Raw genomic sequence first — 144,179 nt, 5'->3', positions numbered from 1 at the left:
GCAAACTATAAGACCAAGGTTGAATCAAATAAACTAATTCAAAACTCATTGTCAAGTGTTTAATTTGTATCGTAATCTAAATGTATGTGTATTATTCTATATTTTTTGACATTTCAAATGTTATGTAAAAGTAAATCTTATGTTGTCACTTGACACTCATTATATGCATATGTGTACTAACATGTCAATTAGGGTTAGCAATGTAACCCATTAACGTAAGATTGAGTTAGTTAGTAACCTTAATTAGTTTCCCTTAACTAGGGTTTGGTGGAAAGGTTACATCCTTAGGGTTTTTGAAGATAAAATATTTCAAGCCACTTGTATAGGTCATAAATTGACCCTAGAAGAAAAAATTAATGTAATTCAAGTGCCTGAAGTGGTATGTGTATGGATTAGGAACCTTTTCCACCCTTCTAGAACTTCCCAACAACATTTATGACCCTTAAAATATCTTAATTTCCCTTTGTTGCAAAAATGGATCATATCCATAAGGTTACCCAAGGTTACATTCCCTATAAGAGGTTAACCTTATGATAGGGGCAAGTGGAAAGACTATAGGAATCTTAAAGTCAAGATTAGAGTTATTGCTTTTTTGCGTAGATAAGTTTAGAGGCTATTTAGAGTCCCTTAGAAGAGTTGTAAGTTCTTCACCCATTCTCTACATTTAGAGAAGCCAAGTTTGGAATTTAAAGAAGGAGAGGATTTAGCTCATCTCAAAATTCATTTCCATAACCTTTGTAAAGGTAGGTTCTCCATTTCCATGGATATGCCCTTTTTTTCATTGCTTGTGTGTATAAAATTCTTGCATATTGTAGTATGTGTGTGTTTGTATCATGTGAGGGATGGGTATTGTGGCATTCTTACTTTCTTTCTTTTCATTTTTTGTTTTCTTTGTTTTTTTGGGGAAGGGTGTGTTGGTATTACTCACCCTCAGATAGGGAAAAACTAGTTATCTATGGGAGAAGGGCTTAGTTGGACTCCAGGTCGATGCAGAGTCTCTTGTCATGATGAGAAGAGGGAGGAAGCAAGGTGTTATGGGCCCTTGATTGTCATTGCAAAATTGAGTTTGTTTTGGGGAAATAAGAAGAGAAAGAAATGGAAGTTTATGTGATTTGGTAGCCTTGGAAGAGGCATATGATTTGTGTTCTTTATTCACATCCCATACCTGGAAAAGATTTACCTTCTCCCTAGTCATAGGTTCATATGAAACCTTTTGTCCATACCTTGGATGGGAATTGTATGTTGAGTTATGTCATTGTGTTGGATTTTGAGTGTCACCTAATTGGCTACTGGTTCTCTTAGCTCAGTGGGTGGCCTTTCGGGGCCTAGGATGGGAGGTAATCTCTCCATGGTTTCTCTTTGTGTTTTGCAGATTGCTTGGATAGTTCCTTATGATGGAGCATCCCCAGAAATTGGAGCCTTGGTAGTGTTCCTTGAGTCAATTATTGGAGACTTCTCTATTGTGACATCCTCTACTGTATTTGGAAATTCACGTTGAAGATGGAACTGTATCTTGATGAAAATCTAAGGAATAGATCATATGATGTAAATTTCATAATTTGATATTAGAAATGAATTTGTATCATGAAAAGATGTATATTTTATGACAATGTTTCATTTGATTTTAATTCAATTCCTACCTTCAAATGTATTCAGATAGCATAGTTAGTAAAGGTTAATTATTCCACAAATTATCTCTTGAATCTTGAAATTCAATAATGAAAGTGATGAGGAATGAAATTAATAGGATCATGACATCTCATGAGGAAATTTAAATCCAGTTGAATAAGCTTTCCTATGAGTTATTGTTAGAAGATTTAATATTCAAATGGCACTTAAATCTTACATAGAAAAATCAATGGTTAAACAATAGACTCTAATCATAATTTAGACATATATCAAACTACATTAAACCATCCCTCCCCAACCTATAAGAAAATATGAAATACCATGTAAATGAACCCATGAGAAAATACCAAATGTGAGTGAGAAAAAAACATATCAGACATGAACAAAAAGACCCAAATAAGCATCTACATGATGCTAGTAAATGTATGGGAAAAATAAAATAAAAATTTCCCTCCAAATTACAAAGAATATTCTCCCTAATGCTCTCCCATTTATAAGCTAATATTAAAGTTCTTTTGGGTGAGAACATTATATAAGACTTAGATTTAAAAATAAATGGGGGTCTTCAACATACACCTAACTCCCTCTTACTTCCCCTTTTAATGGAAAGACTTTAACAAATTAAAATAAACATGTTGAAGGGAGATGGGACTCCCCGTGGAGCCTCCTGCACTTCACATCCTCATCTCCCAAGATAGGTGCGGGACTATACCAAGGGAAAAGCAAAGTTAGCAAGGCTTTAATGCAAACAAGGATTAAAATAATAATAATAAACTTTGTAAACCTACTTCTCATCTTCCTTGGTTCTCTCACCACACTCCACATCTTCCATGTGTATCTCCTTACCCTTTTGGATGTTGACTTGATGGACAAGTGGGAGTTTTAGAAAAAAATGTTTAAACCTTTAAAAAATCACCCAGTTTTCCTTGTATTAATACTTACCTCATTTCCTCCATGTAGCGTACTTCTCTCCCCTTCGGCACCGGCTACGGTGCAGCTTATTTGCACGGGCTAGGTGCCCCAACTTCCATGCAAGTATCGTGCCTGCATTGTCAGATATATGTCAGGCACGGCATGTCATGTCTACCTCCCTTTCAAACAAACAATTTATTTTCCAACTTTGATAAATTTTTTGTGCAAACACATAAAATAAAAACATTTTCGAGTGAGTTTTTTTTCTTCAACTTTTCTATTTATACTTCAACTATAAGTTCATAAATTTTAATAATAAATTTATATTATATTTTATATTTTAAATTATTAGCTTTATTATTAATAAATTGTAAGTGTTATTATTAAAGTAAAAGTATTAATTTTGTTTAGTTTTAATTATTTATTTCATTTTGTAATACTTATGAATATTTTATATTGTTATTATAAAATATTATAATAGTCTATTTTTTTTTTAAATATTGTTAAGCTTTGTTTTAAAAAATTATAATAGTCTATTTTTAAAAAATTATTATTAAATTTTTATTTTGTACTATTATTTAATTATTATGTAACCAATAAAATAATAAAAATTATTAAACATGCAAGTACAAAATGTTTCTTCATATTGCATAATTTTAGTCAAAAAAATTTACTATGTTAAATTTTGAAAATATTTTTCCATTAAATATGTGATTTAATTTTATATAACCTAAAATATTGATATAATCTAACGAAATATATCATATTTTTATTTTTTATATAGTATAATTTAATAATTTAAGTGCTTTTTTGAATATCATCTAAAATTATTTAAATTTCTTGTATAGTGAATTAATTTTAAAATTATAAGCTTTAATTTTTATCATGAAAATTAATTCATTATACATAATGAATTATAACAATTGGTTCTAGAGCTTAGTTACTTAGAAAATGTTTCACAACTGGAGGAAGAACCGGATGCATTTAGATGACTTGCAAGGTAATTTTGAAGGAGAAATTGAAGATATAGAAAAAGATAATAAAGAAAAGGAAAGATTAAAGATGACTCTCAAATTAAAGCTTATAATTCATTATACATAAAATTGCGTGCTTTTTTTAATATCATCTAAAATTATTTAAATTTATTGTATAATGAATTAATTTTAAAATTATAAGCTTTAATTTTATCATGAAAATTAATTCATTATACATAATGAATTATAACAATTGGTACTAGAGCTTAGTTACTTAGAAAATGTTTCACAACTAGAGGAAGAACCCGATGGATTTAGATGACTTGCAAGGTAACTTTGAAGGAGAAATTGAAGATATAGAAAAAGATAATGAAGAAAAGGAAAGATTAAAGATGACTCTCAAATTAAAGCTTATAATTCATTATAAATAAAATTACGTGCTTTTTTGAATATCATCTAAAATTATTTAAATTTCTTGTATAATGAATTAATTTAAAAATTATAAGCTTTAATGTTTATCATGAAAACTAATTCATTACACATAATGAATTATAACAATTGGTACTAGAGCTTAGTTACTTAGAAAATGTTTCACAACTGGAGGAAGAACCCGATGGATTTAGATGACTTGCAAGGTAACTTTGAAGGAGAAATTGAAGATATAGAAAAAGATAATGAAGAAAAGGAAAGATTAAAGATGACTCTCAAATTAAAGCTTATAATTCATTATACATAAAATTGTGTGCTTTTTGAATATCATCTAAAATTATTTAAATTTCTTGTATAATGAATTAATTTTAAAATTATAAGCTTTAATTTTTATCATGAAAATTAATTCATTATACATAATGAATTATAACAATTGGTACTATAGCTTAGTTACTTAGAAAATGTTTCACAACTGAAAGAACCCAATGGATTTAGATGACTTGCAAGAATTCATTATGTATAATGAATTAATTTTCATGATAAAAATTAAAGCGTATAATTTTTAAATTAATTTATTATACAAGAAATTTAAATAATTTTAGATGATATTCAAAAAAGCACATAAATTATTAAATTATACTATAAAAATATAAAAATATAATATATTTCATTAGATTATATCAATATTTCAGTTTATATAAAATTAAATCACATATTTAATGGAAAAATATTTTCAAAATTTAACATAGTAAATTTTTTTGACTAAAATTATGTAATATGGAGAAAAAAATTTTACTTGCATGCTTTAATAATTTTTATTATTTTATTGGTTGCATAATAATTAAATAATAGTACAAAATCAAAATTTAATAAAAAAAAATTTTTAAATAGACTATTATAATTTTTTAAAACAAAGCTTAATAATTTTTTTTAAAAATAGACTGTTATAATTTTTTAAAGCAAAGCTTAATAATATATTTTTTTAAATAAACTGTTATAATTTTTTCATAATAACAATATAAAATAGTCATAAGTATTACAAAATGAAATAAATAATTAAAACTAAACAAAATACTTTTACATTAATAATAACACTTACAATTTATTAATAATAACACTAATGATTCAAAATATAAAATATAATATAAGTTTATTATTAAAATTTATGAACTTATAGTTGAAGTATAAATAGAAAAATTGAATAAAAAAAATTCACTTGAAAATGTTTCTATGCGTTTGCACAGCAAATTTATCAAAGTTGGAAAATAAATCATTTGTTTGAAAGGGGGGCAGACATGACATGACATGTTGTGCCTGACATATATCTAACAATGTAGGCATGATACCTACATGGAAGTTGGGGCAGAGCCGATGCCCTCCCCTTCACCTTGGGAAGCATTCATTTCCCTTGGGCAGTGTGTGGGAGGCATGGGAGAACGTGTTGGGAGGCTTTGGGAAGGGTGTGGGTAGGGTGGCTAGGCCATTTTCCCACTTGGCAAGTGGGTAGAGTTGGTGGGAACTAGGATTAGATTAGCATAGGTGTAAGGGAAATTTGATAGGTTTTAGTATTTAATTAGTATGTTTAGTGTTGGTTATTAGATTCGTATAAAGGCCTTCTTTTAAAATTTGAATATTTAAATTAGTGAGGAGAATGGACATTTTGTAATAAGTAGTAAATCTTTAGAAAATATAGATGAATAGGATTTAGGTAAGTGTTAGTGGTAAGTAAGCATTGTTTAACAAATATAAGTTATATCGTTATGATTAATAAAAGATTAAGTGCACCCTGGATTTGAAATTGTAATGGTATTTAAATTGATTTATTATAATGTCATAAATAGGTTGTGATATTGGCTAAGGGGGCCAAGTATAGGAACTAGGAGTTTATATTTCTAAAGTAAGTGTGGGTTAGTTTTTTAATATAATGTCAGAATATTATGTAAGATTAAATTATTTTATTTAGGAAAGAATTTTAATAGGGTCTTATAATATATTTATGTATTTGTATCATCTTAAAATGAAAGCACTTTCATGTTAAGAACATTTAGCCCTCCTTAGGGGGGTGTTTTGGACCTTCATCAAGTTGTCCCCTATTTTTTGCCCCCTTCCCATCTTCTATGTCTATTTAAGGCTCAATTTGGGCCTCCTCGGGCACTATTTTTCCCTTTTGGATCATTTTCCAAGGGTCCTAAACCCTTGGGTCAAGGTCGACCTCAACCTTGACCTAGGTCAAGGATGACCTTGACCCTAACCTAGGTCAAAATCGACCTCAACCTTGACCCAGGCCCCCCTTTTCATCAAAAAGTTCATCGGATGTGGGGAGAGGTTTGAAAAAAAAATTCTACTTTCAAGTCAGTTGTTTCAAGAATCAAAATGGTAAACCCTTAAATTGCATTTAATCTAGGTCCATTTCTAGGGGTTAAGGCTTAATTGGAATTTAATTATCCTATGTCAGCCTCTCTAGAAGTTTGTGCCCTAGACTAGTATAAAAGGTAGCCTTCCTCTCTCATTTTCTCAATCAAGAAAGGAGAGATCCACTTTTCATGAGGAGATATCTACTTTTCATGATCAAACATCCGCCTTCCATTAAATTCAAGAAAGAAAATCAAGTGAGAAATTAATCACCTATTCAAGCATTCAACTTCTCCACTGAAGATCAAGGATTCAAGAATTCAAGCCTTTGAAGGGATTTGGTTCAAGCATTCAAAATTCATCATTCAAACCCTAGATCTATTCATCATGGTGGTGTTATCTTCCTTCAAGATCCTTTCTTCTTCTTCATGGTCTATTCATTCTTGCCTCAAGGTCGATTTAAAGCATATAATCATGGAGCTTTTGATTTACATTTATGGTTTTGATTTACATTATTGAGTTCAATCTTTCATATCAATATACTTGTTTACATTTCAAATACAATTGCATATCTATTGAATATCACAGCTTTGTTGTTAGATTTATTTTTACTACTTTCTAGCATTCTCTATTTCAATTCCATTATTAAGGTTGATTCCAAATTGGGGTTTAGCCAAGGCAAACCCCTCATCCAAACAAAAAAACCCTTTTTCTTGTAGATATAGATGAGGAAAAATGAATATCAGAAAATATTTGAGTACCCTTTTCAACAAACTTTTGAGATTCATGAACAAAATTTCCATCAAAGTAGTTTAGGTCAAATTTAGAAATAAAGGGGTAAGATCTTACCCTCTATTTGGGTCAAGGTTGACCTAGCTCAGAAAAGAAAAATATTTCTGGGTTTTGCAGATCTCACAATTTTGATTCAATTAGCATAGAAATCAACAGTTTTTTAGACTGTTTGATAGGATTTTTAGCAAATTCTTTTTTGGAGGTAAGTACTTTCATTTCTTGATTTCAATATTAGCATTTCTAGATTTACATTCCATCTCCTTAGAATTCATATGTATGTATAAAAATATGGGTTTAGGGTCTCTTTTATGTGCATTATTCTAAATCCTATTCAACCATATTTTTGTATTTTTACATTTTGGTGAATCTGTGATAGACAACTCTTTCTTTTTAGTGTTAGATCTATTGTTTCCTTTTATGCTCTTGCATTTTAACATTCAAAACACACACAAATCTATATATTCTACAAAATTTCTTGCATTTTCTTTTATTATGAAGATTTTTAAGATGCTTTGGTGTGTGGTTATTTTCTTCATTATCCTCCTTTTAGCATCTCTTTATCATACTTATAATGTTTATGAGAGTATCATCCACTTCATTATGTTGGTCACTCATCATTTTTCACTTGCTTGTGCTATTATGAGATTGACCAATACTAGTTTTCCTACTTTCAAATCTTTCATTAAAGATTTATGTGGAGGACTTATTACTCTTTTGGATTATGTGAAGAATTTGGTAGATGATACAACATTTTCTAATCTTCCTAATCCTAGTCCTATACTTTCTAATATAGTTCCTAACATTCTTAATCCTCATCTGATTACTAATATGCCTAATAGTTCTCATACTTTTAAGGAGGCTCAAACTATGGTTCATGATGCAGATGTGAAAGAATTCTTAGATTTACCTTCCCCTTCTTATCCAATCTAAAAAGATATTAAAGGGAAGAGAAAAGAAACTTCTTCTAAACCTATTATTCCACTTTATACAAATTTTACTCATGAACACAATAAACAATCACCTCTTGTGGAAGCTTCACATGACATGTACACTACATGATATAATATGATGACTAAACAATGTTATAAAGGTTTAGGGCTTGGTATTAATGAGCATGGTATTAAGTATCTAGTTCATATATCCCCTAAATAAGATATGCATGGTGTTGGTTGTTCACAATCTCAATCTAAGGTGTTTGATGTTAATCGTCGTCCTCCTTTTCATGATCTTCTTCCTACACCTAACTTAGATAACCTTGATATTCATCAAGAGGTGGCTAAAAAGGTGTATGTTGAGTTAATGAATTACAAGAAATAAATCCTTAGACCTATGTCAATTGATGCTCTATACAAATACAAATGTCCTTTTCATTATCGTAATACACATTTACTTGTTGATTGTGTGCATTTTAGGCTATATGTTAGAGAACAAGTTGCTTTAGGAATTATATATTATTATCGTACAATTTTACAATTCCTTCATAATTTTGATATAGGGGATGCCCCTCATTTTGATCTAATATGGATCTCTTCTCCTCTTGTCTCTAGAATGAGGGGCAAGAGGTGTATTTCCATTCAGCCTCTCAAGATCCATTAAGCTTTTAACATATATTGTGCCTTGAGCTTAATTGGTATAATTGGTATTCTTTTTTTCCTATCTCTCTATGGTTGTGTATTATGTTTGTAATCATCCATAGATTCTATTCAAGATATCTTTTCTAAAAATATTTATATTGCAAAGGTATCCCTTCTCTTCATCCCTAGGGGACAAGTTTCTTCCTTCTTTCTCTTTGTCTAGGGATCTACTTTCCTTATCTTAGTGGAATTTGTTTACATTTCAACATTATTTTATTATAATGACTAATGCTTTGACTATGGATATTATTTTCTATGAGAGGTGTTGTCATAGGTCATCACCTCTTCTTTATTTTGAAAAGTATGTTCTTTATAAACTCTTACCCTTGCTTTGATGTTAGAGTTGTTTCCCTCAATCAAAGATTCCTCTTCCTCTTGTTTGTAAGGAGCTTGATGATTGAATATGTGTTTCCACTTAGCTTATCTTTGAAATATGATATTTTATCTAAAGCACTACTCTATGGTGGGGATCTTGTTGATTAGGTATCTTTCTCTTTGAGGATCCTTTTTCCATAAGTGACATATCCTTTTCACAATTATCTATGCTCTTGGATATAGGGGTCAATACCCTTTGCTAAGAACATAGTGTACATTGTTTTTAACATGATATCTTCTTTTGTTGTGAAGTAGGTATCCTCTTTCTCTTCCTTATCATGTCTAGTTAGACAGCCACGATAAGCAAGGGGGCATATAAAGGGTCTCCCTTGTACTATATTTTTTATTTATATGCTAAATCCTCTAAAGGTAACACACATAAGTTGCTAAATCCTAAAGAGGCACACATTTTTTAATTTTTCAATATGGTAAATCCTCTGAAGGTAACGCACATAATTTTCGTAATCTTAAAGTTACACGCATTTTTTAATTTTTTAATATGCTAAATCCTCTTAAGATAATGCACATAAGTTGCTAAATCCTAAAGAGACGCATTTTTCAATTTTTCAATATGTTGAATCTGTGGAAGGTAACGCACATAAGTTGCTAGATCCTTAAGGGACACACATTTTATATTCATTTTTATACAAGAAGGTGGATCTATGAGTATTCTAATAGTCGTCATAAGATGCATTATAGTTTCAAAGCATAGTTTTTGGGTGAACTATCAAGTTTTTTTGCTTGTTGGGCTCTCCCTCCTTGGTGATTCATAGTAAGGTGGGCATCTTATTGGGCAAGGTAATCACTTTCTCTTTTTCTCTCTTTTCACTTTCATGCTAGTAGGATTGGATCATGAAGCTATGTTATTTATAGTGTTTCTCTTTCCCTTCTTATGTATTCATTTATGATTTTATGATAGCTTTCCAAACATGAAATTAGTATAGGAAGCATTTCTTAGCAAGGTTTTCTTTACTACTTGATTTGGTTTTTTTTTAGTACTAAACCCTCTTTTTGTGTCTTTTATCATTTTATTTTTGTTTTTATTTATTTTCACACCCTCGTATGTGTATGTTGAGTTAGGATCCTTGGCTTGAGGGCTTGTATCCTTAACTAAATATTATTCCATCTCATTGTGAATCCACTTCGATCTTTCTTCTCCTTTACCATGAGCATGTTCAATTTCCATACTCCTGCTAAAGTGGGGATTCAATGTATCATTTTAAAATCAAAGAACTTATATTTTAAGAATGTTTAGCCCTCCTTGCGGGGGTGTTTTGGGCCTTCATCAAGTTGTCTCCTATTTTTTGCCCCTTCCCATATTTTGTGCATTTTAAGGCTCTATTTGGGCCTCCTTGGGCACTATTTTTCCCTTCTGGCTCATTTTCCAAGGGTTCTAAACCTCTAGGTCAAGGTTGACCTCAACCTTGACCTAGGTCAAAGTTGACCTCAACCTTGACCCAAGTCCCCCTTTTCATCAAAAAGTTTTCTGAATGCAGGGAGAGGTTCAAAAGTTTGTTTTCCCACTTTTGGATTGGCTATTTCAGGATTCAGAATGGTAAACCCTTAAATTGCATTTAATCTAGGTCCATTTCTATGTGTTAAGGCTTAATTGGAATTTAATTCTCCTATGTCGGCCTCTCTAGAAGTTTGTGCCCTAGACTAGTATAAAAGGAAGCCTTCCTCTCTCATTTTCTCAATCAAGTAAGGAGAGATCCACTTTTCATGAGGAGATATTTACTTGTCATGATCAAGCATCCACCTTCCATTGAATTCAAGCAAGAAAATCAAGTGAGCAAAGATCAAGGATTCAAGCATTCAAGCCTTTGAAGGAATTTGGTTCAGGCATTCAAGATTCAACATTCAAACCCTAGATTTATCTATCATGGTGGTGTGATCTTCCTTCAAGATCCTTTGTTCATCTTTAAGATCTATTCATTCTTCCCTCAAGGTGGATTTCAAGCATACAATCATGGAGGTTTTGATTTGCATTATTGAGTCCAAGCTTTCATATTAATATACTTGTTTACATTTCAAATACAATTGCATATCTATTGAATATCATAGCTTTGTTAATAGATTTATTTCTACTACTTGCTAGCATTCTCTATTTCAATTCCATTTTTAAGGTTGATTCGAAACTGAGGTTTGACCAAGGCAAACCCCTCACCCAAACATAAAAACATTTTGTCTTGCAGATACAAGTGAGGAACACTGAATATCAATGCATATTTGAGTAAAAACTTCTGAGATCCGTGAACAAAATTTTTGTTGGAGCAGTGCAGTTCAAGGTCAGAAATGAAGGGGTAAGATCTTGCCCCATATTTGGGTCAAGGTCGAACTGGCTCAGAAAAGGAAAATATTTATGGGTTTTTGTAGATCTCACAGTTTCAGTTGAGAAATGTGGAAATCAATAGTTTATAAGACTATTTGACAAGGTTTTTAGCAAATTCTTTTTCAGAGGTAAGTACTTTCATTTCTTCATTTCAATATTAGCATTTCCAAATTTACATTTCATCTCCTTACAATTCACATGTATGTATAAAATTATGGGGTCAGGGTCTCTCTCATGTGAATTATTCTCAATCCTATTCAACCATATTTTAATGTCTTGCACTATTTAATTATGGGTTTAATTAATTTGAATTGTTAAGGTTATAGGTTTGAAGGGTTATCGAAGGGATCTTGTATAGACAATTTGATAGTGGTATAGGATTATATTTGCAAGATAAATGTATGTCATTACTAATTTAATGATGAATATTTAATGTCTTGATTTGGCTCTAATAGGATATGTTAATAATCAAGATCAAGTATTAAGGTGATAGGTCAACTTCCTAAAGATGCAGAACTAGTTCACCAAGGGTTTTGAACTAAATTTAAGGTATCGTATCAACCTAATGAAACTTATGTTACTGATCGAATATTGTGAAATGAAATATAATTAAGCAAGGTTACCGTAACTGTTAAACAGGGTTAAAACCCAAATATGTCAATTAAGGGTTATGTTTCCACCCTTGTGACTGAAAATAAAACTTGTGTATCAACCCTCACCTAAACTAAACCTATCTAACTTGATTCAACTTAAGAACTTGGAAACCCTAAAATGCACTTTGAACTTGATGTGGTACCTTTGTCATTTGAACATAATTTTTAATTGATCGACTTATTCATCCCAAACCAGGTGTTCTTATAGCACTAGAAACTAGGGTTTTGAACCTATGCAGTAGGATGGAATGCCTACTCTACATCCTCATGTAATATAATCTAAACTCAACTATGTACCTAGACCCTGTAACTCAAAACTAACTATAACATGCTATCACCCTTTTACAATGTACTCGATGATGGTTTACATTTTATGTCAGTGTGTGTGTTAACATAGTTGTCATTGCCTTTAAAATAAAATAAACATTGTTGTTGTGTTTTTGCTCAAATTTTTTGGCATGACATCTTGGTATCAAAGCCCAATTTCATAACACTTGGACAACAATGGGTCCATGATTAAGCATGGAAGTTTAGATTTTACTATATGAATTAAGGATTTATCATTGCAGAATTTCAATAAGCTAATTTATTCTTTCTAAAAAATGCTACTAATGAGTAAACCTAAGAAAAACGTGAAATTTGTATTAACGATTGTAAATGGTGAACCATAATAGATAAACCAGTCTTAACGACTTCAAACAAATGATTAGATGCGAAAATGTTGTATTTGTATTAAGGAATATTATGATCTCATGAAGTATTCAAATAATTATATTGAACACTATCACTTTTGGGGGGAACTAAGTTAAGAACCCTAAAACAGTTTTTCAATCATGTGACTGGAAATGAGCAAATAACCTAGAAATCAGAGAGAAAGTGTTTAATATCATCTTTAATAGAAGTAAGGTTATGCCTTACCATGTCAATCATGAAAGTATTGTAGTCCATATCTGCAGACACCTAAATCCTTTAGAAAATAAAGTATTTTTATTTTCTGAAAAAGTCCCTGATGACATCATCATTTATTAATTAATTATTTATTTTATTTATTCATTTATTTTTATGCCATTAAATCCCTTTATCTTAATTAAAAATATTTAATTAAGGAATCGCTCCCAAAAATGTTTAAATCTTATTTAAACATTATTTCCTTATTTATTAATTATTTAATTAATAAATTGACCAAAAAAATCCAAAATAAATTAAAAATTTATTTTTTGCCCAAAACTTGGCCAATTTCCTTAAGACCACTAACCTCTTCCAAAATCTTCTAATCCTTCTTTAATTTTGATTAAAGGCTAATCCCATCATTTCTTACCCCTAATCCCAACTCAAAATATTTAATTAAGATTAAATATTAATCCTCATGTTTATTAAAAAAAATTTAATAAATATCTCCTCAACCCAAACCCTTGAAATAAATAAAACTTTATTTATTTCCTAAAATCTAATTTATCCTCATCCTAAGAAGTTGTAGACTCTTCTAGAAAGTCTTCATCCTCATCCTAAGAAGTTCTAGACTATTCTAGAAAGTCTTTATCATCATCCAAAGTCTAGACTCTTCTAGAAGATGTCTTTAAACCTAATCTTAATCCCCTCCTAACCTTGTAACATTCCCTAAACATGGGTTAAGACTTACTAACCCAAGCCAAAGTTAACAAATATCTCCTCCTTCACCCACCCTCATTAAATGCCATCCACTTGCCTATCCCTAAGCTAATCCTAAACCATCCTAATCCATCTTCTAATCATTTGCACAATCATAAGCAAGCTTAAAACCTTCCTAATCAAGCCCAAGTCGAAATTCCTCTCATCTCCCTCAAAATATCCCAACCATAAAACTTTATGAAGCCCACTAGGCCATAAATGACTCTTCCAAGCCCCTTCATTGCTCTTACAAGCCATTATGAGGGTCTTTATGAAGATTTTATCCCTTCAGCCTCCTTTGTTGAATCATCCTTCCCCTTTCCTCTATCCTCTCACCTATGACATGTGTCACTCTTTGATTGGCTATAAGGAAGCACAATCTATGTGCTCTCCTCTCATTCAATCTAAACCTTCCATAAGCTTTTTCCCATCCTTGCATCCTAGCCCTTGATCCCTCAAGCCCTTTGCCTATTTAAGGAATCCTCTCCCAAGCCATTTTAACACAATCCATGAAGTAAATTCATAATACCATTTTAGGAAGCCATTTTACATCAAAAACATACACTCACACCCAAATTCCAACTCCATTTGAAGCCCTTTTTGAAGCATAAGCTTGAGCATACATCCTATCTGTTTAGACAAAGCCACTCAACAAGAGAGCTTCTTATTGAGAGAGCCCATTAATAGCTCATATTCTCAATTGAGAGCTCATCTTAGTCTATTTTGAAGTTTATGAATTTTGTTTAGTTTGTAGAAGCTTTCTTTAAATTTGGTTTCTATTAGCATACTAGCATTGCTCATATACATTTTGGCACGCCCAGTGGGACCCCGCATGGGTCATTTTCATTAGCTTTTTTAGTCAAGTTTTGTATATCATTTGCTAATTTTGGCTAATTTTGCTTGTTTTTGTGATTGGTAGGATTGTATAAATTGGTTTTGTAGGTCCACATGAGCATGAAGAAGACAAAGGAACTCATAGTCTATCTCATAGTGTTTCAAGATTTTTCAAGCTTATAGGTGGACAAAGCACTTGGAATTCTTCTTCCTCTTCTTGTCTATATTCTTCTTATTCCATCTACTTCTTCTTCTTCTTGTGGGAGATCTTGGCCATTTTTTTTTTAAGGAAGCAAAATCATACACACTTCTTTTTAGTGCTTAAAAAGAACCCCCAAATCATACTTAAATCCATTAAAAACTAAAAATTTGCAACAAAAAAAAAAGTCTTTTGACAAGTGAAACTAAACCAATCCAATCATTTGCATCCTTGCAACATCAAGGTTTTAGATGCATTCATGCAAAGTTAGGAACACTTCTTTTTTGGAAATTTAAAAAGAACTTCAAGTTTCCATTTCAAAAGGTTCAAAATCAACACTAAGTGCACACTAAAATCTAAATCAAACTCAAAGCATCAATCAAGGATAAAATGAACCTCATTTGCAAATATTTTAAAGTTCTTTTAAAAATCTCATGAAAACTAAGAGTCCTAAATGGTTGCCAAAATTGTCTTAAAATCTTTGTTATTTGTTCCAAACAAATGTCTTGTTGCAAAATATTGAATGTTTCTTAGGTTTTTCATGCATCAAAACAATCTAGGAATATCATTTTTGGGCTTAAAACATGCAAACTAGAACACAAAATTTTGAATGAAAAGTAAAGTTCAAAGAGTCATTTTCACTTTTGAGTCCAAAACAATCTTGAATGATCTAAGGTTAAAAAAAAGCAATTCAAAGTTCTTAAAACAACACACAAAATCTCAATCTTGAATGCTCAAAGGAAAAAAACTTGAATGTTTAATCACTTGTCTTTGAATGCATGTCGCTAAAATCACTCTTGAGTGCCATGGATTAAAATCAAGTTTGTTTTTTTATGAATGAATGATTAAAACAAAAAACCCAATCTTGAATGCAAAAGGTCAATTAATCATTACAATATCTCACACTTCATCTTTTGGGGCATAAAAAGAATCTACATTTTAGAAACTTTCTAAGTTATAAAAACAAATAAAGACACTTTGAGTAAATTTGTTGTTGGACTCGCCCTCTTTAATCACCCATCATTTTAACCATTGGTTGCAGTATCAGTGTCATATATGGGGATGGGTCTACCTAAGAAGGTGTTAAGTTCTCCACCAAAATCAAATTCCACTCAATTAAGTTTTTATTGATTTTTCTAAGTTAGAAAATTCCTTGAATGCACATTAGTCTCGCTAACACTTCATTTGGGCATAAAAAAAAATTGAACAAATCTTGATGTGGAGGGCCTCCGGGCGCGTGCTTGAAATCGAATTTCACACATCTTTGTTTTGGGCTTAAAACAAACTCACACTCAATCTTGAATGCCTTAAAGAAAAATCAATCAATACTTGACGTGGATGGCCTCTGGATGTGTGAGTTTACTTTTGTTGACCCTAAATCTTCTTGGTGTATTCATTCTTCGATCGATTTTACTTTTGTTAACGCTTCAAGTTGGAATTGAACATTTGCATCCTAAACATGTGTGTTTGCAAGGTCTAGATTAGAAAACTTAAACGTCAGTTGGAAAATAATTTTGTCTTTTAGCCCAGGATCATCCAAGTCTTCTCTCCCCTTGTCGTCTTTCGAGGCCATCTTGGGTGCATAAGATTAGGATCCAAAATCTTGTTTAAGTTTTAGAAGGCCTACTTGGGGATTTCATCACCCCTTGGGACGACCTCAACTCCAACGTTTCGATAGAGTATAAAGATCGAGAGGTGAATCCAAAGACACCTCTCTTGGAATCAAGATTTTGTCACTCGGGCTAAGCCTCAAGGAACTTTATACCCTTGAGAAGTGAAAGAGGAGAAGTGGGTTACCGCTCCTCTTGGTTGTGTCACATTGTTTTGGTTTCATCTATGGATTCGAGCCTCATGTACCTTGGGTATATCGAGGACTCCCTAGCTAAACCAATTGTCAGCCTTGTAGACAACCATCTAAGATGTTAATGTGTTTGAAGTGACTGATCAAAACATTTGTAGAACATACACACTCCGTGGCACAAGTATCACATTCTAAGAATCACAAACTTCTATCCGGTTGTTCCTATCTATTGCTTGATTTTTTACTTGTTGAATGAATTTTTGCCAAACTTGGTCAATCCTAGCTTAGGGCACGCTTAGCGTAGTCACTACCTGTTCTAGAAGTTGAACGAGTTGAAGCAAAACAACCAAAACCTCTCTAAGCCAAGCACATTTAGGAATTTATGTCAGAACAACCCAAACCCAAACAGAAGTTTCACAAAGTCAAACTCAAGCCATCTCAGGCATACCAAGAACTTTTAGCCAAGAGAAAGGAAATAACACCAAGCCCTCGAATTGCCAAACTCCACAAAGCAGAGGATAAAGCTGTCGACGAAGCCCTTCAAGATGCCTGGTTAGATCAATGATCCAACTTAACCAACATCCAGGAGTTAACCCTGCTTATGTATTATGAACTAGGCATGATTTCTATGATTAGACCCCCTTGTTTCTCCACATCTTCTTGCATAAGCTTCACTTTAGAGTCATCCTTGTAGGTAAGCCAGCCATCTTTAGTCCTCCCCTTAAGCATTTTAGCTCATCCATCTCATTTAGAACCAAACCATCTAGCTAGCAATCCAAAATCTTCACATCCAAGCCTTCAAAATTGTTGTCACTTTGCCAAAAGTTTGTCATTCCTAACATCTTCCAAATCCACCAATCTCACCAAGGTTATCCCTTTGACAGAGCTTTGTCTAGGGTCATCTAGCTTTGTCACTTGTTATCCCTCATCACCTTGAGCTAAAGGTTGGGATCTACAAGTGGTCAATCTCATGTTCTTCCTAAAGGATCATCAGTCTATCCTTAAGTTGACACAATCACCACCAAGCTTGCACATAGGAAAGAAGACCTTTCATGCGTTGGCAACATATCTTTGAAGTTAGAATCCCCAACCCAATCCTCCTTAGGTTTTTTCATACAGCTTTGCCTCAACCTAGAAAATCATTTGCATAGAAAAGCCTTCCCCCTTTGCATCCATCAGCATTGTTGCATCTCATCCCTAGGAACATTCTACATTTTCATGCCACCCGTCACTTGTTTAGCCAAGAAGAAGAAGGAAATAATGGAGCCCTATCATTTGGATCAAACAACTTCAATCCCCTTGAGCACCCAACCATCCTTCAGCCTAGAGAACACTATACCATCACCTACTGACATTGAAGCTTTCATGAACCAACCAAGAAATGCAGTATTGGTGAATGCCATTATAGACAAGAACAAAGAAATAATCATGGCTAACTTTTGAAGGGACAAGATAGGAGCCTTCGACTTTGGAAGACCTCCTCCCTTATCAGATCCATCTCGCCCATTGTTTGGACAACTCCCACCACCCATAGGGTCTTATGATTCAAATTATCCTCAATATGTGCCAAAAGAAGAGCCTCAACTCACCCCATATGATCCAACAGACCCAAACATACTAGCCTCCACTCAAGTTGAAATCTCCCTTCCGCAAACCAATCCAGCCACCACCACTCCACCATTGGTCCATACCACTCCATCCCAAACCCCCTTCGCCCAAAACACCTCATCATTCACTTCCTTCACTATTGTTGATGTTGCTCTCTAACCCAGCCTTCCAAATCCACCCATCTCCCAAATTAGTGCTAGCATCTTTGGCCAACCTCGGCAATATACAACCGGGATGCCACCCATGGGGCCAAGTAATCAACCCTTCATCAACCCCAGCTTGTTTACCTCAGCTCAGAATACAATTCCATCATTTCCACTAGGTCCTTGGAGCCTAGTGTCATCAGCCAGAAATCCACAAGCTACTACCCTCACTCCACCAAGCTATCAAACCCCACAAGCCACTACCAATGTTCTGCCAAGCTCTCAAGTGACCCAAGCTCCTGCCACCCCTCTACCAAGCTTTCAAATCTAGCTACCAAGCTATCAAACCCCATTAGTTCCATTTCCAAGCTTTTAATTCCCACCACCTCCACCACCAACTAATCCATTACCTCCTATTACCAACTATTTTTCTATGCCACTTCTAGGAGGAAATCCACCACCACCAACTACCAATTACTTGGCCTCTTTTGCCATGCAGACACCTTCCCAAATGGGGGCACAACCCACATATATTGGTCAAACTCCTCAAATCCAAAGTCAGGTTCCAAAAGCTCCTCGATCCTTTCCCCAAGCTTCACAACCATCTTATACCTTACCTCCACAAAGCAATCCATTTATCCCACAACCAGCTTATGTTCCTCAATCCCAACCTCAAATCCAATATCAACAGCAAGCCTCACAACACATGCAGCAATATGTGCCACCTCCACCACAGCAACCCATCATCCACCATTCAGTTGCCCAAGCCATGCACAATCCCTACCATCCCATACCTCAAATCCATCCATATTCCATTGCCCCATCTAGCACATACCTACCTCAAGGCACTCCTACATTGGGGGCACCCCAGCCATCACCCATTAATTCAGAATGGGAAGCCATGAAGATAGCTTTGAAGAACATCCAAGAGGGAAATGATCCAAAAACCTTCAAATTTGAGAATGTGTTTCCTTACCCATTTGACAGAGCCATTACTATGACTCCATTCCCCAAGCATTTTGAGACACCCAAGTTTGACAAATTCAGAGGAAAAGGAGACCCTGTCACACATATCAAATAATTTTACATGGATTGCAAGGAAGTGGCATACGATGACATCTTCCTCTTGCATCTCTTTCCCAAAAGCTTGGCCAGACCAGCTCTTGAATGGTTGTATAGAATACCATATGGCACAATTAAAAACTTTGTTGAATTGTCTGAGGCATTTGTAGCCCAATATGCCCATCTTGTTGAAACAAAGCTATCAGTAGTGGATCTTGTCCACACTAAACAAAAAGGTGGAGAAAGCCTTCCTAAATATTTGCAAAGATGGAAAACCCTTACCACCCGCATATCTTGCACCTTGCCAGAGCGCCATTTGGTGAAAATGTTCACTGATAATGCCCATCCTAGCTTGGCTCACCACATGACCATGAACTGTTTGCAGACCTACAAAGATATCAAAGAGAAAGGAATGATCCTTGAGCAAGGACTCATTAAAGATGGTGTGGTCAAGATTTACAAAGAAGCCAACCAAAATCAAACACATTCAAATGACAAGTCTAGGTATTAGAACAAAAACAAGCACGTTGCAACAGATGGGGTTACTGATACGAGACATTTGAATAGTGTTGGTCCTTCCCAAAATCAATCCAACCCACCTTATCAACCAAACAATCAACAAGCTATCAACTACCAACAGCAGAATCACCAAAGCTATCAAAGCCACAATCTAGGACCCAACTTTCAAAGGTCTAACAATCAAGATAATGCCATCAATGTAGTTGCAGGGTAAAAGCCCAAATTCCAACCTGCACCTAGAAACTATACACCCCTTGTTCAGCCATTGGATGTCATTTTTGAGAAATTGACTAAGGAAAACCTCATCAAATTTCCTCCTATCCAGCAAATTGACCCAAGACAATCCAAAGTTGCATGGTACAAAGATAATGAGTACTGCAAATTTCATAGGGTAAAAGGTCACACTACCCTCAGATGCATGAAACTAAAAGATTATGTGCAGGACCTGATTGATCGAAAAGAAATCACCGTTGGTGCCCAAACCTCTCCCAATGCAGGCTTACAAATCTATCAAAATGCTTTTCCTCCTCACAACAACCAAAATCCTGGAAAAACACCTATCCAAACCAACAACAACAACACCAACAACCACCAACCAAACCAACAGCATGGGAAGAACAATGACCACACTTCATCCCATATAGACTATGGTAGCCTAATAGGTTGTATATCTGAGAAAGAGCCTTCTATCAATGTTATCAATATCCAAGGACCAAACAATGAGTGTGCAGTCACCACTCAAAGAGCACGATTTAACATCACAAGCCCACCCATTTCACCAACACCATCAGCTCCATCAAAAAGCCATTACAATATCTTGGAACACCTTGGGAACATGCCAGCCCAAATCTCCATTTTAGACCTTCTCTGCACTAGTCCTATGTACAAAAACATCCTTGATAGTGCTCTCATAGAATCTTGTGTCCCTTTAGATATCAACGCTACTAATTTTTTTAATCTCGTTGGACACCTATCCTCCTCATGTGACCTATCATTCAAACCCATTGACATACCTGTGGTCGAGCTAGATCACACCCTTCCGCTTCGCATAGCTATTATGGTATCCAATTTTGCCATAAAAAGAGTAATGATAGATAATGGATCAACCTTGAATATTTGCACCCTAAAATTCATTAAACAAGCTGGGTATACTGAGGCAGATATCATCAGTGAGGTTATCACCATCAAAGCTTATGACAACTTGGAAAGAACCACAGAAGGAACTATTTTTCTACCAATCAAGGTTGGGCCAGTCATCGAAGAAACACTCTGCCATGTTATTGATCTAAACCTACCATTTAACATCCTCCTTGGTTGCCCATGGATTCATGCCATGAAATTCGTTCCATCCACTTACCATCAGTACGTCAATTTTTTGCATAAGGGCACTGAGGTAACCATCCATGCCGATCCAGAACCCTTTGCTTACTGCAATGCGGTTGAAGCTTCATATGCAAACCATTGCCCTGGAATTGATATCGGCATAGCCATCGCCAACTCATCCCACACTTTTAATGACCCAAAAACCATCCTCGCCTCCACCATATCTACCATAAAGATCAATAACAAAGGCTGTGGAGAGTATAGTCTGTCAGATGCATTTGCTTTCGGGGCACTCCCACTTGATCCACATGCCCATGGACGACCAACATATCACAAAGCTAAGGAGATTCCACCTCCTCAATACAAACAGTTTGGCCCAACAACCTTTGTATCCTCAAAAATCCCTCTTCATGAGGAGCTCACTCCAGATATCAACAATTGGTTACATAAGGATGCACCTCCAAGAAATCAAGCACGCCTTGATCACTTCAGCCAGAAGTATCCCCAAGAACATAAGATCATCACTGAAAAATGGAACTATCAAGGTGGTGGTCTAGGACCAGAAGAAAGAGGCATGCAGTGCCCCATCGATGCACACAAGTGGGAATCGAAGTCAGGTCTTGGCTTTGGCATAGCCACAACTAGGGGCACCAATGAGAACGGTCACGCTTTTTCAAACATTCATCGTGACCTTATCGAAATCAAAGACATTCCTGAGGAAGTTGAAAAGAGAGCCTACGATGATATCCTAGACCAAATCTCCCTAGGAGACTCTGTTCTCCAAGAACTATCTATCCATTTCATTGACCTACCACTCGCCCATCCACAACTCATAGATTGGGACTAACCAAACGTCATACACATTGATGAGTTCACATCAGAGGAAGCACTTCTAAGATTCATGGGAGCCAAAACTCCTCACAAGCAAACAAAGCCAGATTTTGCCTATATCTATAAGCTAGATCCCAAGGGGTATTTTGGAGAAAATACCCAACCTAGTTCTGATACACCCAAAATTGGAACTAAGGTGAACCAAGACTAGTTAAGGCAACGAAGAGAACCCCTCAATAAGAAAATCTAGAGTCACAAGCAGAACATGAGGATTTAGCATTGCCTCCTCAAGATAATCGACCAGAGATATCTTCTATTCTAATTGAGGATACTAGAGAAGTCAACATCGGTTCTTCAGAGATCCTCAAACTTGTTCACATTGTTGCATCCCTATCACAAGACCAAGCTGATCTCCTCTTTGATGTCTTAAGAGAGAACAATGGCCAATTTGCATGGTCATATTAGGACATGCCAAGACTTGATCCAAAGCTTGTAGTTCATCATCTTGCAGTCGATCCAAAGATCAAGCCCGTCAGACAAAAACATAGAAAAATGGACCCCAAGGTGACATTACTAGTCAAAGCTGAATTAGAAAGAATGTTAGCTGCTAAGGTTATCTAACCTATCAACTACTCAAAGTGGATCTCCAACATGGTCCCCGTCACTAAGCCTTCTGGTGACATCAGAATCTGCACTGATTTCAAAGATCTTAACAAAGCTTGTCCAAAAGATGATTTTCCCTTACCCAACATAGATATGATTGTAGACCTTACAGTTGGACATGAAATATTGTCCCTCATGGATGGATTTTCTAGGTATAATCAAATCAAGATTGCAGAAGAGGATCAGCATAAGATAGCATTCACTACCCCTTGGGGAACCTTTTGCTACAACATGATGCCTTTTGGCCTAAAGAATGTTGGGGTTACCTATCAAAGAGCTATGACAGCCATTTTTCATGATCTCATCCATAGAATTTTGGAGGATTATGTGGATGATATCTTCATCAAATCTCATACCTTCATGGATCATCTTGCTGACCTGGAGAAAATCTTTGATAGGTTAGCCAAATATCATCTCATGTTGAATCCCAAGAAGTGTGTCTTTGGGGCCACATCTGGCAAGCTTCTAGGCTTTATAGTTTCTAAAGGAGGTATAGAGATCGACCCCAAGAAGGTCAAGGCTATCTTAGACATGCCTCCTCCCCAGACACTGCGACAGCTTCGGTCTCTTTAGGGAAAGCTTCAATCCGTCTGGCACTTCATCTCCCAGCAAGCAGATAAGTGTGCACCATTTGCACATTTACTGAAGAAGGATAAGAACTTCGAGTGGGATCCTTTATGTTAGCACAGCTTCAATCAGATCAAGCAGTATCTCACCAATCCCCCTATCTTGGTTCCACCAGTTCTTGGTCGTCCCCTGATTTTGTACATATCAACAATGCCTACTGCTCTAGGGGCACTTCTAGCACAGCTCAATGACTACGGCAGACAAAGAGCCATCTACTACATTAGTAGAACCCTAGTTGGTTATGAACTCAATTATACTCCTATGGAAAAAGCTTGTTTGGCAATTTTTTTCTCAACTCAAAAGCTTTGCCACTACATGCTAAGTCATACCATCCAACTAGTCTCCAAGATCAACCCTCTCAAGTATATGCTCTCCAGAATAGCACTTACAGGCCATTTGGCCAAATGGGTTATGCTCCTTAGCGAATTTGACATCTAGTATGTGGACAAAAAAGCAATCATAGGGCAACCTATAGTAGATCACCTAGATGATGCGCCTCTAGTAGATACATATCCTTTGATCACAGAATTTCTAGATGAACATGTCTATCTAATTGAAGAACAGCCCCCATGGAAACTTTATTTTGATGGCTCACACACATCTCGTGGATCAGGGGCAGGAATATTGTTGGTCACACCTCAAGGAGATTACATTCCAAAATCCTTCAAGCTACAATTCCCTACCACCAACAATATAGCTGAATATGAGGCTCTCATAGTAGGATTAAAGATAGCTGTAGAATCAAACATTACTGAGTTGCAAATCTTTGGTGATTCTTAGCTCATCATCAAGCAAGCCCTAAATGAATATCAAACCAAAGATGAAAGGTTATTACCCTACAAAGAGCTAGTTGATCAGCTAACCCAGCATTTTACAAGGCTTCAATTTACACAAGTGCCTCGAATACAAAACAAAGTAGCAGATGCTATGGCTACTATAGGCTCGCTCTTGGAAATTCCCCAAGTAGCTACACAGTATGAGTTTTTAGTCGAGTAGCTCCTCACACCTGCCTATGCGAATGAGGCTTCAAACCGTGTTTTTATCTTGGTTGGTCCCTAATCTCCTTGGTACCATGAGATTCACGCTTACCTTAATGATGGTATCATATTTTCTCACCTCACACGTACCCAATGCCAAAACCTCATCTGAAAATCATCCTGCTATGTTATCATAGCCAATACCCTATATCATCGAGGTTATCACGATACTCTCTCTCGATGTTTAGATGAAAATGAGGCCGCAATGGCATTAAAAAAAGTACATTCTAGACTTTGCGGTGCCCACACGAGTGGTATTATCCTAGCATGAAAAATCCTTAGAGCAGGCTACTATTGGCCTACCATTGAAGAAGACTCTTGTGACTTTGTCAAAAAGTGTCTCCCATGTCAGCAGCACGCAAATCTCGTGCACGCTCCAACACTGGATCTACAGCCTATTGCACCACCTTGGCCTTTCACTTGTTGGGGCCTTGATCTAGTTGCAACTATCACACCTCTCTCATCTGATGGACATAAATGGATAATAACAGCTACAGACTATTTCACTAAGTGGGTGGAAGCAGTCCCCCTAGTCTCAACTACAGGAGTTCAGGTCTCCAAGTTCATCTTGTACCACATTGTTTGCCGCTTATGCATCCCATCCACCATCTTCACCGACCACGGAGGTAACTTTGAAAATTTCAACATGGAAGAATTATGCACTTCCCTCTGCATCCATCATCGCTTTTCTAGCCCATATTTCCCATAGGGTAATGGCCAGGCAGAGGCAACTAGAAAAACCCTCCTCAAAATCCTAAAGAAAGTTGTCAATGATTCTGGCCGTGATTGGCACCTACAAATAAATCTAACCCTATGGGCCTATCGAACCTCCTTCTATACATCCACAGGAACAACTTCATACTCCCTAGTCTATGGTGTCAAAGCGATACTACCCATAGAGATTGAACTTCCCTCCTTGCACATATCTTTGCAAGGGCAAATATCAGATGAAGAATACAGAGTAGCTCGACTCACCCAGCTAGATCTCTTAGACGAGAAGTGACAACAACCCTATGATCATCTCACAGTCTATCAAACTCATCTCAAAAGGAATTTCAACAAGAAGGTGCTCCCACGACACTTTCAGCCAGGTGACATGGTCCTCAAAGAAAATATGAAAGTCCAAGCTGATCGAGAAAAGAAAGGAAAGTTTGAACCTACATGGCTTGGTCCTTATGTTGTCACTGTATCCTTTGGCTCTGGAGCCTATCAGCTATCTACACTAGAAGGATAACTCTTGAATGATCCTACTAACATCATTCATCTCAAGAATTTCTATGCTTGAAGATCCTTGGTATACCCAGCCTTTGAAAAATACAAAAAAATAGCAATTCAAGTGCCTTGGATAGGTACTTTGGTGAAAAACTGATAATTTAGGTGCCTTGTGTACTAAGACTAATCCATTATCTATCACTATCCTATCCCTCATCCATTCACCCACCATCCCATAACACACCTGCTTGTTCCCTTGGTGTTCCAACCAAATATCCAAAATCTAATGAAGCTTGTAAATACCTCCTATACAGCTTGTAAATCTTGTACCTCAGCTTGTAAATCTTGTACCCTAGCTTGTAAATCTTATATCATCCCTTGTATCATAGCTTGTATATCCAAATCTTGTCCAAAGCTTGTACCATATTCCAGCTTGTATTATATGCCAAATCTTGTATCCTAGCTTGTATCCTATCACATGCACACAAAGAATCCCATTTTCCTTAAGCTTTTCGCAAACCATCTACCTATCCGCCTATCAACTGTTGCAGACATCCCACCCTTCACAAACATTTCCATCTCCCAAAAACTAAAACATGAACAAACCTTGTATATTTGTAACATACCTTGGTTCGTCAGCTTGTACATCCTCTTTTGCTTAGTACCATTGTATCTATCCAACTTTTGTGTTAGTTCCTCCTTGATCAGCATCTTGCACACATCACACAACCCTTGGTTAGCTATTCCAATGCATCCTTTAGCTAGATCTCCTATCACCAAAGTGTTATCCTTCTTAGTTCAGCTTGCCAGATGCATCACTCATCCAGATCCATCAGCTTAGGTGCTCTCCAATAGATCCTTGTAGGATATAGCTTTCCTCATGTCTGATCTTGATCCATTAGTACCTCGTCCCACCCATCTCATTGGCAAATAGTTCTCTTTTGGATTTTTGCTTTCTTTTGATTTGGAATCTTCCCTTTTGGGTCTTGAAGTATCTTTTCCAAACAATCTTTTTGTTCCCTCCTCAAGGTTGCCACGATCTTCCATATCATGGTATACTGTGAATGGGGCAATCTGAACATAAGGTCTTGATCAGGTCTTTTGTTTTTTTTTCTTTTCTGCTTGTGGGTTACCCAATTTCAGTTCCACGTTGCTTCCTCTAGGATTCATGTGTGATGCTGGAGCAATCCTTGCGTGTTTATTTTGAGTTAGTTTGTTAGTCCTCTAGATAGTTGGTGAAAAGGCCTTGATGTTCTTGGTAACCTTGGCAATTAACCAACAGTCCTATAGCAAATATAGTGCTCAACTACATGGTGATACTTCTCTTTGAAGTATCCCCCTGCTCAAAAAAGCTTCAATTGTTTCCCTTCATCTCCATTATCCCCCATCCATATCCAACATCTGTCTCTCCTACCCCAACTTATGCATCAATATCTCTTTGAATCAATCTGCACTTTTAGCTTTAGGGATCCACAATCCTAGTCTTAGGGATCCACCAATCCAATCAATCCACCAAGCCTCATCTTTCGAACTCCACAATCCTAGTCGTAGGGATCTCCGAAACCCATCTTCCACCAATCTGACTCTTTGAAATCGTGTTGCATCAGCTTTTATCATCCCATCATCCATCTCCCTATCCTAGATTCCTTTTTATAGCACTCTGCTCCTTCATCCTCTGCAATCCCTAAGATCTTAAGCTTGCTTCCTCTTGTGCCTCTGATTCTCCCTTTATCATTCTCCCGTAGTGAGAGTTTGAGCTAACTAAACCTCTTCTCTTAAGCCAATCTAAGTCTTCTTGCTCATCTCATATTCTTGTACTTTTCAAGAAGCCATCAAGCCTCGCTTTCTCTCCCCGCTGCCTTCTTGAGGGCGCATCTCGCAGTCCATTCTCTCCTCTTCTGCTCTAGCCTTGGGCATCTTATTTTCTTATCTTTGATTCCATGCCACTTGCGGCATCACATCAAAGAGGGGCAAAATGTAGACACCTAAATCCTTTAGAAAATAAAGTATTTTTATTTTTTGAAAAAGTTCCTGATGACATCATCATTTATTAATTAATTAATTATTTTATTTATTTATTTATTTTTATGCCATTAAATCCCTTTATCTTAATTAAAAATATTTAATTAAGGAATCCCTCCCAAAAATGTTTAAACCTTATTTAAACATTATTTCCTTATTTATTAATTATTTAATTAATAAATTGACCAAAAAAACCCAAAATAAATTAAAATTTTATTTTTTGCCCAAAACTTGGCCAATTTCTTTAAGACCACTAACCTCTTCCAAAATCTTCTAATCCTTCTTTAATTTTGATTAAAGGCTAATCCCATCATTTCTTACCCCTAATCTCAACTCAAAATATTTAATTAAGATTAAATATTAACCCTCATGTTTATTAAAAAAGTTTTAATAAATATCTCCTCAACCCAAACCCTTGAAATAAATAAAACTCTATTTATTTCCTAAAATCTAATTTATCCTCATCCTAAGAAGTTGTAGACTCTTCTAGAAAGTCTTCATCCTCATCTTAGGAAGTTCTAAACTATTCTAGAAAGTCTTAATCCTCATCCAAAGTCTAGACTCTTCTAGAAGATGTCTTTAAACCTAATCCTAATCCCTTCCTAACCTTGTCACATTCTCCAAACATGGGTTTAGACTTACTAACCCAAGCCAAAGTTAACAAATATCTCCTCCTTCACCCACCCTCATTAAATGCCATCCACTTGCCTATCCCTAAGCTAATCCTAAACCATCCTAATCCATCCTCTAATCATTTTTACAATCCTAAGCAAGCTTAAAGCCTTCCTAATCAAGCCCAAGTCGAAATTCCTCTCATCTCCCTCAAAATATCCCAACCATAAAACTTTATGAAGCCCACTAGGCCATAAATGACTCTTCCAAGCCCTTTCATTTCTCTTACAAGCCATTATGAGGGTCTTTATGAAGATTTTATCCCTTCAGCCTCCTGTGTTGACTCAGCCTTCCCCTTTCCTCCATCCTCTTACCTTGTGACATGTGTCACTTCCTGATTGGCTATAAGGAAGCACAATCCATGTGCTCTCCTCTCATTCAATCTAAACCTTCCATAAGCTTTTTTCCATCCTTGCATCCTAGCCCTTGATCCCTCAAGCCCTTTGCCTATTTAAGGAATCCTCTCCCAAGCCATTTTAACACAATCCATGAAGTAAAGTCATAATGCCATTTTAAGAAGCCATTTTACATCAAAACCATACACTCACACCCAAATTCCAACTCCATTTGAAGCCCTTTTTGAAGCATAATCTTGAGCATACATCATATCTATTTAGACAAAGCCACTCAACAAGAGAGTTTCTTATTGAGAGAGCCCATCAATGGCTCATATTCTCAGTTGAGAGCTCATCTTAGTCTATCTTGAAGTTTATGAATTTTGTTTAGTTTGTAGAAGCTTTATTTAAATTTGGTTTATATTAGCATACTAACATTGCTCATATACACTATCAAGTATGGAAGTGACCAGGTAGACTAGCATTGATTTAGAAATTACAACATAAGTAAAAGAAATTTATGATCTTTGTAATTTAATTTTGATCCTTTAGATTAAAATATTTTATGAATAAAATTAAATGGTGAGTGAATAGGACTGTAACACTTTAAAAGTACACAATGTTATCAAGGTATTGGGATACCTCTGACCTATTACAGGTTAAAATGTATTGTTTTGGCAATCTTTGCAAAGTAAACAAGAGCTCAATTGAAATCTACAAGTAACCTTTGGAAACCTCAAGCAATAGGATTATAAATGCAAAAAGCTAATTCAACAAGTGAGTTAGTTAGAAACACACAAAGAATAGGAGTATCTTAGTCTACTATGAGGGATAGAATCCTAATCAGGGAATAAATCTATCTAAATATAGTAGTCAAAATGTAATTAAATGGTGAGAAGTACGTAACATATAGTATTGAACCGGTAAGATAGAAAATGCAAACTCCTAAGTTAGGGTTATGTGATTCTATTTATGGTAGCAAACTTATTGTATAAGCATGAGTGATATTAAATTATAACTATCAAGTGTATACTCTTAGACCTTCATATTGGAAATTATTGGATCAATTATAACCCTATAATATATAGAGAAAGTAAATTCGCAATGAGGTTATCAACCTAATATGAATTAAAGGTTCAAGTTTTAGAGTTAAGTGATAGGAGGATTTTGAGCCACAAGGAATGATAGAAATAGTGATGATGACCTATACCTTGGTGAGAAGATAGTTGTAAGAATAGATAATTAATCTTTGACAACATCTTTCTAATGATTTTATACCTACCTAGTTGTAAACCTACAACCTAAGGATGAATTCATAAGCCATTTATGACTAGGATGCATGAAATATGGACTATTGATAAGAGCAATAGCATTCAATGCATTCTCCAATGATAATTAGAATTTGTCAAAATAATGAAGTAAAATAGGACAATGATATATATGTATACAAGATCATTCCAAATTTTGTGAGATTGATAGCACAACTTCAACTAGTGTATTGTGGTGCATTTCACCTAAGAAAGATTGTGGGTAGATGCCCTAGTATGCAATTATAGTGAATTGAGGATAAGAGATTTGGTATTGTAATTGCAACTCAGACTACAACACTAATGACACCGATGTCCCACATGTTTAGGTTCTTTGAAAGGAGACCCATGTAACAACAAGATGATAGAAGGATATTCATTTTGGTTATCCTCACATTTGCACACTACCATGGGGTTTCTAGTCTAGACACACCCCTTGGTACAGTAAATCCTAACCATAGGGTGATGTCGATAAGGATAGCAATGTAGTTTGAATGTGGGATCGATTACAAATTTAGCAATATGGTCTTTAGCTAACCATCTTATTTCAATGCAAGATCCCTAAAATGTATTTGGAAGACCTAAGATTCCTCCTTTCCCTCAATGACCTTGATATGGCCACATTATGTCAGTAATGTAAATTTTGTAAGCAATTGGATTTATTTCCTTATTTGTCTAATTTCAAATTTTAGTATTTTAATATTCTTTTCTCCTTGCCAACAATGTGTTGTAGGGTTGCTTAGCCAAATTTATTATCTATTTCTTGATCAAAAATTTACTATTGCGGCCACTCTTGATTTATTATGTTTCATACTTTTGCATTGAATACTTCATCTTTAACTTTTGAATTTATAAAATTTGAGGCACCTTGTTGTAAATTTTGTTGGCAGAGTGACATATGATAGGCCTACCAAAGGGATTCCTAACAATCAAGTGGAGGTATAGCATTAGGGTATAGGGTTCTTAGTGAAGGTATTTGTGCCCCACCCTCTCTCGGAACTACTATAGTAGGACTAGTGAATATTTGTTAACTAATATGAGTGATGGATTGCACCCTAATATAAACTAGTTAAGGTTACAAGTTAACCTAATGGACATTTAGATGCAAAAGGTGCATGTGTAGAAATGGACTTGTTTAGTGTCCTATCAAGAAGAGATACACAATGGAAACTCTAGAAAAAAAGTGTTTAACCTCTAATAAATATCCAAGTTGCATAATAAGAAACCTCATTTGAGGGAGTCACGTAAAACTATACCCTGATGAGTGAGTATATGGAAAATTTGGAACACTTTACGGTATTATTATTATGAGAGACTCTATAAGTATATTCATACTAGTTTATAATGTTACTAATTTGTGATTGCATGTTTTAAGAAGTGTTTGACGTTGAAGAAATGTACCCATGTTGGAGTATAGGTAGAACTTTCTTTTAGTAAGGATAATTAGGTAATTATGTTATCATCCCTCAATATGTATATGAATTATTAATCATTCTTTTGTATCAAACTAAATTTTGTGAATAAAGTACAGGCAAGGTTTGTCTTGGGATAAACATCTTAGTTGTGTGACTTCCAGGAGGAAGTCAAAGGCTAGTGGGGGAGGATGTTAGGCCCCTCCTCATATGCACTCATTTAAATATGAATTTCTCTTTTAAATCCTTTATAGGATATTTGAATGGATATATGATCACGAAAATGTGACATTATTGTCATGGTTATGTCTTGAAACCATGTAGACAACATTATGACAATTTTGACCATCTTACGTATAATGATTTGATGATTGTTTCAATAATATAACTTAATACTTACCCTCTTATGAATCATTGGAAATCTAAAGAAAAATTTCATCAACTCACTACAAGTGCTCTTAAGTAGCTTGATTTTAAATATTATAATTGTGTTACAATGTATTAAGGTTGTTAGGGTAACGTGAACAAGAGGTTAAGCGTTCATGTTTTCACACCCTATGATTTGAGATGTACTACAGAATTTGATTGTTTAAAACATTGATTTGTACTAACCATGATATGAGGTGTTCCACCTTATGATGATGATGTTAATTATGATACTTTGATGATTGGGATGTATGCATTCAAATAGTTCAGTATGCTTTATTGATGATGTTTATGATGTTTTCGGGTATAGTATGTATTACGATGATTATTTTAGTATTTTCATTTAAACTGGTGAATATGTTATGATGATTCAATTATGAGATTAGTGATGATTAAAAATGTGTGCAGAAATGAGAAAGGTTATTTAAATGTAAGTTTAAATATTTTGATCAATGTGATTATGCAAATTTAGATTAAATATATGAACATGATGTTATCGAACTACTAATATTCGAATTGAGTGTGTAGGATAATTAACCATGGAATTGATCAGAGAATTGGTAATTGACCCTATGTGTAAACTGTAAGACCAAGGTTGAATCCAATAAAGTGATTTGAACCTTGTTGTCAAGTGTTTAATTTGTATCGTAATCTTAATCTACATGTATCATTATGTATTTTGTGATATGTTGAATCTTATATGGTGTCACTTGACACTCATTATATGCATATGTGTACTGACATGTCAATTAAGGGTAGTAATGTAACCTATTAACCTAAGACTTAGTTAGTAACCTTAATTAGTTTCCCTTAATTAAGGTTTACTGGAAAGGTTAAATCCTCAGGGTTTTTGAAGATCAAATATTTCAAGTCACTTGTATAGGTCATAAATTTACCCTAGAAGAAAAAAATAATGTAATTCAAGTGCCCAAGTGGTATGTGTATGGGTTAGGAACCTTTTCCACTGTTTTAGAACTTCCTAGCAACATTTATGACCCCTAAAATATCTCAATTCCCCTTTGTTGCCAAAATGGATCATATCCATAAGTTTACCTAAGGTTACACTCCTTCTAAGAGGTTTCCTTTATGATAAAGGCAAGTGGGAAGACCATAGGAGGCTTAAAGTCACGATTAGAGTTATTGTTATTTTGGGTACATAAGTTTGGAGGTTATTAGAGTCCCTTGGAAGAGTTAGAATTTGTTCACCCATTCTCTAAATTTAAAGAAGCCAAGTTTGGAATTGCAAGAAAGAGAGGATTTAGCTCATTTCAAAATTCACTGCCATAACCTTTGTGAAGGTAGGTTCTCCACTGCCATGGTTATGCCCTTTTGTTCATTGCTTGTATGTATAAAATTATTGCATATTGCAGTATGTGTGTGTTTGTATCATGTGAGGGATGGGTATTGTGAGATTTTTACTTGCTTTCTTTTCATGTTTCTTTTCCTTGTTTTGTTGGGGCAACTGTGAAGGGTGTGTTGGCATTACTCACCCTTGGATAGGGAAGAAGTGGTCATGTAAGGGAGAAGGGATTAGTTGGACTCCAAGTCAGTGAAAAGTCTCTTATCATGATGAGAAGAGGGAGGAAGCAAGGTGTTATGGGCCCTTGCTTGTCATTACAAAACTGAGTTTGTTTTGGAGAAATAAGGAAAGAAAGAAATGGAAGTTTATGTGATTTGGTAGCCTTGGACGAGGCATATGATTTGTGTTCTTGATTGACATCTCCTACCTAGAAAAAAATTACCTTCTCCCTAGTCATAGATTCATTATGAAACCTGCTATACATACCTTGGATGGGAATTGTATGTTGAGTTATGTCATTGTGTTGGATTCTGAGTGTCACCCGATTGGTTACTTATTCTCTTAGCTAGGTGGGTGGGCTTTCAGGGCCTAGGATGGGAGGTAAGCTCTCCATGGTTTCTCTTTGTGTTTTACAGGTTTCTTGGATAATTCCTTATGATGGAGCATCCCCAAAAATTGGAGCCTTGGTAGTGTTCCTTGAGTCAATTGTTGGAGACTTCTCCATCATGACATCCTCTATTGTATTTGAAAATTCATGTTGAAGATGGAACTATATCTTAATGAAAAATCTAAGGAATAGATCATATGAAATGAACTTGTATCATGAAAAGATGTATATTATATGACAATGTTTAATTTGATTTTAATTCAATTCCTACCTTCAAATGTATTCAAATAGCATAGTTAGTAAAGGTTAATTGTTCCATAAATTATCTCTTGAATCTTGAAATTCAATAATGAAAGTGATGAGGAATGACATTAATAGGATCATGGCATCTCATGAGAAAATTTAAATCTAGTTGAATAAGCTTTCCTATAAGTTATTGTTAGAAGATTTAATGTTCAAATGGCACTTAAATCTTACCTAGCAAAATCAATGGTTGAACAATACACTCTAATCATAATTTAGACATATATCAAACTACATTAAACCATCCCTCCCCAACCTATAAGAAAATGTGAAATACCATGTTTATGAACCCATGAAAAAATACCAAATTTGAGGGAGAAAAAAACATATAAGACATGAAAAAAAAAAAAAGACCCAAATAAGCATCTATAGGATGCTAGCAAATGTATGGGTAAAATAAAATAAAAATTTCCCCCCAAATTATAGAGAATATTCTCCCTAATGCTCTCCCATTTATAAGCTAATATTAAAGTGCTTTTTTGTGAGAATATTATATAAGACTTAGATTTAAAAAGAAAAGGGGGTCTTCAACATACACCTGACTCCCTCTTAATTCCCCTTTTAGTGGAAAAAATTTAACAAATTAAAATAAACATGTTGAAGGGAGATGGGACTCCCTGTGGGGCCACCTCCACTTCGCATCCTCATCTCCCAAGATGGGCGCAGGACTATACCAAGGGAAAAGAAAAGTCAACAAGGACTTATGCAAGCAAGGATTTATTTTTTTTAAAATATAAACCTACTTCTCATCTTCCTTGGCTCTCTCGCCACCCTCCACATCTGCCATTTATATCTCCTTACCCTTTTGGATGTTGACTTGATGGACGAGTGGGAGTTTTTAAATAAAATGTTTAAACCTTTAAAAAATCACCCACCTTTCCTTGTATTAATACTTACCTCCTCTTCTCCATGTAGCCTACTTCTCTCCTTTGCACCTTGGGCAGTGCATGGGAGACATGCGAAGATGTGTGGGGAGGCTTTGCGATGGGTTTGGGTAGCATGGTTGGGCTACTTGCCCACTTGGCAAGTGAGTGTAGGATCATAGTTGTTGGAAACTACAATTAGAACAATTGTTATGTTGTCACTAATGTCAAACCTTATTGGTGGGGCCATTTGTTCTATCTGATTGAGTTTAATAGCTATATGATCGGTGAAGAGGATTTGAGAATTTGGTCATAACAAAAGTATCTAGAGGAAAGGTTGAGTTATGGAGAGGAAACTACAAATGGACACTTGATTTGTTGGACTTTGACAAGATAAAGTGATTGTTTAAATCATATTGCAAGTAGAGAAGACAAATGTACTAAAGCCCTGAAGAAGTGATCAAAGATAGATCAAATGCACATGTTTGATTGAGCAATCAAGCAGAAGATTAGGAAACTTGAAATATATGTCTAATATTGCTAGTGTTGACCGAGCACCAGTAAGTGTCAAGTAGAAATAGTGTTGAGAGAGCATCAATATTGATTGAGTGATAGTATATGTGTCGAACAAGAAATTTAGTAGCGACCAAGTAACCCAGTGATTATCAAATGTCAGAACATAGTGTTGGTTGAGGAAAGGCATTTTAACAGTTTATGAGAAATCATAATTTCTAGTTGACTAAGTTGATTTCTTGGAATATGGAAAGCATGTTGAAGATAAAGATGGATGACCTGGATTGTTTAATGTCAAGAAAGGGTTTGGTAAGCGACCTAAGGAACAGATTCTAAGAGAAGTTTCTAGAAAATAAGAAGAAGAACAAGAAGACAGACAAATTCATTATATGTGTTGAATCTAATCATTAACCCTATGATTTACAATGATGTTTAAGAAGCAAAAGATCATAATTACCTATTTAAGGAGGTACAAGGGCTAACTTTGAAAGGGGTTGAAGGTTGGATCAGTAGTTGATGCTATTGACTAGTGAACTTAAGTAGAAGGCTGAGATGAGTTGAGTAGAGGTTAAAGAGTGATTTCTTGAAGGGTTACCAAGAGAATCAAAGACTGAGAAGACCAAGAAGATAAAGGAAGCCAAACAGTGAATTTGCATTTGAGTCAAATTGAGATTTGTATTTGCAAAGTGAGTTGTACTTGACAGATCAAAATGTGTTGTTACTTTCTAACCATTGTATCAATATTTAAAATTCATTAATCAAGGTTGACCCAATAGTCATATTTAAATCATTTAATCAAGGTGACATTCTAATGGAATGTTCTAAAGACCTCTAACAAGGCCACTCCTAATAGGGTGATTAAATCATTTAACAAGGTCGCATTTAACAGTGTATTTTATAAACCTTTAATAGGGTTGACTCCTAAAAGAGATCACTTTAGAAGAGTGAAAAGATTGGTGACATGTTACTGGTGGGTTTTGCCAAATTGGGTTTCGATGTTAAATCCTAGTGTCAAACTTGTGTGAATGTTATTTGTGGCAATTTATTATTAATGTTTACATTCTGTAAGTCTGTTATATTTAGGATAGTGAACTGCTAGTTCATGTTATTAAAATTTGACTATAGAGACTGAGCTATGGAATGAATGAAAAGATCTAAAGTATTTTAAGTATCTGTTTGTTGAATTGGTACATCTGGACCTTGGATAATTAATTCACAACCCCCCCCCCCTTAGTTATTCTAAATATTATAATAATTGGTATTCAAACAGAAAGAACTAAACATCAAGAAGACAATGTCGAGCATGTAGAACATGAACCTAAACCTGAACAAGAAAGAGAAAATGAACTTGAAATCATTTTTCAAGATGAATCTATAGATGAAGAAAGAAGAAAAGAACATGTACTAGCAAAATATGTGAGAAAATCATTGAAGATAAAGAAATTGGTGTTATGACAAGGAAAAGACTCAGAAGTGATGAATGCTTTGAGTTTTAGCCCAAATCAGTGAAAGATGTTTTAGAGAATGAGGATTAGATACAAACAATGAATGAAGAAATTAAACAGATTAAAAAGAACAAAGCATGGAAAGTGGTACCTAGACCTAAAGAAAAAAAATTTATTGGAACAAAGTGAGTATTCAGGAACAAGCTGAATGAAAATGGTGAAGTCACAAAGAACAAGGCTAGACTGGTATGCAAAGGATATGCACGAGAAAAAGGTATTGACTATGGAGATACATATGCCCCTATTCCAAGACTAGAAGGAGTTAGAACACTACTTTCATATTCTTCTTATAAAGGATTTAAGGTATATTAGATGGATGTCAAATTTGCATTCATGAATGGAATACTTAAAGAAGAAGTATACATAGAATAGATAGAAGATTTTTTTGACCTTGACAAGAAGGATATGGTGTGCAAGTTGCACAAGGCTCTATATGGTTTGAAACAAGCCCCTAAAGCATGGTATGAAACAGTGCATCTATTTGGTGAAGATTAGATTTGCAAGAACAAATGATAACAATAATTTGTATCTGAAGACTGGCAAAAACAATGAGGTATTGCTCTATGAAATTTGTGTTGATGATAATCATATTTGGAGGCAAGGAAGCATTATGCAAATCATTTGTTGATGAAATGAAGGAGTTCAAAAAGTCAATGTTTGGGGATATCAACTTCTTTGTTAGATTACAAGTATATCAAAAGAAGCAAGGCATTTTCATTACCCAATCCAAATACATCGAGGAGATACTAAAGACTTTTGGAATGGAAGATTCAAGACCAGTTAGTACACCTATGGTTACAGGACATAAATTATATAAGAATGATGATTCTATTGTTCTAAACCAAACATTGTATAGATCAATGATTGGAAAACTACAATATGTTGTTCACATCAGACCTAATATTGCATTAGCAGTTGGGATAGTTGCAAGATTTTCTACAATTCCTAAGGAAAATCACATGATGGCAGTAAAAAGGATATTGAAATATTTGAAATGAACAAAAGATTATGGATTGTATTACAAGAAGAATGATAAGTTTGAACTGAAGGTTTATATTTATTTTGATTGGGCAGGAAATGTTGATGACAGAAAGAGCACAAGTGGAGATGCATTCTTTATAGGAATGAGACTAGTTTCATGGACAAGAAAGAAGCAAAACTGCATTTCTCAATCAACAGTTGAAGCTAAATATGTGTGAATCTCTCTTCAATGAAAACCTAATGAATGAAGAACCACTTTTAAAATGAATTCAAATTAAAAGACTGAGTTTTTCCATGGTTATGGATCATATGGTCCAATAATATTTAATGTGTACACTCGCAACAAACAACAATAATAGATAGTGAATGTGATAACTTTGATTATATTTAATTTCTAAAATAAAATAATTTTTGAAATAAAATAAATAAATTTAAATTAGTTTTTAGAAAATAGTTCATTACAACAATATATAATTTTCCAGAACACAAAGTTTTTCCATTTAACTACTCTTAAACATAGAGCAAATAACAGGATTTCTGGCTTGAAGAAAGACCAGTGTGTGCTGACAAAGGAAGAAGATATATCAAATGAAGTTGTTCCTTTTTTCTCCTCCCTGCAGTCTTGAGATCCTTTGCTCTCTAAAGTGGACCAGGATGATATTGTTTCTTTTATTCTCTAGATCCTCCAACCGCACCATAACCATTCCTGTTGATTCCCAAGTAAGAGAAGCTCTTTTTTCTCTTCCAGCGGATAAGTCGCCTAGCCTTGATGGTTTTCCCACCTTCTTTTTCCAAATGTACTGGCCTGTTATTATGAAGGATGCTGTGAAGGCGGTTCAAGAATTCTTTGGAGCCAAAAGTATTATGAAGGAAATAAACTCTACATTCTTAGTTCTTATTCCCAAAGTGCCAGGAGCTGACACTTTGGATAAGTTCAGACGAATTAGTTTATGCAACTCCTTTTATAAAATCATCTCGAAGGTGCTCACTTCGAGGCTGCTTAAGCTTCTCCCCCTGATTATCTCTCAGCAACAATCTGGTTTTGTTTCGGGTAGACAGATTTTAGATTCAATTATTATGGTGCATGAAGTGATTCACTCTATGGAAGCTGGAAAGAGAGAAGGGATGTTACTCAAACTAGACATGTCCAAAGCTTACGATCAGGTTGATTGGTCTTTTTTGGATTTGGTGTTGAAGGCTTTTGGCTTTGATGTCAAATCGTGTAAGCTAATCTCCCAGCTGGTCACCACTCCCTCTCTAGCTGTTTTAGTTAATGGATCCCCCTCTGATTTCTTCAAACCTACTAGAGGCCTATGTCAGGGGGGTCCTCTATCACCTATTCTCTTTATTATCCTAGCGGAATGCATTGGCAAACTCATGGAGAAGAAAAATAAAGAAGGGAGGATCAAAGGTTTTAAACCTTCTTCCAAATGCACCCCCTTTACGCATCAGCAATTTGTTGATGATATTATATGGGTGGAGAGGCCTAGGTCAAGGAGGCAAAGGCTGTGAAAGACACTTTGGACACCTATTCTAGAGGGTTGCGGCAGCTCATCAATTGGGACAAAAGTTCTATTTTCTTTATCAATACTCTGGAGGAAAGACAGAAGAGAATCTCCAGAATCCTAGGATGTCAGGTGGGGAAGCTTCCTTCTACCTACCTTGGTCTCCCATTGGGAACGACCCCTTTTGATTCCTTCTAGAATGGCATCATGGAAAGGTTTAGTAAGAAACTGGCAGGCTGGAAAGGAGCCATTCTTAGTCAAGCTGAAAAATGTCAAACTAGTTAAATCCATCCTTCAAAACTTGTCGATATATGCTCTGAGCCTTTTTACCATACCGGTGAAATATGTTGAGAGGATGGAGAAAATCCAGAGGGATTTTTTGTGGACGGGAGCTGAAAGGAATAAAAGGTACCCCCTTTTGCATGTGACAAAGTTTGCCTCCCCAAGAAGAATGGAGGTCTGGGAATCAGGAAGCTCATTCACCTCAATAAGGCCCTCCTGGCAAAGAAAATCTGGCGCTCTTTAGTAGCATGGGGGAATGGAGAGACACTGTAGTAAATAAGTATATAAAGAGGCCCTCTATTCAGTTCACCCTCTTCAGTGAGGATATCCCAAGAGGTTCTGTTGTTTGGAATGGTTTCTTAAAAGCCAGGGACTTGGCTAACTCAAAAGTCTCCTGGAAGCTGGGTAATGGGGAGGATATTCTGTTCTAGTCTGACAGTTGGCTTTCTCAGGGCCCCCTTATGAACAACCCTAGCTATGGGTTTTAGGCTAATGATTGCATCAACCTTTATGGGCACAAAGTCAGCAATTACAGGACCGAATAGGGTTGGAGGGACCTTTCCATTATCTCAGATGACCTCAAACCTATCATGATCATGCTTAATTCCTTGTCCCTTAGCAACAGTAAGGATGAACTAGTTTGGAGGGATAATGCCAATGGGCTCTATTTGGTTGCCTCTGGGTACTCTACTTTATGGAGCTTAAAAGAGTCTCCCCCTTGGTCGAGGGCTTGGATCCCTGGCCTCATGCCAAAAATCAACATGTTTTTTTGGTTGGCTCTTCAAGACAAAACTCTAACCCAGGAAAATCTCATCAAAAGAGGTCACATCATGCCCAACAGATGTGTTTTGTGTAAAGAAGAGTCGGAGACAGGCAACCATATGTTCATTCACTGTTCTTTCTCTATGAAAGTTTGGGGCTTCCTCACCCAAGACTTAGGCCACAGCTAGTGCTTTCCGTCTAACCTTCTGGACTTTTTCTGTCAATGTCATGGCTTGGTCAATGGGTCTGTCGCATGGCTTGTTCAATGGGTCTATCTTGCAGGAAATTAGCTCCTAGATCCTGCCCCATTTTTGTTGGAGCATATGGAAGGAGAGAAACAATCGGATTTTCAGAGATAGGGAGGAGCTGGTTTTAGTTGTTGGGAGAAAGATTTTCAGTAACATAAAGAAAAACTTTTCTATGAGGAAGGGGGGAGAATTTGAGATAGGAGGCAGGAAAAAGGAGAAGGTAAAAGACAGATCGAGGAAAAGACAGGAAGCCAAGTGGCTCCTCCCCCCTGAAGGCTGGCACAAAGCCAACTTCGACGGAGCCTCCAAGGGCAATCCTGGCTCCTTGGGTAGTGGAGGTGTGATAAGGAATGAAAATGGAGATAGTATTGCGGCTTTTTCTCTCCCGCTGGGATTCCAAACCAATCATTTTGCGGAAGCGAACGCCGCATGCAATGTTGTAAAATTGGCTTTTGAAATTGGTGTTACCAATTTATGGCTCGAAGGGGATTTGAATAACATTATAAAGTGCATCATTGGCAACTCACATTCATCATGGACGATTGCAAATCTAATTGATGAGACACATGAGACCCTCGCCAAATTTAATAGAATCCACATCACTCATATTTTTCGAGAAGCAAACTCGGTTGCCGATAGGTTTGCAAACTTTGGGGTCGGCTCAAACCAAAAAATGACTTGGCATCTCAAAATTTGTTTGCCGACAGACGTTAAAAGTTTGATTGACTTGGACAAGATTCAAGGAAGTACGGAGAAAATCAAGCTATAATTATGATTATGAAGGTTTTAAGAAATAAGGGTACTTTTCAACATGGAAGCGTGGGAAATTGTAACTACAATGATTCATTATTGATTAATCGACACGTTTTGTGGGTCATTTTTCACACTCGCTTCTGGAGCAATAGCAGGGCTATTTTTCTCTGTTTATTGCTTATTCTTCGAGGTCCCTTTTAGTCACAGAGTGAGGAGCACATGAGTAAAGAGGGTGTGTAGTGTGCAGAAATGGTAGGTGAAAGGTGTAGAAAGGAGCTGGTGGGAGATTTTGAGAAATGGAGAAGTAGGGAGAAGGTGTGGAAAAAGCTAGAAGAGGGTGGGGTTACCAATTATATCATGAAACTGCATGGTTTTGATCAAGAGGTGACCAAAAGTATGGTGGGGTCCTGGAAGGATGGCAAGGTGAAGGTGAACGGGGTCTATTTTCGAATAACGGAGGAGGTGATTGCGACTGTCACCGAAATCCCTATCGAGGGTTTTAAATTCTTCAAGGATAAGAAGCTCTCGGCCAATGCGGTTAGGGACTTTGTGGAGAGTGAGAAGTAACTGAAGGCGCTGAGAAAGATTGACACCTACTATGTCCCCGACTACATGAAGAAGCGGTGGAGGTATGTTCTGAGAGCTGTTATCGAGTACATCACGTTGGACCCTAGGTTTGATAGAGCTTATACCCACCACTTTGTTATATTGAATCATTTCCGGCATAATGCTAATATTTCCTTTCCATATTATCTGTTAACCTCTATGAGCAAGGCGATGGACAGCTTCAAAAAGAAGCCCACCGCAAACCCAGCTCTACATGAGGGGCTGTTGCTGCTTATCCATGAGCACTTCAAGGCTCAGACTATAAGCATCGCTCCCCCTCAGGCAGAGAATGTGGAGTCTGGTAGTTCTAGTTACTCCTCTGACTCGGATGAAATTTAGAGCCTCAGCTCTGAGGAAGGAGGGATCTCTTCTTCGGGGAAATTAGTGACTCACCAAGCTAAAAAAATCGCCCTCCCCCATAACCCCTAGCAGAAAAAACCCTAGGGATCTTGGGCAGAAGCCTCCTGAGAAGGATGAGGAGGGAGACAGTGATGATGAGGAGCTGGAGTTTGAGGAGGTGGTTAAGGAGACACAGGAAGAAATTAAGGATGAAAGTGGAAGGAAGAAACGCAAGAGGGAGAGTTTGGCGGAAGTGCACTCTCAGTTTGAGGAGGCATCTATGCTGCCCCTATCTCCTGTCCACCTCCAAGCCCAACCTGAGGAGCAGAAAGAGGAGAATGCAGGGTATGCAGAAGGGGAAGTACAGGTCAATGATAGGAGGAAAGCTTGGATAAACTTTAATGTCAAGACTTTGAAGATGGGCATCTTCAGGGAGGCCATGAATCCCCAAATCCTCTGTGAAAAATCAAGAGGAACGGTGGCTGGAAGCACTCGTTGACCCGGCGATAGTGGCTATTTCGGACAGAGCCAGGGAGACAGGGATGAACCTCTTGAATAATGCTTCTAACAGTGTGATTGACAATTTTAGATCAATCAAATGGCTTTTCCATGAGCTGGAGGAGGTCAAAGAACAGGTGAGACATATTGAGGCAACAAAGAATGGGATGGATGCTAACAGGAGGACGAATTTGGCTGATAGGCTTAGTCTAGTGGAAAGAAGGATACACAACCTGGAGAACTACAATCACAACCTTGCGAATCAGATGTTCTCTTTGTTAAGCTCCATTAACAACAACATCATCTCTCTTATGGGTTGGATCAAAGATAGAGAAATTCAGGATGATGAGGAAGGAAAAGACAGGGATGAAGCTAGAATGGAGGACGACTCTGCAAAGGACAACACCATTCCTGATCAAGACCAGGGGGACCAAAGGGCGCAACAGCTGGAAGCGGAGGAGAATCAACTGGCCTACGAGGCTGCTCAGGTTATGCAAGAGCTAGAGCGAAAGAGCGAGGAATAACTCTCGTCTGTTCTTTTGTTTTTCTTTGTCTTTTGGCTTTTGTTCTGGCTTTAGGTCGTGGTATTAGTTGTCTTTTTTCCTGGTCTTTTCTCAAAACTCTACTTTTTGGTTGGGTTTTATGCTTATTATCAGCCTCTGAACTTATACTTTCTGGGCTGAGCTTTCACGCTTATTATCGGCCTTATATGTTTTAACTATTGGGTTTCAAAATCCCTATAAAACCTGTTTATCTAATCAAAAATAATATATAATTTTGATACTGATTTAACATATATTAATATATGTGACTTTTTATTCTTCATTTTCTCTTAATCTTACTCTATTAGTTCCCTTTAAACCCCAAAAAAAAATTTAAATAACAATTTTATTAAATTAAAAAATGGTAGTAATTTATCTATATTTTTGTTCTTAGAATAAATAACAAATTATTTTATTTTAAAAGACTTATATTTTAAATCCAATTCAATGGTCAACATACACTTGAAAATAATTAATTTGTATACTCTTTCAAATTATTCAATATTAAAATAAAACTAAATATAAAAAAATATAACCCTTTTAAATTTAACATTATGTAAAATATTTTTTAAAAAACTTTCAAAATAATAAATAAGTTACATAAAAAAAATTATAATTCATTTTAAATAAAAGAACATATTAAATTTTGAGTTATATAAATCGATAAAATAACCAATATTGTGCACTTTATGACAATATTTATTTTTTGTCTGACAGCTCCTCCAGTAAAAATCTTATTAGATGGATACGAAACATGATAATGCATATGGCTATGTATGGAGGAATGGAATTCGGCTGGTGCAAATATGTTGCACCGTAGCCTGTGCCCAGGACCTATGTCAAACATAATTATAATACTAATATATTACTATATCAAGGATCCTATATATATAAACTTTTACGCATTATAATATAAAACTATGTGTGTGTATCTGCACATGGTTGTCTAAGTGGCATTCATGCACTTAATTATCATTGGCTTACACGTGTATGTGCATATGCATGTATGCGCACACGCTATGTTATATAACCAAATAAGTCTAAATAATGAGCTTGACATGGTTATTTCTTTAAATCGATAGTAAAAGATCCAAGCACTTAGAACAATTAAGAGTGATTAATTACTTTATTAAGCACAAGAGTAGGCAATGAACCCGACTAGATCAAAGGCAACAAACTAATCTAAGACCTAATGATCAAGTACTTAGTTATGGATTTATGCTTGGACAACATTTTCAATCATCGCCCCGCACACGCACCACCTCTCTTATGATATTCTTCACTTGTTCATTGAATTGATCTACTCCTGCATTCATTGACAAGGCTTAGTCATCTTCAGTCTTCTAAACATCAAAATCTTTAAACATCATAAAACATTATTGGTGCAAGAGCATCTCAAGCACTCAAGGAAGACTACTAAGGTCATATAATGATCTAAAGGAGTATCACTAAAAAGACCAATAAGGTCATTTTATAATGTAAAAAGGGCCAATAGTGTCATTTGAGTGTAATTTGAAAAAATTAAAAAAGTGTGTCAAAAAAGCCATATAGGCAAATGGGCGTAATAGGAGATAGTATGTGGGACTATGGGTAGATCAAGGGATCTAGTTATGTTTCATTTTTGTAAAGGTCTGTAAGTAACCATTTAATGTGATAAGGAAATGCACAATAATAAAGTGCAAACAAAAAGTAAGTTGCATTAACAACTCACAACATAGGGCCAAAAGGCGCTAGTTCGTCTAGTTGAGAGCGGAGGTCTGAGGCTGTGGGTTACCCCCATGGTCTAGGGTTCAAACCTCTCTCCACAATTAACTGGTGAGACCATCGTACGAGCTTGTTGCCCCACCCGCAAAGGATTAGTCTCGCCTCAGCTTGCCTCTTCTGAGCATTGGGCTGGGCCACGGGGATACCTCTATGTTAGAAAGAAAAGGGAAAAAAAAACTCACAACATAGGGATTAGGGGGGTCCTCACTGATCCAATACAGTTATAGGAAGTTTGAGTAGTGGTTGTAGAAGTTTTATTCGATTTCCAAGATTGGAACGAACTTACAAATGGTGCCAATGCCTGAGAGAAGATTTGGTCAATGTGATAAGTTCTCCTTAACAAAAGTGTCAAGTTTCTGCATACTTTGCGTGTTTGGCAGTTAAACCGGTAAGTTTCCAACATCTATTCTTAGTGAAGATGTTTCATTTTTGAAAATTCATTTACATGGCGTGTTAGGGCATTGAGTCGGCAACATTTTGGCTTTTGTGGCACTTAATTTTATTGAAGGAAATATCATTGTTTCATTGGATAGTGTCCTATTTTCGGTTTCCTGCATAAACAATCCGATTGCAACCCATTTTTAACGTGCCAAGACCTAAATATTTTAATATGATTTTCATTGGATATGATGAAGGCATAAATCCCCGAAGTTTCTGCTTTGGTTTGACCGAAACCATCAAGTATTGAGTGAGAAACCCCGAATTTGGTGAACGTTGTCTAAACCCTTGTTTAGGGAAACCTGAGAGCAAGTAAAATGTAATGACTTTGATATTTCTGTTTGTTAAGGCCACATACTGGGCATGGTGATGGAATATCACAAATATTACATGTCATTTAATCTGAAGGCAGCCACGCAAAGAAGGCACGTGCTTTGGCTTAAAAAGTGTTGACTATGACTATCTCTGAGACAAGTAGAACAGGGATAAAATAAGTTGCGGTTTTTGTCCATACAATGTGTTGATAAGTGTTTGCAGTGGTAAGAAAGGTATGTCAGAATCTCAATGGGTTTAGAAGATGAACAGAGTCTTAAGTAGGTAATGAGACTAAGACAACAATAGAAAACCAATTGTTTCATAGATGAGTGCGACTGTCTTTATTGGACAGTGAGGTATTAACTGTGGTCTTGAGTGGTAAGACTGAAAGTATTGGTATTTTAGAATCGGGAATGTGTAGGCAATACCTAGATTATGTATGGATTGTAATTCCAAGAGTTAAATTTGGATCAGTAGTGTGGTATTCACAGAATTGGACAATGAGAGTGAACATAAGGACAATATTGATACTAGTCAGAGTTTGGGTGGAATGTGATCAGCACTTTGTTATCAGTGATTGGGAATTGTGAATTGGGTTGAGTCAAGTAGTATGAGTGATTAAAGAAGGATCCTAGTTGAGTTAAGAAGATTAGTTGATGCCAAAGGGGTACGAGTGGAATGAGTGCATGATGTTAAAGTTCATAGGGATAATGAATGTAGTCGTGAGTCAGAATAAAATGAATCAGTAAACAAAGGATTTAGTGTGTGTTGAGGAAGGAGACCTTTAATGGTGCATGAGCCTTTTGGATTCTAAGGCTCTGCATCAATTATCCATATTTATAAATATAATCCCCATGTCACTGTTATTGACTAAGCAGTCCACATAAATGAAAATATGATCATATTAATTATAATCCTCTTAATTAAATATCCAAAATCCATATAACTAATTTCATACTTCACATGAAACAGTTATTATTACTAAAAGTTCCTCGCAGAAGGGATGTAACAAGATAGAAACCAATCTTCATTTAAATTTCTATGCAAATAGAGAGAAATTACCCACTGCTCAATAATTCTGTAGTATTTTGATTATAATGTATCCTTGAGCACACAAAATATGGCATCATTTCAGAGATAGTTTTACAAACTCTTGCATCAATCCAATCTCCCTTTGGTATTTTATTTCAGAAAAGATGTTGCCTTGCATTGTTCTGAAAGACATTTGAAAGATTCATAACATAAATGCTATCCACGACCTAATCCCAAAATTGAAGTGCATTTTGGCAACTGCAAAAGTACTTATCATGTGTACAGTCCCCAACTTTGTTTCAACTTTGCACAATCTCTCGAATCTTTGCTAGGTCATGACCCGCGAATTAAAAATGACTGTCTGACAAAGATGCAAGTGGTTGCAAAAGCCATTTCAAGAAACCAATTGCCAATTCTCAATATCAGTTTGAGCATTTGGTCCTGATAATCAAATATGAAGTTACATATTTCAATAATATGACAAAAATGATATTTCCATACTATACCAAAAACTGAGCTAGAGATGGTACAAAGGAATTCCAGTTATACATAATAAGTTGTAAGGGACAAATCAGACACTAATCTATCATGGCTCTCGGTACATCCCTAGTTTTATTGTCAGTAAATGAAAACTATATTTAAAATAGGAAAAATATATAAATACGGTTTTAGCTTCTTGATAAATATGCCATGATTATTTTTAAAGTATCCTTTCCCATGCCATCCTTCAATTTGTGACAGGACGATTGTTTGATCATGCATATAGATGTGTTATGTAACAAGACTATCCATGCAGATACATTCAAGTGTAAATAATCTCAGAGCTTACAAATCTACATATAGTGATTCTGGTATTGGTTTACAATGCTTCATACATTTTGTTAACTGTAATAAGTACATCTATTTGAAACTCCATGGAAATCACTGGCTTGGATAAATGCACAAAGAAGATAACTCATTGGCCCAAATGACCTGCTGAGAGACAATGTAAACAACAAAAGAAAGCTATATGGATTATTATACAAGTGCCACATGTTTTCAATAAGCAGCATTAAACAAAACTAAGATCAAACATTAATCCGTAATTGACATGAGAACATCTTGATCTTCTGTATTGCTCATGGAGTTGGTTGTGTTTTGGGAGTGCACATCTGAGATTCCTCCATTATCAGCCTGAGTAACAAAATAAAACTTGTTTAGAAATGCTAGTCTGAATGTAGGAAATGGGAAAATAGGAATTGACATAAAATGCAGAAAGGTAAAGAGTCAAGATGGCCAAAGAAAAGCTTGGATCACTATCCTTCTTATTTTATTAATATTTTTTCAACATCTTATATAATGTAAGACATCTCAAGATAAAGAACTAACTTCATCATCATTTTAGAAATTATTTGTGCAACTTTGGTTACCTTGACACCCAAATTAATATACAGAATCTGGATCAAAATAAAATAAATTGTACTATCACAACTAGTTCAAAATGCTAAAGCAATCATCATAATTCGCTTGATATGAAATAGCAAGAAATGTTGCGTTGTTCTTCTCCAGACAATGGCAGCATGCACATTTTAAGGCAATTCTCAAAGAACATGCCTTCATTTGATAATTAATTCAAAACCCAGTACACAAGAGCATGGAATCCTACTAGAATGAGGCTCACTTCACAGAAACACTAGACATGTAAAGAACAAGATATGGAAGATAGGGAGCCAGAGTGTTAACCAGCGATTAATACTCCCAAAGTGGACCAAACCAAAAATTCTTGAAATATAAGGGCCTCCTTGAATATACAATGTCACGGAGTGTATGCTTGTTTTAGTATTGAAAAATAAAAGGATGATCACTGGAACTGGCTCAAAAAATATGATCACCGGATCTTGCGCATTACTCTTGGAGAAATGAACTGATGATGCTTTAGCTGTAGGCAGTAAGCATAAGATGTTCTGTAGGGCAGTAAGGATATCCATTCTGCATGGACCAACTAAGGAGAGGCTTTAGGGGTGGGTTTCTTCCCTCATTAAGTGATAATTTTGTTACTATCATTTAACTGAAAACCTTAGTTACCAGGTTCTTCTGTTTAGGCCTGGGTCCTGGTACTGGTACAGTTTTGGTACTGGTTCTTCCTGGGTACTTCTTGGGTTCTTTGTGGGTCCTTCTATGAAGGACCTAGAGTGAACCTGGGCACCCAGGATGTACCCCAGGGCAGTAGGTCAGTTTATGTATGTATTTCTGATTTGTTCGTTAGCATGTTCTTTCTATCAGCTTTAAATACTCTCTTGCAACAGCTTGGTAATATTATTCAATCTAAAATTGTTTTTATGTAATGCCCTTAGTTTATGACAGTAGTCAACAGCAATCTACTTCGATTCATTTGAAGGTCAGTGTTTGACTTTATTTTATTTGTAGATCTAAGGACATGACTGTTCATAGATTTGTAAAAGCCAGCCAATAGTTATGTTTGTTGATCATGTTCGGATTGATGTCAATTGCTAATGCATTTAATTTGAAACTATATCAGTGATACAATTATTTTATTTGTAACTTTGTTGGCCATTATTGATTTATGAGTACCACTTTTCTTTTACATTTGTAACTTAAATGTTCTAGCATACATGCATGCATACATATACAGACGAACCCGAACCCACAAGGGAGAAAAAATTGCTGTACCCCGTACCCGAACCAGAACCCGTATCAGCAACTTAGCTGAAAAGAGAAGGAACCTACCCCTTCACCAATTAGTAAAAAGACTCAACCTTCCAATCACCAAAAGACCCTGGGGATCACACCCACCAACCAACCTATCACAAGTCTGTGTACCTCTCGTAGGCATAGATAGACTTCAATCACTCTTTAAGTTTATGCATCACACCCACTTAAACTCTCTGATAACTCCCTCTCACAATAAGCGAGCCACTCCATACATAGATCTGGAAGATTTCAGATTATGTATTCTAATACCATGCTGAGTCTTCAAGACGCAGTAAACAGATTCTACATGCAGAAAATTAACCCTATGTATTAAAATAACAAACTTAAATCAGAACAGCAAATCTGAGTACACTATCTCTCCATGCCCGCCTCGAATACCAGACAGTATTCACATATCCGCATATTTATTCTATTAAAATGGATAGGAACTCTGCACTAACTCAACACTCAATTATGCTCTATCTAGTGCAGGGGTGTACCCTGGATCTCTTTTATAGAACGACAAAACTGAGGTTTACCATTAACCTAACCAATTGGAGCAGAAAAGTGCCATGTTCTAAAATAAGAACTGCCAACCCACAAAAATTAAAAATCCAATTTGAATATTACTATTTAAAAAAAGGTATGTATTGCCATGCCAACAGATACAACTACTGCAACCAAAAACAGGACAGCCATGTCATATTTGATGGTGCAACTTTTTTAAAGAGATTTGTAAAGCAACCAATACAAAGAACTAACACTTCTTAAAGGAAATGCTGCCAAGAATGCTAGTGTTCACATAGAATTGTCTCTATTATGGACAACATGAAAATGTGGGAGGAGCTCCCCATGACTATCCCAAGCTCCCAAAAGATCTCCCAAACAATACGTTCCTAGGATTCCAAAGAAACTCTCACCAGCTAACCATCCTTTATCACGCAGGCTAGGGCCACTGTGCCCTAGCTCGGTGCTTCCTCTACAAACGACTGTAGCATTTGGGAGAATCTTTGCATATCTTGGAGGGGTTATTTCTGTGTACATCGTCCCTGAGTTTGGTGTATTTTTGCTGCCATGGGATTTGTAGAAAATCTTTACCATTTCCGGTTCCTGTTGCGTGCTTGGGGGGTGTTATGTTCTGCATTTTGGTGTTCTGGCAGGAGGCTACAGAGCCATGGGGGTTGGTGAGCCTCATTTATTCACCTCTATTATTCTGTTTTGAATATAGACAGCAGTACAAGAGGCTTCTGCCCAAAGATAATATTCTAAATTTTAATCAAATATCATAGCTCTTGTTGCTTCTATAATTGTTCTATTCTTCCTTTCTGCTACCCCGTTTTGCTGTGGGTTATAACGAACAGTATACTCCCTCTTAATTCCTACTTCTTTACAAAACTCTTTAAACAAATCTGAAGTATATTCCCCTCCATTATCAGTCCTAAGAGTTTTAATTGTGTCCCGATAAGTTTTTACTTAAGGTTTTGAATTCTTTAAATCTCTTAAGGATTTCTTCTGATTCTTTACATTTTAAGAAGTAGATCCAAGTTTTCCCAAACAAGTCATCCATAAAAAGTATATAGTACCAGAATCCTCCAAGAGAAGGAACAAACATATGTCCACATAAATCTGAGTGGACTAATTCAAAAACATAGATAGTTTTTCTAGTGCTATCATGAAATGGACTTTTGGTGTTCTTACCCAGGGCGCATCCTTTGCATATGCTTGAATGATCTTTATTCGACTTAGGTAAACCAATTACAATCTTCTCCATAGTTGATAAGGCTTTGAAATTTAGATGTCCTAACCTTTTGTGCCATATTTTGTTTGTATCAGCAGCTTCATGAATTAAGGCTTGAATAGGTTGACTAGGTTCTGTATTTAATTCATACAAGAATCCCTTTCTTTGACCAATCAACTTTGATTTCTTGAATGAAGAGTTCTTAGACCAGGTCACATACTTTACCATCCATGAATGCAACATTATGTCCATCATCTTCAAGTGTTGAAACAAAAATTAAATTCCTCTTTATTTCTGGTACATACAGTACTCTTTTGAGATGTAGAGAAATACTTGACTTCAATTTCAAGGTGCGATTCCCAATTCCTTTGACTGAATGAGAGGAATTATCACTGGTGGTAACTTCACTATCAACTTCTTCTAATATTGAATCTAGTACTTTGTATTTTGTAATGTGTCGAGATGATCCACTATCAATTACCCCATGCTTTGCTTGATACTTCATTTGATAGTGCATTATACAATACACAATTCTCAGGATCATAGTGTTCTTCTTTCCTAGTAACATTTGTACAGTTTACTTGCTGCTTTGTATTCTCAAGGCAATTAGATCTATAGTTTTCAAATTTGAAGCATTTTATTTTGGATAAATCTTTCTTAGGTTTGTCATTTCTTTGATTTCCCTTGTTCTTAAAGTGCTTCTTCTTACCTTTATAGGAATTTCTGTTGAGAATATGAAGTTCTTCATCTTTAATTTTCAATTTTCCTCCTTTCTTAAGTTTCCTAGATTCTTCTTGCAGGCAATCTCCTTTAAGTCTATTAAAGTCTGGAAGATTGTCTCTAGCACTTGCTCCTTGTGAGAATGTTTCCCATGAATCTAGTAACCCATCTAAAGCCATAAGTGTTAGTTCCTTGTCTTTAATTATGGTCCCTATACTTGCAAGTTCCTTAGGAAGCATGAGTTCATAGATTCTCCCTTCTTTCTCTGTATATGATTTAGTTGCCTTTTTAGTGCAAGGGTTCTAGTCGCATTGTTAACCTCATATGCATTTAATAATGCATTCATCATATGAAATGTTGTTTGATGTTTCATTAGCATAGGTGCCATTTCATTTTTTCATTAGAATTACGATGTTTCATTAGAATTACGATGTTTCATTAGCATGGAAATTCAGGATTGACTTCCTGAAGTGGGTAGGAAAAAGGATCAGGAGAAAGTGAAATTGATGGGTGAGACTCTACTTGAATCCGGAGCAATGAAGACCATTGATTCGCATTTCTCACCATCTCAAAAGTGATGATGTTATTTTGGAATGTAAGAGGGTTGAGTAGTATCGCTAGACAAAAGGTTATTCGAGAGTTGGTCCGGTTACATTCTCCAAATGTGGTTTTTATCCAAGAGACAAACTTGTCAGTAGAAGGGATGATGAGTTTAGTTTCGAAAGTTTGGAGCAGGGGGCACTGTCAGTGCATTGGAGCTCAAGGGAGTTCTGGTGGTGTTGCCTGCCTTTGGGACCCGTGTAAATTTGTTCCTAAGTGGTGGATGTCCGACATCTATGCTCCTACAGACCTTCCTAGGAAGACAAAACTCTATGGCATATCAGTTTGGTAAGGGCACAGGCTCCGTACCTCCCCTAAATTCTTGGGGGTTGGGAGAGGGGGGAATTCAATGCTATAGTATGTATAGATTCTTTGGGATAATATAGATCTTCTGAATCTGGTTGATATTAAGCCTTCAAATGGTATGTTTACTTGGAATAACAAAAGGTGGGGGGAAGATGCTATCCTAGAAAGGCTTGACAGATTTCTCGAGTCCTATTTTTCAGGTGGGGGTAGTTGAAATACCAGCACAGAGATCCTTGACTGGAGGGGATCTGATAATTAGCCTAATAAACTCTCAGCTTCTTCCTTCAGAACCACTAAAAAATGCTTCTTTCGAATCCCAATTTATGCAGCTTTGGGACTCTTTTCTTCATGATCACATTGCTGATTGATGGATTTGGAGCAAGCCTACTCATGGAGCAGCAAGATTCTTATTCTCCAAGAGGCTACAATTTGTTAACCATATGTTAAAGAGATGTAATAGGCAATGTTTTGGTAACATCTTCAAGGCTAAGGCTGCTGCTCAATCCCAACTTGGTGAGGTTACCCATAAGATCAGAGAACATGGGTCAACCGAGAATTACTTTCAGTTGGAAGCGGAAGTGGTCCAGGGCTTGGAGGAATGGAAAATTTCGGAAGATTTTTTTTGGAAACAGAAATCTCGCATTGACTGGCTTCAGGATGGGGATAGGAACACCTCATTTTTTCATAACTTTGTAAAGGACAAGTGGCAGAGTAACTCCATCACCTTGCTCAAGACTTCTGAAGGTTATACTTTTTCTTCTTTTAACCTGATTTCTAGAGAGGTTGTGCAATATTTTTCAAATCTGTTTACTACGGATAATTTGATGGCAAGAAAGAGGATGATTTAATATTAGACTGTATTCCCTTCTTGGTAATTAATGAAATGAATGACTCTCTTATTAAGCCTATTACCTTGGAGGAATTAGAGGGGATTGTTTTTCAGATGAAGAAAGGTAAAGCTCCTGGATCTGATGGCTTTCGCATTGAGTTCTATCAGGAATGTTGGGGGATTGTTAAGTTTGACCTCCTGGAGGTGGTTGTGGAATCTCAAAGCAATAAGCAGATGATCAAACCTAAGAATGCTACTTTCCTATCCCTTATTCCAAAATGAGGGGGATAATTTTTTACACCACTTCAGACCAACTGCTCTTTACAATGTTGTCTACAAAATTATTACCGACCTGATTGCAGAGAGGCTCAAACCTTGGCTTAGATATTTAATTTCTGAACAGCAAGGGGGTTTTGTTGCTAGGAGAAAGAATTTGGATGGGATCGTGGTTGCTATAGAAGCTACTCATTCTATGCACCTCCCTATGGAGAAAGCCATGTTTATCAAGTTCAATGTGGTGAGACGTATGACAGGACCAAGTGGTCCATCTTGGCAAAGATCTTAAAAGCCTTTGGGTTTGGTCCTGAGTGGATTGAATAGGTTATGAGTTGCGTTACTTCATCATTTCCTATTCTCATTAACAGTGAGTCTACTAAGCTTTTTGACTCTTCCTGGGTCCTTAGGCAGGGGGACCCTCTCTTGCCTTACTATTTATCTTAATGGCTGAAGGATTTGGCAGATTTATAAAGGCTCTATCTATCTTTTTCTTTAATACTCCTAAGCCTATTCAGATCAGAATTGCTAGAGTTATGTGCTTCCAGATAGGGACTGTTCCTTTGGCGTATCTTGGCATACCTATTACAGTTTGCTCATTACCAAATAGGTTCTGGTAGGAAGTCCTTGATAAGTTTTGCACTAAGGTCTCTCATTGAACTGGAGGTGGTGTTGTCATTAAGATCAGGATGGGGCCAGAATTATCACTGAGAAATACTTGGGTTGTGTTGGGGATAGCAATATATTCAGATACAATCTTGAAGGTAGAGGACCTTTTATCTGGACAGCCCTTAAAGGGGGTGCCAAATTAATCAAGCAATGACTATTTTGGACCTGTAATCAAGGTTCTGAGGCTTTATTCTGGACTGACTTGTGGGATGGCTTCCCTCCTCTGCTATCTATGCACCCTCATCTCCAACCCTTGAGTAATGTGTTTTTTGAGGTAGGTTGGACTAAGGTGGCGAATTACAAGCCCCTCAACACCTGGGGCAAGTTGATGTGCTCAGCTGTAAAGAGCCGCAGGAATGGCCCTTGAAGGACTGGAGCAGGATCGTCAGGAGCTTGCAACAATACTGACTCGTAGGATCTGTAGCTATTCTGTTGAAAAGGATAAGCTTGCCTAGGGCCCTAACCCAAAAGGGAAATTTGCCTCTGGATACAAAGAGTTACACTTCTCCTCCCTACCACCAATGTGGACTATGATGGTAATGTTTAAGATGCACGAGTATTCTTAATTCCCACTATGCTTAAGTGTTAGTTTGTGACTGAAAAATCACTATATGATCTTGTATATGATTATATATCTTCACTAGATTCGCTAATATTTATAGTCAAACATTTCACCTTGGCCATTGTGGGACAAGGGACCAAGTTCCCAAAATCTTTACAAAGGCCTTGACAGAAGCTAAATTGGCAAGCTTCGACACATGTTTGGGTTCTAAAGAGTCCTCACAAGGAGTAAATGATTGTGTAATACAACTTCCCAGAAATGTCTCTTCTACTTGATTTTTTAACCAAAGTAAACATTATGTATGAATGTTGGTGATAATGACTTCGATGGTGTGTGATAATGACTTCGATGGTGTGTGGGTAGCCCAGATATGTCTTATGCCAAGTGTACAATTTCTGTAAGAAATGCCTTTTTCAGTCATAGAGAGTCTTTTATGTGTCTTTGGATCCTTGCACTTCTGAATGTTTCCACTTGCTCTTTACATACTCTGTGAGCTCTACTACTCCGAATTGCATGATTGTTCTTGATTCCAACTGTATCTTCATGCATTGTGGAATATTCCACTTGTGTGCTTATTGAATAAACCACTTATACACTTGCTCTCATTGTGGTGATTTTGGATTCATGTATTGTAACATATACTAATGAAGACTGGAGAGTGGTTGATTATTTGGATACTAATGGTATCAGCATTGTTACAGTTTCCTAAATGTGTTTATGCTATTGTTTTGGCTGCTTTCCATTCCTAATTGTACTCAATTCCCACTACACTCTTATGCATAACACAATTTTCCTAAAGGAAAAAGGCAATCTAGGAACTGCTTGTGTAAAACTACTTTCAGATCACCCTGCTTAATATCAATTAATAACAGAAATCCAGCTATGAATCACACGTCAGTATCAATATAACTATGTAACATGTATGCAGGGTAGGATACAAATTACAATGATCAAAATTTGATATTCAAATGCCAATGTATACAAGCAAAAATGTGCCATTAAGTCCAGCTGTGACCTCGTAGGGTGAATAACCCATGCAATAATATGTCTATTAAGCAGCTGAAAGCTCTTACAGTCTATCATTTTTGAGCAACAGCCTCTTCATTTGAGGGAAATTTCACTAATTTAACATAACATCTTTTTGCTACAATATTATTCTTCCACATCCCTATCACACAACAAAAACATTTCCGTCATCCAAATATTCTCAAATTGATAAATTTGTTAAAATTATATTTTGATCCACAAAAAAATAGTGTAGAAAAAAGCTAGAAATATCTTCAATTACTATGTGACCGCAGGCCAAAACAGGAGAAAACTTCCTAAGGCTTTAAAGAAAGTGTAATTCATGTATATTTTGTGGCCATTAAAACTAGGTGACGAGCATGTGAGGAGTATATGAAAAGTGATTGTTTTCATTACTATTCTTAAAAACAGAATACCTACCTTTGTTTCTTGTGAAATGGCTAACAATCGTCTGTACTGATCTCGTGCTTCTGGATACTGGACCATGGACTGTACACGTGCAAGGGCCTTTTCAACTGCAGCTTCCATTTTCTTTCTTCCAGCCCGCAAAAAATCATAATCATCACTTTCATTGCATTTTGCACCTGAACTTTCAATAGCTCCTTCTGCTCGAAACCCACGCAATCCAACTCGCTTTCGCCTCCAACGCAAGATTGCCTTTTCCACAATACCAACTGACCAAACAATCTTTTTATAATTTTTTCTAACTTGGTGCCCCCGTACATGTGCCTGTATTGCGTCAAAAGGTTTAGTTTCCATTTACCAAATTAAATAAACAAAAAAAAAATTATCGCATCATGATTTCCCATTGAATCTGCTTCGATAAAACAAAATATAAGCATTATAGAATATATTATATATCTAATTCCTCCATTAAACCACCAACTTTATCCAACATGAATTTGAGTATTGATTCTTAAACAAACCGTAATAAGTTGTTTGTACCAATAATGACATATCATTACGTTACCTTTAAAGACCATTTATGTTACCAAACAACTAAATATTTTAACAAACTGAAAATAGAATATTATCTGTAATTCTTTGGATTTTACAAGGCTTTAGATAGTTTCAGTGGCTCTGTGAATTTCCCATACCTTAGAAAACCTGATGTCCTCTCATGTTCACTTCATAACATTTATAAACATGCAAAAAGATTAGCTGCTGCTCCCTAATTAAAATCTAAGAAAAATTCAAAGCTTTAAATTTTAACTTTGACAGAAATCTGCAATTTTGTGAAAAACCATGAAAATGCCAAATTACCTCAGGTTTCCGGGTTGGGAAATGGGGAGACAAGGAAACAGATTTCCTGAACAGGTCTTTTCCCTGGAGCAGGGGACGGCAGTGGGCACAGCTATATAATATATAGGGAAACTTTAAAAATATGAAAAATTTGAAATATATAGGGAAATTGTACATATTCATATGAAAACATAGATAGGGGATGTGGGGACAAGGAAACAGGTTTCCTAAAAACATGGATAAAGCATGCTTATTTACTCTGATACCGGATTCTTCAGACACGGCCCAGAATCTGGTTACAGTTCAGTCCCTAGTCCTGGTTACTTCTGGATTCTGGCTGGGTTCTGCTCAGACACTGGAATATTATCTGTAATTCTTTGGATTTTGCAAGGCTTTAGGTAGTTTCAGTAGCTCTGTGAATTTCCCATAGGAACGGCAAATGAGCACAGCAATCTAAAAAATAGGGAACATTTAAAAATATGGAAAATTTGAAATATATAGGGAAATTGTAAATATTCATATGAAAACATGGATGGGGGATGGGGGGACAATGAAACACGTTTTCTAGAAACATGGATAAAGAGTGCTTATTTACTCTGATACTGGATTCTTCAGAAACAACCCAGAATCTGGTTACGGTTCAGTCCCTAGTCCTGGTTACTTCTGGATTCTGGCTGGGTTCTGCTCAAATCCCTCCCAGGCAGCCAGGTTCCTTTTGGGTCCACCAGGGAACAATCCAGGTGGAACCTATGCAGAACCAATGAAACCGAAGGCTGTTGGCATCCAAAACTGGGCCCCACATGCCATTTTAAATTTTTTGAACCTAAGGAGTGATCCAAACCCTAATTTTGACCTCTAAAGCAAGTGGCATGGCTTGTGGTTCAAATGACGTTGAACAAATTACTGATCAAGATTCCTATGATCATGATGAAGATGAATTTGAATATTAATATGAAATATGGTTTATAATTTGCATTTTCATTATGTAATGACATTTTGAGACTTTTGCAAATAATGAATATGAGATTTGATATATTTTATAATTTATTTACAATTTGATTGGCAATTATGGATTTATGACTATCATGCTTCTAAAAAAATATTATTATTACATGTTTAACATTTCCAATCAATGATGAATGAACATTGAACATGTTATGTACAAATCTATAATGTATATATAAATTTATAATATCTCAATGTGTTTGTGTGTGTATCCCCACAGAACCAAAACCTGCCCAAACAAAATTACCAAATATGTTAACCCAAACCGGTATCAGAACCAAGTTCGGTAACTTAGCTTATTTACATTATAGAACCTTATCATATAGCGTTTGTGTTAAGACAGGTTTCAGAAACTTTCTGAGTTTCCAGGATGTCCCCATTTCCAGGATAGGTCAAGTTATGCGAGAAACACATCCCTGGGTAACACTGACGTCAATCTTATAAAACCAAGTTTGAGTCCAATATTTAACTTTTCTTACTGTAACCAGGAATCAGATGCAAAATATTTTGAATTCACTGGACGAAAACACCACCATAAGCCGTGAAAACTTCCTAAAATCTTCTTACAACTTGAAAAGGCATAATCATTTCTATAGCATTTATCTCAATACAGTTTAAATGTATAAAATAATAAACAAAAGCCAAGATAATTGGAAATTATCAGCTGTCACTATCTAGAATTCTGATCTATGTCTACATGTTTGCAGTATCCATAGGTTTAACTCTTTGAGCTGCAAAAATATTGATGGCAAGTACATTTATGATTTATATATACCTGAATTTTGACAATGCGTTGGCGAATAATCAAAAATTCTTTCCGACCCTTCCAACCACGAAACTTTCGTTGTATGCGTATAGCTGCTGTGTGTAAAGGCCCATCAGAATTACCCAACTTAGATGATCTTTGCACAGAAATATAAGAAAGTGCTTTTTCCTCTGACATCCCACACTTATCATCTCCATATTGAACCAACTGCTTCCTGCGGAATGAATGCACTCGGAAGGCTCCTTGGATACGAGCTGCTGCTTGAGCCGCATTTCTAACTGCAGCGAGTGAGTCTTTTAATGACAATTGGTCTTCTCTTCCTCCTTCATCAAGCTGAAGAACATTACGCTCTGCCACAGTCTCCACAGCTTTCTCACCAGCAAGAGTTGCTGAAACACTGCCCATAATATTTTCATTTATTGATAAATTAGACAGATGACTTGTCAAAGAAGACTCTGCCAAATAACCTGCAATGCCTTTGTGTCCTCGACTGGAAGCCAGATCTGCAGGTGTACGGCCAGCAGAAAATTCAGGCGTTGGATCTGTCAATGCCCCTGGAGCTGCCTCTAAGTTGATGAGTGCCGATACTGTCCGTTCTCTGAAACAATGAGCACCAATAACATTAATTCTTCACTCAAACAAGGCCCATCTATGAGATTAAAATACCTTTAGTATTAAGTCCTGAACATCCCTTGGGGCTGTCTATAATTGATTTGTAACTTAATTAATCTTTGTATGTGGTATTAAATAATTAATATCGCATGGTCAAATACTGCTAATCCAAGTGGTTATAGATTTTGCTAGTCCAAAACCCACTCTTAGTCGTGCATTTTACATCTAGAAATAAACCTTACTATAAGTACACAATGGGAGACAGCCTCTATCTGAATATCAAACTTGGTGCAAGATGAACGTGAGGATTTTGCGACTCGCAAAGACCACATTTGTTTCAATTGTTTGATCCAATCAAATAAGCTTGTTCAAGATGACAGAAAAATATTTGCATTCTCGTAATCAACTTTTCATTCTACATTGTTGTTGTTGACACTACAAACATTGTCAACAAGAATAACATTTATTAAAATATATTTTTTCCAAAAATAACACAAAATGATTATTATCAATTATAGTTTTTAATTTGCAAAGACAAATACCTTCCATAGTATGCAGCCCAGTGAAGTGCTGTCCAACCATGCAAGTCACGAAAGTTGACATTGACACCAGCAGAAACAATTGGATTCATTGCCCAGTCATAGCCAAGAGCAGCTGCCAAGTGTATAGCTCCTTTCCCTTGGTCATCTAGCACATTTGGCCCTTTACCTTCAGCATTTATTTTTGAAAGAAGCCAAGCATGTAATTCTTCCTTGAGTAACTTCTGCACCAACTTTGCACGTGCCTTACCAAAGTCGGCTGTAGATTCTTTTATAGAGCTCTCCATCTCTAACCACTCTTCTTCATTGTCTTTTCTCAACGAAGATAACTTATTGTGTCTGTTACAACTACTATCCTCGTTAGCAGATGATGGTATTTGTGCTTTGTTGGAATTCAAACACAGCAATTTTGCAAACTGTATCTGAAGCCTCAATTCATCTCCAGCCTCATTATCTGTATCTGATCTGGCAATCATGTCTTGAGATGGACCTGCACGATACTCAAACTCCCGTATTTCACTACAAGCCAACCTGTCACTGCAAGTAACATAAAAAGGTACTCTTGCAGGAGAATGAGGAGGAGCATGACATCGTAGAACACCTGGGCCCAAAACATCTGCAGAAACCTCAATTTCTCCAAACATGCATGACAGTTTATAGTTATAGATATCTTTTACGCCTCCCACGAATTTGCCTGTTATTAGGACCTGTCATGATCAAGAGACAAATTAGTTTCTCAATTACAAAGAGTACATTAATATTTCTTCTTTTTGCTCCTATTTTTTTAACTTGAATAACACAGCATTAGGAACTTGGCCATGAGAATAACAATGGCTTCCACTGCTTCATAAAGAAAATAGAAATCTACAAATTTGAGAAAAGACATCTACTTTTAAGCAGAGACATCAGCATACCTTTGTGTCTAGATCTGAATATGCCCAGTCTGGAGAGAAATCAGAGATACTGAATAGCTGATCTTTTGATAGTGACGGGCTCATCAAATCACCATCTAATTGAATCTGACGGGACAAGCTTGAGACTTCGTCAACTCCATTTTGACCTTCAAGTGTGTTCCAATACATACCAGAATCAGATGCCACCAGCGAGTCCTCACCATCTCCACCAATTTCTCTACTCATCCATCGCCCAAAACTATCCAGTTTCTTCAAACCCTCTTGACCTTCAACCTCAAATGTACATTCTTGTGAAAACTGCCTGCAAATCTGGGGGTAAAGTAAATTCTCCGGTGGTTTTATATCATTTTCAGTATCTAATTTTGCTATATATTCATTTTCAAAAAGCTGATTGGTGCCATCATTCTGTGTCTCAAGCTTCATCTGCTGATTATTTTGCAGATGTGAAGGTTCTTGAAACGGACCCAAATCTTTGAAAATGCTGTTCTTCTGTTGCATAACATTTAGGGACCCGTATCCCAATCCTGCCATATGCTCATTATCTGCACCACTTAGATATGCATTTGGCAAAAACCTGTGGGATCCCATCTATACATCATCCAAATGCAACAAAATGTCAGAGATCACTTCTCATGATCTTCAAGACAACCAGGACATGTATATGCCTAGATGAAAACATTTCCCACTCAAATCACTATTGATTTTAATTTTTCTGTTGCATAACATTCAAGGAGACATTGTTCCTTATCTCATCTAAAGATCAAGCAGACACAACAAAAAGATAGTGTTCTTCAGCCCATTTACAATATGTAAATTTATAGGTGACAAAATGCCCAACCAAATCAATAAAAAAGATTTAAGTTTGATCTAGTGAGACGACTGCCTCAGATTAATGATATACAGTGGCAATCAAAGCCTCAAATCATGGAAGCCCATTTTGCTTAAACACATTTTATTATGAGTACACTGAAAATGAGAAATGCAAAGCATTTTCTAAAGGTGGATATACACATGTAGTACAACAATCAACATTGGCAACATGTTTGTTACAGTCAACATCTAAGTAAGAAGTTACAGTGGTATCATGTGCAGTGGTCACCAGTTGGCAACTTTTATGTTCTCTTCATTTTGGCAAATGTACAAATCTATTGTTTGCATCCCATTGCAGGGCAATCCTAGAGGCACTGTCACCAATTTGATTGGATACTACTCAAACCTAGTCCAGTCATGATTTTTTGGAACTACAGATCTGTCCAATTTCCTCTGGATTTCTCAATTTCTACAGAAAATTTAATGAGTTCCAGAAAAAAATTGACATCCCAAAAAAATTGAATTCTTAGAACCAAGTAAGCTTGAAGAAACTCAGTAGTAACAGCACCAAGTGGAACAAATTACCTAATATTGAACAAATAAATAAAATCATAAGCAAACTAGGGCAATCTACAAATGTCCTGCAATGAATCAAGTAGAATGCTAAAACTGTTATGGGCTTTGGCACTTTATGAAAGAAATTTAGAAAACTAATTGAACAAGTAACATGTCCACTTTTGCTACATGGTTGAGGGCGCATCAAGTTTAACCACCATAAAATTTCTTTAGTGGAAAAAACTAGACTTCATACATCCTCAATCAGATTCGTGCAATAAGATGGCAAGATAACTGTCATAGTCTGGTGTAAAACCATTGGAAGCAAATCATAATTTGAACCAATTTATAATAGATAAACATCACACATACAATAAAAAATGTGATATGCATGAATTGAAATGATTGACCTGCTCAGCATTGTTCTGCATATTTCCTCTTGCAAAGGCTTGAAGATGAGTGTCCATGTATGTTTGCTGTCCACCACCAACATCACTGCTTACATATGCTTCCATTGCAACATTTTTCTGTGTTCTTTGGATATCCTCGCGAGTCATAGATTGCAAGCAAGGAGCCTTTATCTCCTCAGCATCATTTGGAAAACCTGTTTTGGAAAGCTCTAACGCACTTGTCCATGTAGGTGGATTGTTCTCATGCCCGTTGTTAATCCTGCTACCACCTACAACCACATTCTTGGTTTGCATACTTAAACCATCGGATCCTGTGGTAACAATTGGAGAGAATATTTGCCTTCCAGAATATTCACCTGTGTTCAGATATAAGGAATTTTAACCACTATTGCACAATTAGAAAACATGTTTATAAGAATTTCTTATTTTTCATTGAAATTAGAACATTGAATATGTTACCTTGGCCTAGTGTTAGGCTTGAGTTTTCTCTATTTCTATAAGGCCCCAAAGAGACATTTTGAAAAGGAATACCCAATGGACTGTCTTCAATTTGCTTAGAAAATTGTCCTTGTAATGGTTGTTTGAGTCCTAGGAATGGATATTGCTCAGGGACAACTTCACTTGCATTAAGTGGACTGTATCCCATTTTATCAAGTGCAAAATTTGCAATTGTCTTTCGATGTGTCTGAGGTTGATATCCTGAAGAATCCACAACCAATTCCTCATTTTCACTTAGTTGTCTTAGAATAGATTCTTGGTCTGAAGAGGCTTCCCCTTCAAGTGAAAAGGCACCACCAACATCATCTCCAGATTCACCTTCTTCAAATTCAGATGAATGAGTTTGCCCATTCCATTCAGATGGGCTAGCACTTGAAGCATAGGATGTCTGTGCCAACAAAGAACTCGTGTGTGCTTGATTTGGATATGAAGCTATATGTCCCACTGAATTTACTGCTTGTCCGCCTCTTTCTGTATGTGCAGAACGTGGAGCTCCACCTTTGTTACCCTGAAAAGAATCCCTTGGTCAATGTACCCTACCATAAAAGTAGTTCATCGCAAAACAAATATGACATAGCTATCAAGTAGTAAATCTTGCCTTTTACACAAAACCATAATCAGTGTACAACAAAGGATAAACACAAGATAGGCAACAATAAACATCAAAAATGAATTCCCTATGATACTTATAATCTGCAAAATGGGAATGTAAGGTAGAACAACAAACAAAGTACATGTAGAGTGCTTTCTAGAAGGCCAGAAATCTCTGAAAGAACTTACAACTCTTTATGAACACAAGAATTCCGATGTCAGAGAAAATTCAACTACAAAATAATCTAAAATTTAGAAACAAATTATATTAACTTCCAAAAAAGAGGCCCCTCTGTCCCCATCATCCCCCTACCGTCCCCAAATTAAGGCAACTCTGTCCCCCTGTCCCGGAAACTTGTCCCCCCGCACCCCAGGGTGGTGTAACTATGGTTTCAAGTGAATGTTGGGGCACTGCATGTAGTGCATCTTCCAGGATAAATTTTTATCTGCAGTTCCTCTAGGCATAGTTTCCAAACTCGGACTCGGAGAGTACTTGGCAAACCCAAAATTTTCAACTTAGCAAAAACTCAGCATATACTCTACAAAAACTCAGCAACTCAGAAAGCACTAAAATTTAAAACCTCTTAAAGAAACATATATTTTTTGTAGAATTCAATTACAAAATGTATGAAATTAGAAATCGACATCTCATAGAGAAAATGTGTAGTTTTATAGCTCTAACATCATGTGAAAGATGAATCTAATCCAATGTTTTCTTTGCATCGACACTTCTACCCACATTTTTTTACATCTATAAATACGCAAAAGTTAAACTTGAGAGTACTTGGCCAGCAAAAAAAATTGAGAGTATTCAGCAACTCTGAGAGTTCTCAGAGTTTGCAAACTATGCCTCTAGGAATGTGTTGGTTGATCACCTGTCAAATTTATTGTGCTAACTAAGGCATACAGTAAAAGGGCTAATCTATACAATGCAATGAAACAGACAGAAACCCATCACAGCCTATAGCATATATAAACAGTGGAATCTACCAAGTTGAACTTCACATAATCTGTTATCAACATCCATCCATTCACAAATAAGAGCCTTTGGCTGATAAAGTACACGTGTAAACAAAGGCCTTCTATCCTGTGCGCCTATAACTAATTTCAGAAAAACCTTATCTCTAGCATTTTATGTTAATTTTAAAATCATTACTGTAAAATTGGAAATGTTTAAAGTTAAAACTTCTTTGCAAGCCAATAAAACTTTTCTAATTTACTTTTGGATTGTTATCAATTGCAGCTCTATGCAAATAGGTAGAAAAAAAAAATTGACACTTGTAGATGCATAGAACTATCTATTTGTTTAAATGACAAACTAGGGTGAACATAATAAAAACCACTAATAATGAAAACAATATTTTATAATGGCAGTTGTATGCTATGGCATAACAAGTCATACTGTACATGCAAGGAAAATAAATCCATTATATCTCAATCTTATTAGCAATCATTATGCATCCACAGAGATGCACGAATGTATCTAGTCAACAACGTATCAATGCATCACCAATGTAGCAAATATAAAATGTCATTTGCATGTGTCCAACTGTGAACATGTCAACACATACAGAAGAGCACATTTATACCATGAAAGTTAAGAGACATTTGAAAAAGAACTTTTTTTTAATACATATGCAGAGACTGCAAAAGACCACTGTAAACACTCACCTCTTTGACTTCTCGATAATGAACAAGAACAATATGCTCGTATTGCCTGTAGAAAAGAATACACACATTAGGGACTGTTCAATATTAACACTACAAAAGTTGTGCCCATATCTTTTATGAAATGAAATATAATTGCAAACAAGTTGTCACAAAAAAGGAACCAACAGTATTCAGTCATAAGAAAACAAAATCATAAATCTTAAAGCTTCAAACTTGGAAGTTTGAATAAAGAGTCACTGATGCATGTCCACAGATCAAAGTTGACCTAAGAAATTCAATTCTCCGTTATATTGTCTATGCAATACCTAAGTCACAAGGTTCCCATTCGTGTTTAAGTTCTGCAAGGAAAACATACAGAACCAAAGTTCACCTGCCAAGCATGGCACAAATTCTTCAGGTGTTACAAATAAGGTTCAGTAGACTTTACGTACAACTTGATCAGATTCAACCTGTGATATCTAAATTTCTAGAGAGATGAAAATTTATATCAATTATTTTAAATTTTCCAATGAAAATCTTGTGTTGGGAAAATGTATTGGGCCAATTTATATAAACTTCTGGGGATTGTACAAAAATCACTAGACTTTGAGCTTTTTCGTTGATATGTAGCCAACTCAGTAGCACTGCATGATACACTTCGAAATGTTGCTGGCATAAGGATACTAAGAAACAAAAAACAGATGTTATAGTGATCATCTGTGAAAGAGGGTATAACAGCTGTATTGTTGTGTTTTTGATAATGTCTTTTCTAGCATCTAGTTATCAGTGGGCTTATTAGGGAGATCAATGTACTTTTTCTGTGCTTGGATCATTTAATAGTTGTGTAATGTTATTTCCATGAGCCCACAATACCGTTATTGCAACTCTTAGTTTTAAAGATCTTTTAGCACAGTGAAAAAAAATTACTTCTAACAATAATAGCTGCTAATTATTTATTGTGTTAAAATTACAATCAATTAGATCAAACAAAAGGAAACAAAATCAAACACATTCATAAGAGAAAAGGTAAAGATATGGAGCATGAAGGAAATGAGTTGAGCAGACCATGCTACTCAGAGTGTGAAAGGAAACAAGATTGGGATAGACATACTCACTCATCAAGCATCCAGTAACATCGTCTCTGGAAGTTCTCATTATCTTCACCATGAGCATAATAACAATGAAGGACATCAATACTACCAGCCTGTACAAACCAAAGAACAAAGAATTAAAATCCGACGATTTGTTTTCCAAAACACCACTCAACATTATTTTGAACATGGAATATAACATTTGCAAATGCACACACTTATATCATATTAGGAAACATATTATCAGGACTTGATGATTCATTAATAAGCAGAGCTTTATAACAAAAATACAACAAACCAGCTGATCCAAAGTCATACCAATTGAATTGCTGAAAAAAGGGGAACCCATGCCAAATTTTGCATAGGTAGATATCCAGTGATCGACATCTTTTTTACAGGTTGCACTTTCAGTTGTTCCATTTACTGAACAAATTGAAACATTCCTGCCAAAATCTTGTATTTTACCAATTCCATTTCAAATATAACATCATTATGTAGACCCATTTTCTCACATATTGTCTCCTATGACATGTGAGATGGCAGCTCAAAAAGTTTCTTATCCTCCCGACATCATCTTGATCAGAGTTGTCCGGTCCTTCATCTTTGGGAGGTTTGTCAAAGTTTACCAAGAGCTACCAGGTTGATTAGCTGTTCGTTTGGACTGCTCCATCCATTGAACTTTTATTAAGAAAGTAGGTGTAGGTGCCAAACACCATCTTCATACATCACACCCCTGTATGCCTTGATCCTATTATCCCATCAAGCAAAGACTCACTTCTCCCTGATGGCACAGACTAGCTAGTCCTCATAGCTAAATACCATTCCACAAAGAGACGTCGCCTACCCTGCCATGATATCTTCTTCAGCCATTTCATTATTTTATTTAACAGTGAACTTACTAGTTCAAGATTGTTTATGTTTTACATTGGTAATGGTTGAATTAGTAGCTTGGAATCCCCCTCAACCTATTACAGAAAATAAAGATGTGCCCATTCCAGATTAATCAAGCAGACAAACCATGCAAAGCATGGCATGTTGATTTATGTGGTAAAATATTTTTTCAGAAATAATCATGCAACAATGCAATGCACCGAGCCAATGCTCTTCAGGAGCTCTCACACAACAACAAAAATACAAACTTGCATGGATACGGATACGGATACAAATACAGATACTGTATTGTGTACGGATACAGTCATTTTTGAAGACCACCAATATGGATACGACTGGACACAACATTAATAAATAATACGTACACATATATTTAACATAGTTTTTAAGTTATTATAGGAGATTTTCATTACTTCAAAAACAATATTGACACATAAATATTTGTAAGTTAATTTAACACTTCACAATATATAAACATAGTAGAGTTGCATTAGAAGGTAACCCAAAAAATGGGTTGCTGAAATAGAAAAATTATTTGTCTTTCTCATTTGGTGCAGGTTTTGTTTAAACCATTTTTTTTTAATTGTTTTAGTAATGTTTTTTTGAAATCAAATTTGGGAAGATTTAAGTCAAATCTTTTTAAAAATCAAATCCCATAGTATTTGGCATGGTTGGAAAATTAAGTTATTTTAGGCAGACATGGGTACAATATTTGACGTGTATCCGGGCAGTATCGGATACGTTCCAAATTGGATACAGGGATAAGAGAACCCAAGGAGGGACAAAGGAGTTTCCGGCAACTCTGCAAAAATATGAAATGACTCCAGCAACATAACAATGTCTCAAAAAACAAATAGTGTGTCATACAAAATACACTAAAGAACCAAAAATTTATAGAAAACATATGTCGAATAGACGCCCATGGTTTTCAAAACCATGTCCAACGCCTAGGTGGTTAACTGGTGTCCACCACCTAAGTATTGCCCTTTGAACATAGCCACCTGTTAAATATGAAATCTTACACTGTTATATTGTGAATTAGAAACTTTCACAATTAACTCTTATAGTCGTTATAAATGTCATACCAAGTTGTCATAGTCTGTTGTAGAACCAATGATGCAACTAATGGCACTTGCCACCATAAATTTAGGACCTCCAAAAGTCCCCCCCACACCCACTCCCCGACCACCACCACCACCCCCCAACCCCCTGACTTCCTATAAAATAGTGATTGTGTCATACAATTCACACACCATGTAGGATGGTAACCCACCAAGAGAGGCCACGAGGTGATTAGCAGCTTAGAAAGTTGACAACTTAGGATAAACCAATTATACACCAAATAATAAATTAATTAATTCTAAGAATCAAAGCTTGAGACATCTTAATCCCAACATATACAGACTGATTTCAGGTACAAACATAATTTTCAAGGGATTTTTCCTCCCGTAAGCAATGCCTGTGTCACTAGCTCCACAGCTAAATGTGTTGTCATTAATTACACATGAAAAGCCTCAACTGATTGCCTAGTTGATTCCAATTTCCATCTACATGCTCCCCTATACAATTATTTATTCCATTTCAATGGTCCAGGGAGAAAAGGGTGTTTTGCCTCCATGAGAACATTTTGAAAATGAGACGCCTTGGTGGTAGAGGTTGCCATAATGCAATGTGTATCACAGGCGCAGGGGTGCAATCATTCAAGTTTAATTTTTTATATGATCACTGGGAAGATGCTCCAGAATAGAACACACAAACACCCCGTGATGTCATTAACATGTCAAAATAATACCTAGTATCTTCGATTTAAATAAAACTATCTACTAAAGGCTGAGCTTGCAAAGGCAAATTGGTGCATACCCTACAAAAGCATGAACTAAAAATACCAGATTGATGAAAAGGGGTAGGTAAACCACTACAACGGGATGAAGGATATATCATCCTCAACATTTGTGTTTTCTCTAAGAAAATCATCAGATTCATCATTGCCAATATCAAGGGACACATTAAAAAAATGTAACCCCTGTTCGATTCCAATTGGACTCCAAACAATGTCAGAGACCGTCAACAGGCCAAAGCCAATCCTATACTATCTGATAAAGCATCAAAATGGAAGTAACAGAGATATTTGAGATGCCAATAGAACACAACCTCTCAAACAAGTGCCTAAGCCTGGAATTAAAGGCCTTCCCAAAATTTGTGAAGAAATAGACATCTATAGAACCCATCCATGGGCCTCCTCAATTGTAATTTGTAACCAATGTTACATGAAACACACACCAAACCAAAATCAGGACGTCCCAGGATGGAAACACTTGAGGGATGCAGGGATGCTTCGGAAACATCCCTAATGGCACAGGAAGGGAAAAGATCATCTTTTTTAACAAAAACTCGAAAAAAATAAAAATCAAAGGGGTGGGGCTTTGTATGCAAAAGTCCTAAACCTATAAACAACAAAATAAAACACCTATTGTGTCCACATGCAAAGTGTGAACAGTTTAAGGAAGAAGAGTGCAACTGAAAGAAAACCAAGCAAAAAGAAGAAAGAAAGGTGAGCAAACAATAAAAATAGACTGGGTCTCCATCATTTGATGGTAAGTTCATTATTCTTTGTTATTCTGTACAATTCTTTTGCATTTTTATTTTTTTATTATAAACTGCAAGTACTTAGGAAGGTTTTTCCATTTCTTTTTGTTCCATGATCTGACTTGCATTTCTCATTTCAGCCCAAAAAAATCAATAAGCTCTAACAGCAGTGAAGGTAGTGAAGCTGAATGAAATTGAATAAAAAAGTGCAGGTGTTTCAGGGAAATGTTCAGAAAATCCACCTAAATGACCTTCTGAAACTTTGAAAAAATATGCTTAGGGTTCATTTAACCCATAAAAACCACTTTTACAATATGCAACAGCCATAGGCATAACCCGTCAAGGAGTAAAGATATGCAAAACCATCACATTTGTTGATAAGACATGGAAGGTGAAGCCAAAAAAAAATATCAATGGAATATTTGCAGCCACAGTGTAGTGCTACTGCTACTACTGCTGAATCTACACATATCGAGCCTGAGAGTCATAGGGAAAAGAAAAGGTCCACTGGTGTTGCCAGCATTTTTAATATGCAAGTACAAGATGTAGCTGATAGATATAATGCAAAAAAATCTATGCTAATGTCATAACATTTCATATGGCACCCTCCCAAATTTAAACAGAATGTTCAATGATGCACTTGCAGTTGGTTCTTCATATGCTACCACCGGAGATCATAAGCTATGCACTTTCCTCCTTGAAAACAAGTATTCTAAGGTGAGTATAAATTATAATGATGGAGGAGATGAGACAAACTTGGATAAGAGATGGATGCCCTATCATTATGGATGGGTGATCCGAGGTTAGACATCAACCACTCATGAATGTTGTTGTCACATCTTCAGCAGGCTCTTATTTTGTTAGAGCCATTAATTGTTCTAGAAAGAGGAAATATGCAAGCTTTGAATTTCAGATTTTAAAGGATGCCAACAATTTGGACCCTCCAACATTGTACAAGCAGTCACTGCTTCAGCCCATGATTACTAGCTAGCTTCCTTAATGATAGAGGTGGTTACAATCACATTATTTTACAGTGAATTGAAAGACGTTGGAAAAACAGACTGGTGCAGAGAATGTTGTCCTAAGCTGGAGCAATTCAGATGTTTAGGAATTTTTTGAGGAAGGAATTCCTCAAGCTTGTGGGTGACAAACATGCCAGCTACTTTATTTTGTTAAAGAGGATGATTAAGATGCAAGGGCCACTGCAATCAATGATGGTTAATTCAAAGTGAGGTAGATAGGCAGAGGCAAACACAAATGAAAGTAGAAGTGTCAAAACAAAAAAATCCTGGACGGTGATTGCTGGTCCACAATAGGGTAAAAAAATTATTTTTATTTACTTGAAGCAATGCTGACTTTAAGCACTAATGTACTGATTTTATTATTAACTAATGCATTGCTGATTTTAGTATTAAATTTCTAATTTTGTTTCAAACTTCTAAATTTTACAGAATTATTTCTATTCTTTTAAGAAATTTTTGCTCCATCATCTCACCTCATGTACGTTATACAATATGCTGATAAAGACTCTCCTAGCCTTGGAGAAATTTATGAAACATTTGATAGCATGCTTGGACAGGGTCCCCAATTTGGTATTTTTTGAGGAGCACACTAGGCCTAGTGTGACACAGAAGTGGGACACTATAAACCCATTTGACATGGCATGGCATGGCAAGGATCCACTAGAGTTGTAAACTTGTAGATGCTTGTGACTCATTTTCTCTCACAGGTTGTCAGTTACTCTACTACACATAGGATTTGGTCTACTAATAGCTTCATATAATCAGTGAAGAGCAATAGGCTTACCTCTAGACAATCAGAGAAGTTGGTGGCACCTCTCATAGTGGCAGTGACTCGGACTTTGATTTGTCATTTTGGAGTTGAAACGTGCAGCCTTAGGTCATTTTGATATAATTTTTATATAATTTTGTTAGGAACAACAGTGCACCACACACAACTTGGGGGGTGGGGGGCTGTGAATCAGTTGTGAGCAGATTAGAACATCAAACCATCCACTAACAAACAATTATAAAACATACATGACAATGTAAGGGAAATAACACCATAACACATAATGTAGAAGATTGTAGCTGCGATAGAGATCTTTAATAGTGTTATTGTCACCTTCAGCTGAAATAGGACACTAATGTTTTAAATTGTAATATTAAATGTAATGCCATGTGTCATTCGACATGCGTTGAAGAACGAAAATACATAGAATTATATTTTGGGAAATTGAAGAGACCTTCAGTTGTAATGTGAAGAATCTCTCTATGAGTTTTATATATGTATATATATATATTGCATCAAGCGATAGGCGTCATACACTTGAACTTTTATGATCAATAAAATGATTTTTTTATTGTATGACTGTTTTTCTCTTCATTCTAGAAGGGTTTTCACAGGATATTTCTGCTGTTTGTTGTTTCAGTTTTGTCTCTTTCTTATTGCTGTTTATCATCATTGATTTCTGATCTCAAAATTTAACATGGATAACAGTAAAGGAAAGAAATTATGTTTTGGTTATCCTCCCTCTGGTTGTGTCACATTCTGTTGCGTGTATGTAAAAAAGGGTTTCATCCCTGTTGAGAATTTTGATTATTGGATTTGTGTTTAATGTTCCTGATTGCATTTTTTTGTATTCTAGGGCTCTGTAAGTCCGGTGAGATTAATTCTGATACCGGTTGACTCCAGATTTAAAATCTGATTTAATGGTTTCAGCATTAATTTTAAACTCATTGTATGTTTTGCTTTCATGAGCATTGGTTTCTAATTTCGGGTTTGTGTGCAAGTTTTTTTTTTTTTAAATCTTCAATGGTTATATGTCAATGTTCTTTGAATGAGCATCTCAGACCCAATTCAAGAATCTTTCTTAATGTAATGTATTCTTGCTGAGATAGAAAATCCGGAGATGCTATATCGCCCTGCATTTTGTCACAGGCTGCAAGAGAAAGCCTGTACTCTATCACCGTCCTATTGATAGGGGAAGTCTGTGTCAGTCTTTAATGAGATGTTGGTTTGGTCATTTTATTTTTTGCTCACAAAGGGAATTGCAGTTTAGCATCCGATATTCTTTAGAAATCTTTTGTCCTTTGATATATTTGGTGGCAACTAAATTATAGTAGTGTGTCATTTTGGACATTGCATAGTCTTCTTTGTACATTTTTTTCTTTTTAGTTAGTCTTTTCTTTTTTAATGTAAGCAGACGTTTTTTGTGTTGAGTAGCATCGTCTTTTATTTCCACTGGAAGTACATGCAGAAGTTTTTTCATATTGTCAGATTTTTTTTATTGAGGATAGATATCACAAAAGGAGGTCGAGGGAGGCTTAGAAGCGAAGCCATGTCTCTTCAGTATATGGAACTAAGAACAGCTCAGTTTGCATTCAACCAACTCAAATTGGCCTTCTATTACAGTTCTGGAGGCACTCGATGTGTCTATGATTTCTTCTCAATCAGGAAATTCCGCCAATTTGGTGGGTTTTGGATTCTCAAAATAGAGAAAAGGCTTCTAGTGGAGAAAAAGAAGATGATATAAATTGCAGGTGCTTGAGTTGGAACTTATCAATCATGTCCAGATGGATGAGGAAACTTTCTACTGATATTTGTCTCATGTCGAAGTCAGTATGTGATGTCATCAAAGCTCAATGGGCATGTCTAGAATACGAGAACTTATAATAATGTTGTAAGAAATTATAACGAATAGAGTGCTGGAACTCATCAATCATGTCCAGATGGATGAGGAAACTTTCTACTGATATTTGTCTCATGTCGAAGTCAGTATGTGATGTCATCAAAGCTCAATGGGCATGTCTAGAATACGAGAACTTATAATAACGTTGTAAGAAATTATAAAGAATAGAGTGCTAAAGGTTTTTTAAGTAATATCTAAACAAAGTTTTAAAATGAAAGATAAAGTGGGCAATTTAGTACATGGGAAAATCTATCGACAAGAAAGTTGTCACTTCTGGCATTTGTTGCGTGTCAATTACTGAGCTATGGAGCCCTAGATGCAAGTTGTCGTTAGCAAATTGACGGAACCATAGTTTGAAAATAGCACATGGAGTTTTTTTGGATAGTCGTAAGGTCTATCAAGTAGTGGTGACATTTGCAACAAGTTTGGATGAAATCTGAAGTATTGCTCCTAAACAGTACACATGGTCTTCTGATGCCAATTTTAAGTCTCTGTCATTGGCTTTATTACCTTCAAACTTTCTCCTGTTACTCTTATTGTCCTGATTATTCTATTTTTATGGGACTGCACAAAATATCAAGAGACATAAATAAATATACTCCACATATGCAATATAAAAAATGTGGTGTCTTCTTGTATTTTATTTTTTTATTTCTCCACTTGCATGGAAGCCTATTGGAAAGAGATGGGTTTTTTATTTTGAGTATTTTGTAGAATGCATCAAGATAATGAAAGATTCTATGCTATTAACATGGCAATTTGCAATCATGAGACTGACTTGACATTATGTACTTTCAAGAATGAGATGCAACAAGAATCATGAGATGGAGAGGTTAAAGATATATAATTGCATAGGGAGGCTTCATAATTAATAGGGGGCACTTATGGAATCCCCTTCATTCTCATATATACTTGTAATGCTTGTGGTATTAGTAAAATTTGGGACTTAAATGGAACTAAGTCTTATCTTTTGTTATGCCTATTTATATTCTTGTGTGAATAAATGAGATTGTAAGATCACTATGGTAACTCTTTGACTATGCAATAGTGAGCATCATATTGAGAGAGTCCATGATGTCATCACATTGAGAGATTCCGTGAAGGGAGTTGGATGTCACGTTGAGAGATTCCATGGCAGTTCATATTGAGAGAATCTTTGATTAAAGGCTTAGTTGTGAGTCTTATAAATATGTCATGTTGAGAGATTCCATGATTATTAACAATGAGTAAATTGTTCTCATAGTGTCATGTTGAGAGATTCCATGAAAACTATTTGTGTTTTCTGCAGGCTTTTTTATATTGAGTGACTCCATGAAATTTTATAGGATCCATGTGATTAGATTTTATCATTGGCATTTTGGTTGCAGCCTTGTATGATTGATCACCTACAGATCTCTCTCTGGCTAAGAGGGAGTGTTGAAGATTGTAGCTGCACTAGAGATCTGTATCTCTAGAAATAATGACGTTATTACCGTTATTGTCACCTTCAGGTGAAATAGGACACTTATGTTTTAATTTGTAATATTAAATGTAACATGCCTTAAGGAATGAAAATACGTAGAGCTGTATTTAAAATAGAGTTATATTTTGGGAAATTGAAGAGACCTTCGGTTGTAATGTGAAGAATATATATATATATATATATATATCGCATCAAGCAATAGGCATTGTACACTTGAACTTTTATGATCAATAAAATGAAGTTCTTTTGTGTGGCTAGCTTTTTCACTTCATTCTAGAAGTGTTTTCCCAAAGTTTCACTTCATTCTAGAAGGGTTTTTCCCAGGGTAAAATTGGTGTTTATTGTTTCAATTTTGTCTCTTTCCTATTGGAGTATATCATCATTGATTTCTGAGCTCAAAATTTAACACAACACCAATATTTTGCTCTCTAGGAAACTCCAATTAAGGGAAAAGACCTAGTGGTTGGTGGGGATCAAACCCAAAACCTCGTTAAAGGTGCAACGGAAAATGCACATGCATTCGGGCACACACCTAGACCTCGTTGCTCTAAAACAAGGGCAACAACCCAAAGAGTGAACAACAATTCATTGTGGATAACAATCCACAGAGATGAACTAACCCAAAGCATCAATTATGCCATTCCAATTCCTTTGAAGCACAACATAAGGTTCCACTCATACCTCTTCTCTAATCTCTACTCTGATCAAGCCTTGCATCCACAAACTCCCATCCAGCCATAGGCATACCAAATTCAAAAATGAATTCACTTACACATACAAGTCTTGAGAACATATTATGCCGGCTCAGCATAGGAGTTAATACAAAAATGAAATACATAAACCAATGCGATCAAATAAGTGTCGGCTATAACACAAAATCTTTGACAATAATAATCAACATGCTAACACTCTAATAGATAATCTAATTATCAAATCAACACGTTTCCTAACTGAGTTGGCCAAGGATTTTCTCTCTTTGTTCAACGACCAAATTGACTAACACACAAATAATCCTCAAGCAAATCTGCAGAAATATAAGAATATATATCTCCATGAAGTATCGTAAATCATAGATCGCAAACCTGTTCCACCGAAACTTTTTGAACCAAAAACTAGACCATTGTCAAAGACAGCACACCAATAAATCAAAACCTCTATAACTCAACCAAAACAAGCTCATCACCATATGTGATGGCAAACATAGAATGGCTACATGCTAACCATCATCCAATAATGATTGCAAGCACAGTCGAAACAAAATGTGTCACCACTCAACCAATCTATAAACTGAACAATAACAAACACTTTGTCTGATAAATAGATATGTTGACATCAATGACAAAACATTTATGTCAAACATAACTAGCAGCAATTTTACTCTCCAACAATCTCTCAACAATCACAATCTCTAACAATCTCCCCCTTTGGCATTAATGGCAACATAAGATGTGAAAAACCTTCAATGCTCAATGTAACAACTCTCTCTCCCAATAAAGCTCTGATAAACATGAATCTCTCTAAACTGTTTTTCACATGATTCTCTCTTCCCCTTTGAGATCAATGGCAAAGGGCTATACTCTTCACATAGCACAACAATATACAATCTATCAAACTACACAACTACTCCCCCTAAGGAGCAACTCCTAAAAAACATCAAGTCCAAATGTAAAATGAGTCAATGAAGACTATTGGATTGGTGTCTTCTAGCATCAATCAATTCTTTAAAGGAGAGGCCATCACCCCAAGCATACCTCTAAGATATTCAAAGGCATCCTTCGGTTTGGCCTTTGTGAAGATATTAGCTATTTGTTCCTTAGTAGCCGCACACTTGCTTTGTGATATGAAAATTTGGGACTCAGTTCAAATAATTAGCAAACCAACAAAGAACTTCATCTGACCAATCATATACATCTTGAATTTCTTCTTCATCTCATTAGAAAATTTTGTTCCCATCTCACCATCACCTCCAAAAATAATATTATCCACAAAGACTTCAACAATCAAAATGTTTTCACAATTAACTTTCAAGTATAAATTAATTTTTGTAATACCTTTATTGAATCCAAGCTTCAAGAAATATTTATCTAACCTCACATACCAAGCTCTAGGGGCTTGGTTCAATCCATATGAAGCCTTCTCCAATCAGTAAACAATGTCCATCTCATTATCAATAAAAAATCCATCCAATTGCTCAACATAAACTTTTCCATGATCTCCACTTAGGAATGTCAATTTAACATGCATTTGATATAACTTGAAATTCTTATGAGCAGCATAAGAAACAAATAATCTAACAACTTCAATTCTAGCAACAGGGGCAAATGTCTCATCAAAACTCAATTTGTTTCAGCAAACCCATTTAGTTCCAACAGCATTCTTATCCTTAGGCCTGGGAACTAAAATTCATTTCTTGTTCTTCTCAATCTGATCAAATTCTTTCTTAGCTTTGATCCGCTTATCAACTTTGCAAGCTTCATTAAAAGTGTTCGGCTCAGATTCTAAAATCAAACAAATTTCAGCTCTGGCAATGATTCCTCTACACATAACTACCTATGTTCATCACCACTAACCTAAACTTCAATATTATTTAAGCTTTTGCATACTTCGAGGTCTTTGGATCATGAAATTCTTCAACCTCAATACCCTTATCAATCTCTTCGATCAAACCTTCCTAAATAGTATTTTGATTCTGATTTTGTTCTTTTGTGATTTGTAACCGATTTTCCTCATCCTCATCTAAGTCGTTACTGAATGCCTTTCCTGTATCTGAAATCTTTCATCAACTTTCACATCAGCACTCTCAACAAGTTTCTTCAATCAATGATTATAGCATCAATAGACTTACATTTTAGTAGAATAACTAAGAAAAATACCTAAATCACTTCTAGGATCAAACTTTTCTATCTCGACATCTCTCTTAATATAACATTTATTACGGATGTAATTGGTAAAATACTTGCTTATTATTAACAGAGAAAGAAAGGTCAATTTATACAAAAGAATAAAACAATGTTTCTAGGAAATGATCATAAAGAATAGAAACATTCTATTCTAACAGAGAAAGCTTAAAAACGAAAGCAAACTAAAGCTAACTAGAGATTTACAATAGATAACCATTAACTAATAATAGACGACTATCTATTATCGTAATACCCTCCCTTAATGGTTAATCTATCTAGAACACCAAGTTATCCTCTGAATTTAACAAACTTATCAGGACCAAGAGGCTTGGTGAGAATGTCTGCAATCTGATCTATGGTAGGAACACACTACAAATCTATAGTCTCGTCTTCAACCAACAGCCACATGCTTGGTTCATTCATGGAAGACTGGATTTCCTGCTAACTTGATAATGCCTTCGTTATCAACAAACAGAGTAGTCGATCCTGTTAGTGACATCTGCATATCCCCAAGCATCCAACGAAGCCAAACAACTTCACATCCTGCCTTAACAGTCCCTCTGCATTTGGCCTCTGTAGAGGAGAAACTGCCTGTTGCTTCTTACTGGTCCATGTGACTACACCGGATCCCAAACTAAACACATATCCAGATGTTGACTTTTTATCATCAACAAAGCTTGCCCAATCTACATCTATGAACCCACTGAGTTTAGGATTAGAACTTCGACATTATAGAATTCCATTATCTAAGGTGCCCTTCATATAATCAAGCACACACTTTGCTGCCATCCAATGATCAACCTTAGGAGCTGTCATAAAGCGTGAAATATAGTTGACTATGAAGCTGATATTAGGCCTAGTAGCAGAGAGGTAGATGAGGTTGCCTACTAGTTGCCTATATGTAGTATCATCAACAGAAGGAGAATCAGACTTTGCGGATAACTTGAGACCTTTCTCCATAGATGTAAATGCAGGCTTGCAATCTTGCATACGAAATTTGTCTAACAACGCCCTGGCATATTTGGACTGAGAGATGAATATAGCAGAAGACAGCTGCCAAACTTGAACACCTAGGCAATAATGCATGAGCCCAAGCTCAGTCATATCAGAAGACTGGCATAAATTTTGTTTGATTCCCTAAATCAAAGATGTCGAACTTCCAGTGATGATCAAATCATCCACATAAATAACTAGAAGGATGATGTCACTGTTAGTAGTCTTGATGTACAAATTTGAACTGAAGAACTCCTCTTGAAGCCTTAATCACTGAGGTACTTATCAACTTTTATGTACCATGCCTGAGGGGCCTGCTTTAAGCCATAGAGAGCTTTTACCAATCTGAGAACCTGACGGTCTTTCATAGCAACCTTGAAACCAAGAGGTTGTGTCATGTAGACTTCTTCATGGAGATCACCATTCAGGAAAGCACTCTTGACGTCCATCAAATGGACCTTCCAGCCAAACTGTGTTGCCATGGCTAGTACTAATCTAATGGTGCTCATCTTTGCAGTAGGAGCAAAGGTCTCCTCATAATCAATGCCCTGATGCTAATAAAAGCCCTTCACCACTAAACGAGCTTTGTACTTGTCCAAAGTACCATCCGATTTGTATTTGATTTTGTAGACCCATTTGCAGCCAATGGTTTTCTTACCTAGTGGAAGATCAGAAAGGACCCAAGTGTTGTTCTTCAACAGGCTTTAGTGTTCAGATGCCATGGCCTATTCCCACCTTGGAATTCCTTTAGCCTCGAAATATGTTTGAGGTTCAAACACACTATGAATGTTGGCCATGAGAGCAAAGTTAACAGAATTTGTAGTTTTGCTCTTTTTTCGAGCAATTCTCCCATCTATGAACTCATCATCACGAAGATCAGCAAGTGTTTTAGCCCACCACTTAGGCCGAATAGGGGAATGACCAACATGAGTATTAGGAGATGCTTGATCAGCAGGTTCCTCATCAGAAGAATCAGGATCAAACTCAGGTGAAGCATCTACAAAATGAGGTGATCCTGTAGGAGAAGTCGGAGGTGTCTGTACAGGTATCACTGGTATAACTAAAGCTGTAGGAGTTGCTAGAGCCCTCCCATTAGGTGGACATAATGAACGCTTAACTCCTAAATCATGAGCCATCATACGCTGGTCTGCTAGATCAGGAATAGGAGAAACAGGCATGAATGGTCCTTGCTGCTCATCAAATACTACACCACGACTATAGATGAGACGAGATGTCTCTACATTGATCAAGCAATAGGCTTTGTGAAGACTGCTATATCCAGCAAGCATGAGTTTCTGACTCTTGGCATCCAACTTGGTGCGTGACGCATCAGGGATCCAAACAAAAGCAAGGGAGCCAAAAACCTTTAGGTGACTAATTATGGGCTTGCGACCTAACCAGGCCTCTTCCGAAGACTTACCTTTGACCGCCATTGTGGGTGACCAGTTCAACAGACAAACTGCAGTGTTAACTACTTCCGCCCAAATCTTCTTCGAAACATGTCTGTGTTCGAGCATGGATCGAGCCATCTTAGTGATTGTCCTATTCCAACGTTCAACTACACTATTTTGTTGTGGCATGTGGGGTGTGGTTAACTAGCGTTTGATGCCACGTGTATCCAAGATGCTAGAGAAAACATTAGAATAAAATTCCCCCTCATTGTCTGATCTAAGAGTAATAATAGATTTCCCAGACTCTTTTTCAACTAAAGGTTTAAACTTTTGAAATACAAGAAATGCATCAAATTTCTTTTTAAGTACACCCACATTTTTCTATTGAAATCATCAACAAACAACAGAAAATACCAGGACCCAAGAACATAAGGAGTGACCATAGGGCCACAAATATCAGCATGAACAAGCTGAAGTAAAACTCGCTATGAATCGCCACTGGTGAAAGGTGTGCGATGTTGCTTCCCAGCTTGGCATGCATCACAAACTCCAACCTGTTGAGTCTGAAGCTCTAGCAATCCAAGAACAAGCTCATCCCGAGCAAGCTATGAGAGATAATGCACATTTAAGTGTCCATATTATTGATGCCAAAGTGTGCTGATAGAAGACTACCGAACAGCCATAGCTAAGTCTTGAGAATCATCAGAATCAGTATGTCTAAAAAGAACATGATCCTCCAAACCCACTACAACAGTAGACTTAGTTGCCCGATCAATGATGGTGCACTGATGTGAATTGAAGGTGACTGCCAAGTGTGGAGAATGTTGCAGCAACTGACTGACTGAGACTAAATTGAAGGTGACTGCCAAGTGTGGAGAATGTTGCAGCAACTGACTGACTGAGACTAGATTTAGTTCCATCCCTAGAACATACTACACATCGAGGAATATGAGATTCCTCCTAGCAGACTAAAGCTGAATGTTGCCTTTGCCGACAACTATGTACTCTTCTCCGCTGCCAAAAATAACAAAGTTTGAATAAGGTTGGTAGTCAGTAAACCAGTCTCTGCGGTGAGTGAAATTACGAGAGGCACCCGAATCAATGTACCAGGCAGATGACTTTACATGATCTACAAATCTTTTAGCCACTAAGGCATAAAAGGCAAATTTCGCCTGCTCAGTGTGCTTTGCAAGGTTTGTTTTGGGCTATGAACCTAATTGCTTACACTGTGTAGCTATGCATTTCCGACATTCAACCTTCATGTGTCCAAACTTGTGGCAATAGTTGCATTGAATGTTCTTCTTTTGGGAACCATCTGATGCTAGAGCAAAAGACTTCTACTGTGATGGCTATTGAAACTTGCCTTTATCCTTTTGAAAGGCTTTCGCAGCAAAGGCTTGCTCTGTGGAGGTGGAACTAGAGCTGCTACCAAACTATTGTTTCCACTGATCTTGCTAACGCAGCAGGGTGCAGATATCAATGAACTTCAAATCAACACCAAAAGATGTGATGTTGAGAGTCGCGATAAAATGCTCATAGGATTTTGGTAAACTCCGAAGAGTGATAACCACAATATCCTCTTCCTCCATCTTGCGACCAATGGCAAGTAACTAATCGCAAGGTGTGCTCAACCATGACAACAAAAAACAGAGTGTTTTTCAAAGAGAAGGCTTTGCTTTTGTCAGAAGTCTCATAAAGACCTCTGAGATGTGTCCAGATCTCGACAGCTATCTTGCCGAATGGAATCTGAGAAAGTTGATCATCAGCCACGGATAATTTGAGAAGCATCATTGCCTCTCAATTATTCAGATCCCATGTATCTTGATCAAGACTAGGAGAATTTGAACGCTTCGTGACACCCAAAACAAGTTGATCGGTGTTTCCGATATTCAAAAATTGCGATGACCCACTACTTCCAAGTGCCATAATTTCGACCATTGAATTTGGAGTTGTGCTCGAGCAGAATGTTTGTCAGAGATGCCATGGCACATTTTTCAATGAAAATCTATGAAAATCTGTGAAGGCACGTTGTTTGAGGCAACAAAATGGAAGACCCAGAAAAAAACGGAGAGTGATCCAGAAGAGAGCTCGAAAAACCCAAAAGGAATCTGTTGTTGTTTTCTAGATCCACTGGCTCAAAAATCAAGGCACCTAGAATAATCTGACGACAACCCAGTTGAGCTCTCAAAAAACCACCAAGAATCTATGATCAAAAAAAATTCTGAGGTCAAAAACTAGGGTTTCGAAGATAACCCTAGTCAACAACTATGGAGGTTGATAGTTGCAAAAAATGGCGGATTTCTAATAATGAAACACCCGAAAATAGATGATTTGATTTGCATAGAGGGCCATGAATTTGGATTATACAAAAAACAATACCACAATAGCGATTTCTACAGACAAAGATGCATTTTCTTCAAGCGTTATCTAGACACTCGTTGCCATGTGACGTAATTTCTAGAGGAAACAAGGTCTCCAATGAAAGAATGATGCCGCGATTTGCAAATTGATATCGTGATTTACAGACTAATGTTGTGATTTCCAGTCTCTGAGTTGCAAAAAAAGAACCTCCAAATTTGCAATTTTTCAGACTCTTAAAACCCTAACGAATTTCTCAAGGTAAAAAAACCCTAGGTGGGTTTTAGAGAAATTGACTGAAATAATTTCAAAAAATTTAAACAATTTCAAGAAGAAATTATAAATTTTGTCAAAAAAAAATTAAGTATTAGCTCTGATACCATATTACGGAAGTAATTGGTAAAATACTTGCATATTATTAACAGAGACCGAAAGGTCAATTTATACAAAACAATAAAACGATGTTTCTAGGAAATGATCGTAAAGAATACAAACATTCTATTCTAATAGAGAAAGCTAAAAAACGAAAGCAAACTAAAGCTAACTAGATATTTACAATAAATAACCATTAACTACTAATAGACGACTATCTATTATCGTAATAACATCTACTTCAAAAAATTCTGAAATATTTAACTATAGACACATTTTCATACCATAATTCATAAGGTGTCTTACTAGTACCATGTCCCAACTAAACTCTGTTCAATGTGTAAACGGCAGTAGCAACATCTTCTTTCCAATACATTTACAGTACTTTTACATCCAACATCATAGTCCTTGCAGTATCAAGAATCATTCTATTCCTTTGCTCTGCTATCCCATTTTGCTGAGAAGTTTGAGGGGCAGACATTTGTCTTCTTATTCCATGTTCTTTACACTAAGAATTGAATTCTATAGAAGTATTGATCCCAACCATTTCATCTTCATTCCCATCTCAAACTCAACTTTAGCTTTGAATATCTTAAATTTGTCAAAACCTTCTGATTTTTCCTTCAGAAATGCTACCCACATCATTCTAGAATAATCATCAATGAACAAAATGAAATATCTCTCAACATGCCAAGTCTTTGCCTTAGTCGGACCACATAGATCTGTATGGACAAAATCTAGAATTCCAATAGTAGAATATGTCTTCTTTTTTAAAGTAGCTCTAGAATGTTTTCCCAAAGTACATTCCTTGCGTAATGTGTTATTAGGCTTTGTCAACTTCAGCAAGTCTCTCACAACATTAGTAGAACTGATCTTTGCAATATTATCAAACTTTACACAACAAAATCTCTTATGCCACAACCAACTGTCATCAATCTTCGCAACCAAACACCTATTCTCTGATGCATTCAAATGAGAATCACTACCTGCTGTCTTTTTTCCATATGCAATCTCAATTCCTGAATCATTTGTGATAGAACACATTTCAACCTTGAATTGAAAGTTGTAACCTTTATCAACCAATTGTCCAACACTCAAAAGATGATGCTTTAGTTCATCAACAAATAAGATATCATCAGTATTGTTCTTACCATCAAGAGTGATTGAACCTCCTTGTTTGATCAAAGGAGTATTGTCATTGAATCTAACAATACCACCATCATACTTGTCAAGCTTCAAAAATTTATTCACATTACCTATCATATGATGCGGACATCCACTATCTATTACCCATTCATCCTTCTCTATCCACGTAACAAGAGCTTTCTCTTCTACTACAGGAGTTTCATCTTTTACGATCTCATCCTCATTGTTTTCATATTCATCATCAATAGCACCTTCACTAGCAACATAATAACATTTTTTCAGATATCTAGGCTTAAACTTCCTTAACTTATCCTTAAGAATTCTTTCCGGACATCGATGCTTGGTAGAGGCACATATTAATGAGTATTCAAAGCAGAATATATTGTGACATCAAAAGATTGAAACAATGGTAATTATAATACTTGGTGTCATTGATTTGGCATAGAGACTAAAGTTTGTAGATATATTAATGTGTGCTATAATAAAAGTGAGCAATCTTAGTGCAACCAGCACAAGAATTGGGTATCATCATCGCCATAAATTAGAAAGAAACAAGCCACCATAGGCAAGGGAATATCGTTGACATGAATCAGTAGATCCTATGTGAGTACGGGTGTTGTTAGCAGGCTTGGAGATACAAAGTAGTGAATATATTTATCGACTACTTAGAGTGAGTGTTGGAGTTACATACATGCATCAGTATTTCAACTTCTCTATGGACTAAGCTCTAACAAAATAACAGTGACTATAATTGTCACTCACAAGCTTCTACAAACTACAAATGTTGAGTCTTATATTGCTATGTAAGACTATGTTCAAGTGTGTAATCGGATATCAATTTGAAAAGACCTTGGAGATGATCCTAGATATATGTTGAGCGAGTGTAACAAGCTTGATTCTGCATTTGCACAACTATATTTGAGATTCAACAAAGAATCCCTGGTTGTCTCCAAACTTAATGAGCTTGTTCTAGATATTGTTGATAAAACTCCCAATGAACCAGTGTCTGCATTATTGACTTCAGTTCTTCCAGAAAACATGTCAAGTCTATCAGGAGGTTCTGGAGATTGATTGTAAAACTCATGAAAAGCTTTTGGCTCTAGTAATAAATGGAGAGAGGGAGATAGTTTATCTGGTTTGCTTTCAGATCTTTGACATCTTTTAATATTTGGAGACTCAAAAACATGGTCACTACTCAATAGATACGTAGAAAATGGTGAGTTGGAACAAAGTAGAAAGGATATTTTTATATATGCTCAAGACGAGGTGAAGGTTTTGTACACGATTGTTTGCATCCACTCCACAACAGTTACACAACATATTTAAGTGTAAGAATTGCAGCATGAGTTTGGCATGACACAAGTACAGATATTCCGTCCCTCACAGGAACTTGCCACATCATATATTTACATCTATAGGGGTCCATAAGGGGATACATCAAGCATTTGATTATAATGGCAACAATTAGAAAATAGAATGCTATTGTTCCAAACAAAAGTTTATGTTGAGTAGCATTACTACTAAAAGATATAGTTGAAAGTACAATAAGTAAGGACTGGTACAATTGCAAATACTTTAGACTAGAGGTTGATGACTAATAGATATGGAGGTTGACGACTAACAGAGTTAGAGGTTGATACCATTCATCCATGATTGTCTCTTATTGGACTTGATAGTAACAAAAAACTATATAAATGGAATAAGTGGAAATTTTACATTGTGGTACCCTGACATTTCATTAGAGGCAACCTTGAATGAAGAGAGGGAGCAAACAAAGGATATGTTTTAGTTGACTTTTGAGGATCTTGATCATATTTATTTAGAGGGAGTAGACCATGTCGAGATGGATTCTCTAGTAATCGAGATTTTGTAGCACTCGGAGGACTGTGATTCATGAGATGAAATTCCATATGTGCAGACTAAAAAGGTCTTTATGTGAATGCATAAACCATAGATGGATACTTGGAATACTATTCATTCAAGGTACACACTATCACTGAAGATCTGACAACCAATAGTTTCTCCAAGCCTTTTGCCAAATTGAAGTTTGTACATTATTGAAGACAAGCTTGGAGTTATGATAGGCATTTAGTGAGAGGGAGCCTCAGCATTAATGATTATTTGAGATGTACTATAATGCATCCTTCTCTGTGAGAGATGTACTATAAAACATTAAACCATCCGCTACCAAATGCATCTATAACATATATGATAATGTAAAGCAAATAACATCATAACACAACACCAATGTTTCGTTCTCAAGGAAAACCCAATTACAGGAAAAACCACTATGGGGATCAAACCCAGAAGATGATGTACTAGCGCATATAAATTCCTATTAAAGGTACAATGGGGAATGCACATGCATTCAGGCACACGCATGGAGCTCACTGCTCTAATACAACAAGAGCAACAACCCTGCTTGGACAACAATCCAATTACAATAAGAGAAACAACCCAAAGAATGTACAACAACTCAGTGTGGATAACAATCCACTAAGATGAACTAGCCAAAAGCATCAAATATACCAATACAGTTCCATAGATTCCACTCACACCTCTTCACTAATCTTTTCTCTGATCAAGCCTCGCATCCGCAAACTCACATCCAACCATAGGCATGCTGAATTTACAAATGAATTCACTTCCAAGTCTAAAGCACAAATGAGGTCGGCTCAATATAGGGCCTAATACAAACATGAATTACATAAACTAATGTGATCCCATAAATGTTGGCTAGAACACACATATAATCATTTGCAATAATAACCAATATGCTAACAGTTAATAGATAATCCAATAAACAAAACAACACATTTCCTGGTTGAGTCTACCGGGAAATACATTCCCTTTCTTTGTCCAACAACCAAAGTGACTTCCAGGCAAATAATCCTCAAGCAAATCTGCAAAAACATAAGAATATGTGTTGCCATGAAGTATCTTGAATTGCAGTTCACAAACATGTTCGACCAAAACTTTCCGAACCAAAAACTAGACCACTATCACAAACAGTCCACTAGTAAATACTAAAAATAACCAATCTTCATCAAAACCTCTATAACTCAACCAAAATAGCTCACCACCATATGTGATGGCAGACATGGAATGTCTACATGCTAACCAGCATCCCATAATGATCACAAGCATAGGTGGAACATAATGTGTCACCACCAAACCAATCTCTAAACTGAACAATAACAAATACTATGACTAATAAACAGGTATGTTAACATCAATGACAAAACATTAATGTCAAACATAACCAGCAGCAATTTCACTCTCAACAATCACAATCTCTAACAAATATGTCATGTGGTTTGTCAATGAATTTAATCAAAATTTATTAAAACTTCTCGTGTTTGTCGCTTTCCATGAAATGAAAATATCAATTGAACCCCAATATTAAGATTCTATGATATATATGATGGATTCCATGCAAAATACTAACAAATAAATATCTGAAATTTTCTTATGTATTTGATGCTCTCCTTATTTGCTTTCGTTCCTTCTATATATTTTAAATCATTTTCTTATCTGATAAGCTATCGCTGTGTATAATACCATGTCTTTGATTGCTTTATTACACTTGCAGTTGGGCTCTAATACCATGTTGAAGTCTCCAAGATCGGTTTCTACAAATGTAATTACACTGCCATGGTTATTGGTATGTTCCAAATGCAGATCCCAATCTCTTATAAATATAAGAGTAGGAGACATCTCTAATGAAGAGACATGTCTCGATGATTAATCTTTATTAGTTAATATATATTAACAATACAATATAACATATGTATTATGTATAATATATATGTATAATATATTATATATAATATAATATATATAATATAATATATTTATAATATTATATATATGATATATTATGTCAACATACTATGTCACCACCAAACCAATCTCTAAACTGAACAATAACAAATACTATGCCTAATAAACAGTTATGTTAACAGCAATGACAAAACATTAATGTCAAACATAACCAGCAGCAATTTCACTCTCAACAATCACAATCTCTAACGAATATGTCATGTGGTTTGTCAATGAATTTAATAAAAATTTATTAAAACTTGTCGTGTTTGTCACTTTCGATGAAATGAAAATATCAATTGAACCCCAATATTAAGATTCTATGATCTATATGATGGATTCCATGCAAAATACTAACAAATGAATATCTGAAATTTTTTTATGTATTTGATGCTCTCCGTATTTGTTTTCGTTCCTTCTATATCTTTTAAATCATTTTCTTACCTAATAAGCTATCGCTGTGTATAATACCATGTCTTTGATTGCTTTCTTACACTTGCAGTTTGGCTCTAATACCATGTTGAAGTATCTAAGATCGGTTTCTGCAAATGTAATTACACTGCCATGGTTATTGGTATGTTCCAAATGCAGATCCCAATCTCTTATAAATATAAGAGTAGGAGACATGTCTCTATGATTAATCCTTATTAGTTAATATATATTAACAATACAATATAACTTATGTATTATATATTATATATAATATAATATATTTATAATATTATATATAATATAATATATTTATAATATTATATATAAGATATATTATGTCAACATTGTATACAAATAAATCAATCCGACTGTAGCTATAATCTTAACACTCCCCCTTAGTTAGGGAGGATTTGTTATGGAACACATTATGCTCTCAAGCATATGGAGATATATCATCTCAATGTGATATTCCTAGAATGGAATATTTAAGGATATCAACACACACACACACACACACACACACATATATATATATATATATTAACATATATTACATATGGAATTGTCTTCAATTCACTATGAGGCTAAATTTCTCAACATCTTGCACTAAGAATTTAAAAGAGCAAAAAATATCCATGAAACAAAATGTGTTCCATTGGATTTAGTTAATTGTAACTTTGTCGATCACATGGATGGCATTCCCATTGTACACCTAGCTTTTGTCGTGTCATTTTGAATGAATACAAATGATATTGTGCAAATTGCAATGCCCTTGGTTAGAGTGATGAGATTGATGATGGGGAAAAAATTTGTGAGGCAGCAGTGTCCAAAAAGTAGAATTGTAAGAATACATGCCAGTTTGGAAGACTAATAATGCCACGCAGGAACCCCAAATGTATTGCTGAGTAGATTCTGATCGATATAACTTGAACTCATCATTCAAGAAAGTTGCAACGGTGACAAAGAGCCTATTCAAGACCATAGCACAATTTCTTCTAATGCACAATATCAAGCATCATTGCAGAGTTTGGCCATGAACTAGGAAGTCAAATGGCTACTATTCCTACATATGTATAATAGAGTCAACAAAGACAATAAAACTGGATGGTAAATTTTAAAATAATAAGCAGCAACCAATTTTAAATTTTAAACTAATGAGTTGCAACCATACTTCATCTAGAGCCTTTTTTATTTTTGAAATTTTGAAATAAATTATTTTATTATTAAAAGTTAACTATGTGACTAAAGGTAGAACTCCTTTAGCAAAATACCAAATCTGTATGATGGATGGTAATGCAAGAGTCTAAGTTAAACATACAATTTTGCTTGCAAGCATTCTTGGAGTGCATTCCAACATATACCCTCTGAGAAAAACACCACTAGCAAAAAGCATATGAATGATTTGGTCTCCATCCACCACAACATTCATCTTCACCTTATGAAAGCTCTAGGTTAAAAAGATCAAATACCACTAAACTTTAAAATATGTTCATTGATTTTCAATGATAATAAATAATCTAACTTTCCAGTTTGTGATTTTATCTAGATCATGTTCAGTAAATTCAAATTTCTAGCACTTAATAATAATCCATGAGCTCATTGTTCATAATATCAGGTAGTGTTAAATATGATTAACCAAACAATTTTGATGAGATTGTTCTTGACGAAAAATATGTCATAGCCAACGACAAGTCCTATTTATTGAAAAGATGTTTTGGCCATCCTGAACGAGGATTTTGGTGATTGTGCCTACTGTCAAATTGAGAACATAAATAAATGACCATAGCGCAACTTATGGCTAGGCTTAATTTTTATATAATATGATCTTCCAATTGTACAGAAATCATGAATCAAGAAAACAGTTTGATAAGAACACTCTTTAGACAAATAACAAAAAATGGAAGCAATGTGGGTAGATTTCAAAGTAAATACTACAAAACTGGTAATAACTGAGCATCAGTCTATGATAGAAAGAAACCACAATCAAACTTAAATTGCATAAACCACAACCCCGAAGTTACAAAACACATTAAAATAAATTGATGTGAACTGTGTAAGGTCACTAGGAAAGATTTATATATTATTTATTTTACTGTGAAACCATTGGAATAAAAAACATTTCAAGCCTGTAATCACCAAAAATAATTTTTTAATGCCCCTTGAGATTTCACTTACTTTCAATCTTTCATGAGCTTCCCTTACTGTTTTGCCATCTTTTTTCTTCCGCCAGTTAAGGCCATCTTTACGAAAATAGCGTAATGCTTTTCGATCAAACAGAAACAGTGATCCACCTAGTATGATAAACAAATTAATTACCATATGTAATTGAATATGCCATCTCACTTTTTTTAATGAAAGCAATAGAACAAAAGGATAATAAGAAACAATTCAATTGAAACGGTCAACTGAAATTCTGATTTAGCCTTGATATGGAAATAAAAGGGAAAAAAAACATTCCACCCAATATGCATGTAAAACTGCATAAAAATCAGCAGGATGAACATGCCAACATCTCATTGAAATATAATACTTTTTCAACATTAAATTTAATATTCCCTAATTGGGAATACCTGATTTTTGCCCAAAGTAAATAAGCAATCAAGTTGAATAACATTTCACATACCCCTGGGCCTTGTCTTTCCGAGACAGGAATGTCTCTAAGACACGGGGATAGGGACGAGGCATCCCCCCACCATTCTGCCACTGCAACCAAGACATCCAAGACTTCCAAACATATCTAGGACTTCTTGAAGACGCACAAACATTCCTTGAGCATGTCAAGAACATCTACAAGCCTTCCATCCCTAGACTTCAAACCCTAATTTGAAGTGGGGCCCATTCACACCCTCTATGCCTTGCAAAACCCCCTCAAATCCTCTCTTTTTCTCACATTTAGTTTTCTAATTTTTTCCAACAGCTAGGTGAAAAGAGATGGGTTGAGTGAGTGCAAGTGAAAGAGGAGTGACAAGGAACTAGAAGAAGAAGAGTAGGATTCTAGGACAACTTGGAGAGATTTTTCTAGAAGCTACTAAGGACATATATTTGCTACAAAATTTGCAGCTCAGTTCTTTGCAAATGTGCAGCTTTTTATAAGGTCTTTTGTGCTTTTTTCAAATCCAAGGTCACACAATGGATTATGAAGTTATTTGACCATTTTTTCTTTAAATCGAGGGTTTGTTGAAGATTGATGCCATTTGGTTTATTCTCTCTTTTACAACAAAATTTGAAACTTCTTCAAAAGGTTTTCTCCTTCACATCACAGGTTTGTGTTGTCACGTCTGAAGATACCAAGGCTTTTGGCTACTTTCTAGATCAAACGACAACATTTACTAAATCAATTTTGACATTTTCCCCAAATTTGGAAGCATTTTGGTAGCAGTAGTGATTCACCAAGTGTGAAACAGGTCATTGCAGCCAAGGATAATGGCAAAGGCAACTGGCCTCAAAAGAAAGGTTACGGAAAGAACAAAGATACTTCGAAGAATCTGAAGACTGTCAAATGGCATAATTGTGTTAAACTTATTAAAATAGTATTCTATTTACTCACCTCGTAATGGTCATTTAAGTCATCTAATGTCTCTAGTCATTTAATGCATCAAGTCAGTTAGATAGTTTAGCATATTCCTATTTCAATTCTCAGTTAACAATTATTTATTTTAGAATCGTCTTTGTATCACCTTAATTGAGGAGTGTCTGTCTCCTTTGTATTAAATCATTGGATATCAATCAATTATCATTTCAGAGAATCAGAGCCCATAGGTTAGTTTTCGTAGTTCCATTCCTACAATTAAATTCCAGAACTTTTCAACATTTTTTTAACGAAAATCAGGTAGAATCCTAAAAATTATCAACAGTTTCTTTGCTGATTTAAATCGCATATCTCTACAGACTTTGAAGGTTTTTCTACCTAGCTCAAGGGCTTTATGTCTCAGAACAGCGGTTTTTTTTTGGTTTTTCTTTAATCTTTTGAGGTTTTGTTTACCACGTTCAATGGTTTTCATGTTTGCTCAAGGAGGGAGGGTTTTAAGATATTTTTCTACAAAAAATCATCAAGGGTTCTCTGATTGTTTTCCCAAATAAAACTATGGATGGAGGATTTGCTGATTCCTTTTCCACAAAAAATCATTCATGATGGTTTTTCTGATTTTTTCCCGCAAAAAATCATGGTGGATTTTCTGATTTTTTTCCACAAAAAACATGATGGGTTTGGAAAAACAAGCATGATGGGTCTTCTCCATTTTTCAACAAAAGATCATTCATGATGAATTTTCTGATTTTATTTCTCCGCAAAAATTACAATAGGCTTTCTCAATTTTTTTTCAAAAAAAATATATACTTTCTATTTCTTTTTTGGGTTTTACTTTGTTTTTTCCACAAAAACTGTTCTCTACAAGGGTTTTTGCTGAATTTTTCCAAAAACAATGTGGCTTTCATTTTCATAGTTTATCTGGTTTTCTTTGCCAATTTTTTAGAAAAATATTGTGGGTCTCGTCAAATTTTCCCTAAAAATTAAGATTTTGCTTATTTTTTTCACAAGATCATGGCTTTCTATTGTTGTCAAAAGTGTTCCGACAATTTTTTGAAAAACTGTCATTTCTTCCAAAGCATTTTAAAGGAGTGATATCTTTGTTACCCAACACCTTATTGGAAGGATTATGGTAATCTTGATCATCTCCAATCCAACAGCAGGGAAAGTCTCAACAATAGCATCATGTCACATAGTGTTCTGATGACGAGGTAGCCTTCTATGCATTTGTGGTCAAGTGACCTATAGATTCAGTCTTCCAAATAATTTGGCCGTTAAGGGTATTAGAAATATATTGTATTAGTTAACTCATAATGGGCATTTAAGTCAATGTATTTGGTCACTTAATGTATCTAGACAATTAGTTTAGTATATTTCTATTTCAGTTAAAGTTTAGTATATTTCTATTTTAATTCTCAATTAATGATTGTTTCTTTTAGAAACATGGTCTTTGTATTTCCGTATTTAAGGTCTTTGTCATCTTTGTAATAACTCCTTGAATATCAGTAGATTATCATTTCTATACTCCATCACATGAAGAAGCATTGCAAAAAGAATTAGCCTTCTATGCCTGTATGGCCAAACAACTAGAAGATCAAGTGTTTTGTGTGGTACATCTAGACATAATATGCACAAGAATGATTAGTTCGCCTAGTATGTTCGGATAAACTTTGGAAGGAAACCTCTTATTTTCCTCAACAAATACTATATTTCAATCTGCTCTCAAGAAGTCCAATGGCGCAACACTACCCCAAGTTGCAGACCATTTTCAATAAACACATGTCATATTTTTTGCAAAGAGTCCAAGAAATTGCACTTGCCATAGAAGATCGTTATCTGTATCGGCTTGTTGATACGGAATTTCTATTAACTTGTTGACATTGGAGAGGTTCAAATATTGGCTACAAATATTTCACCCCCTGTCAATATTCTATCATCAACCTTTCTTATCTCTCTTAAGTGATTTGAGAGAATGTGATTGAAGGTTTACTTGGTATCCAGTGATGGATAAAGTGTGTTTGCAGAGCTTGCCAAGAAGGGAAGCAACACAAAAATCCATTTTCAAGGGACAAGTTTGGAGAGCAAATAGGGTCCCGCAACTAGTTCATGAAAAAGTATTTAGATAAATGAATATGACATCAATCACTAGTGCCAAGTATTTTCTCATGTTTATAGTAAATTATGGTAGAAAAATGTGCTTGTTTTTCCTAAAAGCACAATCAGAAAGAATTTTATAAGTTCAAGTCATTAGTAGAAAATTAGCTGGAATGTGCAAACATAAATATTAGGGCTATATAATAGGTCACTTTTGTGCTAACAAGGTAGGAAACAACAATTGACAAAAAGCTATACCCCTTAACCAAATGGAAAAGTTGAGAGGAGGAGTTGTTCAATTACGAATATGGCCCAATGCACGTTGGGGAACCAAAGTGTTCCTAAAACATTCTGAATAAACGCAATTTACATTGCAAGCAATGTATCTTCTCAGCATGTCTTTGACATAGGCAACGAAGAAGAAGAACCCAACAGAAGCCTACTCTAGGCAAACCAAAAGTGAGCCACCTTAAGGTTTCTAGCTCTACTCCAAAGTTTGGATTCCAAATGTAATGACCCTTTCCAATAGGCCACTAAACAAAACCCTATATTTAATACACTGCTGAAATATATTGCTGAAATAAGGAAATAATAGTGCCAATGTACTCATTCAATGAAAACCAAATGTTTTTACAAATGATATGACCATTTTCAGCACTGAAACATTATGACATGGCACATTACCGACAACCCTAACTGGTTGTATACAATTGAAAACTTATTACAACTACAAACTGAAATGAAGAACTTGGATTGATCAGATACTGGAGACTGGTTGCTGAAGATGATATGGTGAAAGTGCAACTCCACTTGAAACTCCAAACCAGCAATTAAGCACAAGTGAAAGGACTGAAATATCCTTCCCACAGCTGCAACAATTCAGGTGATCTTTCACACCCTCAAAATTGCGTACCAATTGAGAGTTTTCGTTCTCAATGGCCAATTGAGACTACTTGCAAAAACCCTAGGCTCCACAACGCACATAAGCAAAAATCAATAATAAATCTCAATGATAGGCAATGAGCCCTCAATGCCTATTTATTCTTTTTTCCTCGATAGGTCGGCCTCCTTTTTAATTTTTTTCTCCGCTTCTTCCAGCAACCTCTAGAAGATTGTTTTATTTAATGACCTTACCAACAGGCCACTAAAAAAACCCTAAATTTAATACACTGCTAAAAGTATATTGCTGAATAAAAGAAATAATAGTGCCAATGTATTCATTCAATGAAAACCAAATGTTTTTACAAATGATATGGCAATTTTCCGCACCAAAACATTATGACATGGCACATTACAGAGAAAACCTAACTAGCTGTATAAAATTGAGAACTTGTTGCAACTACAGATTGAAATGAAGAACCTGGATTGATCAAATGGTGGAGACTGAATGCTGAAGATGATATGATGAAAGTGCAACTCCAATTAAAACTCCAAACCAGCAATTGAGCACAAGTGAAAGAACTGAAATATCCTTCCCACCACTGCAATAATTCAAGTGATCTTTCACACCCTCAAAATTGCGTACCAATTGAGAGTTTTCGTTCTCAATGGCCAATTGTGACTACTTGCAAAAACCCTAGGCTCCACATCACACATAAGCAAAAATCAATAATAAATCTCGATGATAGGCAATGAGCCCTCAATGCCTATTTATTCTTTTTTCGTCGATAGGTCGGCCTCCTTTTTAATTTTTTTCTTCGCTTCTTCCAGCAACCTCTAGAAGATTGTTTTATTTAATGACTTTATAAAATATATCACTTTATTAAGTTAATAATTAACTCCTCCAAAAATAGGGACATTACAGGTCCGCCCCTCCTAAAATTGCTTAGCCTCAAGCAATCTTAATGCTGGATGCTGCACCATCACTTCTCCCTCCCAAGTAGCATCTTCAACAGGTAAATCTTTCCACTTAACCAAATACTCTCTAATTACTCTCCTACAAAGTTGCTTCTCTCTACTATCCAGAATGGATTCTGGCACTAAGATCAGTTTCCCCTCATCATCCAAGGGAGGTAATACTGCAGAAGGCATAACATTCTGACCCAACGCCTTTTTGAGGCGTGATACATGAAATACATTGTGCACTCTACTGTCTGTGGGAAGCTCCAAATCATAAGCCACCTCACCAACTCATTTGATGATCCTGAATGGTCCATAATAGCGTGGCTTGAGTTTCTCTGGACTGCTTATATGGCTGCAACATGAGGTAAACCATATCATTTACCTCAAAACTACGCTCAGTCCTCTTCTTGTCTGCATACTGCTTTTGCTGGTTCTGAGCTCTAGCAATGTTGTCTCTGAGAGTAGCAACTATATCCTTACTTTCCTATAATAGTTCACCTGCACGGGTTACTCGACTGTCTCCCAACAACAAATCTAAGAAACTAGGTGCCTCATAACCATAAAGTGCCATGAAGGGTGTCATTTGTATAGTCATATGATATGTAGTATTGTAACAATACTCACAGAGATATATCCATCTGACCCAAGCTCGTTGTTGATCTACCACATAATTCCTCAAATACCCTTCCACCCATTTGTTTGCAGTCTCCGTTTGACCATCGATCTATGGGTGATAACTGGTGCTAGGTGTAAGCTCAGTGCCACACAACTGAAATATCTCCTGCCAAAAGTGACTCATGAAGCGGCTGTCCTTGTCACTCACAATGCTCTGAGGCAAACCATGTAATCTAAAAACCTCCCTAAAGAAAACCTCTGCCACCTGTGTTGCTGAGTATGTAGTAGCGATAGGGAAGAAGTGAGCATATTTTGTTAGCCTATCCACCACCACATAAATACAATCGTGCCCCTGGGCCCTGGGCAAACACGTAATAAAATCCATAGAGATGCACTCTCAATTCCTGTCAGGAATAGGAAGTGGCTGTAGGAGCCCTATTGGATAAGTGAGCTCTTGTTTGTTCTGCTGGCAAACATGACACTCTCGCACACACTACAAAACATCAGCCTTAAGTCCCTTCCAAGTGAACCGTTCCCGTACTAACCTGTAAGTCTTGAAATACCCAGGATGGCCTGCTGTAGGTGAATTATGGAATGCTCTCAAAATCAACTGCTTCACTTTTGATCCTGGGACTAAGTAAATCCTGTTCTTATAAATGATCAAATCATCTATGAGAGTGTATCTGGTCTCGATTGTTGTTCCCTCCACTATAGCAGAGGCCCACGTGTCTTTGGCATATTCTGCTACAATCAAGTGTCACCAATCCTCTGATATCTAAATCATAGAAGTGAGGTGTGGCCTACAGGATAAAGCATCTGCAACAATATTTTGTGTCCCCTTAACATATATGATATCAAAATCATATGCATGCAACTTACTCACCCACTTCTGCTGACGATCATTCAGGTCCCACTGTCCCAAAAAGTGCCTCAAACTATTATGATCAATTTTAATACAAAATTTGCTGCCCACGAGATACTGTCTAAATTTGGCCAAGGCATGCATGATGGCCAACATCTCCTTATCATATATGCTGAATGATCTCTCAGGCCCTCTGAGTTTCCTGCTCTCATAAGCTATAGGATGCTTGTCCTGCATGAGTACAGCACCAACTCCCTCTCCAGAAGCATCACATTGAAGCTCAAATGGCTTCGTGAAATCAGGCAATGCTAATACTGGGCATGTAGTCATTATTTCCTTGAACCACATAAAACACTCCTGTGCCTCCCGAGTCCACACAAATGCCCCTTTCTTCAACAAATCTGTCTGGGCGCTGCATGTCGTGAGTAGCCACTAACAAACCTGCGATAGAATCCACATAGACCAAGGAACCCTCTTAACTGTGTAAGGTTCTCTGGTGGTGGCCAATCAACAATAGCGCGAATCTTTTCAGGATCCATTCGCACTCCTTCTGTACTAATGATGTGTCCAAGATACAACAATTCTGTCATCCCCAAATCACATTTGGACTCCTTGGCATACAAGGACTCACTCTGTAAAATGCTCAGTATTGTCTCCAAGTGCTCTAAATGTTCCTGCCATGTCCTGCTATAGATCAAAATATCATCAAAGAACACTAGCACAAATTTCCTCAACTGATGGTGGAAGACCTTGTTCATAGTGGACTGAAAAGTGGCAGGTGCGTTAGTCAAACCAAAAGGCATGACTACAAACTCGAAATGCCCATAATGACATCTGAAAGCAATTTTTTCAATATCTTGCTCTCGAACTCTGATCTGGTGATAGCCTGATCTCAAATCAATTTTTGTGAAATAACAAGCCCGATGCAATTCGTCTACAAGCTCATCAATGTGTGGGATGGGATACTTGTTCTTTATAGTTCTCTTATTCAACACCCTGTAATCAATACACATTCGTAGAGTTCCATCCTTCTTTTTTACCAAAACAACAAAAGATGCAAAAGGTGACTTACTTGGTCTGATGTGTCCCATCGCTAACAACTCCTTGATGGTCCTCTCGATCTCATCTTTGAGTCGTTTTGGGTGCTGGTATAGTGTGATCATGACAGGCTTCGCACCTTCCTCCAACTCAATAATGTGCTCAATACCTCTGTCTGGTGGCCTGCCTGGTGGAATCTCACTGAATACCTTCCCATACTTGATTCTCAATTTCTAAATATCTAGATGATATTCAGTCTTATGTTGCTCCCCCTGGGTAGGCATCAAGGCGCATATTGTCGCCCACTCTATATTATTATGCTTGGCTAATCTCTCCAACCGCCTAAATGAGATAGTCCTGACATCATCATTACGGATAGCCTTCAGCACATGAGTCCTACCATCCACCACGAATCGTATCTCCATATCCTCCAATCTCAAGGTAACCTCCTTCAAAGAATGTAGCCATTGCATCCCAAGTACTATGTCCATGTCACCCATGTTGACCACATGATAGTCCGCCTTAAACTCATAGTTGTTCAGGCGCAAAGGTAGATCTCACACCATCCTATCACAACAAAGACTATATCTATCGGCTACCTTAACTCTCAATCCCTCGAACTCCTTAGTAATGAGTCCACACCTCTCCACAAATTGTGCATCAATGAAATTACGCGTAGCACCTGTATCCAATAGATTAATAACCTTTTGTCCTGCCAAGACTCCCCGAAATCTGAAAGATCCCTATCTTTGAATACTAGATAGACGTGCCTCCTGTAAATGTATCTCTGGAGCCTCTTTTTCTCAGCACTATCTACCTCTTGTTCACCCTCTACCTCATCCGGATCCTCATCATGGTGCTCTAAGCTGTCTGAATCTGAACCCTCGTAATAAGCCCACATCACTCGGTTAGCCTTCCCCTTAGGCCTCATAGGACAATCATGACCAAACTCATAGGGAGCTTTGCAAAAGAAGCATAGCTTTTTCCTACGCAGGTCATTAAGTGTTTCCTTATCCCAAGGTGTAGCTAGCTTGCCTTTTGAGTCACTAACCTTCTCTTTACCCTTGCTGAATTCCCCTTTGTTATCTCTAAATGATGAAGAACCCTTTGAACTAAACCGATTTGCTGGAGCTACAAGTTCCATACTGCGGGCTTTCTTCATGGCTTCCTGTAATGTAGGAGTATCAAAGGCCTTTACCCACCCCTTGAGTGGTTCAATTAATCCCTCTGTGAATAAAATGACTAGCCTCCTTTCTGAAATGTCAGGCACCATCACTACAAGCTTCTAGAAGTCGTTGATAAATTGTTCTAAGCCTCCTAACTATCTCAACTGGGCTAACTCCCAGAAATAAACTTCAAGATTTTTTTAATCAAACCTTTCTATCAATCTATCCACAAACTTCTGATAAGTGGTTACCTGATTGTATTGCAATGTGATCATGCCATGTGTCCACCAATCATGTGCTGCCCCATCTAAGTGTAAAGTGGCATACTTGAGTGCTTCAAATTCTGTCATAGTCTTCAGAGATAGGAAAGTATCCACCTTATGAATCCAAGCACAAGCAGTCATTTTTCCACTACCATCAAATGTGGGTAATACCAACTTGTTGGTGACCTGTTGCAACTCACTGTGTTTATCTACTTGCTTCTGCCTGGTAGCTCTATAGTTCAGGTACCTGTCAAATGTCCATCCATCCTATACATATTCTGGTAATGAATCCCACTCATTCCTCGCTTGTCAGAGTTCATCTACAATATCTGTTACCATAGCATTATGTGTGCGTGTTGGAGTTTCTTCTCTAAATGTAGGACGTGTGGGTCTATCAGCTGTTCCAGACCGTGTCCATTGTTGTGATCCTACTATGCCCCTGTCATCCTGGTCATTATTATGATTATTTCTCCTATTTTTCCCAATCAAATGTTGCATCATAACCATCATTGCCTGTGTACTTGCCTCTATTGACTGTAGCAACCTCTCCTATTGCTGTAAAGTCTCATCATCTCGCACACTTCTGGATGGGCTTTGAGAATGTCTCTCAGTCATATTCTCAGTTATGTTGATTCTTTTGTAAACTAAATTAAATGGTGGCTGGGTAACCCTATCAGGTTGGCAGGAAACTGCTCTGATACCACTGTAATGACCCTTACCAACAGGCCACTAAAAAAAAACCCTAAATTTAATACACTGCTAAAAGTATATTGCTGAATAAAAGAAATAATAGTGCCAATGTATTCATTCAATGAAAACCAAATGTTTTTACAAATGATATGGCAATTTTCAGCACCAAAACATTATGACATGGCACATTACAAAGAAACCCTAACTGGCTGTATACAATTGAGAACTTGTTGCAACTACAGATTGAAATGAAGAACCTAGATTGATCAAATGGTGGAGACTGAATGCTGAAGATGATATGATGAAAGTGCAACTCCAACTAAAACTCCAAACCAGCAATTGAGCACAAGTGAAAGAACTGAAATATCCTTCCCACCACTGCAATAATTCAAGTGATCTTTCACACCCTCAAAATTGCATACCAATTGAGAGTTTTCGTTCTCAATGGCCAATTGTGACTACTTGTAGAAACCCTAAGCTCCACATCGCACATAAGCAAAAATCAATAATAAATCTCGATGATAGGCAATGAGCCCTTAATGCCTATTTATTCTTTTTTCCTCAATAGGTCGGCCTCCTTTTTAATCTTTTTCTCCGCTTCTTTCAGCAACCTCTAGAAGATTGTTTTATTTAATGACTTTATAAAATATATCACTTTATTAAGTTATTAATTAACTCCTCCAAAAATAGGGACATTACAAGAGTTAGTAACCGTTGCACCAAAAGCCCGGACTGTTAGTAAATGGCACCTCCTCACATTAAGGGGGCAACCCCAGGGCAGCCTCACTAGCGAGGACCCCAGACACGTGGTAGCGACAAACTGCACGGACAGACCTACGTCACCTTCCGTTAGGAGCCCACTCTGGGGATGTCACAGCCCACCACGCTCCACAGGTCTCGACCTCCGGCTCTGATACCAAGTTAGTAACCATTGCACCAAAAGCCCGGACTGTTAGTAAATGGCACCTCCCCGCGTTAAGGGGGCAACCCCAGGGCAGCCTCGCTAGCGAGGACCGCGGACACGTAGTAGCGACAAACTGCACGAACAGACCTACGTCACCTTCCGTTAGGGGCCCACTCTGGGGACATCACACCAAATGCCAAAAGAACCAAACTAAAGCCTACAAGTTGATTGATGTGGACATTGAACACTTGACACTCAATGAGGATGTGGATGTGGAGATGGAGGAAGAAGATGGGACTTTTCAGCTCTCATATAGCATCAGAAGTATTGAAGTTTAGCCACTGCAGGCTAATGATTTAGGCATCTAGCTTCCATTAACTACACCTAAAGGGGAGTGGGGGAGCGACTCCAATAATGCTAAACATGTGGAATCTACCACACAAGTACCAAAACCGATACCAAAATATTTTTTCATCAGAACTTGGATAAGTATCTAATTGATATGGCACCAAGTAGCCAAAACATGATAACCAAAGTAATTTGGAAGGAGTTCCTACAATGAGACCTAAGTGGTGGGAAAAACTAATAGAAACCTACCCAAAGGTTTGGAAATATGGAGCTTTATTCTAGATTGTTGTTTCCTGATCACCAATCATATATCATGGCAGATTGGAAATGGTTTACAGGCTAAGTTTTGGGAAGACTCATGATGTCACTTACCTACTTTAAAAGACTGTGCAGACCTACATGATGCAAGTGTTGTTAACTGAGAGATGCGGTGATAAAGTGGCTGATATGTAGGAACAAAGACAAAGTGTAGGTGGTTGAGAATGGAATTGGAAGCCCTTGCAGGATAGTGGGTTAAATCGGACTCAAAAAGAACTTCTACAATCCACTCTTAAAGGGAGACTAGTAAATATATGCAATAAAGAAGATCATAATATGGTGTGCAGTGAAGAGTGGCCATTACTCGATCAAGGTGGGTAATGGAATAGACGAATTTCCCAAGGGCAGAAGCTATTGAGAGAACTAAGCGAAGAATTAATTTTGCAAATGAAGTGAAAAGCTCAACTACAACTAGACTTGATCAAGTCCCCTTCACTGGATGGGATCAAAAATGCAGAGAAGATGGCCGGGAATTAGATTCAAAACAAGCAAGACAAGTGAGTAGAGTCAAGGGGACATTTAAATCAAGAGCAGAAGCAAAATAACAACTCCACGAAAAGGAATGGATAAAGATTAATTTTGATGGTGCATCAAATCATAATTTGGGCTTATCAAGTGTAGGAGTTATTGTTCGAAATGATGTTTCAGTCTAACATACCAAATACTTGTACATAGCAAAGTTGCAACTGCAACATGATCCAAGCCCATTAAACATTCAACATAGTACATACCCTGTGGTAACAATCAAATAGAGCATTATGATTTATATTAGTTCACTTCTATCGAAGATTCAAAATTCAAAATATCATAATGATGATAGTAGCGTGATATGATTGCCCCACCACTTTTTAGGGTTTGAGTAGAATCCTTTTGTTAAAATCAAAACTTTAAAAAAAAAATTAAAAATTCTTATGTTTGAAGTCCGTCGGCAATTGGAGGAAGGAGGGGGATTGTGCACTGTACATATAGAACTTGAAATGTTAGCTACGAAATGATGTTTCAATCTAACATACCAAATACTTGTACATAGCAAAATTGCAATTGCAACATGAACCAAAACCATTAAGCATTCAACATAGTACATACCCAATGGTAACAATCAAATAGAACATTCTAATTTATATCAGTTCACTTCTATCAAAGATTCAAAATTCAAAAATATCAAAATGATGATAGTAGCGTGATATGATTGACCAACCACTTTTTAGGGTTCGAATAGAGTCCTATTGTAAAAATCAAAACTTCAAAATAAATAAAAACTTGTTTCTTATGTTTGAAGCTGGCCGCCAATGGGGGACACCTAGACAACACTGCAGCACAACAGCAGTGGTCGGGGGGATTTAGGAACGCCAACTCCCCAATCCAGAGATGTTTGTGACCCTAGGTGGAAGGGGGTTGTGTGTGTGTGTGTAGCGGGGGGGGGTAACATAACCATTTTACACTAAAGAAAATTGTAAAACCAAGTTTCCAAAATTTGAATTCAATGATGACCTCTAATAATATGAACTTTCGTACTTATAAAGTATATATTTTAATGGCAAACCACAAAGTTGAGGAAAATTGCAAAACCAAATTCCCAAAAATTGAATTCAACAAAAGCTTCTAATATAGTAGAAAATGTGATGGGAAAAGAAATTACTATGCATAGATAGTCAACTCAACAGAAATGCATATAGTGGCATAGAATTCAATTTGAATAGTATGCAGTCAACATTTCAAATGCCTTGGACATTACACATTATATTAACTTTTAAATCTATGCTTTTACAGCAATTCCATGATAAAGATTTCCAGCTACGTACCATACACATGAATAAAGTAATAAAAATATTTCATAGACTCATACCTGGTGGTTTGTGTGGTGGGTCAGGTGCTAGGCGAAATTTTTTATAATTCCGAAGAATTTCACAAACCTCTGTTGGTCGAAGCCAACGGTGTTGGGCTTCCAGTAATATTTGCCCGATATCTGTTAACAATAAGGGCAAAGAAATATTAAATAGACTGAGAAATATTTAAATTCATTGATAACTTGCAATGTAGTGAGAAAAAACATAAAAACCATAGTTTTGGTTGTTTTGCCATGCATTATAGTTGAACAAGAGAAAAGGACTGTGTGAATTTATTGAAGGATTCAGTGTTAGATGCAAACTAATCCCCAAAAATTCTGTCTTTTAGTAGTCATTTTTCTTGTTCAAATGGAACTGGCATGAATTAAATTATAAGCACAAAGAGTTGAACTATATCTATCAGTAACAATAATTCGTCGGATTATAATGTCATTATCATTTCAAATTTACATGAGCAACATGAATAGAAATTTTGGAAACATACTTATATAAATGATCTAATAAAGTTGACATGCATGAAGTGAAAAATGTGACAAAAGTGATATTCTGTAAGGGATAGTGAAAGAGAGCAAACTCTTGACAAGCAAACAATTAGGCAGTGAAAGTATTAGAAATCCCATAATTCAAAAGCAATCCATCAATGTATGATAACATGAAACAGTTCTGACTTTTTCTTTGAGCACCTAAGTGATAATTCAGCATAAGTACATATAGCAGAAATCTAACAGCTATTGTAAATATCAAAAATAAGCAACAATTATTTATACCCAAGATATAATGTGATTTCTATTTCTTCATATCGGGTGCACAGATTAAAATAACCATGAAGATTATCACCATCAGCAATGCCTCTGGTGACACATTTTCCAAATAAAAATTAGAAATTATAATCAATAAACAGCTATTAAATTATCCAGTGGTATAATCAATTAACTCTATTTATGCTAAGAACTATGCAAAATACATACAATATTGTATGTTTGTCCTATTCCCATGGGCATGGCTGATCACTGTCTATGAAGCTAGAAAAAGAAAGCACTTTTAATTTCCAGACTAAAAGTATATCAAGATCTCTTACCATTTTTTCAAACACTAAACGTCTTGTTGGCTACAGTCTAATAAATATTCAGTGAAAAACACATTGCCATGAAATCGGAGAAAATATTACAATGAATCTTAGTCAAGAAATTGGAGAAAATAATACCATGAAAGACTTGTTGGAATCCCTTGCAACAATGTAATAGCATGTTTTTCCACTTGTCACAGCTTCATTATTAGTTAAGCTACAATTGAAGATTTATTAATTTATTAAATAGACAGGAATAATTATGCACGAAGAAGGAGAACAAAGGAATTTTAAGCTTTGCTAGGGTTAAAACATGCCTGGAAAAGCTCAGCAGCACTAGATACAGCATTTATAGTAATCCAATGGCAATCCAGATTGCTTTTGTAGTGATCATGTGCAATGCATAAAGAAAAGGCTAGGCTGTGCAATACCCCAGGCTATTCCTATTGATGGGCTGTAACACGAAGGAGATTGCAAACACACAGAATAAGATGGCAGTAGAAATAGGAGATGAAGGGTACTAAGAGGCACCAGTCCAGAAATGTCTTCTGAAAAACAAGAGAGGACACCAAGTATTATGGTATCAAGACACAGAAATCAAATGGAAGAAATTATCATGCATAAAAGTACAAATTTAAAATAGCTTACATTCAGAATCATGTTGACTAAAATCATGGAAAAGGTAACAAGGCCATTGAGTGAAGGTATTACAAGGAGCCTCTGATGTCTCAAGAAGAGGACACATTAATATTGTGATATGAATATCAGGATTTAACTGTGTGATTTTGAGTCAAACTCGATGACCCATATTTCATGAGTAGTGATTCAACATGAATCCATCTCTCATGAGAATAAATGGAACACTTAGCACTCATTGGATCTAGGTGATGCTCACAGGGGTGAAGCACCGGGACTTCCCGGGAGGTCACCCATCCCAGTACTACTCCAGCCTGAGCGCGCTTAACTACGGAGTTTCCTCCTTAGTTAAACCCAAAGCTTGCAACCCCATTTGCAAAACCTTCACCAAGTGTTGTGCCTTATGAACCATTCATTAGAAAGCCCCTTAAGCTCATCAATTGATAAGTAGGAGATAATTTCCACAGCTAGTCAAATTGTGATATGAATATCAGGATTTAACTGTGTGATTTTGAGTCAAACTCGATGACCCATATTTCATGAGTAGTGATTCAACATGAATCCATCTCTCATGAGAATAAATGGAACACTTAGCACTCATTGGATCTAGGTGATGCTCACAGGGGTGAAGCACCGGGACTTCCCGGGAGGTCACCCATCCCAGTACTACTCCAGCCTGAGCGCGCTTAACTACGGAGTTTCCTCCTTAGTTAAACCCAAAGCTTGCAACCCCATTTGCAAAACCTTCACCAAGTGTTGTGCCTTATGAACCATTCATTAGAAAGCCCCTTAAGCTCATCAATTGATAAGTAGGAGATAATTTCCACAGCTAGTCAAATTGTGATATGAATATCAGGATTTAACTGTGTGATTTTGAGTCAAACTCGATGACCCATATTTCATGAGTAGTGATTCAACATGAATCCATCTCTCATGAGAATAAATGGAACACTTAGCACTCATTGGATCTAGGTGATGCTCACAGGGGTGAAGCACCGGGACTTCCCGGGAGGTCACCCATCCCAGTACTACTCCAGCCTGAGCGCGCTTAACTACGGAGTTTCCTCCTTAGTTAAACCCAAAGCTTGCAACCCCATTTGCAAAACCTTCACCAAGTGTTGTGCCTTATGAACCATTCATTAGAAAGCCCCTTAAGCTCATCAATTGATAAGTAGGAGATAATTTCCACAGCTAGTCAAATTGTGATATGAATATCAGGATTTAACTGTGTGATTTTGAGTCAAACTCGATGACCCATATTTCATGAGTAGTGATTCAACATGAATCCATCTCTCATGAGAATAAATGGAACACTTAGCACTCATTGGATCTAGGTGATGCTCACAGGGGTGAAGCACCGGGACTTCCCGGGAGGTCACCCATCCCAGTACTACTCCAGCCTGAGCGCGCTTAACTACGGAGTTTCCTCCTTAGTTAAACCCAAAGCTTGCAACCCCATTTGCAAAACCTTCACCAAGTGTTGTGCCTTATGAACCATTCATTAGAAAGCCCCTTAAGCTCATCAATTGATAAGTAGGAGATAATTTCCACAGCTAGTCAAATTGTGATATGAATATCAGGATTTAACTGTGTGATTTTGAGTCAAACTCGATGACCCATATTTCATGAGTAGTGATTCAACATGAATCCATCTCTCATGAGAATAAATGGAACACTTAGCACTCATTGGATCTAGGTGATGCTCACAGGGGTGAAGCACCGGGACTTCCCGGGAGGTCACCCATCCCAGTACTACTCCAGCCTGAGCGCGCTTAACTACGGAGTTTCCTCCTTAGTTAAACCCAAAGCTTGCAACCCCATTTGCAAAACCTTCACCAAGTGTTGTGCCTTATGAACCATTCATTAGAAAGCCCCTTAAGCTCATCAATTGATAAGTAGGAGATAATTTCCACAGCTAGTCAAATTGTGATATGAATATCAGGATTTAACTGTGTGATTTTGAGTCAAACTCGATGACCCATATTTCATGAGTAGTGATTCAACATGAATCCATCTCTCATGAGAATAAATGGAACACTTAGCACTCATTGGATCTAGGTGATGCTCACAGGGGTGAAGCACCGGGACTTCCCGGGAGGTCACCCATCCCAGTACTACTCCAGCCTGAGCGCGCTTAACTACGGAGTTTCCTCCTTAGTTAAACCCAAAGCTTGCAACCCCATTTGCAAAACCTTCACCAAGTGTTGTGCCTTATGAACCATTCATTAGAAAGCCCCTTAAGCTCATCAATTGATAAGTAGGAGATAATTTCCACAGCTAGTCAAATTGTGATATGAATATCAGGATTTAACTGTGTGATTTTGAGTCAAACTCGATGACCCATATTTCATGAGTAGTGATTCAACATGAATCCATCTCTCATGAGAATAAATGGAACACTTAGCACTCATTGGATCTAGGTGATGCTCACAGGGGTGAAGCACCGGGACTTCCCGGGAGGTCACCCATCCCAGTACTACTCCAGCCTGAGCGCGCTTAACTACGGAGTTTCCTCCTTAGTTAAACCCAAAGCTTGCAACCCCATTTGCAAAACCTTCACCAAGTGTTGTGCCTTATGAACCATTCATTAGAAAGCCCCTTAAGCTCATCAATTGATAAGTAGTCATTGGTTTGTATTGGTTTGTATTTTATTACTAGTCATTTGACACCTCATATAGCATGTTTTTTATAGTTTGATAATATCTTCATGACATGATTTTTTTTAAGATGAAAAAAAGGAATTCCTCAATGAACATGGCAACATTGAAGAGTAGATTGTGGCATTTAATTAAAAACTTAAAGATGATAAACTTGTTTACATTACACTGTAATATACAAAGTTTATGACTACCATATTCGAAATACTGTGAGTTTTCAAGTATTCAAATAAAGAGAAAGCAAACTGCTTGTTCATGTAAAGGATTAAAAAGGCATTTTCTAACGTACAAAAAAAAAAGAAAACTTCTGCTTCTGGTACTTGTAATCAGAAAGATATGTTTAAGTGTTTCATTACTGTGGAAAGACTGGATACATTTAAAAATTTAAATCAGCACAGGAAATGACTTTTAGATCCAACTCGTAGTAAAAATAAATAAAGGCATGCTAAAACTTTTGCAGACCAAGGAAGTGGATAAGATAACAAGTACCTTATTATAGGTACATGATGACAATACATCAAAACATGTCTTGTATGTGGGTTTGGAACCTCTGGACATATGACTAGTAATGAAGAACAATTTGTTGAATAGTTGAAAGAAAATGTAATGACAAAGCTGTCGTTCTATGTGATAGCCAAAGTTGACAAACAAACACTGTACACACACAAGGGACTAACAGTTTGTTGCACAGTTGAAAGAAAATGTAAAAACAAAGCTTTTGTTATATGTAATAGGAGAACAAATACTGTACACACACAAGGGACTAAAGCAATAAACTCATCATATGATAAGCTGGACTGACCTAGTATTTGTAATCTTTTCTTTGCACATTACAATCAACCTCAATCTCATACCAGAACCACAATTACCGTATCTTTTTCTGTGGCGACAGGTCTTTCTTTCACATGCTTATATGAAATGTTTGGAACATTTGCCATTATATGTGTTTGCATGTTTAGGATTAATATTCATTTGTTTGCTAAAATCTTTGCTTGTACTTGTTTTATGTCCCTTGTCTCTTTACTTGTTATATTGATTTTAAACTCCACCACCCACTTCTCCCACGCCATATATTATTGATCATCATGGAGTTCTACCATCAAGAACTATTAGCCTAGTTTAGGCATTCATATACTTTATTTCTTCGTTCCAGGCCTAAGCAAGCACATTGTTTTAGTTGGATTACAAACAAAATCGTGAAGTTGAGTTTTAACAAGGAGGATAATTGCACAGTAGCTGCAACAAACGTTTTGCAGGACAGTTTAACATATTTATTATGTTAGTTTCAGCAGAAGTAGCTTTTGATGCTAAAGTTGATGCTGCGAAACTTGTGCGGCATCACTGGTATGACAATCCAACCTTTTTATAGTTTAGGTATCTAAATCTTTATATCAGCCAAAGTGAAGAAAGACATCTCTAAATCGCAGGATGTATTTTTGAGACTCGCTCAATTTGTAAACAGCATGAGAAGATTAAATTTTTTTTTTTATCAGTGAGATTTAACCCATTTGTTTTCAGCCATGAATATTCGTTCTACTAGAGACAATGTCCCTCATTTACGTTAATAATTACGAGGGGAGAGGACCCACCACTACACAAGCACCTTTGGGTATTATTTAGTGGCAAACAGTGTACCATAACAAACCACTTAGGGTTTTTCATCCTTCAGGTTTTTCAATTGAAACCTTCAATAACTTAGCATTGGAAACGCCTTTACAAATCATGCCCTTGGAGAGCAGCTCAAGTTTTAGATTTAGGGTATAGTAAGACAATATAGTCTTTTCATTTACAAGTTCCAAAATATTTAATTTGTTAATAGCCTTCAGTCACTTTTTTCTTATAAGATTCAGACATATCACCAAAATTTCAATTCATATGCTTTTGATATATTTTAGCAATTTATAGTTAAGACTAATGGTAAAATGGTTGAACTTTAATCCTCCAAAAAGTCCAAATTAGACAGTGTAGGAATATGTTTTTCAAAAGACCTGATCAATTATAAAAAAATATTTACATAAATAGGCAGCAAAATTCAGGGGCAAATTAGAATAACAGAAATATAATCAATATACCACCTTGCAAACTCTGGCATTTCCAGCAGATGCATCCCTACTGGTTTGGATGACATCCCCAGCATATGACTTTCTGCAAATATCATGAATTAACTTTTGAGACTGGACAGCCTGCTTTATTTGGTGAATTAATTCTTTTAAATAGAATAAGAAAATTATAACACCTCATTAAAGCTAAAACAGGGAGGATTGTCTTTGCAAAACCAGCACATCATATTTTCTTTTTAAAACTTCCGCCTATTTAGTTTGTTAAATTCATTTAGATAGTCCTATCCATGCCATCTCCAAAATTCAAAAAAAAAAAATCTGCCATCCCCAAGACTGCATCCCCCATCCTCGAAACTCAGTGAAACATTAGTAATAGCACAATTTAAACACTTCCAATTATGTTTGGCAAGAGATTGCATGGGAAAATTCAAAAGATATATTTCATTCAACAGATATCCAACAAAAAAATTTAAGATTACTACTCTGGAAGCTAGAAACCTTAAACAAATTGGTATACAATGCACCATTGAGATAGTAAATTAAAATAGAGAAGATATAATATAGTACTTGCCATTATTGATTATACTGGTGGAACAAAGCTCGTAAGGTTAGATAAGGGAAAAGATGAAATCATTATGAGTGGACAAGAAAATTACAAACAATTAGATTAAATTCAGTTTGATGTTTGGGATAAACAAGGTGCATCAAGCAAGTAAAAGCAATTTAACGAGGCCAAGAAAAGAGATGACATTACTAATCTAGAATAAGGTGATGGATTCTTAAAACAATTTTCAATTTTGTACAGAGCCAAAAAATAATGTTCCCACACACTGGGAAACATCGGAGTAATGAAGTAATTATATATCATGCTACAGGATCATGAAAAAATATACTCACAATCCAGCATAAAAGAATGAGTTTAAAATTTAAATGCATGGTAAAATCAGTTCAGCTCAAGCCCATTATGCTTCAATGTGTGTTCATAAAGTTTCTAAAGCATATTCATTTGAAGATGCAAATGGAAGAATATATAGAATAAGGAAGCATCTGCTAGAATTTATAGAATAAGGCAGTAAACTAAATAACGTATAGGTAGAATATGGTAATATAATCATATATAAATATATAAGACAGCAGAACATATAACATATACGGTAAAAATATGGTATACTTGTGAAGAATGAAAAAGCTCTAACAGCCTGGAGTCGTAAGAAAATGATTACAAACCAACGGTTAAAGGATTCGTGGTACGTAATTTCATACAAGTCTTTGTGTTGCTAAAGGTGATAGCATTGTAATTTGTCACAATTAGTGTATATATTGATGGTTGAATTATTACAAACAACAAAGACTGCTTTTCTTAAAATGAACATGTGAAATTAATAAAGCATATGGGTAGAAGATGGTATACATGTGAAGAATGCAAAAGTTCCTGGAGCCTGGATTATAATAAAATAAGTACCATTTGACTGTTAGTAGATTCATGATAGCAATTTTTTATCCAGGTCTTCAGTTCAGCTCAAGCCCATTATGCTTCAATGTGTGTTTATACAGTTTCTGAAGCATATTCAATTGAAGATGCAAATGGAAGAATATATAGAACAAGGAAGCATCTGCTGGAATTTATAGAATAAGGCAGTAAACTAAATAACATATAGGTAGAACATGGTAATATAATCATATACAAATAAGACAGCAGAACATATAACATATACGGAAAATATGGCATACTTGTGAAGAATGAAAAAGCTCTAACAGCCTGGAGTCGTAAGAAAACGATTACAAACTAATGGTTAAAGGATTCATGATACATAATTTCATACAAGTCTTTGTGTTGCTAAAGGTGATAGCATTGTAATTCGTCACAATTAGTGTATATATTGATGGTTGAATTATTACAAACAACAAAGACAGCTTTTCTTAAAATGAAAATGTGAAATTAATAAAGCATATGGGTAGAATATGGTATACATGTGAAGAATGCAAAAGTTTCTGGAGACTGGAGTATAATAAAATAAGTACCATTTGACTGTTAGTAGATTCATGGTAAATATTTTTTATCCAGGTCTTCATATTACAACGGGCAATACTGTTTGTAATTTGTTATATAGGATGCATATGCTGATAATTGTGATTTAACAGAAAACAAGCTAGCCTTATTGAACAGGTGATATTCAGTCTCCCTAAAGCATACGGAGCATGTAGAAGTTGATCTTTCTAAAGAGTTGAATATGAGAAACCCCCATTTATTCCATTAGTGATTAAGGCATAGAATCCTAACAAAAGAAATTTTATGTTTTCATTTTCTTACTAAGTGATGCTCAAGAACATAATGCAAAACTGCAAGCTTAAATGTTATGTTTCCCCAAGTTTCCGGGCTGAGGATAGCAAGGGATGGGAGGATACATTTTTGGAACAAGGATGGGAGGGAGGCCACCTACTAGAGGATGGCAGGGGAAGGCTATTAAAAAAATAGGGAAACTGAAAATATAGAAAATTTGAAATATTCGTATGATAACATTGATGAGGTAATCATCATATATACATCATCAAACCATAACACATAATATTATTATATTAGAGCTAAACTACAATTTGTCTAGCACCTATTGATGATTACCACTAAGCGAATGCCAGTTTTTCTTTGCCTGTATCAACCTTGTGCTGAATATAATGGTTGTTGGAGAACAAATAATATGCATTGTTGCAGAGAGGTATTCATTTGATGTTTACCAATATTTGAAACAAACAAAAATGATTAATTTTAACTTGTTAATACTCATTCAAGACACCATTTAGCATGTTAGTGAACCTTCACCATGCTAAGGGCTTTACATTGGATGCATACTTTACTCAGATATTGTAGTTGCGGGTACCTTGGGAGACAAATCGAAAATGTAAAAGCATAGACAGCAAGCTGTTTAACAAAGTATCCCCTAAAAATTGTAGTCTTGCTACTGCAATTATTACAGGGATATGAAAAGTAGTTGATGAGCTTTTAAGCAATTTCAATAAAATGTCTCAAAGAAATGCAATCTGATAGAATGCAATGGTTACAGGATATGCACAAAGGCTTAAAAAACTTTCAAGCAAATACAATTGTCAAGTTTAAAACCAATCCCTAGCACCTTCATCTGCATCGTTCTAGTCTATGGTAAAACTGGAGCTTTGGAACAGGGCATGGATATCCATCAAAACATATCAAAAGTGGATTTTCTGTCAGATGTGATTGCAAGTGTCCTGGTAGACATTCATGTGAATCTTGTAGTGTTTTTTTCATGAAACATTTTGCTGCTCAGCAGTGGACAGTTAGCCATGACAGTTGGGGAACTTCCAAGTGTCCCCTGTATCCATCTAGCGAGGCCTACGCATTTTCTCTTAGTAGCCGGATTCGTACCGGTTAGGCCGGATCCGGATTCGTGCTTGGATCCGGGCAGGATCCTTGATTCTGTGCCCGGATCCTTGATTCTGCCTATGGATCCTTGAGGATCCGTGGCCAACAGAATCGAGGATCCTGCCAAGCCTCAGCCTGAGGATCCAGCATGAATCCATGGCAATACAAGGCACAAAAACATAAAATCATGAATGTGAATGTGCTGATTTTCTTTATAATCGTGAAAATAAATCAATTATCATGTATACTAGATTCATAGATGCATACTTGAATCATAGATTCATACTATGAAATGATTTAGTTTTAGAATTATGTATATCCAGGTAGGATCCTTGATTCTGCCTGTGGATCCTTGAGGATCTGCAGCCCACAGATCTTGAGGATCTGCAGCAGAATCAAGGATCCAAGCGTCGGCTTGAGAATCCAGCACGAATCCATGGCAATACAAGGCACAAAAGCATAAAATCATGAATGTGAATGTGCTGTTTTTCTTTACAATCGTAAAAATAGATCAATTATCAAGTATACTAGATTCATAGACGCATGCTAGAATCATAGATTCATACTATGAAATGATTTAGTTTTAGAATTGTGTATATTTCTCTTATTTTGTAGTATACATACATATATATATATATATATATATACACACGAATCCTCCATGGATCATTATTGGGAAAAAAAAATCATGAATCCACGGATCCGATTAGCATACCTGAATTGGATTTGTTTCACGAATCAGCAACTAAGCATTTTCTACACATGCTTCCTGTTTTCAATGGATTTTTGGGGACAATGGGGAAACTTTTCCAACCTGTCCCCACATGCTCGGCATGTTTCCCAATGGGGATGGATCCCCAAGTAATATTTCTTTGTTGTGAAGTGGGGCCTAATTAGACTAGGAGGTTGATTTTTCCCCCTTCATTCGATGTGGTTTCTCCCAAATTTTGATGGGGGGTTTGGGGGCAAAATGCCCCTTGCGGGGTCCTGAGGTAGCGCCATAGGCAAGGTCAAGGAGCAGTGCCCCTTGCGGGGTCCTGGAGTCAGTGGCCCTAGGCGCGCTCCCTATTACAATACAAGGCAAGGTCAAGGGGCACCACCCCTGAAGCCAAAAATGAATTTAGCATTGTAAAAGCATCAGAAATTATATTTTTCTCTTGGTCAGCTTATTCTAGCCCTAATTTGTAAGCAGCAAAAAGCTTGTATAAAATGGCTTAGGGTTAGGGATTTCATAACATGCAATGAGATTGTAGTTTCTTGCCGCGATATTGAGTTGTACGGGATCACAGATTGTAACTAGGTTGTAATCACTGGATAATAAGAATATTGGACTCATTGTTTGGTAGACATAGCCCAGGAATTGGGTGAACAACGTTAAATCTTTGTGTCTTGTGTTCTCTTCTGTGTGATTTATTATTTTTCTGATATTGGTTATATTTGCATGTAATTGTTATTTTTGTCTCGTTAATCCTAACACTCTTAATACAAATCTATAACTATTACTACAGAGGTTGAGCTCAAATTTCTAGCAAATAATTCAGTACGAAGTCATTATGCAGACAACTAACTAAACACTGCTCCTATTTTATAACAGTTGGACCTGATTTATATCATTCAATGAGCATTATCTTCCAACCTATGAGTGGTGTTCAGTGTTGTGCATTCATAGAAATGTGTTAAGATATATAGAAATGTGTTGAATAACTTATAACATGCAATAAGCATTATCAATTGTTAATGATTACCATAAACATGCGATTGATATTCTTATTGGCAGATTATATAATCAACAGACTGCTTTATATTGGCATTGTGTTATTACCGATGGTAGTGATATAATATCGATGGCATTGTGTTACTGTCGATTGCTATGCAGTATTGGTTTACACAAACTAATGTTTGTTAGTCATGCCACCGTAGAGGCATGACTCTTCGTGGCCAAAGGCCATGTGGAGTCATGACCCTTCACCATTGTATATATAGATAGGCAGATCGCTGTGGATATACATCAATACATGGCATAAGAAGTCCCAGCGATCTGCACTATCATTTCAAGATTATTATAAACTCTCTCCTTCACACATCTTGCTGAATGGTAAATATCACAAGCACTCTACAGTACAAATTATTAGCACACATCATTGAAGATCATTGTCATATCAGCAGTCACAAATCAGTCACCATTTGAGAATCAAATCAATTCTGCAGTTATACAAGTAAGAGTATTCATCTATATTTTTGTAATAGTTTTATCTATCAGAGATCTATAAAACTAACATGGTATCAGAGACATTCTGATAAGAAAAGTTATTACTCAAAATTAAAATCTAAAAATCTCTGATTTTTTCAAAAGCTAAATAATATTATTAAAATGGTGAATCATGTGAGACTAGAAGATAGGCTTGACGATGCATCTAATTTCTCATCATGGAAAATTAGAGTAATGATAATATTAAGTGAAATGGAATTAGAGGAACATATTGAAACAAACATATCCATGCCTGAAAATGAACCAAAGAAAGTAACATGGAAAAGACATAATAATAAAGAAATGAAAATTATAATAGATTCTGTAAAAGATCATATTCTTCCCTCCATATCCACTCTCAATACTGCATTTGAGATGTTCTCCACTATTTGAGATACATTTGAAATCAACATAACTAGTAGATTATTAACCCTAAAACAAGATCTACTATATATAAAGATGAAAAATGGAGAACCTATTACTTCATACTTTCTAAGGATTTCTAAATTAAAAGATCAACTTGCGACAATGGAAAATCGAGTTGATGACAAAGAACTCAGCATGATAGCACTAAGAGGTCTTCCTCTATCATGAGAAACATTTATTCAAGGTTTAAGCTCTCGACCCAAACTCCCTAAATTCGATTTATTAAAGAATGAATGCATACAAAAAGAATCTAGATTAGTCTCAAGAGGACTAAGTACAAATTAAGAGGGAGATAATTAAGAGGGAGAAATTCAAGAACTTCACGTAAAATCAAACAAAAAAAGAAAATTCAAATACAACAAAAGGGAATGTAACAAATCATATAAGCAACGTGATTGGTCCAAAGATGTTTTAAATGTTATAAAATTGGTCACTCCCATAACTTTTTCCCTGAAAAGAAGAAAATTCAAGCAACCTTGGCAAAAATCAAAGGAGAGGGTGTAGAGAAAGAAGAATGAGAAAACTATGCTTTTTACTTAGCCCTTTCAAGTGAATTAAACTCAAACCACAACACTTGGATCAGAGACAGTGGAGCATCTCGGCGCATCATTGGTTTTAGAGACAAATTTGAAACTTTCTCTGAACAAGCCTCAAAAGAGGTTACCATTGGAGATAACTCTACTCATCCTATCAAAGGAATTGGTTCCTGTTTAATTTATCAAAATTCAAGAATTACCCTACAACTCAAAAATGTTTTATATGTACCAAGAATAAAGAGAAACCTAGTCTCTATTTCTGGTCTTGCTGATCAAGGATTCAAAATCACATTCCAAGAGGACAAAGTTCTATCTTGGCCAAAGAATTCTAATATCAAGAAAACCATTTCCATCGGATTTAGAAATGGAAGTCTATATAAACTTTGTAACAATCAAAACCTAAGTCTTAGTCATGAAACTTCAAATTCCATCAAAATTTGGCATAGGAGACTAGGTCACCTTCACTATCATGCATTATCATCCATAGGAAAAATTGTAAAAAGTTTACCTAGTCTCAAAACTGATCACTTAAGTATTTGCAAAGGATGTGCTTTAGGCAAAAATACTAAACAATCATTTCCTGAAAGTGTTCACAAATCTAAATCCATTCTTGAACTAATCCACACTGACCTTTGCGGTCCTATGTCTGTACATTCCCTTAACGGGTGCTTCTTTTGTGTAATTTTTATTGCTGATTACTCTAGAAGAAATTGGATCTATTTTCTAAAACAGAAAGAATCAATTGAAGTTTTATCAAAATTCAAAGAGTTCAAAGCCTTAGTTGAAAATCAGTCAGGACAGAAAATAAAAATTCTAACGTTAGACAATGGAGGTGAATACATCTCTGATATTTTTAAGAATTTTTGCATTGCCATCGGGATTAAGAGGGAATTTTTTGTACCATATAATCCTCAACAAAATGGAGTTGTTTAACGTAAAAATAAATCAATTGTTGAATCCACCAAAGCAATGATGCACAATCAAAACCTTCATACTTCCTTCTGGGCTGAAGCTTCTAACACTACAGTCTACATTCAAAATAGATGTCCACACTCAGTATTAGTGAACACCACTCCGGAAGCAGTATTTATAAGCATTAAACCTAATCTAAGTCATCTAAGAATATTTGGATGTCCTGTCTATATACACATTCCTAAAGAGAAAAGAACAAAACTAGAACCTTTCGGAAAGAAAGGGATACTTATTGGATATAGTGAAACAACAAAAGGATACAAAGTCTTCATTCCAGGTCAAAGAACAATTGAAATTAGCAAAGATGTGAAATTTGAAAAAAATATTGCCTTTAATATCTCTAGAAACAGTGATGAATCCATTACTGAATCTATTCCTGAAGTAGATGAAAATCAACAAATAGAAATTGAGAGGGAGAATGTTATTGAACCATCCTCTTCCACTATGTCTAATCATGAAGATTCTAAAAATGTCAACAATAAAAAGAGGCCACTTTGGGCTAGGAAAATGATAGAAGAAAATCAAGCTGAACCTAATGAAGTGATTCAAGAAAGCAAAAGAACAAGAAATCAATCATGTTATGTTGCATTATTAACTGAACTTATAAAAATTGAACCTTCTAATGTTAAAGATGCACTTTCAAATCAGTCTTGGAAAAAAGCAATGATTGAAGAATATAACTCTATACTAAAAAATGATGTATGGGATGTTGTACCAAGACCTAAAAACAAAACAATTGTTTCTTCCGAACGGTTATTTAAAATTAACCATGCATCTGATGGAAGCATTGAAAAGTACAAAGCCAGATTTGTAGCACGAGGTTTTTCATAGAAAGAAGGCATTGATTATGAAGAAACATTTGCACCAGTTGCTAGATATACTTCAGTCAAAACCATCTTCGCTATTGCAGCATCCAAGGGATGGAAGGTTCATCAAATGGATGTCAAAACAACATTCCTAAATGGCAAAATTGAAGAAGTTTATATCGAGCAACCAGAAGGATTCAACACTCATCACAGCAAAACTTACGTTTGTATATTAAAGAAAACTCTTTATGGTCTCAAACAGGCTCCCAAAGCGTGGTATGAAAGGATAGACAACTATCTAATGAAGTTAGGATATTCTAAAAATGAAGCTGATCCTAACTTATACTTCAAGATAGATGGTGACGATATGATTATTCTTGTGTTATATACTGATGACTTGTTGATAACAGGTGAGGAACATCTCATAAAGAAATGCAAACAAGAACTCACAGCAGAGTTTGAAATGAAAGATTTAAGTCTACTTCACTACTTTTTGGGATTAGAACTCTGGCAACAAGATAACTACATTCTTTTGAATCAAGGAAAATATATAGTCGACATTTTAACAAAATTTGGAATGATGGAATGTAAACCAGCTGCTACTCCTATGGAAGTAAATCTACACAAGTTGAAGGATGATATGATCAAGTCAAAACCTACAAATTCTACTTACTAAAGGCAAATTATTAGATCTTTAATGTATTTGGTGAATACTCGTCCTAACATATGTTATGCTACTAACACCTTGAATCAGTTTATGTGTGCACCAAAGAAAATACATCTACATGCAGCTAAATACATTTTGAGATATCTAAAGAGTACTATTGGAATGAGAATCAAATATGATAAAGTCAACATTGAACTTCATGGATATTTTGATTCTAATTGGGTGGCCAGTCCTACTGAACGTAAGAGTATTTCTAGATATTGCTTCAATCTAGGATCTGGTACGGTTTCTTGGACCAGCAGAAAACAAACTTCAGTTGCATTAAGTTCCACCGAAGCAGAATACATTGCATCTTCTTTGGGTGCTAGCGAAGCGGTATGTCTACGGAAGTTGTTAGCAAATTTGTTCATAAGACCTTTGAAGCCCACTGTGATTCATTGTGATAATCAAAGTTGCATCAAGCTTTCAACCAATCAAGTTTTCCAAATCGCTCCAAACATATTGAAATTCCTTACCACTACATTCGAAATATGGTGAATCAAGGAATCATTCAATTGGAGTACATCAGTACTAATGAGCAAAAAGCTGATACCTTTACCAAGCCTCTTGCTAAAGTGAAGTTGAAATACTATAAAGAAAAACTTGGCATGATTAATTTGTAATATTGAATATTGAATTTAAAAAATTTCAATTCATATGAGTTTATGCTTCTATTGTTGTTTAGTCACATCAGATATGTAATGAAAGGTGACAATCTTTCATGGACATATTTATTCAAAAGGTAATTGTTTGTAAGGTGACGATCTTGCAAATGATAGGCCTATTATCATGGACATCTCTAGATATTGCTTCGGGCAATTAGAGATCATAGATAACGAACTCATTTGTTACCATGGACATCTCTAGATATTGTTTCAAACAATTAGAGATCATGATTAACGAATTTTTATGTTATTAGTATGGACATCTCTAAATATTGCTTTGGGCAATTAGAGATCATAGATAACATATTCATTATGATTACTCTAGATATTGTTTTGAACAATTAGAGATCATGACGTACGTTATGATAGTGTTCATAGCTTGGTGATTTTTATTATTTGACTAGTCACTGTTTCAAAGTGTTAAGATCAGATAAAGTAAATAGATATTCTATTCTGAAATCTAAGGTATATTACTTCTCCCTTGCTAAGAGGGAGTGTTGATGTATGGCGTCTGTAGAAGTAATCAATCGTATGCAAACCGGTATCATATTTATCTAATAATAATTATTGCTCTCTCTCTCTCTCTCTCTCTCTCTCTCTCTCTCTCTCTCTCTCTCACACACACACACACATATGAGTTGTTAATGATTACCATAAACATGTGATTGATATTCTTATCGGCAGATTATATAATCGACAGACTGCTTTATATTGGCATTGTGTTATTACCGATGGCAGTGATATAATATCGATGGCATTGTGTTATTGCCGACTGCTAATCAGTATTGGTTTACACAAACTAATGTTTGTTAGTCATGCCACCATAGAGGCATGACTCTTCGTGGCCAAAGGCCTCATAGAGTCGTGACTCTATGGGGGTCATGACCCTTCACCATTGTATATATAGATAGGCAGATCGCTGTGGATATACATCAATACACGGCATAAGAAGTCCCAGCAATCTGCACTATCATTTCAAGATTATTATAAACTCTCCTTCACACTTCTTGCTGAAAGGTAAATATCACAAGCACTCTACAGTACAGATTATTAGCAGACATCATTGAAGATCATTGTCATATCAGCAGTCACAGAACAGTCAACATTTGAGAATCAAATCGATTATGCAGTTACACAAGTAAGAGTATTCATCTATATTTTTGTAGTAGATTTATCTATCAGAGATCTATAAAACTAACATGTAGAAGACTTAAAAGTAAAATTGTTGCAGCTAGATCATTGTTCACAGTAAAAAGCTCATAACATTCAATATGCATTTTATTTAACTTTTTGTAGGTATTTCAGACTATGCATGTTTCTCTGATACATGTATATTTTTTAACAATAAGTTATTAATATTCTTTCAAAAGTAACCAAACCTTCCAGGAAACCCCCAGCTTCTACAAGTACTCCCCTGTGCGCCTTTCATATAACTTTTGTAGGTATTTTAGATTATGCATGTTTCTACGATACATGTATAATTTTTAACAATAAGTTATTAATACTCTTCCAGAGGTAACCAAACATTATTGGAAACCCACAGCTTCTAAAAGTGCTCCCCTATCCCGTGACTATAAGACTCTTCATACCTAGTAAGTAAACATTTGAAATACGACAGTGTAGGTAGCAATGCAACATTTGGATTCCGTCTGGCACTTAAAGTAAATCAGTACTCAACAATTTAAAAGTTCACTCATGTACTAAGTACGAGCAGCTTTTGCTTCCACATAATATGGCTTCTTACAAGACAGACACATACATTCTTATAAAACAGTCCATAAACATCTCCAACATCTATTAAATATTCAATCTAACTTCCTCTGGGCCAAGGTGGCATGAATGAACAAAAAAAAGAAATAAATACTTCAAGAAAATTCAGCATCAAGCCCATGATCCCACTGAAACACATTAATCACAAATGGTTTATAAAGAAGACTAAAACTTACCTTTTTCAATTTAATAAGATGTTGAATTAGATTAACATATCTATTCCCAAGAATGTGTAATGCCCCCTTTTTAATATAGGATTTAATAATATAATCAAAATATAAAGAACAAAAATTGAATTTCAATTAAAAATATAAAATAATAAAATTAAAATATAACATAATTAAATTTAGTTAGGTTAAATTTATTGGAGAAGTACTATTCAAAACAAACTCTCTTGGAATCTGGGGGATGGAGGAAAGGCTCTTTTTTGGAGTGATTCTTAGGGGGGTTACAGTCCCCTCAATCAAGTCCCTTCGCTTAGGAACATCAAATCCTTTTTGGAAATAAAATGGGGTACTCAAGTTAAAGACTATGTTGTTTTTGAAGATGATGGGCTGAGTTGGCATCGGAGAGATATTGAGGCAGAAGATATCACTATGGAAGAGAAGTCTATTCTCTAAGCTATCCTTCATTCAAGAGTTATCTCTTTCAAAGGAGTGGATGATGTCCTTATTTGAGATGGGAGCAAGGATGGAGAATATAGCTCAAAAATGGGCTAGCAGTACCTTGAATCCCTTCAAGGTTTTTCCAAGTCTCCTTTTCCTCTTTGTTTGTGTTGGGATAAGTTCTCCCTTCCCAAGGCAGGCTTTTTTTCTAGGTTCTCCTTCATCAAAGGGCCCTTACAACAGAAAGAATGAAGAAGTTTGGTATTCCAGGTCCCAGTAGATGCCCCCTTACGTGAGTTCGAGAAGGAATCTATTGATCACCTCTTCCTTCGTTGTCCTTACTCTAGCTCTTGTTGGGATTGGTTATGCTTGCAACTTGGAAATCAGATGGCCCCAAAATCTATTAAGGGTATGTTATCTTCTTGGCCTCTACTAAAATCAGAGAGCGTCTTTCATAGCCTTTGGATCTCCTTCCCTCCCATAGTTCCCTTGGAGAGGAATAGAAGAATTTCCAAGCTAAACAAATGTTTGTGGATCAACTTAAGAAGAAGATAGAAGCTGCTATTATTGAATTAACCAACAATAGACTACTTAATTCAAATATCAAACATGCTAAGATGTCTTACTAGGATAAAAGGATGAGCGGAAGATAGATTAGCTTGAATATTCCTCCCTTTTTGGGGGAAGGGGATAGTCCAGGTAAACTACAAAGATTGGAATGTGTGTTGCAAGCTCCAAAGGATAGCTGGTTTAAGCTCAATTTTAACCAAGCGTCAAGGGGAAACCCTGGCCCTGCAGCCATAGGTTGTAGCATTCACAATGATCAGGGGAAAGAAGTGGCAAACTTATCCAAATACATAGGTAATGCCACAAACAATTGGGCAGAGATCTCGGCTCTAGTAGAAGGCCTCCAGTTATGTAAATCCATGAATATAAGAAATTTGGAAGTAGAGGGTGACTCTCCTATTATAATAAATGCAATGATAAAAGGAACCCTCCCTAATTGGAGAACAGATGTGAAAGTATCAATGGCCATAGAACTTAGCAAATGTTTTTAAAGTATCATTTTCAACCACATTTACCGGGAAGGAAACAGGTATGCAAACGAGTTAGCCAACTTGGGGATTAACTCCTCCCTCACACCTAATGTTTAATCATTGTCTCAAATATTTCTCTGTTGGTCTGAATGTAATAGCAGGGGAGTTTTAGCAGTAATTACTGTTATATTTTTATGTAACTGCTCTTGATGATGTTTTTTAAGACACAGAGTCTGCTCTGCTCTTTTTATAATTTTAATATGCCTTTCAATTTATGATTGATGGCATCCTTAGGAATATGGATTTTTATTTAATCTAACCGATTATCTTCTCAAGGTATCTAAAGTAATTTTAAAATCTTCATAGTATTAGGAAGTTGCCTGTTTGGTTTGTTTTTCTTTTTTTTATCAGGATATTAAAGACAGCAAGGAGAATCATAGGGGAGACCCTCGTGCCATGGGATAACGAGTTGAGAATTATTTTTTAAATACCAAATAAGGCTAGACTGAAGGATTATTACCCAAATCCATCCTCTCAGTGCCTCATGAGTTGGGTTGTACATATTTTATTCTTAATATGTGGCTTTGTCCTCTTGCTTATCAAAAAAAAAAAAAAAAAACCAAGAAGTAAAAAGTTGTGACACCCTCAAACATGAGATATAACAAGGGAGGAAAACGTCATTTAAAAGGGGAGAGAGGAGGAAGAGAAAAGGGAAGGTGGTGTGAAGCAAGGAAGAATTAATCAAAGAGAAAAAATTGACAACAAATTAAGCAAGTGACTCCTTCAAAGGGTAAAATTTATGAAGGGTTGTGACTCTTCCAAAGGGCATAAATGATGAAGGTATGTGACTCATGCAGCCATGATGACTCTCCCCCACATTGGAAGATATAAAGAAAAATGATTCATTTGGGGAGGAAATACAAGGGAGAGCAATTCAGGGAGTAATATATTATTCTGAAAGGCAATAATTAAATGTGGTAACTCAATTCTAATGAAAGGTGGTGACCCTTCCAACAATAAAATATAAAGGGGATATCATTCAAAGCAGAAAGGAAGAGCAATAATAAAAGAGTATTATTCAGCTTTTGAGAGCAGGCTGAGCAGAAGAGTTCCATTTGATAAAGCAGATCAACCTAAGAGATCAGATATTTACAACTTATCTCATCGCATTTGAGTAAGAATTACATCTTTAACTACATTTTTGCTCCTGTTACATTACGGATTTGTGAATTTAGGGCAAAGTATAAAGAACTCCCAAAAGTGAACATTACAGAATGCTTCAATTAAGCTATAGGATTAGAATCCTTGCCTTACACGTTGGAAATTGTGATATGACACATAATAATAATAGATGACTCTAAGATATTTCATTAAAAATACAGGGATCTTCAGTCCCTATTCAGACAGTTTTTATGAAATGGAGCTAAAATAAGAACATGTCCCACAAATGAGCTTGAATCCTCTCATACATATACAGCTTCGGACTAATGGTCTTAAAAGGTTATGTAATCCACCTTAAATGCTCTATAATCCACCAATTTCTCCTATATCAAGCTAAAAACAGGGGAATAGAGCACATAAAAGGGTCAATAATTTTCTGTAAAGTATGAAACCTGACAATACATTGGACAGATTGTATTGGAATGCACATTTTAAGTTCTAAGACTAGATTCCTCCTGTAAAAACTTGCCAAGTCTTTAGTTGAAAACAATTCCATTTTTCCCTGACCAGCTAAATTTCAAGGACTAGAGTGCTGCTAGCTTCAAAAAATAAAAGATAAAGCACAAATTCTTGGTAGAGAATCATCCAATTGCCTAATTGCTTTACTGTAAAATTAGTTTACATAACTATCTGAATGCAATCCATGTTCTAAGCTCTAAGACTTTAATAATGTGCTGAATAAAATGAACTATGACTAAGATCCAGAGCCCTAAATCAAAATACATGAATCCTCTGATCACCAATTTAAATTAGTTAATTTAATCTTCCAGAGGGAACCAATCTTCAAAGGAAATTCCACAGTTCCAAAGATATTGCCCCTCCTATTCCCACAAAACTTTCTTTGCCTGCTAGCACTTAAATGAGATTGGTAAATTAGCAACAGATAGTAATGCAATTTTTGGGATGCATGCTAGCACTTAAATTAAATAGGTACTTAACAATTTGAAAAGTCGCTCATACAACTGTTGAGTATGAGCTTTACTTTGAAGTAATTTGGCTTCTTTGAAGACACGATAACATTCTCATAACATGGTCCATATTGATCTCCAATATTAAATAACTACTAGTCTAACTTCCTCAAGGGCCAAGCTGCCATTAATTAACTTGAAAAGCAATTATCTTTCATGTAAACCTAATCTTCAGGTTCATGATCCCAATGAGATAAATCAAATCACAATCAGTTCACAAAGAATGGACTGATGAATCTTTTATACATTCACAGAGATCTTGAATTCGATTAGTATATCTGTTTCTATTCCCGGGAATGCACAATTTAAGCTGTAGAATTATAAACATTGCCTCAAAGTCAAAAGTTGCCATGTAGCGTACAATATTGATAGATTGCCCTCAACTATTAATTAATTGAAAACAATGAGATATTAGGTTCCTTATTACAAGTTTTTTGGGAAATAGAACAGAAATAAGACTACATGTGCCACAGATCAGCTCAAGAAGGCATCATCCTTTCACATGAATACAGCTATGGACTACTGTCCCTAATGAGCTATTTTAGAGACTAATTTTCAGTAAAAGATGGCTAAAATGCATTCAATTATACTAATTTCCCCAACAAGTTATGTTAATCACACATTTAAGTAAAGGAACAGCTGTCAACAAAATCAGAGAACTGTTGAATTAGATTATTGAGGTTAACCATCAGGAATGCACACATTCAGTTTTTGCATCAAAACCTACCATTAATCCATAGTAGATCTTCAACAGTTCAAACTGACGGTGTTACACTTACACTGTAAATGCTCTATAATCAGCCAATTTCTTGAATCTCAAGCTTCAATAGCTGGCATAGGAGCAGTGAACTGAAGTGGGCTGGAAAGTGCGGGTGTTGCATCTCTTCACTGATTTTCAGTAAACAATGAGCTTAAGATCCATTGGATGGGTTCCATTGGAATGCACATTTAGAGCTCTCCGAATAGATTCCTCACTTAAAACTCACGATGTCCGTAACCCAATGCATCCCATATTTAGTACCTAATTAGCCATCTTTTATGAAATAGAAAGCCAAGGGGCAGAGAGACATTAAGGATAAATTGAGCACTAATTTGCAGTGCAGAGCTCTCTAAATCTGAATGGAATCGATGTTTTAATCTCCAAGACTTAATTATTTAGCTCAATTAAGTAGAGTTAGCCAAAAATGCAATATCCAGAGCCCTAAATCATGACATATGAAGCCTCGTACCGGCAAATTTAAACCAATATAGCTCAGAAAGGAATAAAGCCGAAGCAAGGTCGAAGTCTTTCTTGGAACAGAGTGAAATTGAGGTCTAGATGAAAACAAAGATATTAAGACTCCATAACCGGACAATTTTTATGAAGTCCAGCTAAGACAAGAATGGGAAGAATAATAAAACGAAATAAACCACTAATTTTTAAGCCGCCTGTCGAAGATTTTTGCTTGGTGCAGCTAAAAATCTAAGATGAAATTCATAAACCTGGTCAATTTTCGCTCATTTATTAAGCTGAGGAAAGAAAAACAGAATAAACAATACCTAATTGAGGATTTAGCACATAACGACGATTATCAGCCATCACAAGAACGTTATAATCTCCCGGCCAGTTACTTTTCTCCACATCTATACAATTGTCCAATTTGCGTCGCAGCTCTCAGCCCCTCCCCAGCAATAGGGGCACAATAATCCTCCCTGTACCTCTGAACACAGTCCAAACCCTATATCATCGGTATCAGCAATCCATAAACCCTCGACAACAATTTTCAGAAATTGTACGAAACCCTAGATTTTCTTACAAATGGAATATAGTGTGCTGCGAGACGTGTGCTTGTAGAGAGACCTAACAATAAATGCGGAGAGAATTATCCCATACCAAACCAGCATTCAAAATGCTCGTACGAAAAACAAAAGGAAACGCGCTTGATTATGTGCTAGTGTTTAGGGGAACGGGCTCGATGTGCCTCGGCAGCTATTTAAGGAAGTGGGCCAGAAATAGCGGTGTTTTTAGCGACCATTCTCTCCGCTAAAACGAACCGATGATAACAGAGGACAGCCGCCAAATGATGCACCATATTTAGAGGCACTTTAAGCTTTTAGGTGTCCGAAGCCGGCGTTTCTTGCCTCACGGTTCTATGGCCCCGATGTGACCGGCGGCTCCACTGGCCCCGCCGCCAAATCTGGGGCTCTGAGTTTTTCATGGATTTCTATCAAATTAGAGTTTCCCAGTAAAGAACTAGCTGGCACCACTGATGGTGACTCGTGATCGGGACACGTGGAGTGCTGACACAGGTGTTTATGGGACTTGCCACGTCATCTTTGACTTTTAGGTCCGAGGAATCTTTAAGTCAAGAAGAACTGCCGGTTTTATGGGCTGGAAGGTCACATGATGCGAATGGGGGCCTTTACATCGTTGCCAAGAACATTCCTCCATGCATAGCGATCATTACTTTAGTACTAATAATTATTATATTATTTTAGGGGTTAACTCACTTCTAAAGTTTAGTCAAACACCCAAACACCAAAGGCCTCTTGTTGGTGATGGACCTTAGTTTCATGACCTTAGTGAACATTAATTTAAGGGGAGGTATTATGTGAATGTGGACCAACCAATAAAACCTCAAAAGTAGTGTTTTTTTATCTCAATTAAATTATTTATATGAAAAAATTTCAAGGGGAGGTCTTATCTGAATGTGGACCGACGAGTCAAACCTCAAAAGTTTTGTTCTTTTATTTAAAATAAAATATCTCTAATTAACAGTCATATCTCTTATGTTGTGGTATAAAATGTTGAGATCTTGCCCAAGGAACAATGATAATGTCATTTCACTCTTGAAAGGAAAAAAAAAATGTTTTTTCAATAGGATTTAGTATCTATTAATTATTAATTATTATTAACTATAGATGTTTGAGAAGATATAATTCTTTATGATTTAAAAGAGAATCAAGTAATGGTGAAATTTGGCATTAAATTGTTTTTACCAAAATCACCAAAAATTGACGTTTATGTTTTTTATTTTTTATGTAGATTTGTTTTGGTGGAATGTCTTAATAATAAATTTTGACGAGATTTTTCTAAAAATTGAATTAAATTGTAGTTGTATTGTATTTATATATTATCTTGCATTAGCATGTATTCGTTATGAATCAATATTGAGTATTTGATGATATATCCAAGAAGTTTAGGATTGATTTCAAAATTTAAATTATAGATACAAATATAAGCTTGACTACACCTTGTTACTAGTTATTTGTCAACGAATATAGAGTGCTTAAAGATTTTCAATACAAAAGAAACTCATAAGAAAATACATAAATTATTGATTAAAAATTTTAACATGCAGTCTAATTCTAATTGATGAAGAATCAAAATCATTGGCTTTAAAGAATAAAGTTGATTTAATCAAGGGGTTAGCATACGAGAGAATCATGATCAAGACATAATTCCTTATAGGAAAAGAATGGCATGTGATAAAAAAATCCATTATACTAAAAAAAGTCAATCCTTAGACAAAGAGAGATGAAGAATGTACAACCTTGCCCCCTAAGCATGAGGCAAGAAAGAGAAGTTTATGGTGGATTATATAACAAAATCTTGTAAGATATAAAGATGAATTGTAAGCAGTAACCATAATCTAGTCGTGCATAGTATAAAACACTATGTATCAAACAAGAAGTATCGTTGAATAATGCAACACCATAGAGCAAAAGAAGGCAAGAAACATCATAAGATATGCAATTCCAAACAACATAAGATGCTAGAAAAAGATATCACAAATGAAGTGAACTATAGATAATTATCAAATGGCAAACAATAAAAATCAAGGTATGAAAAGACATTGTTAGGAAGTTATAATAATGTCTTGCATGAAACAAAGCATTGCATACCCGCAGATAAGAATGTATCATAAAATAATGGAAATCTATAGAGAAATGAAAGAGGGAGATAACAAGATACCATCTTATGCCTACTTTGATCAAAAAGGAAAAAAACAAAGAGATAACATATCCTTTAGAAAAATGAAAACAAATTTCCAATATATACCCTAAATGGCATATCCTTTATAACAAAGATGCACTTACAAGCATAACATTGTACTCAGGATGTTAATCCTTACATAACACAAAAATACATGGAAGAGAGAACATCAAATTATAAGAGAATGCAAATTCATAAATGATATTAGATTCATTGAACAAGGGAAGAATGACACATTGTGTCTCCCTGAGTGGTTTCAATTTATATTAGACATGCGATTTCAAGCAAATGTAAGATTGCACTTAGGATGTTAATATGTAAGTAATATGATAAATAAATGCAAGAAAAAGATATCATCATATAAAAGGAAAACAACTCAACAAAAGGAAAAAAAAAAGGATCTTAATATATAGATAGGAAAAGGAAATAGCGTTGTTACCCCCCAAGTAATGAGACACGAGGAATGATTATGTTTCTCTTAAAGTAGGACATGAGCCCATAAAGGGTGGGCTAACAATGTTTGTGAGAAGCAACATAATAAGGATGCAAGGGCATTGAGTAGAGAGATCATGAAAATTATACCATTAATCATTACATTTCATGTGAAACATACAATAAGCAATTGATTCTCTACAATACAAATAATGTTATTGACTAGTTTTAGAAAAAGAAAAAGTAAGATTGAAATGTAAACATTCAATATGCATACCATCATCAAATAAAGGTGTTTAATTTTCAAAGTCAAGGATGTATATTTTGGTATAGAATGATAGTGTGAAATCTATGGTTGCACAATCTTAGATAGTTTTAGATTAAGGTAAAAATAGGTTTTGAAGGGATTGAAACCCTTAACAGAAAAGTAAAAGATATTCAAATAAGTACAACCAGGTTTTACAAGGACCTAAAACCTGGAGTATGAAAGTTACAAAACCAGGTTTTATAGGGACCTAAAATCACAAAATAGGACCAGTAAACGAAACTAGATTTTACAAGGACCTGGAACCTAGAGTTTGAACAAAAGGAACAAAAACCAATTAAGAAACCCAACCAGAGACCAGTTACCAGAACCACTGCTAGACCAGAAACCAATTACCAAAACCACCACCAGTAGTTATTGCAACTCCTTGATCATTTTCACCACCTCCTTGCCCATCTCTGCGATGTTTTGGAAAATGTCAGCAGCATATCCCCTAGTTGCCTCAACCACCTTCTTCCTTGAACTATGTCTTGTTATTTTTCTTAGCCCGCTAGGAGACATGATTTCCTCATTATTTCTCTTACCTAAGCTGGCGGCGACAGCATAGATGCTTGAAGTGACTTGTTCCATCTTGTTACCACTCTCTTTGATCAAAAGATGGAGCTCATGTTCATATTCCTTTAACTTCTCTGGGAAATTGCCAACCTGAACTTCCAACTAAATGATCTTAGCTCGATCAGTTCCTGGTCTTGCTACATCTTTCCCATTTTTTTTTTTCAGATTCATTAACTCATTGTACATCCAGGAATCACCTTGGAGAGAGGAGTTTTCCTTGAGCTTGGCAGTGTGAAGGAAAGAAAGCATTGCATCCTTACCAGTTGAGTCATCCTTCTCCTACCCCATATCTTCCTCCACACTCATAGCACCCTTACCAATGAGGTCATCCTTCTCCTTCCCCATATCTTCTTCCAAATTTTCCTCCCTAGCTTTCTAGGGTTGCTCACTCTAGTTTTTATCCTCCTCTCCAACATTTTTTGACCCTATATTTTTGTCATAACTATCCTCAGCCTCATCCTTTCCAATCTCACCTTTGTTGCCAGGGTAACCCTCCAAATAGTTGATAAGCCACACATAGGGTCAATTTTACTAGGATCCTCATGGTCTAATGTTAGATTGGTGAAAAAGAGGGCATAATGATCATGTTTTCTAACGAGATATAACTTTATTTGAGATGTGTCTTGAAAGGAATAAGAAGAAGCATTAAGAGTGTGATACTCTTCTTCTAAGGTACTCTTAGAAGAAGGACAACCATAACTCATCAAGGCCTCATCTATATAAGGGATATCAATTAAATGCATAGAAAGTGGTAGAGCATTAGAAGCAATAATTGCATTTTCATCCAATGGTACATAAAAAAATTCACTAGGAAATGAGTAATCCATGCCTATAATCAAGGTTTTATCCCAAATAATAGGATTATACATGCTATTAATAGCATGACTTATTGGATCTTGATCAACATCATCTTTAAAAAGATGAGTCTCAATGAAAGAACACACTTGAGCATCATCATAAGCATTAAATGGAATGTCTTAAAGATCGTTAAGATAGGTTAAAAATAAAGATAAGCACCACATTGAAAGGAAATGTAATAACTATGAAATAAATGCAATCTAACAATGAACTAGATGCATTCTTTTTTCACCATGCAAATATATGAAAATAAATCTATATGCAAAAATTGTTAAAAAAAAAAGGAGATCTAAATACTACTAATGCAAACAATATCATACAAAGTAGATCTTGATATACCAAGAATCAATCCAACTACAAAAAAGAAAGCAACAAAAGTCAGGTTCACTAATTAGAAGGTAAAAAACAAATGCAAAGAAGGAAATAAGGGAGATCAAGGGATCTAACTCCAAAGTCCAAAGTAGGAGATGCGTCTGTTGGAAACTACAATTAGAGCAATTATTATTTTGTCATTGATGTCAAACCTATTGGCAAGACAGAGTGTCAAGCCTATTGGAGAGACATTTACTAACAATGCAGAGTACCATATTATTTGAATGATGAAGAGAATTTGAAAAGAAGAGGTCATGAAATGACCTAGTGAAAGGTTGAGTTGAGACGTATTAACTATCATGGAAATAAAATAGGCACTTGATAAGTTAGTCCTTGACAGGATAATGTGTTGTTCAATCAATACATAAGGTAAAGAAGACAGTTAGATGAAGCTAAGAGTTTAAACAAGTCGTAAGGATAATCTTGACCAAGTATCAGTGTTGCACAATCAATGAAGGAGATGAAGCATAAGATTAAGGAACTTAGTAGAAGTTGAGAAAAATAGTTCAAGCTGAGAAATTAGTTATTATCAAGCAAATGTATGAAGGAATGTAGTTGCGCCTAAGAGTATTAATGGCCGAGTGAGCATGTTGATGCCAAGTGAGACAGTATATTATGTGTCAAGCTACATAGTGATGATCGAGCTAAAGAATATAGTGATTGTCAAGTGAGAATAAAAGTTATAGTTTGAGAAAGATTTTATTTTGAAGCTGACATGATTAGAATTTTGAATTAGTCAAAGTGCATGGAAGATAAGGATTGATGAGTTGGCATATTTAATGCACGAGGAGACTTTGTTATGCAATCAAAGACAAGGATTTGATCATAAGTTTCTAGAAGAGGAAGGAGAACAAAAAGATGGAAGGATTTGGTGAGTCTAACCTTACCCTAAGTTCAACAGTGATGTTCAACCGACAAAAGATTGATATTACCTATTTAAGGAGGGATAATGAATGAGTTGTCAAGTTGATCCATTGTTGATTGGTGATCTTAAGGAGAAATGTGAAGAGTAGAACAACAAAGGTGAGGTGTGAAGAATTTGTGAAGTGTGATTGCTTGAGGAGGTGCCAAGAAGATTAGAGATGGAGATGTCAATGAAGGTTAGTCAATGAACTAATAGATGAGAGAATGGAGATTTTAATTTGCAAAGTGAGTTGTACTCTACAGATCAAAACTACTGTTACATTCTAACCATTGCATCGATCCAAAATCATTTAATCAAGGTTGACCTAACACTCATTTTGTCAACCCTTTGATCAAGGTAGCATTTGAATGGAATGTTCTAAAGTCCTCTAACAAGGTCACTCCTAGCAAGGTGATTAAATCCTTTAACAGGTACACATTTAACATTGTGTTGTATAACCTTTAACAGGGTTGGCCCTTAATCAAACTTACTTTAGAAGAGTGAAAAATTGGTAGCATGTTACTTGGTGGTTTTTCCCAAATCAGGTTTCCACGTTAAATCCTAGTGTCAAGAGTGTCATTATCATGTGCGAATGTTATTGTTTTGCATGCTTTATTTTACAATAGTTTATTTACTGACAGTCAACACATATAAAGATAGAGAATTAAGATATTGCATGAAATGTTAAATTATTGAACAAGGAGAACTTCCTAGCATGGAAAAGGCTGATGAGATTGCACTTATCTAGAATTGGAGATTCCACATCTTACTACTTGGATAATGACTACATTGAGGTGCCTAAACCTATGACAATTGAACAAATGAAAGAGAAGCAAGAGCACAACCAAATGAGGATTGAACTTTCAACAAACCTTAATTATGCAAATTTTGATGAAGTGAAGGAATGCACTGTTGCTAAGAAAATGTGGGACAAGTTGGCAAAAATCCATTGTGGAGACAAGAATGTGTTAAGAGCTAAGGCATAAATCTTGAGAGGAAAGTTTGATGACATGAGAATGTAGGAAGGTGAGAATATTGCATAGTTTGTAACTGAATCAAAGAAGTGGTGAATGCTATCAAAGGATCTGAAGGACATATAACTAACGAGATTGTGATAAATAAGGCATTGAGGACTTTACTCCCTATCTATGAAATTAGAGTCTCTGTTATTCAAGAACTAAGATGTACACCTGGTAATGATCTAACCTATAGTTTGATTGGTAGACTTATTGCATTTGAATTATCAAAATTTGATATTTACTCCCTTGTTATTGTTGAATCTTCATTTAAAGCACAACTAACCATTGATGGATCTAGGAAAAATAAGAAAAGTAAGTTTGTGGCAAGTGATAGTGGATCTGATGATGACCTTATTGAACTTGAAGCATTATCAGGAAGAAAAATCCCTAGAGAAAAAGGTAAACTTCTTATTATCTATTTTACATGTAAAAGAGTTGGACATATTGTAGCTAGATGCCCTAACAGATATGACAAAGAGGATAGGAAAGATTTCAAGTACAAATAAAGGAGAGATAATAGAAGCAACAGAGAGAAAAGAGACTAAAGAGACAAAGGTAAAAAATCTTGCTATATTTTTTAAGAGGATGGTTCTAACAATAATTCTAATGATCATGATGAAGTTGTTTATGCTGCAATAAAAGATGATTCTAATGAAGATGAGAAAACTACATTGATCTCACATGTGAGTAGGAGTGATAGATGGATAATTGATAGTGGTTTCTCACATCATATGACTACTGATACAAATAATTTTGATAAGCTAGAACATTATAATGGAAGTAGTGTTAAGTTTGCTAATGATGCACCATGTTATGTGAAATGTAAAGGAACAATTAAAGTAAATGAAAAGATCAAGTGTGACAATGCATATTGTGTTGATAGTTTGAAGTATAACTTGTTGAGTGTAGCACATTTGATAAGCTTGGGTTATAGAGTTGATTTACAAAACAAGAAGGCAAAGATTTATGATACCATTGGTGAACTAGTTGGAAGTAGGGAGCAAACAAGAGGTAACTTGTTCTATCTAGACCTATTTGAAGATACTTGTCTATTTGCACAATGTGAAGATTTTTGGTTATGGCATAAGAGGCTATGTCATGTTAATTTTGATAATTTAGTAAACATTAGTAAAATGAGAATATTTAGAGGGTTACCAAGACTAAGAAAGCCTGACAAAGTGATGTGCAAACAATGTCAAATGGGTAAAATGATAAAATCTAGTTTCAAGAGCAAGACCTATTGTTCTTACAATATTTTGGAGTTGGTTCATACTGATTTGTATGGTCCTATTAGAATACAAAGCTATTATGGTGATAAATACTTTATTCTATTTGTTGTTGATTTTTCAAAAATGATGACTATGATGTTTCTTAAGGAAAAATATGATGCATTTCAAATGTTTAAGTGTCATCTTGCTAGATTTGAGAAAGAAACAAAAAAGACTCTGAAATGTTTGAAATCAGAAAGAGGTGGTGAATTCATTTTAGATGAGTTCAACATATTTTGCAATGACAAAGGAATCAAGAGGAAATGAGTGCACCAAGGACACCACTATAGAATGGTATAACAGAGAGAAGGAATAGACCAATTATGGATTGCACAAGAACATTAATGATGGAGAAAGATGTTGCATAGAAGTTTTGGAGAGAGGATGTAAGTATTGTTGTTTATACACTGAATCAAATTTATGTGAAGAAATAAAAAAACAAAAAAACCTTTTGAACTCTAGTATGGATATGGACCAAATGTGAATTATTTTAAAGTCTTTGGTAGTACAATGCTATATATTGAAAGATGCAAGAAAAGGTAAACTTGATGCTAAATGTGATGAAGGTATATTCCTAGGATATTTCATTAAGAGTAAAGCTTATATGTGTTTGAATTCTAACACTAACAAAATTGTGGAAAGTGCAAACGTTAAAATTGATGAGTTTGTAGAGAAAAATGAAGAAGAATGCAAGAAAGAACATGAAGATTATAGAAAAATTGTCTATATCTATGAAGGTGAACCTAGCACCTTTCCTGAACCAGAAAAGGTGATTGTCGAGCATCATCAACCAGGTTCTATCAAGGTTCTGTAGAAAAGATTTTCCAAGCATCAACAGTTTGTGAAGCATCATGCTATAGGATTTGACTCACAAACTGTGATTGTGAACCAATAGACAGAGGAAGTTGAGTTACAACCAGAGATAACAAAAGACATTGAAACAACAAAAAGAGGAACCTAGATATGAACCTATATTGGAAAAGTATGTGAGAAGACATCATGCACTAGATCAAATCATTAGAGATAAAGATTCAAGAGTTACGAAAAGAAGAAGACTGGAGAGTGACACATGGTTATTATGTGAATTTAAACTGAAATCTGTCAAAGATGCTTAGGAGAATGAAGATTGAATGAAGGTAATGAATGAAGAAATTGAACAAATTAAGAAGAAAAAAAATATAGACACTAGTATCCAAACCTAAAGACAAAAATGTGATTGGAACCAAGTGGGTGTTCAGAAACAAGCTGAATGAGAAAGGTGAAGTCACAAGGAATAAAGCAAGACTGGTTCGAAGGGATATACACAAGAGGAAGGGGTTGACTATGGTGAAAATTTTACCCCAAGTGCAAGATTAGGAGGAGTGAGGACTTTTCTTGCATATGCTACTTTCAAAGGATTCAAAGTGTACCAAGTGGATGTAAAATCTACATTTTTCAATGGAATTATAGAGGAAGAAGTCTACATTGAACAACCTCAAGGATTTTTTGATCTAAACAAAAGGAATAGGATATGTAAGTTTAACATAGCTTTATATGTTTTCAAGCAAGCCCCTGGAGCATGGAATGAAAGGCTACACAATTATTTGGTGAAAATTGATTTTGCAAGAACTAATGACAATAACAATTTTAATCTAAAAAGTAAAGTTGAAAACAAGATATTGTTAGCTAAAAATTTTGTTGATGACATCATATTTGGAGGAAATGATTCATCGAGAAAATCATTTGTTGATCAAATGAAAAAGCAGTTTGAAATGTCAATGTTTGGAGAGATTAAAATCTTTGTTGGTTTGCAAGTTTATCACATGAACAGAGGTATTATTATTACTCAATAAAAGTATATCAAAGAAATCTTGAAGAGCTTTGGTATGGAAGACTCAAGAACGGTTGGAACACCAATGGTGACTAGACACAAATTGTCAAAGAATGATGATTCTACTAAGGTGAAGCAAACGTTGTACAAGTCAATGATATGGAAACTAAAATATGTTATACATAGCAGACCTAGCATTGCATTAGCTGTCATAAATTTTGTTACTAAATTCTCAGCTAATCCTAGAGAAAATCATATAATGCCAATAAAAAGGATATTAAGATACCTTGAAGGAATAGAAGACCATGGCCTATGTTACAAGAGAAGTGACAAATTTTAACTAAAAGTGTACACAGAAACTGATTAGACAAGAAATGTTGATGACAGAAAGAGTATGAGTGGACGAGATTTATTCTTGGGTAGAAGGTTGTTTCATGGACAAGCAATGAGTAGAATTGTATTTCACAATCTATAGCAAAAGCATGATATGTTGTTGCAGCACTAAAATGTTCAAACATTATATGGATCAAGCAATTGTTGAAAGGCATGAAGGAATAGATCACTGAATCTGTTGTAATTTATTGTGATAACACAAGTTCCATAAACATATCAAAGAACCATGTGATCCATACAAAGACTATGCATATAGAGATCAAGTATCGTTACTTGAGAGAGCTAGTACAAGATAAAGAAGTGAGATTGGAATATATAAACACATAGGAACAATTGGCCAACATATTCACTAAGACACTACCTAAGGATGCTTTTGACCATCTAAGAGGCAAGTTAGTGGTCATCTCCCAACCTGAAGCACACTAAACAAAGATGTTGCATTGCATCAATCTATAAGAATTAGAATATCATGAATATTGATTCAAGAGGTCACACTTTAGGAGCTTCTTAAAGATATGAAAGTGAAATGAAAGGCAATGAACTATGAGTAGAAGAAGATACAATTAGTTTATGTTGAGATGATATTATTGTGTCAATCAATGCAATGACATGAAGATGATGTGGTATGGTATGTCTTTGACATTGTTGTCAAAGAAGGAGATAAGTATTGTCAAGTTACCATACAACATTGATCAGATTGAGAGGGAGAGGAGAATGATTAAGTTGTCGTACAAGTGATCAAATAAAGAGGGAGAGATTAGCATTATTAGTTAAAGAGGGAGAAGATTTTTAGTAAGATCAAAATGATTGTTGTAAAGAGGATAACATATGTTGAGGTTGCTACAGTAAGAAGAGTATGTACTAAATTGAAAGAGGAGGTATCCTAAGATTGATTGAATGAGAATTAGAATTAAACTAAGAAAGATAAAAGACGAACTCAGAGGAAGCAGCCAATACAATATTGAAGTTCTTGATTGCATTGTAACTAGTTAAGTTTGACTAGTGTTGCCATCAATCCCAAAGAGGGAGATTGTTGGAAACTACAATTGGAGCAATTGTTATTTTGTCATTGATGTCAAACCTATTGATAAGATAGAGTGTCAAACATACTGGAAAGACATTTACTAAAAGTATATAGTGTCATATTGATTAACAAAGAGAATTTAAAAAAGAAGAGGTCATGTGATGACCTAGTGAAACGTTGAGTTGAGATGTGTTAAGTATCATGGAAATACAATAGGCCCTTGATAAGGTAGTCCTTGACATGACAATGTGTTGTTCAATAAATACATGAAGTTAAGAAGACAATTAGATGAAGCTGAAAGTTGAAACAAGTCATAAGGTTAAACTTGATTGAGTATCAGTGTTGCACAGTAAATTAAGGAGTTGAAGCAAGATTAAGGAACTTAGTAGAATCCAAGCAAAATAGTTCAAGCCAAGCAGTTAATTATTGCCAAGAAAATGTATAAATGAATGTAGTTACAACCAATTGTAGTAATGGTCGAGCGAGGATGTTAATGCTGAGTGAGATAGTATAGTGTGTGTTGAGCTACACAATGACAACCAAGCTGAAAAACACAATAATTGTTGAGTGATAGCAAAAGTTATAATTTGAGAAAGATTTAATTTTGAGGCTGATGTAATTGGAATTTTGAATTAGTCAAAGCATGTGGAAGATAAGGATTGATGATTTGGAATATTTAATACACGAGGAGAGTTTTTAATGTGATAAAAGGCAAGAATTTGACAAAAAAGTTTCTACAAGAGGAAGGAGAAAAAAAAGATGGAAGGATTCGATGAATTTGACCTAACCCTAAGATCAATGGTGATGTTTAAGAGACAAAATATTGAAATTACTTATTTAAGGAGGCATAAGGAATGAGTTGTCATGTTGGTTCAATTTTTATTGGTGATCTTAAGGACAAGTTATGAAGAGGAGAGTAGGAGAGGCGAGGTGTGAATAGTTTATGAGGTGTGATTGCTTGACGAGGTGTCAAGCAGATCAGAGATGAAGATGTCAATGAACTAGCAGATGAGTGAATGAAGATCTAAATTTGCAATGTGAGATGTACTTTATAGATCAAACCTATTGCTATATTTTAACCATTGTATTAGTCCAAATACTTTAATCAATGTTGACCTAACAGTCATTTTGTAAACCCTTTAATCAAGGTGGCATTCCAATAGAATGTTCTAAAGTCATCTAACAAGGCCACTTCTAACAAGGTGATTAAATCCTTTAACAAGGTCACATTTAATAGTATGTTGTATAACCTTTAACAGGGTTGGCTCTTAACCAAGCTTACTTCAGAAGAGTGCAAAATTGGTAGCATGTGTAATGAAATAACTTGCACAATAGAAGAAATAATATGAAATACTTGATAATAACATAGAGTAATAGGTCACTTCGAGGGGGCAACCTCCAAATATCTCCAATGAGAACACACTTCACAATTTGATGATGAAATAGGACTCACAACCTCCTATATATACCTAATTATGCTTAGGTTGAATAGACACAACCCTACATAACACCTAGGCCGACCTACCTACCTAAATAATAATATAACAATGATAACATGACTTAATTAAGGATTAAGATAGCCACAAGTTGATTATTCATAACCCTCTATACACCAATATTAAGGGTGTAGCATGCCCCCTCTTGAAAGAAGCATTGTCCTCAATGCTAACCAAGTGTGGAATCTTTTGAATGATCTCTCTGTCCTCCCATGTGGCCTTTTCAACTAGTAAGTTCTTCCATTGGATGAGATACTAAGTTAGGGTTCTATTCCTCAGCTTCTTCATGTGTGTTTTAAGAATGCACTCTAGTTCCAAAATTATTCTTCTTTCTTTGTCAAGTTCTGGTAGTACTGTTTGAGTAGGAATATTCTGCCCAATTACCTTCTTCAAACAAGAAGCATGAAAAAATGGATATATCTTTGTTGTTGATGGCAACTCAAGCTTGTAGGCAACACTACCAATCTTTTGCATGATTTGGTATGGTCCATAATATCTTGGAGACAACTTATTATTCTTTTTTTGTTGCTTCATTAAGATTTGTTTATAAGGTTGCAATCCCAAGAAGACCCAAACCCCAACTTCAATATTTCTTTCACTATGATGTTGGTTCGCTTGTTGTTTCATTCAATTTTGTGTTATAGATAAAGTCTCCTTGAGTCCTAAAAGTACTTGTTTTTGATGAAGCAAGTGGTCCTCTACTGCCTGAACACTTGGTGATAGCTTTAATGATGATGTGATGCAAGGAGGATGATATCCATAAAGTGCCAAAAGTGGAGACATTTTTGATGAGCTATGAAAAGAAGTATTGTACCACCATTCTACAAGAGATAGCTAATCTACCCATTGAGATTATTTTTATGAAGTGAAACAATGTAGATATCCTTCCAAACATTTATTAACAACCTCAGTTTTCCCATCTGATTGAGGATGGTATGAAGAACTATGAACCAATTGAGTACCCAAACATGTGAATAACTATTTCCAAAAGTGACTAATAAAGATAGTATCATGATCACTAACAATAATCTTAGGTGTACCATGTAGTTTTTGGATATCCTCCAAGAAAACTTTTGCCGCTATACTTGCTATAAAAGGATGTGATAATGCAATGAAATGTGCATATTTAGTGAGTCAATCAACTATTACCATGATCACATTATGACCTTTAGATTTGGGAAGCCTTGTGATGAAGTCCATGGATACCTCTTCCCAACGTTGACTAGGAATAGATAAAGGCTGCAAGAGACCTAGTGTCTTAATTGTTTCCCTTTTATTTCTTTGACAAATCAAACATTCAACCACAATGTTTTGAACATCACCTTTTAGCCCTTCCCAAAAAAAAAATCTTGCTTGACCCGATGATATGTCTTCAAAAATCTTGAATGACCACCAATTGGGGACACATGTAGTTCTTTGAGAATCTTGTGTTTAAAAGTCAAATTCTTGTAGAGATACAAGTGCTCTTTATACCAAAGAATATCCCCCTTTAAAAAAAACTTATATGAACTACTAGGGTCACTTTTTATTTTCTGGATGAGACTACTTGTTGCAACATCATTTTGCCACTCTTCTTTGGCTTCTACCACCCAATTTTCTTGTAATATTGAAAGGGCACACAATAACGCTTCATCTTTTTCATTCTTCCTAGAAAGTGCATAGGCCACAATATTTTCCTTCCCTTTCTTGTATACAATTTCAAAGTCATATCCCAACATCTTAGTGACCCATTTTTGTTGCTCTTCTGATGATAGTCTTTGTTCCAAAAAATATTTTAGGCTATCACAATCCATCTTAACCTTGAAGTGTCGACCCATTAAATAAGGCCTCCATTTTTTAACTACATGAAGAATCACAACATCTCCTCCTTGTAAATAGGTTTGAGTTTATTTTTACCTTTTAATTGATGACTCTCAAAAGCAATTGGTCGACCTTCTTAGATGATAATTGATCCTATCCCATTTCTAGAAACATCAAATTCCATAATGAATTCCTTGGTGAAGTTTGGAGTGGCAAGCACTGGAGTTGTACAAATAGCCTTCTTCAATTTCTCAAATGATACATTAGCGAATTCATTCCAATGAAAGGAATCCTTCTTCAATAGAGTGGTAAGGGGTGTTGTTATACAACCATAATTCTTCACAAATCTTCTATAGTATCCTGTCAATCCCAAGAAACCCCTTAGCTTCTTAATAGTTTTTGGAATAGGCCATTCCATGATAGCCATAATTTTGTTAGGGTCTACCTCTACTCCTTCATGTGCAACTATGCATCCCAAATACTCCACCTCCTTAAGACCAAAAACACACTTGGATGGCTTAGCACAGAGTTGATGATCTTTGAGTAATTGTAATGTTTGATCTACATGCTACAAATGTTCTTCCCAAGTCTTGCTATAAATTAATATATCATCAAAAAACACTAACACTAACTTTCTCAAGAACTTAAAAATAGAATTCATCAAACTTTGGAATGTAGATGGTGCATTGGTAAGATCGAATGACATCACAAAAAAATCATAATGACCCTCATGAGTTTGAAATGTGGTCTTACAAATATCTTCCTCCTTAGTCCAAATTTGGTGATAACCCGATCTAAGATCTAACTCGATAAAATACATAACTCCATTTAATTCATCTAGAAGATCATCGATGATTGGAATAGGGAACTTATCTTTAATGGTCTACTTGTTCAGCACTCTATAATCTGGACACATGTGCCAAGTTTCATCCTTGTTATGCACAATCACAACATGTGAGGAGTAAGCACTTTGGCTATGCTTGATAATTCCTGCCTCTAGCATTTCCCAAAACATTAATTTCTATCTCACCTTCTTGTGTGTGTGGGTACTTATAAGGCTTGATGTTTGGTGGTTGGCTCCCTGGAACTAGTTGTATGGCATGGTCATGATCCCTCTTAGGAGGAAGTCCTTTAGGAATATATTCAAGAATCATTGAGTGAAAATCAATTATTGCTTTTAAATCTAGATGAGTAAGAGCATTAGATTGAGAGAATTATAATGAACATAGTTGGGCCACAAATCTATCTGCACGTTTCTTAAGAAACTTTTGCATTTGATGAGATCTTACCATCTATAGGGATTTTTCCTTCAATCCCCTTAGCTGCACTACCTTTCGTTTTGATTGAAATCCCATGAATAGTTCTTGGAAGTTCATCTTGTTGGTGTAAATACATATTTACTATTTACACTTGCTTAAGTTTACTTAGGTTAATGCATTATTTTAATATTTATTTATTAGTCACTTAGGAGTATGCACACTCTTGTGAGTTGTCATATTGACAACATAGGAGTTCACACCTCTTTTATGCACATGGTGTCTATAACACATGAATTACCACACTAATTAAGCACATGATGTCCACAACATCTCTACTTGAGAT

General features: G+C 35.8%; 1 protein-coding gene across 2 annotated transcripts; it reads right to left on the bottom strand.

The window, feature by feature from the left end:
* Positions 1 to 47,689: 47,689 nt before the first annotated feature.
* LOC149549596 (calmodulin-binding transcription activator 3-like) lies at positions 47,690 to 128,532 on the bottom strand. 2 transcript variants are annotated; one of them, XM_089792920.1, is made up of 13 exons: positions 128,142 to 128,532; positions 127,885 to 128,063; positions 104,572 to 104,691; positions 91,235 to 91,350; positions 67,040 to 67,128; positions 65,946 to 65,991; positions 63,645 to 64,191; positions 63,186 to 63,541; positions 61,411 to 61,998; positions 60,500 to 61,203; positions 59,355 to 59,943; positions 56,753 to 57,061; positions 47,690 to 48,091 (listed from the first exon to the last, which is right to left on the bottom strand). In XM_089792920.1, exons 2-13 carry the CDS (start codon positions 127,922 to 127,924, stop codon positions 47,993 to 47,995), a joined length of 3,603 nt encoding a protein of 1,200 aa, XP_089649046.1. In that variant the 5' UTR covers positions 127,925 to 128,063; positions 128,142 to 128,532; the 3' UTR covers positions 47,690 to 47,992. The 2 variants fall into 2 exon arrangements, with proteins under 2 accessions (XP_089649046.1, XP_089649045.1); XM_089792919.1 differs by having other exon boundaries at positions 127,885 to 128,045; positions 128,142 to 128,388.
* Positions 128,533 to 144,179: the final 15,647 nt, after the last annotated feature.

Source organism: Cupressus sempervirens, chromosome 7 (assembly GCF_028749045.1).
Source record: "Cupressus sempervirens isolate cs-2001-9-10 chromosome 7, ASM2874904v1, whole genome shotgun sequence".
Lineage (NCBI taxonomy): Eukaryota > Viridiplantae > Streptophyta > Pinopsida > Cupressales > Cupressaceae > Cupressus > Cupressus sempervirens.
Note: the sequence above shows the minus strand (reverse complement) of the source record. Positions and strands in the feature narration are given on the sequence as shown.

What these genes read in the sequence shown, in the direction of transcription:
- LOC149549596 (XM_089792920.1), bottom strand. Translation starts at nt 127,924, where the DNA reads ATGGCTGATAATCGTCGTTATGTGCTAAATCCTCAATTAG. An exon ending in ATTCAGATCTAGACACAAAG is followed by an intron (nt 61,204 to 61,410) that starts GTATGCTGATGT and finishes TGATCATGACAG; the next exon opens with GTCCTAATAACAGGCAAATT. An exon ending in TGGGCTGCATACTATGGAAG is followed by an intron (nt 59,944 to 60,499) that starts GTATTTGTCTTT and finishes TCATTGTTTCAG; the next exon opens with AGAACGGACAGTATCGGCAC.